At 37.5% G+C, this 144,179-nt stretch overlaps 1 protein-coding gene across 1 annotated transcript; it reads right to left on the bottom strand.

Moving 5' to 3' along the window:
* Positions 1-25,601: 25,601 nt before the first annotated feature.
* On the bottom strand, positions 25,602-95,973 carry NETO1 (neuropilin and tolloid like 1). Its single transcript, XM_064443103.1, has 11 exons — positions 95,112-95,973; positions 91,423-91,476; positions 89,743-89,880; positions 80,482-80,730; positions 56,783-56,824; positions 56,535-56,662; positions 45,011-45,239; positions 32,642-32,755; positions 29,773-30,331; positions 28,547-28,621; positions 25,602-27,318 (listed from the first exon to the last, which is right to left on the bottom strand). The coding sequence occupies exons 1-10, from the start codon at positions 95,137-95,139 to the stop codon at positions 28,561-28,563; spliced, it is 1,602 nt and encodes a 533-aa protein (XP_064299173.1). The 5' UTR covers positions 95,140-95,973; the 3' UTR covers positions 25,602-27,318; positions 28,547-28,560.
* Positions 95,974-144,179: the final 48,206 nt, after the last annotated feature.

A 144,179-nucleotide genomic window follows, 5' to 3' on the forward strand; every position in this document is an offset into this window, starting at 1 on the left:
TACCAAAAACTGTCTTAGGGATCTATAAATATGTGGTTGTTACAGTCACATTATTCAAAAAATATTTGATATCTCAAAATTCTTTGGTATGTATTGGTTCCTTTCATCACAATCTACACTATTATTCTGTAATATTTTTGCTGTATGAGAGATAAATCTATATAAAGATATCAGAAGTAGGCTTTTGTAGACCATATTGAAGAAGATACAACCCTTAGCTTTTATTTTGTCTGTCTAAAATAAAGGTTGTCATTAAAGCTGAGATAACAACCATTCTATTCCATTAATTTGTGATTCATAGAAACATAGAATGGTTTGAGTTGGAAGGGACCTTAAAGATCGTCTAGTTCCAACCCCCCTGCCATGGGCAGGGCCACCTTCCACTAGACCAGGTTGCTCAAAGCCCCATCCAACCTGGCCTTAAACGCTACCAGGGATGGGGCATCCACAACTTCTCTAGGCAACCTGTTCCCCTGCCTCACCACCCTCATGGTGAAGAATATTTAATATCTTATATCTAATCTAAATCTACCCTCTTTCAATTTAAAGCCATTACCTTTATCACAATATGCACTTTAAAGAGTCCCTGTCCAGCGTTCTTGTAGGCCCCCTTCAGGTACTGGAAAGCTGCTATAAGGTGTCCCCAGAGCCTTCTCTTCTCCAGGCTGAACAACCCCAACTCTCTCAGCCTGTCTTCATAGGAGAGGTGCTCCCTACCCCCTGATCATCTTTGTGGCCCTCCTATGGTCCAACAGGTCCATGTCCTTCTTATGTTGGGGGCCCTAGAGCTGGACACAGCACTCCAGGTGGGGTCTCACAAGAGCAGAGGGTGAGAATCACCTCCCTCGACCTGCTGGTCACGTTTCTGGGCTGCAAGCATACGTTGCTGGGAAATGTTGAGCTTCTCATCAACCAACACCCCCAAGTCCTTCTCTGCAGGGCTGCTCTCAATCCATTCTCTGCCCAGCCTGTATTTGTGCTTGTGATTGCCCCAGACCATGTGCAGGACCTTGCACTTGACCTTTTTGAATTTCATGAGGTTCAGATGGGCCCACCGCTCAAGCCTGTCAAGGTCCCTCTGGACGGCATCACTTCCCTCAAGCATGTTGACCATGCCACACATCTTGGTGTCATCAGAAAACTTGCTGAGGGTGCCCTCATTTGCACTGTCCATGTTGCCAGCAAAGATGTTAAACAGCACTGGTCCCAGTACCAACCCCTGAGGAAAGCCACTCATCAACAGTCTCCACTTGGGCATCGAGCTGTTGACCGTGACTCTTTGAGGGTGGCCATCCAGCCAATTCCTTATCCACTGAGTGGTCCATCTGTCAAATCCATGTGTCTCCAGTTTAGAGACAAGGCTGTTTTGTGGGACAGTGTCAAATGCTTTGCACAACTCCAGGTATACGACACCAGTTGCTCTTCCCTTATCCACTAACACTGTAACCGCGTCATAGAAGGCCACCAGATTTGTCAGGCATGATTTGCCCTTAGTGAAGCCATATTGCCTGTCACCAGTCACCTCCTTATTTTCCATGTGTCTTAGCATAGTTACCAGGAGGATCTGCTCCATGGTCTTGCCAGGTACAGAGGTGAGACTGGGTAGTTCCCAGGGTCTTCCTGTTTCCCCTTTTTAAAAATGGGGGTTATGTTTCCCCATTTCCAGTCAGTGGCAACTTCACTGGACTGCCATGACTTCCCAAATAGGATGGATAGTGGCCTAGCAACTTCATCTGCCAGTTCCCTCAGGACTCACCAATGCATCTCATTAGGTCCCTTGGACGGGTGCACCTTCTGCTTCTTTAGATGGTCTTGAACCTGATCTTCTCCTACAGTGGGCAGTTCTTCATTCTCCCAGTCCTTGCCTTTGCTTTCTGTGACTGCATGGTGTGGCTTGAGCACTTGCTGGTGAAGACTGAGGCAAAAAAGTCATTGAGTACCTCAGCCTTCTCCATATCCGAGGTAGCCAGGTCTCCCTCCTTCCAGAGAGGATCCACATTTTCCCTATTCTTCCTGCTATCACTGATGCACCTATAGAAGCTTTTCCTGTTGCTCTTGACGTCCCTGGCCAGGTTTAATTCTATCAGAGCTTTAGCTTTCCTACCATGATCCCTGGCTGCTTCAACAATTTCTGTGTATTCTTCCCAGGCTACCTGTCCATGCTTTCACCTTCTGTAGGTTTCCTTTTTGTGTCTGAGTTTGCCAGGAGCTCCTTGTTCATCCATGCAGGGCTCCCGGTGGTTTTGCCTGACTTCCTCTTTGTTGGGATGCATCGATCCTGAGCTTGGAGGAGGTTACCCTTCAATATTAACCAGATTTTTTGGGCCCCTCTTTCCTCCAGGACTTTGTCCCACGGTACTCTACCAAGCAGATCCCTTGAAGAGGCCCAAGTCTGCTTTCCTGAAGTCCAGAGTAGTAAGTTTGCTGATCTTGATCTCCACCGATTCATAGTCACTGCAGCCAAGGCTGCCCTTGAGCTTCACATTCCCTACCACCTCATCCTTGGTGAGAACAAGGTCCCGCATAACACCTCTCCTCGTTGGCTTCTCCATCACTTGGAGAAGGAAGTTGTCATCAATGCATTCCAGGAACCTCCTAGGTTGTGTCTGCCCTGCTGTGTTGTGGATTAACCCCAGCCAACAACTAAACACCCCACAGCTGCTTGATCACTCCCCCCCCAGTAGGATGGGGAGAGAATCAGAAGAGTAAAGGTGAGAAAACCCATGGGTTGAGATAAAGAGAGTTTAATAAGCAAAGCAATAGCCACACATGCACACAAAGCCAAACAAGGAATTCATTCACTGCTTCCCATGGGCAGGCAGGGGTTCAGCCATCCCCAGGAAAGCAGGGCTCCATCACACATAAAGGTTACTTGAGATGTCAAACACCATCAAACTAAACATCCCCCCGTTCCTTATTGTTCCCCCAGATTTATACTCTGGGCATGACATCATATGGTGTGGAATATCCCATTTGTCTGTTTGGGTCAGCTGTCCTGGCTGTGCCCCCTCCCAGCTTCTTGTGCACCCCCAGCCTGCTCGCTGGTGGGGTGGGGTTAGAAGCAGAAAAGGCCATGACTCTGTGTAAGCACTGCTCAGCAGTAACTAAAACATCCCTGAATTAGCAAGGATTTCCAGCACAAATCCAAAACATTGCCCCATACTAGCAACTGTGAAGAAAATTAACTCTAGCCCACCCAATACCAGCACATATGTTGTCCCCCAACAGATATTGGGGTGGCTGAAATCCTCCATGAGGACCAGGGCTTGTGAACATGAGGCTGCTCCTGTCTGTTTATACAGGGCCTCATCTGCTCAGTCTTCCTGGTCAGGTGGCCTGTAGCAGACCACCACTATAATGTTACCTCTCGTGCCCTCCCTTTATTCCTGACCCATAAACTCTCTGTGAGGTCCTCATGTGTCCCCAGGTGGAGCTCCATGCATTCCAGCTGCTCATTGACATAGAGGGCAAAAGCTCCTCCTCATCTCCCCGACTGTCCTTCCTAAAGAGTCTGTATCCTTCCATTCCAACACTCCAGTAACAGAAGCCATCCCACCACGTCTCCATTATGCCATTAAAATTAATCCCTGCAGGCATGCACACGTCTCTACTTCTCTCGTTTATTGCCCATGCTATTTGGGTTTAAGGTGGGCCTCTGATGAGGCTGATTTACTGGCTGGGGTGTCTGGAATTCCTCTCTGCTGCTCTTCAGGTGCTCTCCTGCTGTCCCATCAACCTTCTCCATGTTCTGGGCATCTACTGCTGGCACTGACATCAAACTGGTAGGAGTGGGATGGATTGAGGTTCCCCTCCCCCAGCAACTTTAGTTTAAATGCCTTTTCACCAGCTTGGCAAGCCTAAGACTGAAGATGTTCTTCCCCATCTCTGACAGATGGACACCATCAGCCCCTAGTAGACCAGGTTTTCTTTTAACTTTTAAAGACAAAATTACTTTTTAAACTCTTTGCTTAAGTTAATGATTACATGGGAATTCTGTTAACATTTAGTGTGTTGCTGTTCCTGACCAGTTAACTCTCAAAATTTACAAATATTAAACCAGTGGCTCAGGTAGAGTGGAATGAACTAATCTGGGGAAAAACAAACAAACAAACCCCTCAAAAACCCCAACCAAACCAAACAAACAACCCCCCCCAGATGGTAATTTTCTGTTCTTGCCTATGCAACTCAGGCTTAAGTCATTCAAGACTTGGTTTTGGTAAAGATTTTTCAGGAGAAATTTGGTTTTTTTTTCCCCAAGTATGCTTTACAGTTTTCAAAATTTGAAACATACCTGCCTAATTAGGGTGTCTTCTTAGGACTCTGTTGAATTCATATAACTTCTGTTTGGTTTGGTGTGGCCACTAATAATAATCTAGAACAAACTAATAGGTATTATATGGCTAAAAATATAGAGGCATATATTCCCCTACAAATTTTCTGATGTCTCCATTGCCCTCAGCAGGAAGCAAGTCTAATGAGTGGAAATGATTGTTTCATTCTGGTTCTTTCTCAGCAGAACAACCCCAGTGAATGCTCTTTGCTGCAAGTTCCCAAGAGATGAGCTGCTCTGCTCCTCTGAATGCCTCCTAATCATGCAGCCCTGCCAAGGGTGCATGCAGATGACAGGCATACACTAAGTTTGCATTGCTGGACAGAGATACTTTCCTAGTGTGGGACTTGGATCTGGGGTCTACAGTTCCCTTCCTTTTCTCTATTTGCTCACCATCACATATTCAGTACCTGCCAGAATATCTTCTTTTTTCCCTGGGCAGGTGATTTTGCAACAGCAGTAGCACCAGAAACTAAATGTAGCCTTTACAGATTCTGACATTATTTATTCAAGTCAGGGTGAATTTCAAATATTTTCTACCACAGCATTGCTACAGAAGTACATCTTCCTAAAGGGAGCCATACACTACTGATCTGAAAATTAGTTTTCTGTTAGAACCAAGCAAGTCATACCAACGTGTTGGGTAAACAATGTTTTCATGTATATACTTAGGTCTGTTTGTCTCCCAGACAGCAGGGAGGGATCATGCCTGCTTTTATAACCCTCCAGCAACATGGAGCATATGCCTGCCCAGTTTGTCTGGCAGACACCAATGGAGTTTTGCCCTTGACAGTTCCTGTTTATGCAGATGGCTTTAAAAATGCTACTGGAAGAGAAAGCAGCCCGCACTATAGGAAGCATCTTATATAGGAGACAAGTCTTAACAAGGAAAACTGTTTTCATCCTTCTCTCCTGCTGAGCTAGAAAACTTGAGCACAATTTGACTGTGGATCTTGAAACTAAATTTAAATTTATTTTTGTCTGTCATATTTAGACATGTCAAGATTTCAACATGATATTTTGAAGATCACATTTAGAGGATTCATTAGATATTTGGATATTATTTAGTCATATATTTCAATTCCCTCCAAGTGGATGAAAGGAAATAATTCACGTGAATCACCCTCCACATACTTCTTCACACTTGGCTTTGGAAGGAATGAATCACTCTCTTGAGACACCTATGCCTTCCCTCTGATTGCAAGGGGATCCGAGCAAAACAAGATGTAGATAAACTATAGATAGGGCCAGCATTTTATTCCGGAATCATACTGAAGTCAGACAAAAAATTTCTATCACTGTTATCAGCTGTCAGCTCTTATCAGGCCTCCTTATTTTGTTGTGTGAACTGCCAGGTGTAGGACTACAGCGACCAGTTGTACAATAACAACATCCCTCAGCAACGTATGTATTCTTTTAAAGATCTGGGTGGTGGAAACTCTAGCAGCTGGTTTTCCTGATCCAGAATATGATTCATGCTCATTCACTCATAAAAACAATTCTGTCCTATTTGGCTAATTTCCCACCCCCAACCCCAAAACAAACAAACAGAGCAATACATAAAAGCTGTCACTAACATTTACCTTGGTCTGCAGTGCATGTAAATACCAGAGGTGAAATGTGGCCTGTTGAGCTCAGTGAGTCTTTTAACATTGATTTCAGCAGGACAGAGGTTTTGTCCTAGAAAACTCCTCTTTTTGTGGGCTAAACACCTAAACCACAAAAAGTACATAAAGTAACAATGTATTATGTGCAAACAATTAACTGCCCATCTTACAATTCCTTTAACATCAGTACACGCTCTGACAGTTCACAAAAATGGTTCATAATACATGGCTTTCCATTAGGTTCAAGACGATGATAGTATGATGCTGCAGTTTGCTGACATTGCAATTGTTCAACAGCAATGATATGTAAACCTGCTATAGCAATATAGATAGGTACATTGGTCTATCACTGAGACAGAAATTAAAAAGAAAGAGCTTGCAGAAAGTAATAGTACATACCATTAGATGATATAACGGAACTATAAGGAGTTACTGTTTTTCCCATCTTTATGAATTCTAATGATAAAATTAAATACTTTAAAAAATCTTATGGTAAATATGTAAACAAATGAAACTGCTGTATATGGAAAAGTTCTAAAGATTGCCTTTGAATGACTATCATGGAGATAGAATCACATAATCACTTAATAGACACCCTATCACCTTCATTAGATTATAGAAATCAAAACCCAATTCCCTCTGATAATTTGATCCTAGAATAGTCAAATTCAGAAGCATAATCTTTGAAACAATATTCAAAGAAAAGTTTCTGTATGTCAGTGACCAGCAGTATACAAGTTTGGGGAAAACACAGTTGTTGCCTAAACTTTTAAATATCTATGTTTTTATGTGACACACATTCTCCAAACAAATTTTTGCCAACACAGGATTCAAAAGCAACACAGCAAAGTTGTTGCCTTTGAAGCAAAGGGCAGTATTGTATAATCTATTCTAAGAGGTTAATCTGCACTGAACAGGATTTATTTTTGAACCGAAGTTCAATCAACTTTAGATGAAACTCAGTAATGACTCTGCATTGGCAGTGTTATGATGAAAGCTTTACATAAAGAAATATAATTTTTTTTTTTCTTTGTTCAAAGTAGAACGGCGAATTTTAGGCACAGTACCGTAGTATTGGGAAGTAATTCACTTCATTAAGGAAGACCATATTAGCCCTGGGACAATTATAATGAAAGGGATGTAACAGGTTGTCATGTTAAAGACAGAGGTTTGTTTAATGGGAGGAGCCCTGTTCCAAAGAATGAAATAAAAGTCATCACACTAGAGCCACACATATCTACCCCAATCCAATATGTTCATTTTCTAGACAGGCAGCAGGCTAGTAGCTACTTCAGTGAAGCTACTGTATAGAATTGGAGTGTACAATTTTGTCCCTACCAACAGGTATTGTGAAGCTATTAGGCACAACTGAGAGCCATTTAAATGCAAATAGGATGTGAGTTTGTCAGTGACTAAAAACAGTCTTCCAGGCAATGGCCTTAGTAATTAGAAACCATCTGGTATCATGAAAGCATACAATAATTTCAATATTTCCACAGGCCAAAAGGGTGCATTTTATCTCCTACAATAGAAACACCTATGTTTATATGTTAGAGGTCTGACAACTAATATGCAAAATCAGATCCATCTTGCTATTTTTCCTCTGGGTCACCCCTGAAAAATAAATAAATGAGAAGTCTTGAAGAGAGAGTGCCATAAACTACAAAAAGGAAATTTAAGAACACCACACACAAACAGATGAATACCTGACAAAATGAAGGAACCTTGTTGAAACCTTTACTTCCTTTTACCTGGTAAGTTTACGAAAGACACGAAGCAGAAGGTAAGTTTGATGGCTCACCTCTCAGATCTCCTTACAAGACTATTTTCTATATTTTCAGTGTGTGTTATGTAGAATCTGATTCAAAATAATTTGTGTAAAACCTCTCTCTTCTCTGGCCCTTAGAAGCTCAGGGTTTAGGATTTTAACGTTGCAGAGACTGAAGTGTGAATATTCTAGTCTGTCAGTCTAAACCTAAACTACCCTTTCTCAACTTTGTTTCCGAGCTAATATAACCTAAATAATATATGGGCAGGTCTATAAAAAAAAAATCATCACACCTTCAGTGCTAGTCTGGGAGATTAAGTGATAGTTGAATACTGACAACAGATAATTTGAAATGTAAATTAATAGTTGCAGTAATTGTCTTCTTCAACATCACATTCATATGACATTTACAATTTTCAACTTCATTTGGCAGTTTGTAACAGTTGACCTACAATACAGAACTTCAGCTCCAGAATATATTAATGACAACCATTTATAAAGGATATGGAAGAAAGTAATACAAAGATATTTCATTTTGAGAATTTCATTAGTTAGAGGAGGAATAGGAGAGGCCCACTGTAGTCACGCAATTGATGCAGTTTTTATTCGCAGTGAAACTGTTGAACCATCCAGGTCTGTGTGTCTATTGAAATAAGGTGGTGGTGATTGATCCACAGTAGCTCTGATCAGCTTGTATGGGAATGATTTAACAAAGCCAACAATGCAGGCTACCAGGCTGAATAAACATCTTCTGCAGACCATTTTAGAGCCTGTACCACCACACAGTTTTGTTTCTTGGCCTACATACTATAGAAACTGAAGCTATTCCTACACCTTATTCTTACACGTGCCAAAATCATATCCCTATTTGCTTTTCATATAATTCATGGAAGATTTTCTTTCAGAAAGCTTCCCTCAAAAATAAAATACACCAGAAGTACTGAAACTGAGTCATCAAAATAGTGAACAGCAAATATATCAGCTGTGTGTGAAGAGGGTGTCTTTGTGTCTGTGTGTAGTATGTTTCCACAGCTCAGTTAAGGAACAGTAATTTTTCCTTGCATAGGTGATTATGGCAATTGAGACTTTCAAGCTTTCAAAACTCTCGATTCCCTACATACTAGTACATTGGGATATACTAGTACATTGGGATATACTGACTCGGAAAAATTAATCTAATTTCCAATGAGAAATTTATTTGAGACTATGAACTGTGAATCAAAATGTTTATTCTGCTTTCTGGGTGTAAACTCTCAGGTTAAGAGGCTTTGATATGCTTCCTCTTCTAACATGCATAACTTCAGTACAAAATCAATGTTATTACCCTCTAGTACTCATAAAAGGTGTCTCTCCACATTAATGGATTGTTTTATAGCCTTATTTCAATCATTACATGCAGTATAAAGCAACTAATACTGTTTGCCAACAACGCTTCTTTCAATATCTCTGTAATAGCTATTTTAGTAATTAATTTTCATATCAGCACACATTTGCTCTCTTTTTGTATATGAGAGGATGGACTATTTTTCTGTATGCTTTTGACTTATTGTCCTAAACAAACCTTAATCAATGAGAAAACAAACCTATATAGACATTCAATTCCCCATAATTTTTTGTTAATTTTCTTTACCAACTTGCCCATCAGAATGGATTTCTATTGTTCAGCCATTTCACCTCTATTCTCAGCTAATGCATACACATTAATTTGATATGAGAAAGTGGCAATAAGATATTACTGATCTATTTGAAACAGTGATAGTTTCATAGATAGGTACATAGCTAACACCACTTAAAAGATTCTTAAAAATAAGACTTGTAGCAACTCTCAGGAGGTCTGTAGATAACATCAAGTTCTGGAGATAACATGTAAAGTTTATGCAGAACACTCTGTCTGAGCCGGGACAATAGGATAAAAGAAAAAAAAGGTTATTTGTTTTAGGTAGACACCGGTAAAGGAAGTTTATTGACATCCTTGTAATTTGGTTACTTTTAATTATCACACTCTGTAAAACATATGCAGATTCTTTTTCAAGCTGAAGATATAAATCATCATCTGTAATACTAAACACAGCCCTTCTTTTATAACATCACTCACTCACTCAGCTGATCCTCCAAATCCCCATTCATACCTGCACACATATTTTCCTTACATGACTTTTCTTGCCAAAGCTGTTGAAAGTTTACAGTCTGTGCCCTTCATAGTTTATTAGCTCAGCTTTACTGAATTAAAATCTAATAACATAGATGACAGAAAGAATTTACACAGTATAAAAGAAAACAATTCCAAAATTTTTGGCAGTGTTATCTTAGTATTTTTTTCAGGAAAATAGAGAGTCATACTACCAACATTGTCTTGCAAGTTAGGAAAAGAGGTTCATTACAGCAGGCAATATATTAACAGTTTTAATTAGTGTTCTTGTATGAAGTCTAAGAACTAGCAATAAGAAAATGATAAACTGAAGAGACTATAAAAAATAACAGAACAAGTGAGAGTAACATTTATTAGGAAACTATACAATATAAGAGCAACCTTCAAAAACCAGTAGCCCAAAGTCAACCTCAAGTCTGTATTTACAATTTACATATACAGATTTACAGTTTGGTTGCATTATAAACTACGGCTCTGCTTCCATTTAAGTCCCGTTGCAGTCAGCCAGGAGACTCTACCTTTATGGAATTATTGTAGAGGATGGAACCACCTCAGAAGCACAAACAAACTGCCCCATACTATTTGTTCAGTAGAAATGACTAGTTTTGTCAAAGATTGTGATAATTAAACACTAGAGAGAACTCTCTTCAGAGGTGCCAGATAGGGCAAAAATTTCAGAGACATTTTATTTCTCTCTATGCATCTCATTATGCCTTGAAAGGAGGACAGAACTGTCTGTTAAAAAATGACTTTTGCCTGAATTTTCTACAAAGTACCAGAAAGTAATTGCTTCAGGCTGTTGGCCAGAAATGGATAACATGGGCACCCTCACATGGAAGGAGGAAAAGGAGAAGAAGGTATCAGAAGTGTCTGGACTTGAGCTGTCTCTGAACATCTGGCAGAAATCTTTAAGGCTGCCTTTTCTTCCCTTTGCAAAACACTTGTTTTAGAGCTGTGGAAAAAGCAACTGGCAGTGTCTAAGTCCTCTTGCCGCTACAATAAGGATTGCTGGAAATCCAAAGGTTTTCTCAGCCACTTCACTCTTGAACTTCTAGCCTCGATTACAGTTTTGTTGGTCCTGATCACAAGGTTTTAAGTTTCTCAGTTTTTATCAACTGAGGAGAAAAGCAGAAGCAAATCATGTGCTCAAATGTACACATCTATTTTTGAGTTGTTGTGTTTATTCTTTTTATAATCAGTGGAGAGATAGAGGTAGTTCTGGGGCACAGTTTGTCAGATGGACTTAAAACAACTGCATGAGCATGGTAAGATTTCTGTTACAAAAATACTATCTGTAAAGGAAACCTTGAACAACCAGCTCAGATATAGAGACAGTCCTGCAGATGTCTAAGTCAGACATCACGTAACTAATCAAAACTAGGAAGCCAAAAGCCTTGAAGCCATTGGTCAGCCTGCTCTCAGGCATTCTGTATTTCAAACATTTACATGACTTGAAACAGAACTTTTTCCTTGGAAGGTACGTGGGTTCAAGAGGTAGGGGAGGATTTAAATTTCTTCTACTTAGTCTTCAATTTAAGAAAATTCTTTAAACTTATTCAGGAAAACAACAACAACAACAACAACAACAACAAAACAGGATCTTTGTAACCCCATACTACTAGTTTTTTTTAAAGAAATCCTTTCATTTCCTTCAATTTTGTAACATATTTAGATCTTTTTAATAGAAATAGATATTTTTAAAATGGTCACTCCATAGAAAGATCGATGATTTTTGTCTTGGTACTATTAGTTTTCATTACAATTTTTGGGACAGAAAGTGAAGTCTCTAGTGATATAATTGCTTTTCATTTCTGAATGTCAAGGATTCACATACTAGAAGTCTGGGAGTTAAATTCTTAAACTTAAATTCTCCCCTTTCCCTTTGGAACTAAAGAATACCCAGAAATGTATTTGCATTGTTTCTCATAATTTCATGATTTATTATATGAACATAAATCCCTGCTTTCTAGATCAAGTATTCTGACTGCAACCAGTAACACTTAGACTTTAAGGGTTTTCTTTACTTTTCAGGTACACTGGGTGTTCCCCATGAGCAGTGAGCCATACATATAGCCATACTCATGAGCGAAGTATGAGTATACTACTGTCTTCAGCATCTTCTAAGATCTCAGGAAAGGATGCCACTTGCTTACAGCAGACTTTCTCTGGGAGTCTATTCATTTTAGGAAGTAAAGGCCTGATCCAAACCCCGCTGAAGTCAATGGAAAAAGACTCCCATTGACTACAATGGGCTCTGGATCATGCCCTAAATCCAATCTCTTCGTTAATGCAGGATTAATAATAAGATGTATTTCCAGTAGCCTGGAGTACCTAAGGTGCCAGCAATTTTGGCTGAACAATTTCACTTGGGATTGCCATCCTGTGGAATTCAAAAGGTGAAGCCGAGGTCTTTTTCAGTGACAAGAAAACCTTAACTGGGGGAATTTTCAGTTCCTAGTTATATTCAATCCCACCAATTCAGTCAAAATCCTTAGGCATCCTACTGAGAAAACAGCCAGGACAAGAGAAGCCAAAGAAATATATGTTGTTCAGTGCACGCTTCAGAAACACAGTGTAGGCTCTGATTTGATCAATGAACACATGCATATTGATGCTTTTCGAGAGATCAGTGTAGAGTCTCACTACACAGGACAAATTAAAAGATCATAGCACAGTTAACTATATAGGGGTTTAGTTGTATTTCTTTTTAAACAGGCAAGGTGAGATACAGGGTTTCTCAAAGTGTTTTCCCAGTTTGCACAACAAAGCACAATCAGTTCATAAATAATGAAAAGTGGCAGAAAAATATTAACATTACAAATAATAAAAACACCCTTAAGTTCTTGGAACTTGCAGATGTGAATTGTGAATATTATATTAGTACAAGCTTTGACAGACAGACAGTAAATGGGTAGAATTACTATAGTGTTATTAAATCAGATATAAAAATATATCGGTATTATGATCAGTTTTATACAAAATAAAAATCTGAAACAAACATAGTTTGTGCTTTTACTGTTTAAAATTCGTATTTCTGATAAACCACTGAACAGATCAACCATTCCAAAAAATCTCTAGGGCTAGCCATTGCTGACATGTCATTAAATTGCCATTAGCAGTACTTATTACTTTGGTTATTTATACTGACAAGTACGGCTCAAAAGTTGGAGTTTCTTCTTTTTGTAATCAACTACTAATTGTTCCACTAAAAAATACCATCCAGGCTGCCATGAACTTTATAATAAAGACGTTTCTAAATTTATATTCTAGCACTTTAAAAAAATTCAATGTAAATTAAACATAATTTCAATAGGATTTACTATTAACACATCAGCACATTTACTGACCTATAAATGCTTGCAGATGTGCCACCATCCTCACACTAAGCCAGTGAAATTGTTCAGTTTAAGCTAAGTTTTGAGCTGAGGAAGAACTTGCTTTGCCTTTACTTTTACTTCAGATATTTTACCAGAGCCATTTCTACAATAGTTTGATGACTCAGATTTAGTTTTAAGCAACTAAAAAACCTACTGATAATTATACTAATTAATTTTAGAGATAGAGGAAGCATATCTTAAATCAATACATCAAAATATGCTGGGTTTCCAGAGGAATAGATTTATTTTTCATATGAGTAACTACAAACTTGCTCATCCACGGACTCTCTCAAAATATGAAAAACCTCAGGTTTGGATCCATGGTATGAATCACCTCAGACTCATGTACTTCTCTCCAAAACACCTGACTATTATAATAAAATAGTGTGGTTTGGATCTCTTTCTTTTCCTTGTTGAATTAAAAAAAAGTATCACATTATTATTTTGCTGTAAAATAAACTTATGTATTTTACAAATATTGCCAGTTTCTGTAAAAGAAAGATATGCTGTACAGCATAACTTTAATCACATCTAAAACTCACATAGTCATGAGTCTCATCAAGGAACACCTGATTTGAGATAGCTGTCTGTGACATCTCTTTCTTATTCTTCTCCATCTAACAAGTTCTGGCCAGATACGATACTTCAGCTTAGAATCTAGTCTTTAATAACACAAAAGCTAACCCAGTTGCAAGTCTTTTGAACAAATTAAGTACAAGGCCTGGTTTTAGCTTGACTCAATATCTTTTTCTATCCCTTTATTCATGTTTAAATTGATATCTAGTCAGTACAGTTTCATTCAAACCATAGCCTCTTAAACTTGACGGAGAACATGAAGCCTCCCATCACCTGGATGAGGTGAAAAAAGAAGAAAATTCATGCAGTTTATATGAAGTTGGCTGGAGCCCAAATAGACAAAGTTTCACATCTATTTGTTTAAATAAAAGGCATTCATTTGCTTTGATATGGTTTTCAATTTATTCAAGGATGTCCATTTATGGACATGAAAGGTATGACTATAATCAGCAAGATCAATAGACACCAAAGCTCTTTAAGCAAGGTTTAGCAACTGCTTGCTCAAGTCATGTATAGCTTGGCTACTAAAATTAGCCTGGGTCATCAGATTATAAATATCATCTTGATCTATGTCTCCCATTTCATTTAACTAAGCAAATGTTAAATTCCTGCCTCTAGAGTTTCACAGTGACACTGGCCAAAATTCAAACCCTGGAAGTTGTCCAGGATGTACAGTGCATAGAAAACATTCCCCATTGATTTTCAGGCAGAAGGAAAAAGCATTAGTCAAGATAAAATGCTTTGCTGCAGGGGATTTCACAGCACAATACTGTATTGAGAAAATATCTTTCTTGCCCTTACTACAGCTACAGAAAGAAACTTAAAGTGTGCAGGAGGATGCTCAAACACCTTAAACAGAGCTAAAAGCTAATGCCATGATGACATCCAATACATTGTTTAAGCTAGTTTTAAGGTCAACAATTAGACAAAGGTATTTGTACATTAAATAGATTTTTTTCAGCAGTTCTAAGTATTTCAATATACATCTGAGGCAGAAATTGCAGATCAGCTGGTAATGTTCCCTAGAGACCTAGGGAAATCGATAAACAAGGTCATAATGAATTCACAAGACAATTTTGTTGTTAGAAAACCTTGTAAGCAGCCAACAGTTTAATTCTTACAAGAAGTGGGAACTGCTGTCATGCATCTAACACCCTAGACTGTGTAATTTAGGCTTTTAGAATAAAAAAAAGTTATTAGACTTAATCACATTGCACGCCATTAGAAATAACTTCTTACTGACTTGGCAAGTCAGTAGATTGGGTGGGATTTTACTTTCTTCCCTTCTATCCCCCTACAGTGATTACAACCAAGTAAAACATTAATTCTTCATTAGTTTCAGATGCCCTACAAAGTTCTTCAACTATCATCTTGCATGACCCAATATGCTGTGTGTACCTGCACAGAAGAGAGATAACTAGTAGTTTTTGGCCTTGCATATAAGGCCAGTCACTAACTGTAGTGCAAAATCTTTGCTTAGACCGAAGTTATGATTTTCAAATACTTACCTGAAAAGAGGGCATTATACATTCATGCAAGTATTAGCCAGGCAGTACTACTGGTACATACATTGCAACCCAACAAGTACATGGTCACTAGAACAAATCTGAATGAAAATCAGCCAGATCATTCCCTTTCTCTTCCCCTTCTTCTCTCCAACACTCAAGTAAATATCTTCCTTCTTTACAGAAGCGCACACCAGCATTCAAGTATGGTTTTAGAGGTGTTGCTTTGCCCACGTCTCTTATCTGACTCTGTAGTCTCTGGTATAACATTCTTTTCACCTGTATTGTCAGGCATAGCAACCGATGCCACTAACTGGATCAAAAAGCATTACTTGTAGTTGTCACTGATGTAAAATAATAAGCACTAATCTGACAGGTTTAAAATGAAGAATGAGTGGATATGAATGTAATAAAGCTTCAGAAATGAAACCAACTATCACTAATATTAATCTTGTTTTCACAATGGACGTTCTGTGAAATAGAAAGGAGGTTTATGTTATCTGGAATGCCTTGATGAGAACCAGGATTCTTATTAATCAAATTCATTCTTTTTTTTTTTTTAATTAAAAGAGAAAAGAGAGTTCATGCTTGTTCTCATATCCCTTATTCGTCATCTCATTTCCCAATTCATCCTCAGGCAAGCATATTTGGTAGATTAGGCCTCCACTAGAAAAAAAAATATGTTCAGATTTTTCTTTCTTCAGAAGCCATCAAAACTGAAGCATACCCTGAAAAGTTTTAAAATAAAACAGCACCCTTTACCTACACACAAAAGAATGCTTAATTAAAACTTGATGAAGGACGGAAGAAAAAGCAATAACACAATAATAAAGGGCAGGTAGATGAGAAGGAAACATTCACCCTGAGATATTTAATATTTTAATTGGTTATCTGGAAGAAATAAGAAACTGCATGTTATGAGCCTGATTCTAACTTTGTTAACGTCAGTGGCAAAAAGCCCGGTAAGTTCAATGGGGCCAAGATGAAGCTTTAATTGAATTAGGAACTGACTTGGTATAAAATATGTTACACACTTCCCTTTATCTCCCCATTTTAGCACAAAGGAATACAAAGATGTACTAAAATCTGTCACAGAGGCAGGTGATTGAGTTTGTTTTGACCTAGACCAAAAGAAATAAGTACTCATGAGGAAAGTAACTTTGACTATTAATTCATTGAAATAACAATGCTGAACGCTGAGCTTTCCAACAGAAACTGACTGCCCTGCTGAAGTGTCTACAACCTGTCCTGCACTATAACCTGAGGTGTCTAAACACCCTGGTGATAAAGTAGCTCTATTTAAACACAATAAATATTTAACCCTTCTCTGAAAAAAAAATGTGCAGAATTAGTTGAGGGAAAAAGGCACATCCCCTTGTGCTTATGGTCCCTTTTGCCAGTCAGCACTTGCTCTAAGTTCACATGAGGTATAAGTTCACGTGAGGAGGATCCACCCAAAGAAACCTTCATTCCTTTTTACTGGATGCAAGACAACTTATCAGTTTTTACTGGTGAAAGAGAAGTAAAATTAGACCAGGAAAAGACCTTCATTTCCCTTCTCCAATAGCAACACCTTAGGCTCTCATTCCTTCAATTGCTACTGGTTGCTGCCACCTCTTTGACTTTGGTCATCTGGGAGAGTGACTGAGCTGAGAGGATGGGAGACTCAGCTGTCTGAGGCATATGTTGGGGAGCAGCACTTCTTCTGCAGGGATTTTCTTCCAGCTGTCAGAAGCAGAAGCTTCCAAATTCTGCTGGAATAACAGAACAGAAACATGGAAAGACAGGCACAATATCAGAGCCTCCCTTCAACTGGAAGGTTTCAGAGAGTGTTACCTAAAGCTGTGAATTCAAGTCATTTAATGGAAATAATTCTAAAACTCATCTCCTGCAAGTGCAACACTGGCTATTCTTGTGTAGTTTTGTGTTAAATTACTCTTGTGAGAACTATTCCTTTTCTGTTTAAAGACAGAAAACCCTTCATTAGAACAAGAGAGAAACTGAAGGGAGAGGACTAAGGAAGAATCCAACTCCTTGGCCCAGTGGTTAGAAGCCATTTTCTTTCATGTGGGAGACTAAGCTTGAAACCTCACAGATTTTATTTCATGAAAACTAACACAGATGAACAATCAACTAGTAATAAATTACAAGAATGTCAGACAGCTTGAGTCTGCCTCTCATATCTTTTTGATGGCAGAAAAATAAATACTTTTACAGAGGAGGGACTTTATTTACAGTGCTTTGGTTTCTGATGTACAATAAGGTTAAGGAATCCAACAAACCTCTAGAAGTTTTTCAGACAAGGCTGTTTCTTTCCCTACTCTCCTTGCAATGGCACAGGCTTGGGGAAATGCCAAATACCCATCATTCCCTTTGGCTCCTGCAGTATTTATCCCAATAAGGGTCCAACCCACGCAAGACCTTCTTGAAGCAAGATCTGGCTTTGAGACGTTATGTACCTTTGACCAGCAGTTTTTAACATTCATTAAGAGTGGTTGAAAGACATAAAAACCAGTAACAAAAGAACAAATAAAGTAAATGTGGAGTTTCTTTAGTCATGATCTGGTAAAACAGATGTTTTCTAAGCATCATGACATTTTAGCTGCATCTTTTTTTCCCCCAGCATACAATGCTACCAGCATCTTCAGAAAGTGAATGGGTAAATCTTTTTAATTTATGTTCATCATCATAGCAATTGAAATACATTTTGTAACGCCAAGCATGAAATATTCTGGAAATAGATGAAAGCATTTGTTTGTATTTCTCTGTCCAGCTTCTTTGTGTGATATCAGTCCAAATACTTGCAACGTTAGCTTGGGCACATTTGCAGTTTTCAGCAATCTGATGACTGCTTATTGCTGTCTGGGGACATATAAGCTCTTGTGTTCCTAATGGAGTATCCACATACCTGGGAGATATGCATACTAAGTGATGCAAAGCATGCCATATTAAAAAATTGATTGCATATGTCAGTATATACACCATATTTTTACAAATTAGTCTGTGTTAAACTCCACTATATGACTGGGAGGAGGGGAGAGATTCATGACTTCTGTTCAAACTTCAGCATCCTGCAAATTTTTAATCTAGAATGTATTTCCTGTTGCAAACAGCAAAGGCAAAGTGCTGTAATATTCTCATATCATGTTTATTGGATTTATGAATTTTATGAAGCTTCAATAACAAGCTTGAGGGAGGCTTGCATAAGCATCAGCATTACATGTTATGATCAAAAGCCTGTATCAGCACAGAATTCTCCCCAAACAATACATCACCCAAGCAGTAGATGTAGAGATAAGCACTACTATTATCCTGAAAGAAAAGAGACTGGATTATGCTTTGTTCTCCCTTGCTCCTTCACAATGCTTGTTATCATTTTAGACATCAGCATACGAAAAAGGACAGATTTGAGCTCCTCAGAAATAACTCTGCAATGCCTTTTCACTAAAAGTTCCTTTTCCAGGGTTCTGTGAATTGGGTCCTCGAATATGACCTTATATTACATCATTGCATTTTTCCCCATTTTTCAAACAATGCACTATGATTACAGTACTGGCTAGATGCCATAGCTATGCAATGTTTTGCTAGGCTCAACAGGAGCTCCATAGCCTAGTTCCCATTTCTAAATGATCTATAAAATACATAGAGCAGAGGAAGGTGTTGGAACTGTCTGGCTAACAGCTTTCAAAAGTATTTAGGAATATAGAGAGTTCATAATTCTTAGACCTAGATGAAAAAACCATAACTAAAATGTTAGCCTAATCCACGTCTAAAAACAAACCCCATAAACTCATTAGAGGATTTGCAAATTGTCCAAAAGGAACAGAAGTGGCTCCACTCCATGGTATGCTGTACATTAATTTTCTGCACAAGTGTAATAGTACAATGATATATTTACTTACCACTGTTGGGGTTTTGGATGTTTTTTTTCTTAGCAGCCTCCTTTGCTTTCCACTTTCTCTTGTATGTACTTTGAAACTGAGGATAATGGTGAAAATACAACCATGGCATAAACCTAGCTAGTTGGAACTTTAGGTTTTGCTTCTCTCTTAACAGCAGGAGGATCCATGTGGCTATAGTACTCAGATTGTTCTTCACATTGAGAAAATATATTAGCAGTCTTCAGATGCAAAGATTTTCGTCTTTCTTCTGACCCAGCCGGTATTCATCACTGACCAATGTCAGCTCCAAACTGGATAACAGTTTCTGAGAGGCTTGGAGAGCTTTAAAATATTAATAAATGTTGGGGGGGGGGGGGGGCAGGGTACAAAAATTTAGATCTTCAGAGCTTCATGCTCAAGCTAAACATCATTTAAGCCATGGCATTCAACAAGAGACACTTCAGATAGGTGTTTATCTAGGAACATGTCTCAAGAATGCTAAAGAAAATCCAAGCAGAATGATAGATTGTATTTTAACGTAAATTAGCTATCCTGTTATTTCTACTTGACTGTTAAAATATCAAGACAGATAAAGATGATGTAGATCTATAGGTAGGGCTTAACTAGACCAAGTTCTCCATTACCCGCTAACTTCTGTTATTACCACTATAGCTGGAGGTGGGATTTGAAGTGCTAACAAAAATGACAACAGGTCTTTCACGAAGACCATCACCTCTGAATAATCAGCCCATTTAGTGTCATCAGCAGGAGAGGTTGGTGAGCCCACCCTCAGAGGCCGGATGACAAGATCCTAATTCAGAAACTGGACAAGAGCCTCAGTAAGAAAAGTTTCCTAGTGACTTCACTGGATATTAACCCCTTGATAAGTAGCAGCTTGAAACCATATGCCTTATAACAAGGTAATCAAAGGGAGATGCTAAGTTTGGAGTATTTTAGGGCAATATTTACTAGGTTCTGAATCACACACCATACTTCTAAACATTTTCACTACCATGATCTACTTCTGTTGGTTCTTAAAAATTGCATTTATACCTCCTATTTAAAAATTTTGTTCATCATGATGCACAGATTCTACAGAAAGGAGACCGTGCAAAGTCTGCCTGACTGAGATAGAACCACCCCTCATTTTCTCAAACCATTAAAATGTTCTTAAATGTTCCCTTTCTTTTCTCCATATACTCCAAACAGATGTGTGTTTAAAACTTAATGCTATATATAGTTTATGCCCTTGTTGAGGTTTTTGTCTTTTGATCAAAGCCAGTTGAATAATAAATTCTTAGAGAACTAAAATCATGCAGAGCTTCCACACTACTTTCCTATTTTTATTTTTATGCTCCTTGGATCTAATAATTTTCCAGCAGCACATTAAGTGATTCAGCTAAACTCTAATGATATCTGATAGACTTTTTTTTAAAAAAGCTGCCTATTTTATGTTGCCACAGCAGTTATTTTTCCCTTTTGAGATAAGCTGCAGAATTTCAAGAGAGATGTCCATCCAATAGACATATACAGCGTATAAAGTTTGCATTACAAAAGGGGGAGGAGGAGTAAAACTAAGAATTGTAGCTGAATTTTAGAAGAATCACAGATCTGAAAACCCTAGCGTATATAATAATAATGTCACATTATCTTTGCTCCCTTCTGTTATGAACTGAAAGTTTTCCATGTTAATATCACTCTCTTTTTCAATCACCAGTATGATGGTGATATGAAAAAATGGAAATGCCATATTCATATTATTTCTAATAATTTAAGATTTAAGTTATACTAGCTAATGCTCTATATTTACCTAGATTGATGTACATTTTCCACCACCACAGTAAAAGTTAACAAGATCCTTTATGTCACTGAAGTTACTCTCAAATGATGGCACAAGTCTCTGGGCCTGGATCTTTGCCATGCAACGTAGATTACAGTTGAAGAAATTCCTCCCGCAGGCAAAGCTGTAATGTACCATTTCATTACTAAAGAGGTGCCAGATACACTCAGAATATCAAACAAAACCACCCCATGGATGTTTTCTACACCAGAACAGTCAGTAGAACGAGAGTGAAAAAGTTGGAAAGGAATTAAAATTTTCTTACATTTGGGAAGGAAAACTCAAAATGCAGAGACTTGGCTCTGGAAAAAAGAAGAAAATAATTCTTTCTGACCAAAATAAAGGACATCTGCTCCTTGTTACAGATTTTTAAACGTTAGAAATATAAATTGAAACAGGTATACAAATATAAAATTGTTTCTTCTCCTCAGCTGAACTCCATTTTATGATAATATGAAATTTGTTACAAAAATGTGGGTTAGGATTGGGTTTGTATAGTAACCAGGTGTTCAGCTGTTAGTCTTATAACTCTTAAAAATATTATTGCTGCATTGATAATTGGGAAAATATTATTTTAGATTTCTGGCATTCTCTCTCATTTTTTTACTTCCTTTTCTAACTTTCATAGGTCAGTTAGGTATAGAACGTTAAGCTTCCTTTGAAGCACTGATTTGTGAAACAAAGGGAAAGAGCAGCTCACCTATAAATATAGGTGATGATCAAAACCCCTCTAGCACTAAGCAAGAAATAATGAATGAAGCTCTCCTAGACCTCACTAGAGATGGTGAAAGGCATTCACTTTCAACAAACTGATTTTTCCTACTTAAAATTTTCAATGAACTCAGAAGAAAGCAGGATCTAGAGGGATTATATGAATAGAGCATAAATCAAGCCCTGCACTTTTATTAGCAAAACCTCAGATGGAAGATGTCTTCATTTACTGATGTAGTTGATGCAGCTAAATGGTTCATTTAACCAGACACATGTATCTAGGATCTGTGCAAAAAACCCCAATTATTTCTTTCTTACAATAGCTTCAGCAAATGCCATGGATGCCTTTCACATCCCACTAAACTAAATGCCAAGTAATCAATTTCCAATGATACCACCATTTTAAAAATAGTTGAGTGTATTTACTATGGGTCTCTCTGGAGCTGAGAAGGACAGACAAACTTAAATTACAAACTTAAATGGCCTAAGTAACTAGATACTGCAGAGCTGTTCACTCCATTTGGCAGCACAAGACTGCCCCTATAGGCCCAGTAAGTCCTCGCCTGCCTACATTTATGCAAAAGGATGTTAAGTCCTTCCAGAGCCCTAAACAGAATCAGTACTCACAGTTTTGGTATCCTGCTCCCTGGGATAAAGAAGGATTGCACTTCAGTCTTCCCTTATCTGAGAATGAAGAGATGCAATGCTGCTGTGTGGTGTTGGTCAGGCCTGTTATTTTGGGAACGAAATCTGAGCAATCTTGTTCTTTCCATTTTTTATCATGGGGTGCTTAGATTGTCTCTCTACTCCTAGTTACAATTTGTTGCTTGAAGAAGATGGAAGCTTCTCTTTTTTCCCATAGTCACCTTGTTGGCAGACTGTGGATCAGCACGACTCTTTCCTGGGAAAGAAAATGGAGGGAAGCAGCAACGTCTGCTCCTCCTGGTAACTGATGTTCTTACCTTGCTGATGATAGCTCTGCCACACCACTGGCAGATGTTTGCGACGCTACACAGCCCAAATGTGTTTTAATAGGCATGTGAGAAGGAGGCTATGACAGGAATTTATGTTGTGTGGAGGGACATACTAATATAAATACAGCATAGGAGAAAACACAGAAGCACTTGAAACAAAACTTGGTTGGACAAAGGTGCAGGTGTCACTGGGAGAAGAAAAGGGGTGGAAGTGAGTTTCTCTTTGCTGCACATTGAGGTACGGCTATAGCAGGAGCAGGCATGCCAACCCAGAGTTAGATGGCCCAGAGACAACACTGATGCACAGCCATTAAACTACAAATCCAGTATCCCTAATAAGCCCATACTCCAGTCCATTCCAATGCGTCTTCATAGCTTTTGTTGTGCTGCATAAATTAAAGGTAATTAAGATACGCTGCAATCACATGTTTTCATTTTGCTGCTTATAAGCAAGGTAAAGCTAAGATGGCTTTGAAGTGACAGATGGGAAAGAGCCAGGTGGATGCGAGGGTAACACAAGGTCAATGAGCTGGTAGGATTTCAGCATTTTCAAGGAATTTAGAGGAAAGAAAGGACGAAATACACTGTGGACAAAAACGAAAGGCAGCAGTGATAAAGATGTAAAATGATCGTCAAAGAATAAAGAGAGATGATGCTAAGGTAATGATGAGGAAGAGCAGTGGAACCATGAGTCCAGGACTTCACATCAAATGTTGAGCCAGGAGTGAGGAAATAAGAGAATTCCAGATCGGGTACAGAATTCTGTGTTAACAGGAGTTTTGAATGGTGCAGTTTTCAGCCTTTGTAACACTTATCTCTTCAGCTGTGCTCCCTCAGCTGGAAAATCTTTGTGGTAGCAGGGAGACTGGACTTAGAGAAAAGACAAGAAGGCACAAAAGGCCAATTTCTTGTTTGCAGAACAGTTCTAGAAAGCACAGATATTACAGATATCTTTTGGAGCTGGACATGGACAGTACATTTTTATTTGGTGGCTAAGGAATTTATCTGTCCTAAATATGTCTGTAAATTTGTGAATGGGCATGAGCAACAATCCTTCATATTCTTCTTCTAATTAACATACCTTTCTCTGTTTCTTTCCTTTGTCTGCCTTTTTTTTTTTCTGGTGCTAGCAATTTCTTTTGAGTAGGAAACCTTTCTACTTTCTCTTATTCCCTCCCATTGGTTACATCATTGCTAGGTTCAAGAGAACATCTCCAGCATAAAAATGGAGAAAAACAGAAGGACAAGGTACTAACACTTCTCAGAGCCTTTTGTTTGTTTGTTTGTTTTTCTTTAAGCTGCTTCTATAATTGGGAAGATAGAAAAGGTTTACAATGAGATGGTTTACAAAATGGACTTCCTGAGATTTTTAAATGATGCGTCAGAGAAGACTTTACAAACTGAAAAGGCCATATTTCCTGGAGTGCAGAAAAACAGTTGGGAGTGGTTTTTCACACTATCATCTATAAAAATATAGATAACGCTACACCCATGGGAAAAAGAAAAAAAAAGAAAGCAAAACTATGAACAATATGGCAATGCACTGTGATAACAAAACATCACCTTTTAAAAATATAGAAGAAATAATTCTACTGTCAACATGGCTATACATCACACACATTACACCAGTCAAACCAAAATGGTCTAGTAACTACCATTCTTAGTTTTAGCTGAAGGCAAACATGAGGTAAAATGCATGAAGCTAACACTACCAGCTCAGCTAATCCACAGCAGTTTACTAAGATGTTCTACAGAATACATGTAGCTGTGTTAATTTAACAAGCCAAGCTTTCATTCCATAAAGTGGAAAAGGTGTATTAGAATAAGTTAAATTTCACTTATAGTATGTAGCCAAATACCAGTTTTCAGTATTCTCTTTACAGCTAATTGAATTTTTGTGAACTTGAAGTTGCTTGAACTAGATAGTCTGTTTGAACTAGCTTCCTTGAACTCCTTTCTCTTTTTAAAAAAAGTGGCTTCATGATAATAAAAAAATACTCATAAGAAAGGCAAACTGTTTACTTTCAGCAATAACCCCTTTTATTTTAATATTTTGAGTTTTATAGATCACATTAAGATATCCTACTATTTTGTGATACCAACCAAAAGTTTTCTTTACTGTTTTCAGTATAGTGGACCCAGCTATTATTTACACTGACTATATACAGAATATAATTACCTAAAATTAAATATTTCAGTTATAATATTTTAATTGGGTTTTAATTTCTTGTTGTTTATTTTTTTAAATATTATTTTAAAATTTGACCCTGTTCCCCCAGTATACACATATTTTGTCACATAATATGGTGTTTTTGTTTAAGGGTATATCTAGCTATTAGAAAACAGGTTTCTACAGGAGTTTCCAAGATCAAGTAAGCATTACCATTCTCATTTTGTTTGCCCTGCTCTGTTTACACAGGTTTTTATGTTTCTCACTCATTTTCCCTGACACAATTAGGGTTTTTTAAGAAAGCAAGGATGTGCATGTAACTTAATTATTAATACCCATGTCTTCTCTAGTTAAGTTCTTTCAGTCAATGCTTCACTGGGAAAATCATAAAATGGATTTCATTGTGTGCTTGTCTAGGAGGGACTAGACCAACTTGATGTTTCAGTGGGATTTAGGCACTTAAAGATATAGCAAACTTAAAATCCAAGGCTTCAACATTTTTCTAGGTGACCAATATAATTAATTCAAAGCTAAATTCACATATTTAGATTTCTCCTTATATATTTATTTATACACTATCTCCGTTAGCAAATATTTATAAATATACATAAATGTGTGTGCATGTATATGCATTTCTTTCAGCAAGACTTTCATTCTTCTTTGATTTTATAATGGATGCATGGATGCATCCAATTTAAGTATGGATGCAGCAAATAACATAATATAGTTAAGAACGGATCATGAGATAGGACTTGGAAATATCAAGGGAAAAAAACCAGTGATAAAGTATATGAACTTGAAAAGATATACTGAACTGGGAATGAACTACTAGTGCATGCTAAAAAACCATGCAACCAAGAGATGACTCAATGATTCTCAACTCCTGCAGTGGACAGAGGATGTTTTTTGCAGCTAATATGTGATAATAAACAAATTCATCAAGCTAAAATCCAGTTATGTAAAATACGTTGCAAATATAGTGTACAAAAAAGGAGGCAAATACCTGAAACCCTTCTTCTTCTCATGTCATTCCTAACTCACATTTGTAGGAATTGTTTTGTAGAAATCAGATTTCCTGTATTTTTAATCATGTAAATTAGGTACTATATGTTTAAACAGCTGATATAGATCACCTTATATTTTATGCCAGTCTTTCAGGTTTTCTCTTTTCTCATCTATTTATACTTTGGAAAGATCCATGGAATTCTTCCCACTTTTTCAATAAACCTATCAAAATTTTTGTATAGGAAAACCTAACAGCCATGAATGACACAATATGTTTAAGGAGGAACTGGGATTGGTTTTGAAACAGAATTTGGAAGATAATACTTTAAATAAATAATAAACCTATGATTTAATGCATGGTTATCAAGTTCTTAAATGAGGGGGTTTTCAAATTTACATAATTGTGGCTTTTCAACCTACGATGTTTCCTTAATAACCTCTCAGGTTTGATTTTGGTGTCAGTTACTGAAGTTTATCTCTTGAATTATGAATATCATTTTATCTTGCATAAAGAAGTGGTTTATATCTGTACCTCTAAAATTGGATCCCAGCCATAACATTTGTATAACTGATAAAAATCTGCTACTCTGCTACTGAAGCAAACTTCCTAATAATTGCCATGGAAGTAAATTATTTAAGAGTACAGAATTGAAGAAAAGGTTATCACAAACCTTTTAACTGAAATTAGGTGATACACTTTATGTATTATGAATTCATTTAAGTCTTAAAAAATTAATGTATTTTGCTTTTCAGTAAGTGAGAGATGAGATACAGCTGATTCTCTGATTTATCTGGGTTTCAAGTTCCTAGAAGCTACATTTTGAGCTTAATCTTCCAAATTATGCAAGATTTGTAAATTTGATAAAAGAAAACATTGCCATTAAACTCAAGGTAAGAAATTATTATACATTGTTTTATGTATCTTTATATAAAAAGTTACAAGTAGCAAGCATATGACACAGAAATGGAACAGTAACAGCAATAATTGTGAATGCATGCTTTTTACAGTGTATCTAATAAAGGGATCTTTGCCAACTCAAATATTCAGTAACATACATGCAGGTTATTTTCTCAATGTCAAATTCAGTCATATTGCTAGATGCTTATCCAACAAACATTTCCACTGAAGTGATTATGAATGGCTAAATACCTGATTTCAATAAATTGTTCCTGAAATTGGGAATTTAACTTGCAACAAAAAGAAGAGAGAAAAAGAAAAAGAGAAATGACCGATAAGCATAATAACCAAAGTCTTATTGCCTTCTAGTAATTTTACTCAACACTGTTTGCTGAATTTTGTCATGATATGAGAATAGCTGGTCAGAGAGTCCATAAAACCTCTAGCTGGTGTTTCCAAGGACGATAGTTTCACATTTCATTGTAGCATGTTCAAAATCACCCAGGAGCGCACTATTCTCAAGCAGTCTATATAATGAAAACAATGTACATATAACAAAAGTTCAATGTAAATCTTCTTCCACATATCACACAACATACAAGTAAATAACAGACACAAAACATATCAACTGAAATAAAACTAAGATTAAAAAAAAAAAAGACAGTCTCAGTTAGGAGCTAATTTCTCCTTCAAGTTTGCCGCAAATCTCCAAATATATTTTAAAACTAAGGAGCACTTGGTGGCCAGCAACCAAATTACAAAACAAACATATTATTCTGTAATGGGAATACCTTGCTAAGGAAGTGAGACATGTCTGTACTTCTTAGGTTTTGATAAAGGCAATGAAATGAAATGAGAAACATGTCCACTCTCTCTTTCAGACAGCTGAAATAATTCACTATAGATTTTTCCACTCAGAGTTTGCATGACTGCAAGAATAGTTGTCTGAAAGCAAAACAAAGTTAAAATATGTTCTTTTTATGAGGAAAAATACAGAAAAATATTTACCTAGGCTATCTGGAAGCAATAAAAGCATTAATGGATTCTTTCCCAGTAAAAATGCTGTATACATATATACACATGTAAACATGTATATACACATATCTATGTTTGTATATATACATATATAAATTGACAGGCTAGCAGCTATCTATAACTTCATTATAAACATCTGATATTATGTTTATTGAAATTAAGTGTTGATAACAAATGATACAAAATGAAAAGCCTAGGAAAATCTCAGAAAAGGAAGTTTAATTTGCAAACTTGAACATTAGTGCTACAGAATCTCTAAATTTACCAGTACTAACACATACCCTTCCCCTGACACTCCACAAGGTTAAATGAATAAAATGAACTGAAAACAGATAGTTCCACATGCTCCTGGGTTGGGTTAGATTGCCAAGTTTTACATATTATTTCACATGCTGGGACTCTAAATTTTATTTCTGTAAATGAAAAAGTAAATGAAACACCAGAGCCATGCAAAGCGTCTGTCTTTATAATATGTTTGAAATTAAGATTATTTTTATCTAGGGAATGATTATAGTGCTGTCAAGAATAAGGAATTAATAGGTTTTGCTTAGTTTACAATGCTAAAGTTGTCATCTGTCTTTCAGTTTTCTCGGTATTCAAACCTGGCTCTCTCCATACAAGAGGACCTATAACTTGAGAGCTAGCATGCATTTTAGCAATATAACAAATCAAATGGAAAGCAACAGATGGTTCAATTGTTGTATAGGTATGTTTACTTACCTCAAGTTTGTCTCTTAGACCCTAGTTGTGTTGTACTCAGACTCATGTTTGCTTAGAGACCCAATGAGGCAGAACCTGGAATGTTATGGCTATTTCATTCAAAATAATAATGTTTGCATAGAAAAAAAGAAATATATGCATATAGATACTTAATAAAGAGTACATCTCAATAAACTGATCAATATTCATGAACTGATTTACATTGGCATGCAATTAGATTAAAATAATCAAATAACTTTTTTTTATTTTTTAAGTCAGAGAAATGCCTTAATGTGCAAGGAAATTATGGAGGGCATGTAAACAGTCAGAAGTAGTGCATAAATAATGCATGCAAGAGAAAACACAAATATATATAAAAAGTTTCTGTGTTCTTTTTCAAATAAATGATTCATAAATGTTTCTGCTTTTCTTTTTCTTTTACTTGTAAACTTTTAATCGTTCATATTTACAGTCATTCAAAGTGCAATATACAGTAGGAATAGCTTTTATTAAAAATATCATGCTTGACTACTTTTTATTGATTAGAAAGATTTCTTTTAACTACATTCTTATATGTAAATATATGAGTATTCTCTACTCACTACACTGTCTCATGTTGTAATCGATATATATATGTTACTATGACAAGCCAAGATACTGTGATTAATAATGGAACAGATACAGTAAAGTTTTGCATATATTGTCATTCATTATATAAAGGATAGTGATTCATGAGAAAAAGGGCTTCCTTACCCCAGGATTGTGTTTCTTATTATTGTGCCATGCATCAGAATGGATACATGTATTTTTTATTTATTCATGTATCGATTTAGAGACGTCAGACCAACAGTGGATGATACTCAAGGCCACCTCAGTTACAAGGAAACCACATGTATGTGGCTTTTTCAAAAACTAGATTCACACAATATCTTCTTTGGTTTTTAAAAATTGTACCTGTTCTCTGTTGACCTGTGTGTGTATGCATGCAGGTATGTGTAAAATAGTAAAAGAAAAAGAAAGATATAAAGTAGAAAGATAAAACTAAGGTACAGGATCCTTCAGGAAACAGGAGCAGAGATGAGAGAGACAGGAAGAGAGAGATAATATTATGGTATGTGCTATCAGGAAACAGAAATTTAAACCAGAAAGAAAGAAAGAAAATACGTCTTTACTGAATAAAGAGTGAATATGTTTGGGCAATCAAGTCCTTACACAATAGTCTTCATCAAAAATCTATTGATACTGACCGCTGAACAGCTTTATCATGTCTGGACAGCCTGTGACTGGTGGTTGGTACCTCTTCAATTTCGTCTATCTCACACGCATCTGCAGCATCTTGTGAGTAGCTATGCTTCATGACAAGGATATTTCTCCTGTTCATGGGCTGAATAAGTGGTTTTACAGGCTGGGGTTGTATTTCTGTCAAGACAGAAGCATCTCTTGTGCTGAGGTTACTACGGCTGCCCTTAATGCTAGACACTTGTGATCCACAGTGATGGTCATGAATGCATTTTGAAGATGATCTCCTCAGTTTATGATAATTGTCAAAGTCATCTGCAACATCAGCAAGGTCAGCTGTAGGTCCTGTCCCTCTGAGGGTGCATAACTCGTAATGAGGAGGCTCAAACACCTCCTGGAACACTGTTTGATCAAAGTCTGTTTTCCTTTGGACGAATTTTTTACGAGGCTGCTTGATCTGTACTATAACAGAGATAACAATGAGGATGATCACAATGCAAGAAGTCACCCCAATTATAGTCCCACTGGTATTGGTAAGTTGGTCCAAAAGGTTAGCTTTTCTTTTTTCTGTGTGACAGGAGGAAAAAAAAGCACAGCGTTAATTGCAGTCCAAGAATAAAAACTATCATGATGGGTTCACAGTTTACTGCAAAGCCGAGCCTAGTCTATGTCTGAGTTCACTTCATCAATCTCATTGACAAAAAAGAAAGAAGAAAGAAATCAGATATTTGTGAAAGCCAAACAAACAACACAGAGGTCCTCTGTGTGCTTATTCACTTGGAAAGTGATTTATTCAGGGTATATTACAAGCTTAATTAGATGAAAGAATTATTTACATTTTTAATAAGAAGCAACTACCATAACAAGCAGATGGCTTTAGTGTCTGAACTCCATTTGCCTGCTAAAGCCCCCGTGACTGTTACAGATGTTCTCTTCATTATTTTCTGTTTCTTCCAGTAAATATGTGCAACTAGGACATTAGGACCAAAGAAAGAGCAAGACTTTACAAGATTTAAAAAGAAATTCTTTTTTGCACTGGGAACTTCGGTGAAGTCCTAGTATTTATGACCTGACTGGGACTGTACACGGTACTAAATGAAAAAGCTAAATCAGGAGAAAATAGAAAACTTATTCAAATTTAGGTTTCAGAAAGGAAAAAAAATGTGTGAAAGTTATTTCTTTTGTTCCTGGCCTACTAATTACCACAACTTTTCTAAACACCCATGAAAGTCCAAAAGCTGATCGCACCTACTATCCTTTACTCAGGATCCTCTAGGAAGTTAGGCACCCAATTCAGCATTTTGAATGAAGAAAAACAGAAAATATGCAGTAAAATAATAAAAAGAAAACCAGTTTCACCCTACTGTTGTGTATACTTTTCTGTGATTTTTTTTCAAATGGCTGCAGACACATGAGACACTGACTGAGCCTTGTAGAATTCCAAGCTGAAAGCGTTTGCATCAGTCTCTCACAGGCATACCAAGACTTGACAACTGTGATTAAGTTTCAAAACCCAGTTTAGTGTAATTTTGTGTAATTTTTCCTGGCAACATAAAACATAAGACATAAAACATAAGAAAGCACTCAATAAAAAAATTTTGAAAGGAAAGTTATTGGCACCAAAGCAATAACATCCACTTCTTCATAATCTCCTAGATACCAAAAATGAACTTTTCAGTATTCCCCATTGCCAACTCTTGCAAAGCCACCTGGGGTTTCTCTAACTGACCAACAAACTCTGGGGAAGTAGCAGACTTTCAAAAAGCAACACAGCAGCGAACAACCTTTTTGCTGGAGTCACCAAAGCTCCTTTTCTAGTCAGAAAAACAAGAGAGGCAAAATGGACAAGACCCAATAAAAAGATACTTGGCAAATGAAAGACGAAAATAATTCTGGAAATTAAAGAGTAGGGCAGGTTTTTTGTTTTCCTCTGTGCTGAAGAAGTAGAGAACAGATAATTATTTCCCAATCGTATGTTTAGTTTCTTTGGAGAATATTATTCCACGCCACAGTTTTGCTGTGTTCTTTTGAAGTATGTTTTCATTTGTGTTTTACACTATTGCACTGCTTGTCAGGATTTTACAGGCTTCAGCAGACTTATGGGCTGACAGCTAATCCACCTCATTCAGAATTTTTTCTTGATTGATTCCTAAATTTGGCATGTCCCATGTTTCCAGGAAAAACTCTACAGTAGCAGGGGGGAGCAGGAGGGAAGTGAACTGTCTCCCTAGCCTACAATATAAGTTAGTTAAACTCTTTTCCCTGAAGGCAACACAGATGCTGATTTTTTTTTTTCCCAGAAACAAAAAGCAATATTTAGAAACTATGGTCAGCATCTGGTTAGGAACACCAGTCCCTGCCTACAAAATACACATTATGCCTGATTTCCTGTGCTTGTTCCTTGCTCTTCAATTTAACTTGATCATAGGCAGCTTTGGTTGCTTTCTTACAGTCTTAATTCCACTTCACCTTGGCTTTTTAGCCCACATGGGCTATAATGGGCACGACATGCAGCTAAAAGATGCCTGCTATCCATATGCTACTCCATTACAAAGGTAACTATGACAAAGCAACCAAAATATGTCTTTAAAGCACATTTTAGACTGTATGGGAAACAGATACCAAGTGATCAGGAAGTCTTCCAGAAGGACATAACCAACACAAATCAACACCAAGTAATACAAATGCAAACACTGAAAGTAAAATTCATCAGTATTTTTACCTCTCTTCATTTTCTCTATTGCTTGATGTATGCTTTCCCTGAATTACTCGTCCTGAGCTTTGACCCATCTGATACGTACTTAACAAGAAACTAAGGATAAAATCTTGTATCCCACGCAGTTTAAATGACTTGACATTTCCAATTCTACACATTACCTTTGCAGTGGTTTTCATCCCAAGGATACACACAATTCTGGAGTCCGTTGCAGACCAATGTATTATTAATACACATATTACTGTGGCAAAAGAATGTGTTGGCTTCACAAGGGGCTAAAAACAAGAGAGAAAAAGCTGATATTAAGTAGTAACTGTTTCAGCTTTCCACAACAAACACATCTAGGAGTGATCATGTAATCTGTAATAGGACAATGTTATACAACACAAGTTCCTTGAGCATATTTCATATTCAACATGCAGCGTTGAGAACACTCAAGTCACACTGCTTATTATTCTGTGGCAGGAGATTTTCAGTTCTGTCTAAGATGGATGGACTTTCCCATAGTCTGACTCTTACAGCTGCAGAGGGTTGGCATCCCATACATTGGTGGGGGGCCACTGATGTGCTATCAACAGTTTCAACCACAGATCCAAAACACAGCATGTTACGGGCTGCTATGAAAAAGTTAACTCTGTCCCAGCCAGATCCAGTGTATGGGAAATAATTTGTTTTAAAGCGTGGTTCTGAAACTCCAGTTTTACAGGAAAACTTGTGTGACTCAGAGAAAATATCTACTTTAGTGCCCATATCAATGGTGCCTGTACATTTATACCTAGATAAAATAAAATTATTTTTAAAAGCTTTTGGTCATAAGAAAGGCTTCACAAGTGTAAAGATTAATAAAAGCAAGACTTCAGTGACTCTGAAGCCCATGGCCTAGAAGAATCATGCAAATTAAAGATGCAGGATGAAGGCTTTACTGAAAGACATGTACTGTTACTGTGAAGAAGCATCCTGGAAGCCATCAGAAGGAACTGTACACACAGATAAACTGTAGCACTTACTCAAGTGTTGGGAGACCCTTAGGTGTTGGGGTTATAAAGATACTACTTCAAAATTATATAACATAATAACGATAAATTACTGTTCATGTTTATTTTATTAAAACCAAACCAGAACCTGTTCCTACATTTAGAAAAGAGCTGCAAATTTTATCAATTATCAGTTAAATCAGTAAAAATGAACTGCTTATGTATTTTTTTAGTTCAAATAACCCAAAAGCTTTATTATTTTTAAGGGAAAGTTAAAAAATAACCTAAGACCCTTAACTAATCATAAAAGAGTTATGATGCTCATATTACTGATACTTAGAATTTGATGCTTCATGGCAAATTTTCTTCTCTGCATCTTTAAAAGCAATTCCTATGACAGCATATACGCATAGCACAGAAACTGGATCAAAGTGGATGACTGCTTCAGTGCTTTGCTTACTAAGGACAGTACAAGGGATTTATATTGTAGAACTTAATGACTCCATATATCATGTCAAGAAATCCACTTTTCAATGAGTGCTCAAGTTCTAATATCCATAACTGACTATAATGACTTCTTCAGAGCAGCTATGGTCTTTTAAACAAATAGTAAATGCTATCAAAACTTGTACACATACCCAGAAACTTAACTGTCCATTTAGGTATAACAGTATACGCATACTGTATGTCTAAGCCAATGCAGAAGACTGATCAGCCAGACTGGTTCTGCCCACTGTTCAATATTTGGAAGAAGTCTGGTATACCACCTTGTAACCTGCAGTGACCCTGGCCAGGTGTTAAGTTTGTTACAGGAAAGATTTTACTTTAAACTGAATAGAAAGAGCAGAACAGCACATATGCACCTTAGCAAGGAAGGGTGCTTTGGGACAGTCCTTATCTATCTGTTGCTGTCATTTGGAGACAGTGAGGATACTATGTCACATCATGGTGTGACACATCACGTAGGGAACCCACCAGAGGTACTGTCATCCTTTCACGCTCTAGCTGCAAGCCCTGCTTGTGGGCAAGGTGAGAATCTTCTGGGACCGTTTCTTTCCAACACATGGAAAGAGTTTCACTGCCTGCTCTAAGCAAGAAAGTGAAACAGAGATGGAGAGAATGTATGAAAGGGAAAACTAAGAAGACCTATGTAGCCACCCATTCAAAATACATGGTAATAAGAAGGAAGTGCACAACAAAAGGAGATCTAAATGACAAATGGAGAAAGCAGAAGGAGTGAAAGGGAAACAAGGGAAAAAAAAAGAAATGCAGGATTAGGATAGTTTATTAATAATGCCAGAAATAGTTAAAAAAAAAAAACACCAAAACACCAAAAATATGCAGAGTGGCATGAAAGGCTTTAGAAGTGAAATGGTGAGGATGGATTGTTGAGTCTGAGCAGGCAGAACCTCCTAGATGTCTATGACTTGCTCTTGCCACTTTAAAACCAGTCTGATTTGCAATGAATGCAATGCAATGAATTTGCCTGAATGCAACAGCAAAGAAAGGATTAATAGTGGAAAAACAACCCCCAAAAGAACAGAGAACAATTTAAGGGAAGGAAGGACAGTTGTGCAAGGCAGAAATTAAGGAATTCAGAAGTATAGTGGTGGTAAGGAGAAACAGAGAACTAGAGGAGGGTAGTAAAGGAACTGAAAGGAAGAGGAAGAAAGTGAGAACTGCACAGCAGAAACAGATGACACTTAAGGTATTCTGCACTGAAAGGAATGACAAGAGATTTGGTATCAAATGAAAAATATTAGGAAATGTTTCAAAAATAAGAGAGAAAAAATAAAAGCAGTACAAAAGACTTTTTTTGCAGATTTAAGAAGAACGGATAATTATGGAAAGTGATGGCAGGGAGATCTGGAAATGAAAGGCAAGAGAAAGGAAGTAAAAAGATAGGAAATTTCAGTTTCTCTAAATTGTGCTGTTGAACTATGGAGGAAACAGATGTTATGTGAATAAATGTCAAAACTGGATGAATAGCGAGGCAGAGCAATTTCAGAGTAAGTACAGCAGACTTAGCATGAAAGAAACCCAAATGTAAGATTCCTAAACCTAATGACAAACAGTTCCCTCTTGTTCATGTTTATAAAATTAGTATAGTCAAGTCCTCTCTGTGGTCCCTTGAACCTGGAGCGATTAAACTGGACAAGAAATCAATATATTTTCCCCGCTCTAATGAAGGCTTTTTGTTGGAACGATTTTCAGCAAGGGAAGCTGAAAACTTGTCAGTCCCATTGTACATTGGAGGAATTAGGTTTTTTGCCCTTGAAGAGGCACAGCAAAGGAGTTTTGGGATGCTGCGTCAAGGACTTTCTAGTAATAGCAACAATATAAATGAACTGGTAGTAAACAGGATTCTTTTACAACAAGATGGACCTCGTCCTGATGCTTTTCTGAAGCTGTTACAGAACCCGGGATAGGACTGGAATCAAGCAGGCAAGGTATGTGGCGGCAATACTTGATAGCTTAATCTAACTCTTGAACATCATCTATGGCAATGCCATAGATGTAAATAGGTAAACGTTTAAATGTTTCTGTAAATATGTAAATTACATAAACGTTTAAATATGTAAACCTTTACACATGAGGAAAAGTTGTGGATGATTCCACGAAAGGAAGCTATTGCTATCATTAGCTTCAACTAGATAAAGCAGCACAAATTTCTCCACTCAGCAGAAGCCCTACTCAATCAAGCAATGGTCTTCCCCATGACTATGTAAATGCTCTTTATAGGAGAGAGCAGTGGGAATGCACAGAGCTCTGCCTTGGGTTGAGGTTGGAGCCAAGTGTGAGTTTTTGGGTCAGGATTAGTGGGCAGCCCAGTTGTGGCCCACAGCTACCAATATTGTAGTGGGTGTCTGTCTGCTATGGACTACCTGATCAGGGACAAGAAGTAGATGAAACCTTCTTCAGACAGCTAGAAGAAGCCTCACATTCACAGATCCTGGTCCTTATGGGGAATTTTAACCACCTGATATCTGTGGAGGGCAACACAGCAGGGGACAAGCAGTCCAGGAGGTTTCTAGGGTACATTGATAATAACTTTCTGATAAAGGCAATCAAGGAGCTGATGCTGGGCTTTGCACTTTTGTAAACAATGAAGAACCGGTTGGGGGTGTGAATGTCAGGTGCAGCCCTGGCTGTGGTGGTCATGAGATGGTGGAGTTCAAGATGCTGCAAAGAGGCAAAGAGCAAAAAAGCACGATCACAACTCTGGGCCTCAGGAGAGCAAAATTTCCCTGTTGAGGGGTCTGCTTGGAAGAATGCCATAGGAAGTCGCCCTGGAAAGATAAGGGTTCCAGGAGAGTTGGTTGATCCTGTAAGATCACCTCCTCCAAGCTCAATAGTTGTCTATCTGAACAAGCAGAAAATCAAGTGAAGGTGGCAGTTAGCCTGCATGGATGAACAATGAGCTCCTGACTAAACCCAGACATAAAAAGGACATGTACAGGAGGTGGCAGCAGGGTCAGATGACCCCAGCAGAAATAGAAGGACACTGACCAAAGATGCAGTGATACAGTTAGGAAAGCTGAAGCCCACCTGGAGTTAAATCTGGTGAAGGCTGTAAAGGGAAACAAAAATTACTTTTGCAGATATGTCATTTAGCAAAGCAAGGTGGGGGAAAATGTAAGTGTAATGCTGAATGGGGCAGGGGACTTGGTGACAAAGGACATGGAAAAGGCTGAGGTACTGAATGCCTTCCCCTCTATCTTCTTTTGGTGGGATTTGCCTTTGATTTGCAAGCACTTGATATGAGGGAGAAAGCCTGGAGCAAGGAATACTTGCCCTCAGTGGAAGAGGACCAGGTTAGGGAATATTTAAACAAACTGGACAGACATGAGCCCGTGGGCCCTGATGCAATGCCCCCAGTAGTTGGCTAATGTCATTGCAAGGACACTCCTGATTATCTCTGAAAGGTTATGGTGATTGGGGGAAGTTTCCAAGGACTGAAGGAAAGCACATGCCCTCCCAGTCTTTGAGAAAGTTGAGAAGGAGAATCCTGAGAGTTACAGGTCAGTTAACCTCATCTCAGTCCCTGGGAAAGTGACAGAGCAAATAATCCTGTAAACCATTTCCAAACACACAAAGGACAAGAAGACTGTTGTCTGCATGGACTTATGACAGGGAAATCATGGCTGACCAACATGACAGCCTTCTGTGATTGAAAGAGTGGTTTGGTAAGTTAGGGAAGAGCAGTGGATGTTGTGTTTCTCTACATAAGAAGAGCTTTCAACCCTGTTTCCCCTAACATCCTCATAGACAAATTTACGAATATGGGCTAGACAAATAGACAGTGAGTTGGACTAAAACTGGCTGAACTGCTAAGCTCAAAAAGTTGTGATCAGTAGCATTAAGTCCGTCTGGAGCCCAGTCAGTAGTGATATACCCCAGGGGCCAGTACTGAGACCAATACCCTTCAAGTATTCTTCATTAGTATCCTAGATGATGGGTCAGAGTGTATCCTCAATAAGTTCACAGGCAGTGCAAAACTGGGAGGACTGGTTCATAGACCAAGTGGTTGGGTGGCTGTACAGATAGGCCTCAACAGGCTGGAGAAACAGGAACTTAAGCATATCAGCAGAAGGAAATGCAAAGTCATGTGTGTGGAGGAATAACTTCATGCACCAGTATGTGCTAGGGACTGACCAACTGGAAAACAAGTTTGCAGAAGAGGTACTGGTGCACAGTAAGCTGACCATGAGCCAGCAATGTGCCCTTGTGGCAAAGACCACCAGTATCCTGGACTGCATTAGAAAGAGCATTGTCGGCAGCTTGATAGACATGATCCTTCCCATCTACTCAGCACTGGTGAGGCCACATCTGCAGTGCTGTGTCCAGTTCTGGGCTCCTCAGCACAAGAGAGACATGGATGTACTGGAGTGAGTCCTGCCAAAGAGGCCACAAAGACCATTAAATACTTTGATCATTTGACATATGAGGAGCGGCAGAGAGACCTGGGACTGTTCAGCCTGGAGAAGAGAAGGCTTGGGGTGGCTGTCATCAATGTGTACAAATACCTGATGGGAGGGAGTATAGAAGACAGAGCCAGGCTCTTCTCAGCAGTGCCCAGTGACATGACAAGAAGCAATGAGCACTAAATGAGATACAGAGAGTTCCCCTTAAATGCAAGAACAAACTATTACTTTGAGGCTGGTCAAACACTGTGCAGGAGCTGGTTTCCCAGAAAGGTTGTGGAGTCTCCATCGTTGAAGATATTTAAAAGCAAAGTGGACGCAGCCCTGAGCAACTTGCTATAGCAGACCCTGCTTTGAGGAGGAGGATTGGATTGGACCATATCCCGGAGTCCCTTCCAACCTCAACTCTTCTGTGACTCTCTAAAAAGACGGCTTCATAATTAGATTAAAAGTATCAGCTGGGAACACACAGTTTTGTTATTTCTCCCATGTCCAAAGCTGCCTTGAGTCAAGCTCTGCCAAGTAACTGGCTTAGAAATAAGTGAGATAGCGTATTCAGGAAAATGAACATTTCATAATGGTTATAACACAAGTGAGCATATTAGTACTATGCATATAATTCAACCTGATGCACTTTAATAAGTTTAAGTCTTTGATAAATTGTTAGATTTTTACAGCACGAAGATACTGTAATTTAAATTAAATCCCCAGTTAAAGAAAAAAGTTATTAATAAAGGTTCTTTTTCCAGTTTGGATTTGAACAATTAATTATTTTAATTTAAAATTACAGTTTATAGAAAATAATATATACCCAATGAAAAAGTTCAAACACTTCAATTCTACATTATTTTTAATGATAATATTTTTTAAAAAAACTTGTGTGGTATATGTAGGGATACCTTTTATCTTACTATACAAACAGATTTTATAGTTATTGAATTAATTATAATGTAACATCATCTCCTTTGCAACAAGTATTTATACTGAACACAAGATGGTGCACTTACCCTGGAAGATATATAAGCAAGTGTGTTAACAGGAATAGACATGATACCCCAGAGCCTTTTTCAGGTTTAGGAAACCTATACTTTAAAAATCCTATAATACTAACCTTATTTCTATTATCTGGCATGTAAATGTATTTTGCTTCTAGTACAAGTTAGGAGATCATTATAGTGATTGTATTTCCAGAAGGCTACCATCACAGTATTCAAAAAAGCCTGAGTCTTGTATTTGAAGGCTACTGCTTTCAAAATTTATAAAGCTTGAGCCAATGGTGTTGTCTATATTTTCTTATTATTGAAAGGTTTTGGGATGCACATAGGGAAAATAATTTATACTTTTCCATTTATTAGTGCAAAATGATCATAAATTTTTTTAATCCTGAATAGCCCTAAGGCATAGAAATATGATGAGCATTAACAGTTCTTCCATATGCCATGTTTACAAAGTAACATGAAAAAAAAGGAGTAATATTTGGTATTAAAAAAAAAAATACTGCTTTCACTGAGACAATAAAATAAATAATCACAAGTAGTACATGCACATTTATACTATAACAATATTTATCAAGCACTATAGCAATTAAATATTCTCTGTATTAATAATTTTTATACTATTGTGATGGTATGACATTAATAATAAAATATATTACCTCTGTGTGTTATTCATCATTTTGTTGGGCATTACAGGACACTTTGTGTATAAAATGTAAATATGGCCGGGTCAAAACGTTTTTACAAGATGAAGTCAGAAGCTGACTTGTTACGGACCTGGTGGTGGGGCCTGGCTCTTCCACTTCAGTGCAGTGCTTTCCCCAGTGTATCCACACTGTTTCTCAGCACCATGCAGAGTTAGTGCAACTCCTTTGCTTCTAGGGTGTAAACTAGCTCTGAGCAAGCTACCCTGGGTGTCTATGTCATACTTCATGGAACTGTGTGGATCTACCCTTTGAGCCTGTTTCAAGACAGGGATTTCAGTCTGGGACTCCCTAATTTTAGTTGAATGCCCTACCCTATTTGCTATTTTTAGGTTTCTCTCTCACCCTCCCTTCACTTCTTGTCATAACATTTGTGAGAGGGCTTGCTTTCTCCTGAGGGTGAATGGGAAAATTCTGAAATCTTAACAACAGTTAGAGGTGAGAAATATTTTACACTGAACTGGTTAGACATTTCACACCTACTCCTCATGTACTCAAGATAGCTCATTACATCATGCCCTGCACATGAATTCCTTAAGTATAGATCATTTGATTCTCCCATTGTTCTTTACTAAAAAATAGAGCTTTTATTCCTTCACAAGAGAAAAAAACATGAAATTCTTCAGATGTTCCTTGAATCATCCTTGAAACAGAGGAGGAAGTTTTCTCTCAGCCTCTCCGAGCAACAGTTCATCAGTGATGCTGAGAGACTGTTTCACTTACTTTATTAAAATTATAAAATTATTAGGATGGTTTTAGTACTGTACACTACAAGTATATTACCTAAAGTAAAACTACTTATCTTTTCATTTTCCACTAATGAAAAAAACCTGCTTATTAAAATACAGCTATTAGAAACTTGAAAATGAAATGTGCTTGATACTGAATATTCTTTCTCAGCCACCTTCAGAAAGAGCTCTGTTCAAGATCAATGTAACTTTTACGGATAGTTAATATGAGATATACATTGATAATCTAGTCTTTAAAATACACGTATACATGGTTTCATGGGGGGGTTTGACATATGGACTCACCAGAGAATGGCAGCTCAGGAGCATGTGCTCAGAGTGCCAGTGTGTGCTCAGTTTATACTCTAGGCACCACAAACAGCTACCTTGTTCAAGGTCAAAGAGTCATTGGGGTGCTTAGCCAATGAGGGTTTTTCACTAGAGATAGCTGCAAACAGCACAGAGGGGAAGAAAATCACAGATGAGTGCTCACCAGTAAGGAGGCGATACCAATGTTTTCTTTTTCACATATTACTGGGGATGCAGGGAGAAAAACCAGCAAAGCTGCAATCTATTTACACTCCAAAGTCCTTGCAAAGGGAAACCACCTCTTCACATGTGTTGCAGTTATTGCTTTGTTGTTCCTTTTCTCAGTAGTTCCCTTTGCATTACCACAATAAACACAGTCATTAATACTGCATGCCCGCAGTGCCTTTTCCCCATTAGAGAACTGCCCATGCTGGGGTGATCACCTTCAGAGATTCTGACTGTAAACAAGGACTTGAGTGCTGTTACTCGATAAAGCTGTACACTACTCCTCTAAACATGGCCCCAGATTTCTATCCACATATGGGGTTTTTTAATAAAAAGAAAATAAGAATGATAAAACTTGTGCTCCTTTAGGAAAGCCACATGTGACAGGGCTTTAAAAACAGGCTTAGAACTCAAAGGGGCATCAAAATAAGAGAAGGAATGGAATTTTTCTAGTCTGGAGTTTCTGAGGCATGGTTATGGACAGAGAAGGAAGCAGTGCTACCAAATATTAGTCAGAGGTGAGGGAACAAACATCTTGCCTGCTGTGCATACAGAGGTATTTTTTCTTATCCCACATGCCCTGGTTCTACAAATCTGCTTTTAGGTTAAAGTGTAGGTGAGTCTGCCCAGGAGCAGCTCTTTGAAGAAGCTGTAGGTGTAGCATGTCTGTCATTAATCAGGCTGGAGACCACTCTCACAGTCATGGAAAATGAAATGAACAGTTAGTCAGTGGGTGAAAAACAAAGACTCATTTTTCAAGTCTTCTTAACAGATGAACAGACATTTTTGATGAAACCAAATTTCTTGTTTTCCCTTTTCTGATTCTTAAATTAATTTATTGGATATTTGAAATCTATTGTAGACAGTGACTACCATACACAAAAATATGATTAGGTATATATGTTTAGAAGACATATTAAAGATTAAAAAGGTAAGGACATAAGCAGACAAAACCCATAATGGTAGTTGGAATAGATAACAATGCTAATCACAAAATATCAGATCATCACTCTAAATTATCAGCTATTAAGAAGTAATTGGTTATTAAGTGTTACTTAGAGCCCTGCTACTATTTTGATGATGTGAGAAACATTACTGATTTTCTGGCATAGGAAAATTAACAACTCCGTGCATTGTATGCCTTACCTTCAGACATATTTATAGCACCGTTGCTTTGCAGTTCATCACCGCTGGAGGTTTGGAAACTTGTAAGACCACTTTTTAGACACCGACTAAGAGACATGTATATTTCAAATGTATTGGGGGCACACTGATCAAACCATACGAAACTAACCATATAAGAAATCTCTTTAAGATTTCTCTGTTCTACACAAATGTCAAGTCCCCAGGAAACAGCTCTATAACAAGAATTAACCCTGAACAGACTTACACAGAAAGAGAACATTCCTCAGGCTAAATAACCTGTTTCAAAAAAAAACCACTTCCAGTTCACAGAGCCTTGTGCAAGGGAAGACTCACAATCTCAACAACTTAACTCCACACTAAGGAGAGGAACTTGGGGAGCTACAGAAGACACCACCTCCTGGTCCTTCCCACAGGAACAGTAAATACAGGAATTTTACTTTGTCATTCTCTCCCATGCACATAACCACAACAAAAATGTCATTTTCTATTTTATTGCTTTCTCAGCTCTATGTGAACAAAATCGCTATTTTCCTTTCTCTTTGTCCCCAAGTAGAGACACAGGTGTCTGTTCCCTGATGCACATCTCCCTGAAAGAAGTCTGTCATTCCTTCTCTTCCATGCAGATGATCTAATTATTCCCACGCACTCACGAAAGATTTTGCAGTTTACGTGCTACGGGCTGTGTCTTGCAGTGGGCACACCGGACGCCTGCTCTAGCTGATTCCTGACAGCCAGCACCAGTCTGCGGCACAGGACAGCACTTACAGGCAACTGACATGGCACAGAAAGTACAATCTGCATCACCTTTAAATCTTTCAAGTAAATTTCCAGCATTAAAAACACAGATGCAGTTTCTTCTACTATTTATGAGCAAGCTCTGTATACATATTTCAAAGCACAATTTAGCCGTTAATAAATATTCAGCTTTTAGCACACAATGAATTTTCAGAATAAATTTACAGAAAACACATCATGTTAATGTTTTCAACTTCCCTGTCAGAATACCATGCAGTATAAACTATCGTCTGTTTACAAGAATGGAGTAGCTCATAAGATGTAACGTGTCAGGTAAACATATTAGGAATATTATATGAGAAAAACCCACATTTTTCCTTATTTTCCTATAAAATATGAAAGCCTTGCAAATACACACTTATTCAAACCTTCATTTCATGTTAGTCATCACAGTGCTTCACTCTCCGGTTCTTTATATGCTGTGAACCTCCAGTGTCTATGCAGTTGTTTCTAAGGTAACAGATCAGGATGCCTTGTGAAAAAAATGAATCAGATCTTGAATATTCAAGACATCTCCAGTTGCAGAAACAGAAAAGGGCAGTATCATTTCAGTTGAGGGTTCTCAACATCTTTTAGACTCTGTCCTGATTTACAGACAAGAAAAATGTAATCCACCTTAAGGCTGCAGTGTGAGACTACAGTGGTGTATGCAGTTTCAGGCATCTAGACTGTCAGAAATTTTTAATCAGAGCCATAATTAAGGAATTACGGAGGCTGTTCTCAACAGAGTCTCATTGCCTCATTGCAGAGTACACACACACAGAATACAGATGAAGAATGTGTTTGGTAGGATTGTGCCTTCATTCCAACCACTGACAACCGCACAGAAATCTTCCTGTCAGACATGTGATGCATAAACCCAAAAATACATTAAAAATGAACATGAATCAGCATGTGAAAAAAAATGCATATAGTCCTTCCTCAAGGAACTAAATATGCATTATTTCCATCAAAGAAAACAAATCAATATCTTTCACAGGTGATTACCTGAGTCAATCATTTTCAGTGAATGAGATTATTGGGTTTGTTGAGGATTTTTTTTTGGTTTCTTTCTTTGTTTAAACTGGCCAGAACTAACTTTTGCTTCTTTCAAGGACTGTTTTGCTTAATAAGACCAGAAATCTTATAAACATATGAATGCAGGCAAAGTGTACAGAGAGAATATTAACCAAAATGTCAAGTAAGGCTTTTAGAAAACTTCTGTGCTACCAAAAATTAAATAAATTCTTTGCCTAACAACATCTGACATACATGTTTATTGATAAATGCATTTTGGAATACGCACAAACACACCCACCATCTGTGATAAAATAATCATAAGGCATTTTTCAATGCCCATCATAATGAGATCTAACAAAATCCAATTCATAGAAAAGGATCATGCTTGATAAAAACCTTCAGAGCTGTATTATTTTTCAAGTTGTATAAGGGAAAACTGAGACACAGTGGCCCGGTAACTTCGGGATCTGATAAAAGTCATGGTCATACAACTGCACAGGTCATGACCGCTTGTACCTGCCTTCCTGTCTCTGAATCCTGTGCTCCATCTTCTGTGTTACAAATTATTGCACACTATAAATGCTTGGAATGAAAACTGTTTCTGAACATTTTACATAGCTTGTTTGGGAACGTTCTTCAGTGACTACTCTGCATGAAGAAAATATTAACAGCTTTTGGGACTGGTATCATTTAAGAAACTGAAAGGTGGACACATTGATTAAGGTCTTACGTTCTTGGAAAGATGTGAAGAGCATCTGGAATCGACTGCTTCGACTGCCTTCATCTGCCCACATGCGGATTACACCGAGGCCTGTCCGCAGCATTACATCATTCGCAACAGTGCTGCAAAACTTTGCTTTTAAATCCTCCACAGAGCTGCTTCCGTCATAGACAGCTACAAAATTCCTTTTGCATTCATTGGAATTCTGCATCTCATAGTCCAAGAATCGCAAATAGATCTATGAAACAAACAACAAATGCCACGTGTACAGATATTTGAGAATGACTAAACAAATATTAAACACCTTTGCTCTACCTCGTTGGAGAAAGACTACACAACACCGCCATCAAAATAATTTTTCTGGTGATGCATAGGCCACTTCCCTTGAAGAGCATTAATACATAAACTGTGCATTATTTATACTTGCTGGTATTTTGTCTTGCTTCAAAGTAGAATCTAGTGGAAGATCTAGATATTTTTTTTCTTCTTTGCGGTAAGGTCCTAATTTCCAAATATATACCTGTCTTTGAAAGTATGTACAACAGTCCTTCAAGCTGAAGGATAGACAAGCTAGAAATTTCTTTTTTCGCTGGCTGGCACAATATTGCTGTATTACTTGCCTGACATGGAAAATAATAAGGCAAATAATTGCTGCTCCCTCCCCAGAGTCAATATGTGTCATCTTTTTGATAGTCTCAGCTACAGTGATTCAGGAACTGAGAATCTGGGAGCCAGGCAGAACTCAATCATTAATCGTTTTCTGTTTCCTCGAGCAATTTGGCCACCATCTCAGCTTTTCTAAACAAAGCCTTATGGTATATATCTTCATAATATAACAGGGCTGAAATCCAGCATATTTCATGGAAACTGCTAGAAACCTAGAAAGTTTCTTAGGAAAAGTCTCTTGCATACAAGCTAAGCTCTCTCATAAATGTAATAGATGTATTGCCCTTTGCAAAGAACTCTTTAAATCTACCCAAAAAGAAGTAGGGGTGAGGAGAAAATGTCATTATTTAATATTCAACTCTATATGAACTTTAGTAGGGAAAACAACTCATTTTAAAAGCAATTGATAATACAAGCAACATAAAATATTCCAGTAACAGAGAAGGCAAATAATATTTTCAATAGACACATAATCAAACTACCAAGCGTACCCAGGAGAGTTCAGGAGAATAACACAGAAGGGTGAAGCAGGGCAGAAATAGCATAAAAAGTCTGTAAGCATACTCAGCATCCAGGTACATGTATCTTCACTTGAAAAAATAACAAAAAAAAACCCTCCACTGTATTAGACATCAGCTATACTTATTTACAAATAATCTTATTAACTTCAGGTAGTTCTTTACATGCACAGAACAATTGCTTAAAAAGCTTCTCTGGATTTGCATAAAGTACACAAACATAGCATATCCCAGTAGCAACAGGACTCACCACTTCACCTCATTAATATATTAAAGCTCTTATGGTTTGAGAATTATGTGCTACTAAGCAGCCTGCCACTGTTTAATAATAGCTCAGATTTTTAAATGAGCCTTTTCAGGTAGTGTATTATGGTACATTTACATTCTTTGTTATGCTTTGCAACTGGCCTCTCTGAAAAGAATATCTGTAAAACAATTTTTACTAGCATATGAAATTTGGTATACTGAGTTTCATTTTGTTTGCCTCACCTTTTTCTAGCATGTTATTTTTTACAGTAATCCTTACTTAAGTTCCAATGTTCCCATCCTCCAGAAGAACTCAGAGGAATATATTTCAGTTAAGTCGCAGTTAAGTGAATTCTACTTTCACCAGGTATCCTGGTTTTTAAATACTGTAAATTAAGGAAGCTGCTTGTACTGATCTCTACAAAAAATGGAACAGTTAACAGCAATATACAAAGTAATATCCAGAGGGCAATATCTTATATAAAAAAATACTTTTATAGTGTTTTAATTTTCATTTACTGGTTGCTCCACCTCTGCATTGGAATGAAAAATTACTGGAGTTTGGTCACCTGGCATTGCTGAAATTTTCTCAGTGTCCACCACTTTTTATAGATCTGTTCTTTTGAAATGTCTTGCCGTTTCCTCTCCTACTGGAGGACGTGCAGTTTCCGTTCCTGTTCATTCCTGTTCACAGGTCACCTACTTCCTCGGTGAAGTCATACTTAAAGGCTTGCTTTGAATTCTGAAGACTTGTTGAGTGCAGAAAATGCATTTCTGAAGTTCCTTTTCACTGGCTACATCCCTTTACAAATCTCTTATTCTCTACCCTCTTCCTCCCTTCCCCAGGTACTCAGGCACTCGTGCTCCAAATCCTTGTTCTTGGTGTTCTTCAGCTATTTAGAGTATCTCTGTCTTGCTGATAGCCGACTACTTTGGCCCCTTCGGTAAACCTCATCTTCAGTGTGGCTCCTGCTTTTTTCTGTTTATATAGCATCAGCCACTTCCATGGCCACCAGGCAGATGGCTGACCTTCACTGCCTGCTAATTCCCAGAAACTGTTACACCTCTGATAGGAAGTGTATGAAAACATGAAGAAATTAACAAGAACCAAGCAAAAATGAGAAGCAAAAGGCCAGTGAGGGAACTGCAGACAAGAATTCTGGGAACACAGCCGTGCAGAACTGGAGTGAGCTTTTACTCCTCACTCTCATGGTTTGATAGGACCCACTTGTATTAGTGGCTCCTGGGGCCCAGCTGACACAGGCATGTTTTTGTCCTGCTGGAGCAAGATTATGCATGAGGGAGGAGTTATGGGAAGAGACAGAACCATGATACACACACCCAGCAACCGGCAACAGCTAGGACACACCAGAGAGCTGGTTCTGTGTCCTAGAGACCAGTCGTTCCTGCCCAAACAAGAGCATAACAGGCATTGTGAAACCCTGGCACCCAGTCTGTCCTGTGAAGCTGCTGAGATAGTCCATAGTCCACCTCTACATAACATTTCACTTAGAACAGAGGGTTAAATGCATGCCTTGATTTTCTTTCCTCTGTTCTCAGAAGCAGCCTGCTTCTGATGGGTGCTTCGGTGCTTACCAGCTTTGTCACAGGTAATGCAATAAAAACCTTCTGCAGCTGATTATATGCAGTATTGTATACACCTGACTGTTTTCCAGAAAACAAAGCATGTCAGATAAATGTCTCATAGTAAAGTGCAGAAGGCCTCCAACAAATTATTGTCATGAGTCATTATTTTTATGCCATCTATGCCTATCATATGTACACCATCTATATTTTACAATATACCATACATAGATATGATAGACCATACAGATAGAATGCAATATATATGTAACACATTTTTATCTTATTCCACTTTCAGGAAAGCTCTTACTTGCTCTAGAAAAAAAACCAAAAAAGCAACTTACTCCGACTGCAGAACAATAGTAAAACCATACTTTACCTAATTAGGGAACACTTGCTCTTATATTTGCTCACTTTTTCTCTATTTCTACCTTGCTGTCTTATATATATACATTTATATGTACATTTGTATGTGTGTATGCATATATATAAGCACACATATATCTTGCACTGGGTATCTCATATCAGTATTGAGATGTAATTTATATCAGTTTTCATTCTTAGAAGAAATGTTCTTATCCTCACTGTGGTTATAAAATACCAGCTCTCACAGCAATTTCCAACATTCATTAATTATTCCTGATGCGTTCAAACAGATTGTTCATACAACAGTACAGCCACAGTCTTACCTCTAAGAGCTTATCTCTTGACATTCTCTAGTGTCTGGTGGCATGCTAACCTTATAAAATAATAAAATATTTCTTAGAGTAACAGTTATAAATACTGAGAAGGAATAAAAAGAACATTAACTTAGCATTTCATTTTGAGTTTCCAGTGAAGAGGCCAACCCTTTCACTTCTTCCCAAACCTGAATTCTGCTGCCAGGCATACCAGTTCATTCCTGTGTGTGATAAATTCAGCTAAGATCATAACATATATAGACTTGATAGGTGGTGGAATGACTGAAAATAAATATTTGAATTAAAAAATCTATGCCCATCCTTCAGAAGAAAGATGACACCTTCTCCAATGGCATGGAGTTTCATAAATTAAAGAAAAGAAATTCCTGATACTCTGAGGTGGGTTGGAGTTTCATTCTCATAGTCTTCTTTGTAGATGACTATTCCCACAACTTTATATAAAGTGATGAGGACTTGATACAAAGCTCACTGAAATCGGTGAGTATCTTTCCATTTACTTATTTGGATCAGACCTATGGATTAAGACTGCAGTGCATTTTTAAAAACTGGAAACTGATTACACAAACTGACAACTTGATATTGGATCAGATTTTATTTTAAATATCTGGAATAATATAATTACATATGCACACCTTTGCCAATTTTTATTATTTTATTACTATATATTTGTGGTTGTTCCTGTCACTGTCTCTAAGACCTGCACTGGTAGAAGAAAATGACTAATAAATTGAGTTCCTCGGGGAAAGAATAAAACTGATTATATGACAAACTGTTATCTAATGGAAAATGTTCCTGATACATAGTTTTCTGAAATCAGTGGCAATATTCTCATTACTTTCACTGGTATGTGGACCTCATTAAAAGAAATTAAGCAGAAAGTAAGAGAAAAATTATCAATATTTCTGGTTATTTCATTTACTGATATCTTAGTCATTACTTCTACCAGTAGTGGATAAGAAACTCTGCTCCCCAAAAAGAAAACAAATGAACAAAAAAGAGGTCACAAACTCAAATGCCACCATCTGCCTTCATTCAGCATTTTTGCATTGATGCCAGTGAAAGCTTTTGGAATGTTAACATTTCTGTAGATACTGACACATTATATTAACATAATCGGGACATTCTTTTTGAAGAGAACATCTTATTTGAAAGAAGCAGCATAACTGCCATATCTTCTTTCACATTTTTGTTGTAAAGTTTTAATAAGACACTTTCCTCAAATCATCAATTCCACATTACTTAGAAGAACAGGCTGCTAGTGCACAAGTATTAGCTTTTACGGAGTATTGAGATGTCACTGCAAATGTCAATGCCATTAGCAACAAAACTGATAAAGCCTCACTGCATCTGTGGCATATATAATTTACACTCAGACACATTATATTTTAAATAATTGTCTTGTCACCTTTAAGGTTTGTATTGTCATCATAATAATGAAAAAGGAAATGCTGGAAAAGTTTTACTATTTTTTATTTAAATTTGAAAACAACACAAATCTCTGACTGCATATATTAGAAAAAAAAAGAATGATTGTAAGGTATGAATAATATATCACCTCAGTAAAATGGTCAGATTATAATCTCTTCATAATGAATCACTTTTGATGAGTTCTGCTTTTTAATCAATCACTGAAGGTTAGGGCTGACAACATGATTGATCAGGCCAGTCAGGAAAAGCTTCAAACCATATCCCAGCATATCAGACTTAATATATGTGCACAGACATTCAGTCCCTTAAAACTAAACCAAATAAACAAAAAACCATTGTTCAACAGCCAGAAGTAATTTAGATGTAAGACAAAAACCACCTTTTCGTCAGGGCCTAACATCCAGATTTTCGTATTCAGCTCCTAGGTTCAGTCAGTTCTCTTGTAAGCACAGGACTGGGTTAAACAGTCCTATGTCTTTCCCCATTGCTCAGTGATCAGTTACAGTGCCTGCTTTATTCTGCATCTTGTTCAGCTCTATGTGATTAACAAAGGACTTTCAAGATGATACCTCCAGTATTTAGGCCTGAGAAGCCCAGTTTTTTAAAGTAGATTGTGCAACACTAATTAATCTCCTTGAAGAGAAGAAAAGTATACCAGCCCAAAAAGCATATTACTAAAACCACTTGAATTTGTCTTCTAAAGTAGCCTGGCCTGTTGTTTGGATCCTAAACTTTTTTTTTTTTTAAAAAAATGAGCATTACTTCAGCCCAAAAGGGTTAACCATACATGTTCTGTTTGGGGTTTGGGTTTTTTTGTTTGTTTGGCATTTTTTGACATTTTTGGGCTTGCTGTTACTAGTCTGGGACCATGCTGTGCAAACAGAGAACTACATACCTCATATTTTCCTCTCTGCTGGGGCTTGGAGAATATTGTCTGTCGAAGGTGACAACCTTATATGGTACCACTTCTAACACCCTGTGATTCACAGCCAGGCTCAGACAGTGAGTCCCCAATAACTGACATTTATTATAACTGTCAAATCACCCTCATTTTTCTCTCATACAGCAGCAAAATGCTTGCAAGTGACGACATTTACAGCTCTTTGGTGCTGTTCTGCTTTTTAACACTGAAAACTGTAGATCACATCCTGATCCTACTGTTTTCTTTGGCAGATGTTTTATTACTTTCATCAGTAGCTTTTTTAAATCACATTTACTAACAATTATTTGGGTTGAGGATGCTGAGGTTGGTTATATTCCTATACCTGAACGAAACAGATTCGTGCTAACCTAAAAGTATTTTTTTGCCAGTGCTATTCTGGCATGTGTATTACCATGCCTGCTAGAAGAGATTCTACATGCATGATTCTACAGACACGTTTGCCTTGCATCTTCATCTAACAAAACTCTTTCAAAGAAGTGATTTTAATAGCTTGACATAGGTAAACAATATTTTCTACTTGTTTAAACATAATTTGTTCACCTTTTTCCAGGGATGCCATATAAATGTGTTGTGGTTTTTTCATTCATAACATTATTCGCATTATCTGTATGTTAGCAAGCTTCAGAGCTTCTTCAGAGAAGGAGCTCATATGAAGCCTGTGAAAGTGTCTCTGGCTATTAGGTTTTTCCAGTGTCTAAATTTCATTTTTCTGTAACATTCCAGGAATCACCACTCAAATGGCTCCTATTAAATATGAGTGTACTTCTTAAAGCTTATCTTCTACACCTGTTTAAGAAGCCTCCAAAAATTAGGGATATGCTAGTCTGCCAGTGCTGACAGCTTAAACTGGTTTTATTGCATGTCTCATCCAAGAGCAAAAGTTTTCACTTCACATGTGAGATCAGAAAATGTTTGGTTTAGTCAGATTGTTTTATACAGTTTTGTAGCTCTGCAGTTTGCTTCACCATGTATTTCCTCCTAACTCTCTAGGAAATGCGTGCACAACAACCCAGTCTCTCTCCAGACTACAGTCAATCTGAAGTCAGGCACCTGAAACCGAAAGCATCATCTCTCTATTAGGCCAGATAAGTGGATGCAAGGCCCCCCATGAAAACAGTGACAAGTGATTTAGAGCCTCTACCCAGCAGCAATACCTATCCTTTGTAAATATACAAGTGTCTTGGTCCCATTTGGGCTTTTGGCCTATGCCTGGCCTTGTGCCTCACTGCCCCAGCCTCATGCATCACTAAGCTGCTGCCCAGCTTGAGCTGGGACTGGCCCCATTTTGACGGGCAAGCCCAGCTACAACCACACCCTGGCCACCGTGGCTGGGCCTGCCCAGCTCTCCTCATCGACCATGTCCTGGCCTTGTGGCCATCCTCACCCTGGCCCCCTCCCGTGTGCTGCACATCCCCCTTCCTCTCCTCCCCAACAGCTTTGCTTGAAACAAACATCACTGCTCATAGGCAGCTCAGGTTTAAGGATAATGCAATAATATGTCAAAACTAGATACTCATTAATTAATGCTTACAGTTTCTTAAGCTTTTTGTTAAGTCTTGCATCCTATAACCTGTAAAGATTTATTTGCCCAGTAGCATGCTCAGGTGGGGCAGGAGAATTAGGCATCACTTTGCCTAACTGGTTTACAAGTTCATTTTATTTCTTGTGGTGTACATACAGAGGGTAGCCTCACTATTCGCTCAGTTTAAATGTTCCTCTTGCTTATTCCTCCTGAATGGATGATTTCCACTGGACCAGATTCAGATTAATGCTTGTCCATCTGTAGTTTGGATGCTCTTTTCCAAGCTGCCCAGAGATTCTGATTATAAGCACTGCTTACCGGTTTTTCCCAGCATCAGAACATCACCTTTGTAAATGTTTTATTACTTTTACTGTCAAATCTGCTGTCCTTTCTTTTTTCTACAAAACCTCTCAAGGAACAAGCACAACACAACAGTACCATGCTAGGAAAGGTCCCCACCAAAGGGAGCACTGCCTGAGCACAAACATGCATTCTGTCCTCCTGGGGGGGCCTTGTCAAACTCTGCTGACACATCCAATATAGAAAAATATTTGTTGTTGATCTTATCCTCCAACATTTCACCCTTAACAGAAAGGGAGAAAATACTATCATTCTTTTCATTTTCTTGTTTTCTATTAATAAATAGAAATTCTTTGCTTATCCACTGCTGTAGCCAATGATATCTCAGAAGTTTTTCTAATCCCAGTGCAATAGGCTTTTCCACCTCCTCCTTTGGTCTTTGTTCTACAGTGAAGAATTTTGGGATGGGGAGGTTCCTCCTGCTCTTTACTGTTCTGCGTGGGTTGGCACATTTGGTCAGCAGCTCTTTTCTTCATTTTCCATTCTTGCCCTGATTACTGATTGAAGTCAGCTTCTACATGAAGTGCAGAACCCCCAGTATTTCTGAACTCCGGATTCACAGCTATCTTACCCAGCAGGAACTGACTTCAAATGATTACAAGATTCACACACTTTGCAACCAGTCACTGTCAAATACAAGGCTCCAGGTCTGCACATAGACTGAAGTCACATTTAAACTACCTTCTGCTGTCTTCTGCACTTGCAAAAGTCAGTTCTGCATGCATTTTCAGCATTTTTTTTTTTGCTGTATTTTAAGTGTGTGCAAGAAATTTGCTGTTCTCTGCCCATTCCACATTGCTGAGTACAGAAGCAATGTTACACCCAGACTGTCAGTTTGAAGCTCAGGCTTAGAGATCTCAAGTTCATACTCCCTGACTGATCTCATTGCTTATACGTTGAGCTCAGACTTGGCTTGAATCTGGAATTGCAAACCAAGGAAGGGACTTGCGTCTTGCTTCTGCAGACAGTTTAGAGTGGATGAGCTTAAGCCAAATGAAATTGCAAGCAGACCTCATTCTGGCACAGTTTAATTAAGAAACTAAAGATGTAAAGATCCAACTGAAACTCTGTCTGAGAAACTCTGGCCTTTTAGGCATAGATCCCAGTAACAAACTGTGCAGCCTGGAGTACAGGAACATGTGGATTTTAAGACATCTGCTGAGTTCTTACTGTTCTTAGCAGGAGAGCCTGTTTTCATAGGTGCAAGCTGCCATAAATTAGAATGATGTCACTGAATTATTGTACTGAATATGTCATTAGTTCAAGGTTAGATAAGCACAAAGGAAGCTGACAGTAGAATATGAACAATAGAATCCAGTTCAATTGAATCAGGCCCATAAACAATCTTACCATAAATCTTACTTCATACATTTTTTTTTTAAAAATTATCTACTAATTCCTTAATATCTAAAATTTTTTTCAACCTGTGCCAGTATGGTGATACCAGAACCATATGTGTGTATACATACATGTATATATTTTTGTGTGTGTATATATATATATGAAAACCACATTAAGAAAGTTCAAGTGCTAAATTAGATTTACCCCTCTAAGATGAATCTAGGCTTGAAAACTGGGGTTTTTTTCCTAGCTTGCTGAAAAATCTTTCAACTCCATGTTAGGAAACACTGATGTATATCCTTTCATATCACCCTATCTCTCTACCCAGATAATTCTGTAACATGGAAGCAGCAAGATTCATCAAAAGATGACCCAGCCCACCCCTCTGCATAAAGGTAAGATTAGTAATGTTTCTTTCATTTTTCATACATTGTTACTTAACCTGCACTTTAAGACCATTAGCAATGCTGGCTGAACAAACTTCCTTAACCAATCATTCCTAATCTCTTCCCTGCTGTTTGAAATTTTCTTCCCTAGTATCTAACCTGAATCTTTATTTTGGATTGCAGGACCATGACTTATTCTATATACATGGACATCAGAGCATTCCTTCCTTGTTGTAAAACCCTATTATTATCTGGTATCATGCTCCTTCACAAGACCTTCTAGATGACATTAAATAACTTTCAGTGTTTTCTAGAACTCTTTCATCACTCTCCCTTCTAAATTCTCTTCAGCAACACAACTAAATGCAAGTATAGAAGTTCATGAAGAGCTAAACAATCTTTAATCTTCTATTAACAGTGGTAGTGTGGCGTTCTTCTGTTACACACTGTGTTTATTGTTATGTAGCTACACATTTTGTATTTTTACATCAGGACTGAAGTGTGCATAAGTCCTACAGGTAAGTAAATATGGAATTTCTAGGAAGACAACCAAGCATAAATTGAAGTTATTACTATGGGACAACTTTATTGGTTCAGTTGTGCTGATTCTAATAAGCACAATTCTAATTTTGTGTTTACCTGTTTCCTTTCTACTAATACCTAAGTATATAACATATGCAATAATCATTCATCAGTCTAGTTATTTGCTACTTAGTGTAGCAAAGTGGGAAGCTCATCTACTTAATTGGAAACCTCTATGAATATTGTATTTATCCAAAAGTAAAAAAAACCAATATGAGATTAAAGTATATTCTGGAAATAATTTATCTGTAGTCCTTATGAGCCAACTGTTCAACTCATCTCCTAAACATTCACAGTAGAAAAATGCTGATACTAATGACTTTTCCTCTTCTGGAAACCCTTCCTCCTGCTTATTCAATACCAAATGCTGGAACAGTTAGACATATTCAGTACAGTCTGCTCTGAGATTATAAAAAAAACACCCCTTATCTGTTTAAAGATGGCAGAGATTAGTGGAAATATAAATTCTACCTTGTAAAACCTTTCCTGTCCATTAAAAGACAGCTAGAAAAAATACAATGTGCAGCTATCTTTAACACAGTGAATGAAAGTAGGTGGGAGGCACAAAGTTGTTATTGCAAAGAGAGGAGAAACGGTATTGTAGCCAGCAACAATTAATCCATAAAATAACTGATAAACCATGGATAAGAGAGGAACTCAAACAGAATCCAGGAAAAGATTTGTTAAATTCCTTGCAGGCCTCTCCTGCTTGTTACAGAGGTATGGCTTGCTGACTGTGGTGGGAGAGAAATGAGAACAGTATCTCTTTTTGTCTGTGGCTCTAAACCAAAGGAACTAAAGGTCTCATACAGAGGAACATGAATTTACCTTAGCTCCATTTTCACAGTTCCCAGATGAGAAACAATGATGACCTGAGGGAGCCAGCAGTGTTCCCTTAGTAGTCTCTCTATTAGGTATTTGAAATATATTGAAAATTAAAGTGATAAGATTACCTTCCACTTAAGAAAACACATTGATTCTTTAAAAATATGAGCAAAATTAAAGATGAATTTAAGAAAATTACTTATGGCACAAAAAACACATTAACGTTGCCCACATCATTATTAATAGACAAAGAAGGTTATTTTGGCTGAGGTGACAAATTACCTTTCCACAGCAGAAGGAAAAAAACAGTTTACAAATTCAAGCTGTAAAGTTATTAAACAAGATCTGACCGTACTAAGAAATGTACGGCATATTAGAAAAGTCAATTTCTTAAATTAAATGGCAAATCAGCAAGTGGATGAAGTACTGACCTTGGATCGGGGTGGTGCTCGGATGTACCATTTACAGTCTACTGCTTCAGTTTCAGAAGCTTTTCCTTCTTTGACAATTTGTACAGATTCCACAATTCCTTCAGGTCCTCCCATCTCAAACTCACAAACTGAATAACAAAATACCAGAAAAAATGAAACCTGAACAGCAAACAAAAATATTTTCTGCAGCAGAGTGCAAAGGCCTCCAAGATAAAAAAAAACCAAACAAACCAAACCAACATACCAACCTGGCAATGGTTTCAAAACGCCAAGGTCCTTAAAATCTGGATCTTAAAAATTAAGAAAGAGAAAATTAGTTTTGTTCAATATCTTGGCTATATCAATGTGCTAAAATTTGACAATGCACTTCAGTGTGATAATGATACAAATATTTATTGGAAATAAGAAATGTTTCAAAACTATGGCAACACAATAATTATTAATGCAGAAATTATTGATACTACCATAACAAGTTCTTTTCTTTTCTGTTATGAAGTCCTGCTTTTCTCTGTCTTTCTCTTTCACAAGAATGAGATCAAAAATATTTCTGCATAGAATGGCAAGCAATATCATCACACAGCTAACCACAAGATATTTTAATGCATCAGTCTAATGAAGTAGGATATATTTACAGATCCATTCAGATTTTTTTTGCCTATTTTGCATTTTGCAGTATAACACCCCACTTAACTAGAGAAATCTAAAGTTTGTTCTGCGCTTATGAATACTCTGCCATCCCTACTGACAGAGAGGAGACACTTTCTTTGTAAGAAGCATCCATCTGGTCTTCCTGGAATAAATACCATAAGGATTTACCATGGAATACATTGTGCTAACAAGGTAATAAGTCTAAGATATGTGCTATTTTCAATCAGATAAACATGATTATATTTACTGTCTGAGATATTTTGTATCATGCTTTTATAGCCAGGTATAACATATAGATGAAATGAAATGAGCATCTTAAACTTATGCTTCAACAGACAACTACCTATAGGCAAATCATCATTTCATAAAATTTGGTCCAGTTTGAAGATACTGTCCAAAACCAGAAATATGAAAAAAGCTAATGTATTTCAAGAGAAGATGACTTCTTCATAATAGTCTAGTCATGTCTGGGAGATTTTTATCTCTTGCACTGCTTTTCTACCTAAAATTAATGTTCTGCATTGTTTTCCTCATTTTCAGGAGGAAAAAAAAAAAACAAAACCAGAAAGAAATCCACTGGCCTTTACTTTTTTTCTGGAAAGTTGATAGGATCTGGTCTTCTAACACTTCAACTTACATAACTACATACAACCACTTACATAACTACACTTAAACACTTACATACAAGCACTCTGCATTAAGATTCTCCTGAGCCATATACATAGGGCCCAGGCCTCAAAAGTATTGCACAAAAGGAAAACCGAGGTAGAGTTTGAGCCATGTAGTCTACTAATGGAATTGATCTTATTATTTCAGGATTGGGTCAATGTAGAAAAAGTTATAAATAAAAAAATTAAGAGAAATTTTTGAAGTAGGAAATGTATCAAATGAAAAAAATCCCAACCCACCACCAAAACTGGTTTTCCCCACTAACCTTAGTCAAGCCAGGACAGTAAAAATCATAATCAAATAATATCCTGAAAAAGTCTATTGTTCTATAAACAAGATCAGCCATTTTGACCTGAAGAGTCAAAATGCGATGACTTCAAAAACTGGAGTTGTAAAATCACTTTTTAAAACTGTCCCTCTATAATCAGGCTGCTCCTGTTCTTCCCAGTTATCTTTTACAGTTACACGATATAAAATGTGAGTAAATACTCATGAACTTATAGGATTTCAAATAAAACTGAGTAGGCACTTAATATTAATTGTTACGCAGTTCTATAGTTCAGCAGATAGATATGAAAACCAGCAACACTAAATGAATTACATTTAATTGAAACATTTCAGTCAATATACTCAGATGTTGATAACTAGTGCTGAAAGCAAGATACTTATAGGAAACCTACTTTGTCTACTGGTTCAAAGTAACATCAGAACTGTGTCTAGTGTAACCACTACATTTTTTCCTTTTGCTGAGTTTGCAGGGATAACTCTGGTTTACTGAAAACACTCCACCACATTAGCAAAGTACAGAGGAGGAAAGGAAAAAAGGACCTTGACAAGATTTCTCCCATATGAAGGAGTTTTTATATAACGGAGTGCTAGTAGCAAGAATCCCGGCTGAAGTGTAATCTAGACCATGCAATTTGCCCCACAAAACAATTCTGAAGGTATGTTCTTATTTTTTAACAATACAGTAACATTAGTAACAATGCAAATAGATGTGCATAATCTGTTAAAATTCTAGAAATATGGTAGATCCTTCTCAGTTTTGAAAAATAATATTTTACCCACCTTTCTACATCTCAAGAGTGATACAGAAATAAAATCTATGACACTTGAAGTGATACACTTCATTAAACGTTAATAGTATACCAATATTATTATAGTAAAAACAACCATCTGTAAATAAGGTACTACCAGAGATGCTGAAAATTCAACCATGTTTAAACATATTTACCCAGCAAAAGTTTGTTTTTTAAATAGTCTACCATTAAACAGATTATACTTTAGCAGCTCTTCTGTATTTAATTCAATCAAATCGTTATTATCAGTCTGGCTGAGTCAGAACCCTTTTAATGATATCTAAACACTGACTGGCTAGATCTTCCAATAGACAGATAGTCCTGATGAAAATCACATTCCCATTAGGAAAACCTCCCAAGACAGGAAAATTTTGCCGTGAAAAATAAGATTGATCACCTATTATGTGAGAGAAAAACAGGAGGCAATAGGTCTTGAGGGGAATGCAGTACATATAAACTTTTTTTATGGGGATCTCCTTAATGGGGAAATGAAGTGTGTAAAGAGAAAAACAGGAATTTTAATAAGAAATGTGAAAATGTGTAAAAGATATAAATGCAAGACCTTACATCCAAAAGAAGGTCTGTGGCTCTTTCCTGAATCATTGAATGTCCCTTTTAAACCGATTAAAACCAACAAAATAAAGGTTATCCAGAAATTCCCTTTGGTGATATATTACAACCTATTCCTCAAATAATAGATTCCTGCAATGTTTAGTTACTATAACCTTTTCTGTAAAGTCTCCGTGAAGCACATAATTACATTTGAAACTCCTTATAAGATGCAAAAATCTGTGCCAGGTTATTTAGAGGTACTGGCAAACAAGCAGAATGAGAAACTTTGGAGTGGCCCAAGGAGAAAAGGAGAAAATGGTGATAATCTTTAATATCCTCAACCAGTAAAAAAATCCAGTGGATGAGCAGGCAGTGAGGTGGAGGGGAAACCAGGCCCATGATGGTGACTAGGCTGAATAACCAGGCCCATGATGGTGGTGATCAGCAGCACAAAGTCTAACTGGAGGCCAGTGGTGTACCCAAGGGGTCAATACCGGGTCGATCCTGTTTAACATCTTTATTAATTATCTGGATGATAATGCAGAGTGTAACCTCAGCAAGTTTGCTGATGACACAAAACTGGGAGGAGTGGCTCATACACCAAAGAGTCGTGCTGCCTTCCAGAGGGACCTCAACAGGCTGAAGAAATGGCCTCACAGGAACCTCAAGAAGTTCAACAAGGGGAAGTGCAAAGTCCTGCACCTGGGGAGGAATAACCCCCTGCACCGGTATATGCTGGATCCACCCATCTGGAAGATAGCTTTGAAGATAAGGACCTGGAGGTCCTGGTGGACTCCAAGTCGAACATGGACCAATAACGTACCGTTGCAGCAAATAATGTCACCAGTATCCTGGGGGTGGGGTGCATTAGTAGGAGTGCTGCCAACAGGTTGAGGGAGATGATCCTTCCCCTCTACCCAGCACCACTAAGGCTACACCTGGAGTGCTGGGTCCAGTTCTGAGCTTGCCAGTGCAAAACTGACATGGAGCTACTGGAGACAACCTAGCAAAGGGTCATGAAATTGATGATGGTACTGAAGCATCTCTCATAGGAAGAAAGGCTGAGAGAGCTGGGACTGTTCAGCCTGGAGAAGAGAAGGATCAGAGGTGATCCTACCAATGTGTATAAATACTTGAATGAAAGGTGCAAAGAGGATGGAGCCAGGCTTTTTGTCAGTGGTATCCAGTGACAGAACAAGATGCAATGGGCACACACTGAAACACAAAATGTTCTGTCTGAACATCAGGAAACTGTCTTCCACTGTAAGGGTGACTGAGCACTGGCACATGTTGCCCAGAGAGGTTGTGGAGTCTCCATCTTTGGACCTATTCAAAAGCTGTCTAGACACGGTTCTGGACAAGCAGCTTTAGGTGACCCTGCTTGAAAAGGGAGTTGGACAAGATGACCTCCAGAGGTCCCCTCTAACTCCAGCAATTTTGTGATCCTGTGATTCTGTCACAACTAAACACTGGAATGGGCTAATATTGAAATAACTATTTGAAAGACAAATCTAAAGTAATAACAGGGATTAGACAAATCTCTGCCTCAATGCGTACTTGTTTTGGTGGAACTTGCTTTAAGTCAGGGCAACATATATATCCAACCTAGAGAAATCTGTGATATTTAGGACTGGTTTCAGATGAATCCACTAGGTCTTAATGGGAGCCTCTAAAGGCTGTGGATGCTGGCTCTGGGATCTATTCTATCCTGACCCATGGAAACCATGCTATGTTTCTTTCTTTTTAGTTTCACTGTTAATATGCACAAAGTCTGGCTTTTCTAGGCAGCTGGGAGGCATGGAATTTAACTGCAAAAACAAGAGGACAGTTGTAATGAGTTACGGCACCTGATTGCTCAAAAATTTTATGAAATAAAGAGAATGGTAGATTAAAAAAGGATTGTAGGTTAACTGGATTAACTCTTCAAAAAGTAGGTAAATGATTTTGTTTAAAAGTAAACTGCAGCATCTTATGTGGTTGCTCAGCTGTGGCATATCCACATAGAAACATATTTGCCCACCTGTGCACACATGTATGCATGCACATACTCCAAGTCATTTGTACAGAAAGTGAAGTTGTTTAAAATTCTATTACTTGAGTGATTTCTGTGACAGTTAGATAGTATCTAACAGAAACGGGAAATGCATAAAGTTCAAACTAATTTCTAGCAACAAGATACTGTGCTGTTAAGTATTATTACAAATCTGTTTTAAAAGTTCAAATTTTGAATAAAAAATCCACAGTAATCAAAACTGTTCAAATTGTCTTCAAAGACAGATGCCACAAGGCTTTTAAAAGTAATTTTAATTCATACAGAAAAATTGTAGTATTTTCCTTCTTACAAATACACAAATTTGTGAGTAAACATCTCACATTTTATTCATCAGTTTCCTTAGCTTTTCATATAAAGTTCATTTTGGCATCTTCTTATACTGTCAACATCACACTTGTTACTTGTAGGAACAATAGATATCTCACTCTTGGAAGTCAAATGATTTAAGTTCACAGATGCTTCAATCTCTCTTTTAACAATAATGGAAGATTGAATTAGTATGTTCCTTAGCATATGTGGACTAGAATATACTTAATAACACAGACTTTTTTATATCTGAAGTACAGTGTATACAGTGAAGAATGTGAGCAATTACTGTATGGTCAGAAGTCAAGATGAAGGAAATGTCTACCACAAAATCCTCGTGCAGATATGACACCTAATTGTGATTAATTTTTGAGGTTTTTTTTTTCTGTTCTTCTATAAATGAGAAATGAAGGAATTATTTGATCAAATACAAAGGGTTGATGTTTGAAACATAAACAAGTTTTTGCTGTCTGTGAATACAAAACCCTCCTTTTTAGTGGGTGTACACACAAAGTAGTCACAATATGTAGAAACCATATTTCCTAATGATAAATAGGAAAACTGTCCATTTTCACTCATTAAACAGACTGCTGTAAATACATCTTTTCATTTTCCTATCTTTGAATGACTAAATAGGCATTCAGCATTGACCTATCAATATTTAATAAATTTTACCACATGCATGTAGTCCTCTGTCATAGAACTAATTAGATACCTGATTTCACATGTAACTGCTCATAGAAAAGTAAAGATAATTGCGCTATTCAGCAAGCCACCAGTTATTTATTTTCAAGTCTATGAAGCTGGGTTCTTTTGCAATGATTTCCTAATTGCCTAATTAGGCTAAATGCCTAAACCAGTCCTGCCCTCTTGAGGGGTGAAATATAATTCTCTGTAAAAGCAGAGCTTGCAGGCCTCAGTACAGAACTGCAGGATTATTCTAAGGTATTTTATGTGGTTGCCTCCTAGTATTCAATGAGACAGTAAAAATACTAGAAGGTGATGACCAGAAGATTTTAAAATCATATAAATCTTCTCAAATAATCACTAAAGCAGTTCTAAAGTAGAAAAACATTTTTATAAGTAAACATTTTTTTTGTGAGGTGTACAAACAAAGGCGACTTAGCTATTCTGCTGGGGAAAGTAAAGGAAAAGTATCAAGTAGAAAAAAATACTAAGTAAAATAGATGTGCAAAAATACACAAATTATTTTCCTGTTTGCCAAAAATGAAATTTGTTTTGATGAATCTTTTCAACTCCGTAGTCTTGTTGAATCTTCCATATAGATGTCTACATCTGTATTAAAGATACCAAAGAATCTTGAAAGAAAGTCTATAATTTGCTAGACACCCTGAAAAATAATTTTATAATAATTATAGCTGGCAATAGGATGTGCTGTATTTGGTCTTTGTTTTTTATGTTCTTTCTTTTAAGGACAATATTGTGAGCAAGGGCAGCTATTTAGGAGGCTGCATATTTGTAAGCTAAAACAATGCTTCTCAAATTTTTCACTCCTTAGCACAGTCATGAAAGAACTTAAAGGTGGTAAGTGCAAATATAGAAGTGAATGCGACTCTTGCAGTTTCACCTTGAAGATCTACCTGCTATTAGATCAGCAAGAAGTCATATGAAGCCAAATAAGCCAAAAAAGTTTTGCATTCTGGAGAAGTTTGAGAAACACTGTTTTTGAGGTTGTAGGTCCACAAGGAGACACTACTTTGTCTTGCTTTTGGTGATCTGACTCACAGTAAGGCGCACTAAAGCTACCATTTGTCTTAGGAAGAAATTTTATAAATGAATGCTGCAAGCAGTAGGTGAAGTAAAATCACATATAGAAAAATACAGTCAACCTGCTCTAGTTACTTTAACCAGATGCCATATATTGCTGTAATAACACAAAGTGCTGCCCAGAAGCCTGATTTCTAAAATTTTTTTTTAGTCTTTTGTCACATTTACTAATCTCAGCTCATACTCACAATAAAAGTAACTTTATAGAGCAATTAATATGTTATACTGATTTAAAAACTGCACAGATATGGTGAGCTCATTAAGACGACACATACTGCAAGTGTTAGCAATAGCCAGACATTTGTATACAAAAAATTAATATTTGTTTCTTTAACATGTCTTTGCATAACTTCTTGCTAAGACTGGTCAAACTGAGCAGACAAGTGCCTGAATGAACTCTACTGGAACAGACCACCTGGTTACAGAGGTTGCACCTAGATTTCCCTTTTCATGCACACAATGGCAGGTTTTGAGATCTTAGCCTGCTTGCCTCCTTCGTCTACTCTGTAAGCTGTTTAGAGTAGGTTCTTTCTCCAGTGTAAATTTTGTATGAATGGGAACCGTGTTAGAAGGTAAGAGGACTCATGAGAACCTCAAATGGTGCTTGGACTATTTGGTATGTGCACCTAAATCCCAGAATTGAGAAGTACTTCTTGGAACTGACCTAGTGAAGAAGGAGAGCAAGAATGGGCAACAATGTCATACTCAGGCTGGTGAGTGGAAAGGGGAAATCTGGGAGCCTTGATGATATGTGTGGGATTATTTGGCGATCATTTTTATTATGTTAAATATTTACACTAGCAGCTCAGTGCTGCAGTTAGGTATCATACTCCCCTTAGGCAGCACACTTTGTGTGGAAACATGGGGAAAAATGATCTATGACAAATATTGCAGGGGCTGCATATACCTTAATCTGCCAGTTGTCCAGAAATGTGTGAAACAAGTCTGAATGAGCTCAGGAGCCCACTTTATCTGAGCAATGCAGCCTTGCTGCAACAGTGCAGCTGACGTGACTGGCAGGACTGGCTATCAGTTAAGGGCAGCACCTTGTATGCGTCTCCCCAAGATAATACCCCAGTAGCTTCCTGTGATTGACTAATGGTCTCTGAACTTGATTAGGAAGAAAGATATGCAATGTAAAAGTGCTATGAAGCTTTTTTTTAATTATGTTGAATATTAAGTATGGCCTAGTCATGCAATTTCAGCACAATACTACCGAGGCCTGGGATTTGTCTCACTGGTTATGGGTGACCCCTAGCCCAGCCCAAGGAAATAACACTTTAAATTCATGACAGAAGCATAGGGAAAAATGATCCAGAGGGTTTAGCCAGAACTGGTTGGTAGGCATTATTTTTTCAGATTGAATAAATGTATGCATGGTTATTGCTTTCTACCATTGAGTGCAAAATCTGCATATCCTTTTCAGAGAGACCAATCATGCTGTATCAGTCCATAGAGTGGATTTCCCAGGACAGAGGGAACTTTTGGGAATAGCTTGCTTATTTCAAGTAACCTTTGTTATTTTATCATAGGAGAAGTTCTTTCTTCTAGTTTTACCTCAGAACATTCAACAGAATTAATACATTCACTGCAACGTTCCCAATTCTTTTGAAGAGCTAACAGCTTTTTCAGCTATTATAGTCAACAGAATGTATTACTTGTGCTACTTCAAATAGTACTGAATAACCTGTAGTTGACTGCACATTAAGACACATTTCCAATGCAAACAGAAACATCAGCATAGTGTTTATACCTACTAACAGTCCCCTGCTGTAGCTGGTCGTGCCAGCTATAGCACGTATGCTATTGGCATCTTTCTGAAGACAACTGCATCTCACATGAGAAACTCAAATATCTCCTCTACTTTCCACATGTGAATAGTTCATCATCCACTTTTACAAGAGATTTCTTGCACTGTCCCCAAATATTTTTCCCTTACAGCCTAGAAAAGCACCAGGTGGACTTTAGCTAAAGTGAATAACCATGTCAGAGAGCACTGGAAGGGAACTGAGCTGTGTATGTAAAAACAACTGATTAGTAATCTGGCCATTATAAGATACCAGAAAGAGATGGACTAGACACAATACTGCAGAAAATATGATCCTTAGGGTGGAAAAAAGTGAAATAGCCATAAACATAAAGCCATTCATTGGTTTACTGTGCAACTGCTAGAGTTTTGAAAGTTATTGGATGAATTGTGTTGTAGTGCTCTCCTATAACAAAGTCTTTGTATGATTCCAAAAGTCAATATCACAGGATGTTTTTAAAATGTATTCTATATCCAGAGGAGAAATCTGTTGGTGTTTAGGATCAGAGGGAGAATTCTAGGTTTTCATCCCATTGGAGCCTGAATGCTCTTTTCAAAAGGAAAAATAAAAAAACCTAGAACATATCAAAAGAAGAGTGAAATTCATTTGTTAAACCAAATTGTCAACTCTAATTGTAATTATATGTGCCCACCACAGACACTTTCAGAGAACAAGGGGAAGTCTAAAAGCCACATAGCTCAATGAATTGCTGAGAAAGGCATATCAACACGAAGTCCCAGAAGCAACTGTGGGAAAAACATGCCTTTTGTCCTGTCTTTTTAGCATCCATAGCAGTATAGCTTTTAGTGATACCAGAGCTTTCCTTCTTCTCCCACTACTTTTAGGAGGTTTCCTGCCTAGAAATTGCCCTTTCGGGGAGCACTGAGCTGTTGACCCCAGCAGTTTTCCCAAATGTACAAAGCCCTCTTTACAGAACAAGAAGATGGGTTTTCATCAGCTTTAGCTAAAGATTATACTGTAGAGATTCCCTGGAGATATTCTTGCACTTTCTTTTTTTTTCTTCATCTTTTTAACAGCATAGGGTAACAGGTTTCTCTGAGGAAGAGTTTCAGTATAGTCCAGTTGTTAGAAAGAAAATAACTCTGTATGATAAACTGTGAATTCCTACTTAAATTACCTACAAATTTATGAATTTTACATTTCATTATACAAGATAAGCTTAAGATATTTAAAGTATATAAATGATATATGGGAAGGGAGTAATAACCCTTCCACTCTTTCCAGTATTATGAAATTCAACTTCTCCTGAGATAACAGGAGGAAAACATTTTGATAAATTTTTGGTTAAGTAAGGTTTTGCAGCTAGGTTTTTGGCCTTACAGTTCATCTGCTTCCTGTTGGTTACAACTTCATGAGTGACATCCCCTTTTGTTCAAATAGATAATTTTTCTCCAATTTCATGCAATTAAAAGTGTGAGAGAACAGTCCAAACCACAATTAATTGCTAATGCTGACCTAGCATAAACATAATCTGTTAGAAACAAGACACTAGGTCAGCTGGGACTTTTATTATTTTGATGAGGAAAGCCCTGTTGTAAGCTTTACTATGTATTTGACTGAAACAAACATAATTCATACCAACCCTAGCCCCAAATGGTTTCCACTTAAATTAATGAATAAAGATTGTTTCTCATCAGTAACAGTAAAACATGTTTTGTTATAAGCTCACATAATAAAATCAACAGGATGGTATATTCTAAATAAAAGGGTATTGTCTTCAACCTTTTTACCTTGTTCTTTAAACAACAAGTTCCTTCTAATGGAGCCTCAGTCCTCTTTGAGTATCATTTATGCCACACACTGTGTTCACTAACCAATTGTCAAACTGGTTTGTCATGAACATCAGCAAGCAAATAGGTTTGTGGATAACTGGAGATCTGTAATCTAAATTTTGAATAGAGTTAGATTTGTGCCTAAAAGAACTCAGTTACCACTGACTTTTCCATACCCCAGAAACTCCAGATCCAGGTATCCCTAAAAAGTGATTATGTTCAGTATAGATTAGTAAATTTTTCATTCTATTCTTATAACTTGGGAATTTAGATTAAAAAATCATAGTTTCCATGGAATTTAACAGATTTGCAATTTTTCTCCTCTATTCAAAAGGTACCAGTCTGAAGCAACAATATGATTTCCACTTAATTTACTCACAGTTTTAATATTGCTTCTAACTGAAGCAGGTTTAGAACCACAATCTGAGCTGAATTTAGCAGTTGATTTACTGAGTGCTACACTGATTGGCTCAGCCTCATGTCTACTTTATAAAATATCCAATATTGCAATTAACTGGCTGAAGAGACTGGGAAAAGATCAGCAAAGTGGGTAGTGATTAGAGATTGTATAGTTCTTCTGTTGATGTGTTAATATTTAGAAGAAATGAGGTATCAGGACAGTTTTCACCTTCAGCAGCAGCAGGTCAAACATGATGGTCAGTCACAGCACTCAGGATTTTTAAGTATGGGTCAGCCGCTTATCCAACAAGCAGGCAATAATTAAATTTCATTTGACCAGATCAAGTTTTTGACTGCCAAACGGCAGGATTTTTCCTAGCTTGATTTGAAAGAGTCATTTAAAGCTCTAGTGATAAAATATTCAAATATAAATAAAGCATTTCATTAAAAAGTACTTGGTAAATCATTGATCTATGTGTATATTGGAATATCACTGGTATGTAATGTTCTGGAATACAAACAACTATATTAATGCTACAAATTATTCTTGTGGGGAGAACTCATACAATTACAGAGATTCAAATTACCCAAATGTGATTTTTAAACTACTAAGTCGTCATGCATTTTATTAAAAAACCCAACCTATAAGCTTATTTTATATAATTTCAGTATGGACTTTGTAATCGGCAGCAGTTAACAACTGTCTAATCCACATAATTAAATCAGCATTAAAAAAACAAAACATTTTTTACAATAATTTTCTGCATTCTCTTTTAGTATTAATTTTCACATACAGTTGAGAAATGAGCTACAGGAAAGAAAAGAAAGGAAAAAAAAATCAAGAGAAAACAAGTGGTATCATACAATCTTTTATTAACCCACATATTGCAACCAGCAGATTTGATAACATTGTCTCTTGAGCTTCAACTATCAGATAACATCTGGCAAATGATGTTTGTAAGTCCTGTTACACAACATCTTCTGGCTTCTCAGTGTCATCTAGGGGACTGATATGTGACTAGAATAACACACTTCACACTGCCTGTTCTGTCGTTCTAGTACAAATTTTGATAACGGATGTGCCACAGACATCAGTTTATTTGAATCTGAATTCTCAGAAAATATTTGACAATTCTGTTCTCATCATCTTATTCATGACTCAAGCAATTTTTCTTAACACAAATTCCTGGATATTAGAGGTAGTCTTGACATCAAAGTATTCAAATAAACTTCCTGTATCTCCAATGCGTAATAATCTCTGAAGCAATATTTTAAGATGTTGATCAAAAGCATTTGCTTACTTACTTTCCCAGTTTTGCAATTAATTTATTCCTTTCGATAGCATTCTCAACTGTTTGGTAGATTTCATCACACTAAACATTAAAAAAATTTTAATTGAAAGTCCAGTTTAGACTGTGTAGCACAAACCAAAAATTTTGTTTCACTGAAGTTAAATTCTCCTCTACAAATCTATTTGAGGAAACACTAATGTCAGACACTCATTTACCTGGTGAATTGTAGACTATGCTGTGATCACGTAAAAAAATGTGCATTTGACATAACTGAGAGGAGTCTTCAGAGCAAGAGTAATTTGAGGGCACTGGATTTCTCAATTTCAAAAATATTTGGGTACTTGAATATATGTGGTGTTCATTATATCATGCATTTTTAACAAGAAACAGAAAAGGTCTGTCTTAAGAATTGCTCTCTAAGGGCAAAAGTAGCTTTGCTAACGGTAATGTTACCTGACTTAATTATAAATGACTAGCATATTTTTAATGAAAGGTTCTTAATTAGACTGTATGTTCATACAATTGCAAAGTACTCTTAGATTGGGTGTATCATGGAAGATGAGAATACAAGACTAAACCCAACCTGCCTGACCATGCATCCAACTTCGCTGGTATGAATAGAAGTCTCATTCTTAAACCAGAAAAGGATTTTGTCTGTTTAACTGAAATCTCTTCTGTATTATACAAAGTTGTACATAATGCTTTTATGCATCAGATTATACTAGTTAAATAAACACTGGACTGCAGCAAAACCACTTTGAGAAAAAAAATTTAAAACCTGAGGAAGACAAGAAGGGTTACGGAATCTTGTAGCTTCATTCAATAATTATAAATGCAAGTTTTGAAATTAGTTTTAAATATGTCCTTACAGTAATAAAATAAAAATATCACACTTTTAGTAATAGAATTAAATTTATAGCAAACAATGAGGTTTTGCATTGTCTTTTTGTTAGCTAAAGGGGAAAGAGAAGGCAGACAATACAAATTCAAAAAAAGTAACTGCAAAATATGAAAGTGCAGGTCCATAAAGAAAACAAACTCCTTAAATTTGAATCTTCCTATATCCAGTTCTTTTGCTTAAACAATTGTTTATTGCAGCAAATGTCTCAACACCTAAATGTCTTTATGCTTGCTCCTAAATTAATTGAGAAAATAAATGAACAGAGAATGTAGGCACTTTTAAATGTCTGCAGATTGCTGAACAAATGTGTGAGCAGAGTAAATAAACCAGTGATAAACAGTCATAGCTGGCAACAACATACAGGATGGAAGACAACCACCGTTTTTGGAAGATTTGCAGCTGAGCTAACTCAGGCTCAAGAAATCTGAGTTTCTTCATTATTGGAAAGGCACGTGATAAAGGCAACTACTCTATCCTGACTTCTACCAAGTTCTAAAATCAGCTAGAGTGAGGAGATGGGATTTTGCAGAAACATGATAACACAAAATAACATGATAACATAACACAAAACACATGATAACACAAAAAAATCACAGGCCTCTCTTCCTAACAATAAATAATTTTCTCTTTCAAAAAAATTATCCTTATGTACTGCTCAATTTTTATTTTAAAAAGTTCATTTGGCAACAGATGCACTACCACAAGTTTATGTAGTGAGAATGTAGTAAAAAGTCTACTGGAAACTTTATTTTATGTTTAAAGTTCAAAATCCAAGGAGTGGAACAGGTACTCGTTGCAAATGTTTGCGGAACTAATATCACTTCATTTTACAAACTGTAAACCTGATTGACAAACTGAGTTGGACCTAAAAACTTATCTGAATGAATTAAATTCTAAGCATGGCTGAAGAAAATGATGCGTGTTTACATACAGAAAATAATTTCTTTTCAGATGATTCCAAGGAGATTTTTTAGGGACAAGGTTATCTACTGGAAGAGTAGCACAGGAAGACATCACTAATCATGATGTTCTAACTCCAACAAAAACTCAACCTACTGTAACAGAATATGAAAACAAGTGAAAACTGAGAGTTACTGAACAAGTTGAGCCTACCTAAAGCTATACTAGTGTGATATTGATCAAATAGACAAACACTGAACTGATATATATCTAACACATAATTTGTGTAAAGGTAGAAAACTAGTTTTTAATTCCTGAGAAGAGATGAAGAAATAATAGTTCAGTCCCCCAAAATAAACAAATATTTCATTTTGACTTGGTTCAATAGATGAAAAGGTAGAGGACAGTAATTAAATGTACTTACCTTTAAGTAAGTACCTAAGCCTAGAGATTGCCCAGATCTAGGCACATGCTTAAATGTAGACTTCCTGAAGTTCTCTGCTAAATTGGTACTAAATTTAGTGGCTAGTCAGTGCAACATTTGAGTAGAGTAAGCTTAAGCAACTCTTCTTTGGAATTTTCCTTGGGCATATCAGAAAGTAATTTCAGAGATTTTTGATGGATTACAGTGTTAAATTATAGTAGCTGTTATTCTTATTTGGCCTGAAAGCTTTTGTGAAATGAACAGGTTTTGCAGAGAAAAAAATAAGACACTTATCATTTGGACTTGCCACAATAAAAGATGTGTGCAAATTGAAAATATCTACACATTGAACATAAACTGAACAAAAGTGATTTATTGGCTTTCCCAAACAAAAGAAAAACATTAGCTGTGCTAGTGGCATTCTGCATGAAAAGATGATTTCAAAGATTCACGGGAATTAAAATTATGTGACAATTTTTTTATATTTCAAAGCTAACTAATAAAATGCCTAAAGATACAGTGTAAATTACATTATTTGACATTATAGAAGCAGACCACAGGAGGCTAGCAAATTCTGAATCTTTAAATAGGGATGTTAGACACTGTGGCATCCTGTATTTGGTGACTGAAAATTTTGTCAACTTTACCCCATTGACCAGAAGAATGTTCTGCTTATGAGATTTTAAAGGTATATCTCCACATACTGTGAATAAATATTATAAGGAAAAAAACCCCTTCAATCTACTCAGCGTTCACAAACATTATACAACACTCACAATAAGCAGGTGACACTTGCATGAACCCATTATTACCTTTATATACCTCTTCAGTATAGATTTTCATATTTTAAAGTTTGGATTCTTTTAAGATTGGACTTAAAACATTCAGCTTCTCACTTCCTCAATTTGTCATGATCATTTTTGGGATAACATACCTGCATTCATTCTTTACATAACATCTGTTAACCTTACTGATATGAGGTCCGTTCATAACTCCCCAGTGTACATATAAGGTAAAGGTATATATGTTAAAAAGAACTTGTCAGTAGCTTGAGGTAGGTTATAATTGTACAGAGACAGGGTGAAACAGAGAAAGGGAAAAAACAGGTAAGAGTAAATCTGGGTGTTCAGAGGCTTGATTCAAGCTCTTGATTTTCCACCAGGTTTGTGTCTAACAATACATATATTGGCTAGAATTAGGCATAGAGATGACATCTACCTCTCACAGAAATCTTTTTATTTCTGCTCCTCACATGGAAAGGACTATGCATGATAGTATTTCTCTACCCCATGAGAGCAGTATGATGTTAAAGATTTCAGGCTCTTTGATATTACATAAGAGAGAAAGAGAAGACAGATCAAAGGCATGGATACTGTAATGGGCCAGCTAAAAGTTTATTTACAAAATAGTTGGAACAAAATTTCTATCAAAGTTGAAGGAAACGTGATCTTACTATTGGACCTGAGCAGCAAAGAAGCTCAGATATGATACCTGAGATTAAAGAATTACACAGTCTGCATTTCTCAGCAGACAGTAATCAAGTCAACATTGGTCATAGCCATCAATATCAAAAGATATATTAAGATGACAACATACACCTACTAGAACTACAAATATACAAAAAAACCCAATATTCACTAACATTCACCTCAGTACTGGTAAGCAAAAGAGACTCTCTAGACTGACCTCTTCACAAAAAAATATGAATATTACGCTCAGAAAATGAACCAATGCTAAAGAGCTGATCAGTATACACAACAAAGGCTGAGAGAGGATATATTTTGAATTTGACACATTTACTAATTTACTAACCATTGCATACTGCAAAAATATTTAGTTCTAGAAACAGAAACATGACTGACTTTTCCAAAGATTACAGTGTGCAGGATCAGAGCTACTAGTTATTGGGCAAGAACTCTTTTTATTAGTTACAGAGGACTGTGAGCTTTCTAACAAGGGTTTGCGTGCATTACTTTAAGGAGAATTAGCTAGAAGCAGTATTCAAAGAGTAAAAACTCTTTTAAAGAAAGCTAAATATGACAATAAAGATCCTTACTTATTGCTGTTAGAATTGAGAAATACTTCATTAAATGAACAGACGATAACAAAAAATCAATAACCAGAGTTACCTGAACTTTTGCAAATACCAAATTAACAAATATGACTGAAAACAAGCGATATAAATATGATTTTGTATCTAACATAAAAGCATTATTTTCTATACAGACAGTTAAAGAATCAGACCACTTTGCAACTCTGGCTAGAATAAAAAATAGTCTCTCTGCCTAACAGAAGGGCCACAGTCATGCTGATTAGACAAAAGCACTGAGGTGATTGTCAAGATTTATTAGCTACACCCGTAACACCTCAGAAACCTGTAGATACAATACATAAAGATAAAAATTCAACGGCTTAAGGAATGGATAAGTAAAGAAAAAGAATAACTTCAATGTCAGCAGAATCCCTGCAGACATCCACAGCGGCCAAGGTCACTAAGAGAAACTATTACAGACAACAGTGTTGCCAGGATGAGGCCACAACACAATCAGCCAGAAGTGCATCCCAGTAAGAGCTATTAGAAAATCTGCCAGATAAGGAAGTCAGATGATCTGGAACAACTTTGAAGAGTATTCAAAAATTCCTTACTCATTACACATGAGGCATGAAGTTTCTAATTTTTTTTCTGAAGAAATAGGTGTTAAAATGTTTGAATGAGAACTACTAAGTAAGATACCTAACAACAGGGTTTGGAGGTGCTATTCTGAATATGCTTATTAGCAGTGAAAATTCTCATTGTAAACAAACTGTTCTAAACACTTGTGAAAGATGACTACCCAGGTTTTCTGGTCGGTACAAATTCCATATTATCTTCCCTGATCCAAGTGCTTCACAAACATTAGCGAAATCAAGAGTTAATGGGGAAAGGTAACACCCAGGGCTTACTGGTTATTTCCACATTTTTCAAGCATTTAAAGCAAAGGGTAATCACTCTATATCAGGCCTAAGGTTAAGCTAACTCAGTATAGTATTTCCATAAAGCCAAAACGGTATCCTTAGGGGAAGGAGCACAAGAAAAGGACCATATTTAAGGAGAATCCTCTCCTGCCTCTAAGATTTAGTTTTAATTGTTCTGTAACAAGTAATAATATAAACTATTCTAAGAATGATGACAATGGTTTTGTAAAAATACAGTTTAATCTAAAAATGTTGGTTTTCTAGAATTATTTTTGAATGCACATCTAAGCTTGCTAAAGGTTTCTCCCAGATGCTTCTGAAAAGACAGACTCTTTGTCAGACAAATGTGGTTCCTCTGTAAATAATGTTTCGCAGTGCAACACCATAATCACCTTTATGGGTGAGATCACCTATGTATCAAGAAAGGTATTTCCTGTGGAGGTAGAAAATAATTATTTGTACCTGCACTGCATTACTATATCCTAGTAAAGCTCCTCTAGAAATCTGTGTTCAGCTTGTTGTGGAATGGATACAGAGCAGAGTTTGTTAGAGGAGGGGTGATACTGATAGCAGAGGGAACAAAGAGCCTATGGCATAAAAAGACAGTACAAGGATTTGGCTTGTGTAGACAAGCAGACTAACATCTTAAAGAAGAGATGACTGCCATCTCTAAGCTCATGACGCAGTGGCATATAGTCCTAGTGAGAAAAGAAGTTTCAGAGCTAACAAGTAACATCAGTATAAGAAGACAGACATAAGCTGACTATGAATAATTTTCAGCAAGAAATCAAAAGAACATTCCTAATAATTTGGATCGTGGAACAGGTCTTCCATTAAAATGTCTGAAGCAGAAAATACCAAAATAAAATTAACACTACAAGTCTATAAAGATCTATCAATAGAGGGATATGAATTTAAACATTTATGACATGAGCTGGAAACTTACTGCTTGCAGTTCCCCTGTGGGACACAATACTACATGACTTGGAAAGCCCCTTCACTCCGGTATTCATACGCAGTCAATACAAATGCAACTCTAATATCCCTAGTTAATGCAGCTTTGGAGTTTTTTCATTCTTCCAATGTTAGAATAGTTAAAACTATAACTTATATTTCTATTACTCTTATTTTTACAGCAAAGCCTAACAGGGCAGTAGCTTAAGTGTTCAACTTCGTTCTATCTGTATTAAGATACACCAAGCATGCAGGGATTTCTAAATCAGGAAGTTCTGTAGTTGCCTTTTGGGTACTGTAGAAAGAAAACTGTAAGTATGTGATAACAAGAGGTAATATGTGACCTGAGAATCCCATGAGATCTTTTAGATACTCATTTGCTCCACATAAGGAATTATTTTTCACTTGAAATTTAAAATAAACATATTGTCTCATTACAATCTCACATTTATGGTACTGAAATACTCTGGGCCTATTCCTACAGTTCCTGTAAGTTAACAACACAACACAAATCAAATTCCCTTGAAAAGACAAAATTTATATAGCTGATCAGGATTTTCAATGCAACATGCAAATGCATCATCCTAGATGTTACAGTGAAATTCCTTACCGTTCACAAGACCAGATACCCTAACACCTTGTAAACAGCAATGAAGTCGTGCACTTGTATGAACACACTAAAGTTCGTAACTCAAGGAAGCTGCTTATAACAGGTAGGAGTGCTGAGGGCTGGAAAGCTCAATAAATGAAACAAATTCATTATTCCTTTTTTTTTTAAACATCATGAGGTTCTGGCTCAAAAGGTTAAATGAAGGGTTATAATAAGTAATTTCTCATAATTACAAACCAGCTCTGATCCCAAAGGAAAAAGATTGACTCATTCAAAGTCACTTGGTTCTGACATTGTTTATTGTTTCTTTAAAAATTGAACTGGATTACAAGTTGGTTAAAAGTTGTAGTCACTGCTGATGTTAACCTAGAAGCACCCAGCGGAAGTTCAGAATTGAAGAAGAAAATAAATAAATGAATAAATAAAAGCAAGTAAGCAAGCTCCCACAAGTGTTCAGCCATCCCAGATGCCTGGGAAATACCCCTTCCTTAAATACACACAAGGCAGGACATTAAATGACAAAATGATTTGACAATATCTTATCTAAGCTCTTTAGAACTGTGTTTTAATTTAATAAAATCACATTAAAGTTTTCATCAGTCCTAAAATATGGAAATTTCCCAATCAGAAAGAATTTGGGTTGTTTTTTTTTTCCTCAAGATAGATGATGTCATTATTCTATTACTCTGACATTCTACAGCTACTTGTATCACTGCAATGAGGATGTAAAATTACTGTTATTCTCATTAGACAGTGTTTTATACTCCACTTTTTGGGACATAAAAGTACCAAGCTTTTTTTCTTTTTTCCATTATCAGGCAGTTAAACAGAAAACGGTACTGACTGACCTTTATGTTAATGAGGCTAAATAAAAACACAGATGGCTTCTACTAAGTGAAGGAACTGAAAGTAATGATGTGCTATCTTAAGCCACTGTCCCGCAAAATCAGGGACTAGGATAAACAGAAATCTGATTATTCTAGACGAGTAAGAAAGCTCAAATAAACATATCCTGTCTCTGTATGAATCCTTGTCTACACTAAAAAAATGACCAATTTTAAAGAACTGTTGTCAAGAATAAGTCACCTTGAAGTAATACTTGAATTTTGCTACACAAAACACTGATTGAACACCATTTCAGAAAATGTTCTTGAGACAAAACTTTTTAGGAAAAATTAGGGTAACAGATTGAGTCCAAGGATGTAGAGATGTAAAATGAAATTTCAGGTGTAGGACTTTCAATGGCCCAAGAAATAACAAAACAAGAGATAGAAAGAATTGTCATGTGACTTGTCTTGTGTGTCTTTTCCTAATCAATCATATTTGCATTCAAAATGAACCAGAGCAACCTGAAAATATTCTAGTTTGACATGCTATTTCTTTTATACATGAGATTTGCAGAAAAAAAACCCAACAAAATTCTTGTATACATTTACGAAGGTTTCATAGGTTCAGATAGTTCCGTTTAGAAATTATTACCATTAATCAGCATTTAACAATAAAATTAAAATTATAATAGTACATAAAGGGTAAATATGTTTTGTTTTGCTTATAAACTCTCATGAATACAAAATGGTTGAAAATTTAATTTACATCCCAATTGCTTCTGGTTATTACTGGTATAGCTGTAATACTATAAAACAACAACTTCTTCCCTTAACCCAGAGTTTGGACATTTAATAGTTGATCCTTATACCATATATATGGCTTCATTCAACCACATCTTGCTTAACCCTGTAATTTATAAAATCAAAAAAGAACACCTAAATTATCCCCTTAATAAGGAACTTCTTTGCAAAATTTTCAGTAGTTTTACCTACTGGTATGTAGGTGTGTTTTTGTTGGGTTTGTGTGCAGTTCTGGATTTGCCATTAAAGTTGTTTCTTCTGCTAGATGTCACTTTTAAGAGTGCTGAAAAGTGCTCTGAAAAAAAATATCTATTTATATTATTTATATTTATATTTATATTTATATTTATATTTATATTTATATCTATTTATATGGAACAGAATTTATGGCAAAGAATTATGTTTGTTTCAAGATGTCTGAAACCCCAGCCTGTTGAGAGGCTATTGAAACTCCACTGGACTTTTGCATCAGTGGATGGAGTTCCAACCATTTCAATAACAAGGAGCCAAATAAATTATTAAAAAGAGAAGTTAGAGTAATTGCGAAGTATTAGTTTATTCCTTAGGATTGCTTTATATAATTTCCTTTTTTTTTTGGACTTACTCCAAACTAGTTTTAAAATGCCTCAGGTGACAGGGCTCTTTCCATTTGCATAGACTAATAGATCCTCATTGGAACATTTTTCCTGATACCTTAATTGATCTTTTTTTCAACTTCATCCAGTTAGCTGGTTTTGTACACCCTGGAGACATAGTAAATAATTTCTTTCCCTGCTTCTCCAGGTACCATTCTAGTAATAATAAATCGTTGCATCTTCAATTTAGTCAAATTTACTTAATTATTTTAAATCTTGCCACTCAGCCACACAGTCAACATCATGTTTCTTGTCTTTATCAGCAAACTAGAGCCTCCATCAAGATAACAAATGCAAAAGTGGCAGCCAAGGAACGTTTCAAGGGTGAGCGGGGACCACACCGATGGGAAACATCAAAGATTGCTTGTACTAAAGAAGTAGCTCTGTTGCACTTGTCACTGGGTTGGAGAAAGCCTCCTATGCAGGCTGTAGTTAGGCAGAGTGTGCTGCTTGCTCCCAGTGAGATGGGTGCAACAAACTCTATGTCCCCTGAGTGTTTAGTTGCTCTGGACACCAACAGTTTCCAAATGAGTATTTTATTTGGTTCAATTTCTTGATGTTCTTTAAAGAGAGGTTAGCTGAAAACTTTCTTCTGATCTCTCTTTTGTTTGTAGTTTAATTTCATAAGTTGTCACTACCCTAGATGGACCTAGATGGTTTAGGTGATAAATTCTGGAGGCAATTCCTCTCTATGCTACTCTTTTATACACTTTTGAAATCCATCGGTCTTTTTGATGAGTTGACAGTAACCCCTCCCACTGCAAACATTTGGACAACAGATCTCAAAACATCAAGCCTTATCCAAGCCTATATAATAAAGGACAGGTCAAGTAATCATGAGGAATGAGAACTGCTTCCTGTTACTGGTGATCAAGGAGGCAGTGTTATTTTGCACTTGTCAGATTAATCACGTTCTCATTTTGGCCAATATTCCTATCATTTGCAGAGCTCCCTACTGAAACCTATGGAGAAAAAAAAAAAAAAAAAGAAAAAAGGAAAGAAAAAGAAAAAAGCTGTTCCATCTGAAGTCTGGAATAATTTATGCTGCTATAGCAATTTACCAGCATTGATCTCTGTGTAGAAAGCCACCTTATATCAGTAGAAAGGGAACGAGGATAAAACATGGTTCATGAAATTGTTTTTCACTTGAGAGTTTTTTAGACAGGCTAAGCTGCAGATTGTTCTATGAACATCTTTTCATATGTAATGAAAAACCCTTTGAAACAAGAAGGACATGAAATCTAAAGCAAAGAACATTCGGTGGAGGTGGGGAGGAAAATGGCAAAAGCCCAGAGAGCCATAGCAAACGAGAGATCAAAATTTAACTCACTTTTCAGAGAGAAGTATGTCTGGATATAGTAAAATTTCATCCTTTGTCTTTGCATTTACAATAGATACATATATCTGGCTGTCATGTTATTGGCTACAGAAATTTTGTGTTCTGTTGCTGTTTGAATCTTCTAAATATGTTTGCCCTCTGGAAGACAGTGCCTTTGACTTAAAAGAAAATGGAACTTTGCTGGGTAATTTTATAACTATTTTTCTTGCATTAAGGAGAGAAAACTGCATAGAGGAACATTAAGTAGTCCTGCTATATTCTATGATGCTACTAGAATAATTAAGCAAGTAGAATGTGGGGCCTTTTAATTTTAGCAGATATTCTAAAGTCTATTGTTCCACGTAATACAACAATTTAGCTGAAACAATACTGACATAATTGACAAAATTACATAATAATTACAGTGCTTTAGAGTGAGCTATATTAAGATATGACTCATCACTCAATACATAAGAAGGTACAGAACTACGTCAAATCCAGCAGTGCAGTGCAGTATAGTGTAGTTGCAGCAAAAAAATGAAATTTAAAATCAGCAATCTTTTGTTAATACATGGGGGGATGCGGGGAATTAATGGAAAGTATGACTATGAATTTTGTTTTAATTTAATAAATTAAATTTAAAAAGTGACAAGAAATAATTGTACAATTACAATTAAGATTTATACCTTTTTTAGAAAAATATTTATTACATTTTACTATTTGAACCTCACATTTCCTCTGACAATACTTTTAATAGTTTGCTTTATTGAAAATGGAGATCTATTCCACTCCTCAGTTGGGCAAACGATTGGTGAAGTGGAAAAGCAATGATGGAATTTTCTGAGATAATTACATTTTTTTATTAGAATACTTTATCAATGATCATTTTGAAAGAAAAGCTGCACAGTGTAACAATAAAGCATAAAACACATAACATCCCATGAAATATTTTGAATGATTTTCTATAATAGAATTTGATTGAAAGCAATATTTTAAAAACTGCAGAGGCTGGATGTATGCCTCTTGGACAAAAATGTATTGAAAATTTCTTCCTTGAATAAGCCTTACTTCGTATGCAAAAGATATATATACCTTCTATGCTTTTTCTATCTGCTAATACTTTCCTTGACAATAAACAGTCCCAGTTAAAGAGATTATTCAACAGCACAATTATACATCACTAGCAAAGTTACTATGCTAAGCTTTTTCTATCAAAAAGTGTGGTTTGTACTCACCAGGTGTAAAATTATACCGAGCAGAAAACCCGATAGATTCCAGCTCACCATCAGCAAAAAATTTAATCCATAGAAATCTGCCACTGGATTTTATCATAGGTGGATTTTGTTGTCCACAGAAACGTCCAATGATTGGGGAAAAGCCAAAAGGTCCATCTCGTACTTCAATATGGTCAAATTTACACTCCCAAGAAGGCTCTATGGAATATTTTTCATCAAAGTGTAGTTCAATGCATTGTCTAGGGGCAGCTAGGGATGAAAAGAAAATTATTTTATTATTTTTCTAAACCAAGACCCTTCAAACGTAAACAAGATTAAAGAAAATCAAATATATCCATTTTGTATGCATCTTAACGTTTTGCCTAAAAACTTGTTTGAGAATTAATACATCTATATTTTTATAAATTTTACACTATCAGTTTACTATTTCTTTCTATTAAAAAAAGTGCTCATGACAGCAGCTCTTAGCAAAGCTAAGAGATATATCTATGATGTAAAGCAAAATACAGTTTAGGAACAATTGGTTCAAATGCAAGATTTTTCTAAGAAACTTATGCATCTGGAAAAACAGTGTTTCTTATCTTTGGGGTGGAGGGAATGTTAATCAGAACACTTTTTTCCTTAATGCTCACAAAGGTAAAGAAAAAACTGATCAGAACTGTGCTACAGTAAGAAGGACAAATTCTGTTCCTATATGTATTGCAGTCAATGACAAGCTTGAGTGTAATTGCTTATACTCAGAATTACTTATCATCTCATTTGAAATATAAGGACAAATTTTCACTTGTAAAACTAGACAAGGATGAGACAAAATTAACATCTAACTAAAGACAAAACAATATTCTACTGAAAACCTTGAAGAAACTTTATAATGGTCACTTAATAAGACATCTTTATTCATACATACTAAGGCCAGTAGCAGTCAGAATGATATGTAAAATAAATATTCCCTGCCATCTGCTCTATAAAGCAAATACTGGTGGAACCATAGTATTTTCTTAAAAGGAGAAAAAAAATCATGGTTTTGTCTACAAGTATTAACAGATCCAGCATCCCTGGGGTGCGCTGTTCCCACACTTAATCCTGTCCATAGTAAAAATTGTATGCCTTCAGTGTCTAGATCATGATGCGACATAGCCTTTTGCTGACAATGCCTTCTGCTAAGACAAGGCTTTGCTAGGTCACTGCCTGCTATGCCTCTCATGGGATCATGTCCTGTACTTTACACATATTAGAGGAGGTTGAAATTGTTATGAGCTTCGCCTGAGTTACCATTCTTTTCACATGAAAACATGCAAGATCAAACCCCAAGCCAAGTGCATAAGCTTAATATGGAAACTGCTGCCACTCCAGCAGTCAGTATCCTTCCATTTCTTTTCTCAGGAATAATAGGAAAACTATCAGTGTGACCAGAACCTAGATCTTGTATGTATTTTGAAATGTTTTAAATTGAAGATTTTGGGATGAGCTCGTTACTTGTATAAGAAGGGACACTATTTAAAATGAACTAAATAAGAAGACATTAGAAAAATCTTATGATCTTTACATAAGAGCACACAGTCAGACCCCATTTACAACTATGTCATGTAAATAAACACAGCCTCATTTTATAAGCATTGAAGAAGTAAGTTAATAAAACATTATTTGAGAAGAAAGATTATTTTAATAGCTTTACTTTCAACGTTAATATAATTGGGTGACTGTTATTTATTGAAATATTTAATTCAACATAAGAAAGAAACCTTATCTACTGTTCTCTATTTGAATAATTTCTCATTTAGGGAAGTACTTACTATTGGCTTGTTATTCATACCAATTTACAGGAAATTTGTGATTTTTGTGCCGATACAAGTTCAATAGCAAAATCAAAACCTATAACTTTACATATAGTTGCATCAAATTCATAGTCCATGGAAATGAACCTACTTTGAAAGTATGAAAAAAAAACTTAAAAATATAAAATCAGATAATAAAGCTTGTAAAGAAAATCTCATTAATGCTACCTTAGTGAGGTTTGAAGACAAAAGTAGAGCTTTCAGATTATAGTAAAAGACTGAATAACTGGAAGACATCATTGATTAATTTTAATCAGCTGTTTCTACCCTTGACTTCACACATTTATAACAACTATTGATTTAAATTTAACTAAGCAATACTGGGATAGAAGAGAGCAATCAGCACCTTTCACTCTGGAATTATATTTTGTATGCTCTTTTTCCATTTAAGAAGATTTGCTGAGAACTACTCATCATTCACCTAGGGCCTGTAGAGTCAGGTATCAGAAACTCCATCCTGACAACGCTTTAGATAATCTTAAGAATCCGCATTAAGGCTTGAAAACTTTATATACTGACTATTCAAATATTATGCTATTAACTTACCTAAAGCTTTATTATAACATTTTAATGTTGCAAACTAGATATGAAGATTAATTCTGCTCGTACTGTTAGTGTCGGACAGCATCATACCACAGTGTATGGCTGCTCTGCTTTCCACGGCAACAGATTCCTGCTTCAGAAATGGCTTACACTATTAACATAATTTGGCTTACACCATTTGTCCTTTAAAAACTTCCTGTGTTAGGCCTCCACTACTCTATTTCATACCAAGAGGAGGCTTACAAGGGCTGGTCCATAGTTAAGCCCTTAACAGGTCTTCTGTGAATCCAAGACACATAAAATAAAAATGGGCATAAGGCCCTTTCTGAGCTATAGGTCAGTCATTTTAGAAGATTTTTGGTGTTGAAAAGGAGCCCTAAAGCCAATTATAGCCTCAGTAAAATATAACAGGAGTCTCTGGGGGTAAAAGGGAATCAGGCCTACAGTGTTACGCATGAGATCTATTGGCTCGGTAAAAGCATGGCCTGAGAAAACACTGCACAATTTCCACAACCTCCATGTAGTTCTCTGAATCTCACATTGCAAACTAGCTCTAAATCAGAATATTGCTGTAGTTTACTTTTCCCTGCTTTTATTTGTTTTTCAACAAAGTCAAGACGAGGCTTTTCTTAGTGAAGCTCAGATCTTGCTAGAGGATCAGAGAGAATCACATCAGCTCAAGGAGCACTCAAGAGCCTCTACTTTCCCCGAAAGCTCCCATGTGTAGAGGCTGCTCTGCTTTAAGAATCGGGCATTGACTATTCATTAGCACCATTTCTCCACTGCTAAATAAAACAAGGCTGGGGAATTATTTTGGGGGCTGGACCACTGACCATTCATGCTCCTTAAATGTTAAAATCACCTCCTGGCATCATTTTGGCCATGCCAGTCAGAACTGCCAAAATCTGTTCTTAGGCATGATGTGGCAGGTCGCACTAGTCAAGGACCATTGTATCCGTACTCTTGACTGGGAAGGTGAGAGGAATATATCTGTTGTAGGTATTAGTGTAGGTATTAGTATAGGTATTGCCTGCCTCCCAGCCTGCCCTGCAAGCTAGTCCAAACAGGATAAGAGCCTTTCTCCTAACTCTCCCAGGTTGTGCAACACTTTGTGTTTCTGTAACTGTGAGGACTGTGGTGATCACTAAAAATTGGGCAAAGGCAGGAAGTGGTGCTATACACATATCCATGCACCTTTTCATCATGTGCTTTTAAATGCACCTCTGTGCTTCATCTTGTATGATATCTAAAGGTTAAATTGTGGGGTTTTTTTCAATAATCTACCTAAGAAACAAAATTATTCAAATCTTCCTGGAAATTACTATAAGGGATGAAAACACATAATTCAAACTCCCGACTTTAACTTCCTTTTAGTGAAAAATGTGTCATTTTGGACTTATACTCTGGCTTCAGCAAAGGATTTCCTTGCCAAACACAAGCTAAAACAAGCAGCTATTGTATAAATACACACCTTGTGTTATAGCTTTTGCAACAAAGTGTGTGCAAATATGGTCACGGTAGAACTTGCAGAAATACAGTGAGAACAAGTCCAGAATAATGACTAGTAATAATGTTTGTATAGCTACAGAAAGCCAAAACAAACCAACCAAACAAAAAACCCAGAATATGCAATTCTTCCAAACTGGATTGGAATCTAGCCATCTTATCAGAAAAGGAGGGATAGAGTGGTTATTTCTGGTATCCTTATTAACAGGTAAAGCCCATTCACATCTTCAGAACTTTCTCTGTGGCTACAGTGTCCCACCCTACTCTGCCCTCTCTACCCTGCGCTGGTGCAGCCTCACCTTGAGTACCGTGAGCAGTTTTGGGCACCACAGTACATTAAGGACATAAAGCTACTAGAGAGCGTCCAGAGGAGGGCCACAAAGTTGGTGAAGGGTTTAGAGGAGAAACCATACGAGGAGCGGCTAAAGTCACTTGGTTTGTTCAGCCTGGAGAAGATGAGACTGAGGGGAGACCTCATCGTGGTCTGCAGCTTCCTCACAAGGGGAGGAGGAGGGGCAGGCACTGATCTCTCCTCTCTGGTAACCAGCAATAGGACCCAATGGAATGTCAGGAAGATGTGCCAGGGGAGGTGTAGGTTGGATATTAGGAAAAAGTTCTTCACCCAGAGGGTGGTGGAGCACTGGAACAGGCTCCCCAGGGAGGCAGTCACGGCACCAAGCCTGATGCTATTCAGGAAGCACTTGGACAATGCCCTCACCCACATGGTGTGAATTTGGGGTTGTCCTGTGCAGGGACAGGAGATGGGCTTGATGAAACTTGTGGGTGCCTTCCAACTCAGGGCATTCTATGATTCTATGATTCTACGATTCTATGAAAAGATGTAGTCATGTCCAAATGAAATATATTGAAGCTGTCTCATAAAATTATTTTAGTTCAATTCTTAAAAATCTTCCATATTTAGCTTCCAATTATCTTTCTTCAAAAATTTTTAATACCATGGAAAGACTACTTAATGCTTGCATGTCTTGTCATATTTTTCATCTAATTATCTTACACAAGTGCTTTCACACTTGAGATTTTACATTCAATGAAAAAATAAAAGCATTGGGTTCCAACTTGTGTAGAAGAACAGTTGCAGCAAAAACACAAAATTAGGATTTTAATTCTGATCATCCTCTTAAGTCTGTGTAACTGACAGCTGAAGTTAAACAAAAAATATGTTTCAATTTACCAGACTGCATGGAAATGAGACATTGAACTCAACACCTACCCCCACCTATCTGAGCTGCTACAGTACTAATAGTTTTCAATAATCCTTGGTCTTTCTGGTTGTCCAGCTATTATTGATAAGAAAGCCACCTATATCCTCCTTTTAAATGAGGATTCTTTCCTTGTTTTGATGAAACTTTTTGAACACAAAAATCACTGTGAAATACAAAAGGACTTTGAGCAGAGATTATTTGTACAGTGATACGTGACCATTTTTTAACACCTGTGAAATACCTAGGATTAAAGAGTTTAATGGTCTTTAGTGAAAACATGGAAGACCATCAAGAAAGCTAACTCTAAATGTCCACAAACATATAAAGTGGAAGATTTATTTCATATCTCTGTAAAGCAATTGCAGTCAGTATATATTTATAAATAAGCATTTAATTATTAAAAACTGAATAATGGCTAAAATCTTACAAGTATTTCACTTACAGGGTTTCTAAACCAATTCGTAAGATATGTTGTGTAAGGTATGACTACCCCGCTCCCCAAATATTTTTAACACACACAAAAGCCTTTGCTCCTGCAAAATCTCCTATGCAAATTTTCCTTTAGAGCACACATGCCAAATTTTCTGCAGTCTGGCAAAGGCTAATGCTGCCACTGTTGCGGTTGTTCCCGGAAGCTGTGAATTTTGCCAGGTTAGAGTCTTCAATATGCGAAACAAGGGTGAAATTGGGCCTAAACAGGGAATTTAACATGTACACTCAGCTATTTCCTACTTTTTCTATATGCCCAATGACACTGAAAATAAAAGAAAGAACAAATTCTCAATGCATTTTGAAAGGCAGATGGGATTCACCAGAAGTTCCTCTATAGCAAAATAATTCTTTAATTTTTGTACTGAGTCCATGACTTCTGGATGACCTAAAGGATTTCTTTTAGAAAGGCAGCCAATATGGACTTTAAAATTCCTAGTTGTTCCAAGAGTTATTTATCACTACTACTAAAATAGAAAAAAAAAAAAAAAAAAAAGAAAAGAAAAAGAAACTTTTAGCTGTTTGATCTGCTTATGCCTTTGACTGCTAGGATAGAAATCCTCTTCTCTTTCAGAAACTCAGTCTATGATCATGGCAATTTTTGCCAGCTCCTGTACTTCACCAAAGTATTTTTGAAGTTACAAAAGGCTTACAATCATTTAAGATGAGCTACAATGTGGGGAAAATCATGAGATTAAATTCAATTTTATTATGACACACTACATGCTGGAGTCCTCACTCAAGTCCACTAGTCAGTAGGAATTGTGTCTGAGTGATGTCATCAGAATTTGCTCTCGATTATGTTTGATAGCAAATAATGAAGGAACGAAAGCAAGCAGGCAGGAAGGAACCTGGTGATTCATATATGTATTTAAACTGACATTGTACTGCTGTCAGTATGGTATATACAGTCCTGGTATGCTGAACTCTCTAAGACATACAAAGGGGAGGTTGCAACGTGGGAATGCTATTATGGATTGTATTGACAGTCCCCCTAGTTTGGTACTTGGTATTCAACAGCAGCCAGAAGCTATCTGAAGTGTATTGGAATCTCAATAATAAATATAGGAATAGGATGTATATGGAGATGTTTCTGTCTTACTCTAAAACTAAATGGACATTTATGTCTTGGATTAGCAAGGCTTATCTACTCCATAGATTGTTATCTGACCTCAAAGATATTGTTATTAGTGAAATAATTAATCCTTTTTTAGCAATCCTTTAATTTCAATACCTGATGCCAATGAGTTCCACAGAATATAAAAGATATGGGGAAAACTTTTCACTTGCTAGCCTTCTTTATAATTTTCTGCCATTTTTATGTGTTGTAAAAAGAATAAATATAGACAAATAATTGACTGTAATTACAAAATAATTTTTGTTGTCCTTCAGTTTTTCTCCTTTTGCCTTTTTTGAAAACTGCCACTTTTAAAAATATCATTGCTCAGACATCTTACTACATGTCTCTCTATTTTTGTGACATTTTTCAGACATGACTATTCTTGATCTTTTTGGAAGATAGAAATAGACATGGGAAAATGTTGTGCAATACGCATTGTTCTCATCAAATTATATACTTGATAGAGCTGCTATCATGGGTTTTAAAACACCCAGTTGCAATCCAAACTTTTGATTATGGCTGGACAGGAAGAAGAAAATATCAGTGTCATAAGAAATTATGTGTAACTGTTTTTTGCCAGATTGATTTTTCTCGTAAAATATAACAATATGTCTGTTGAGTTCAGATTACTCTTTTTACTACACATCGCTCCAAACTTGTCATTGCAGACTTTCATCTTCATCATAGAAGTTGGTTGATTAAATCTTTCCTTCCTAAATTGTTCTTGGACATTTACAATTTGGCTATTCTAAATCAAGTTACTGCAGCAGCATATGCTGCCATCTTTCAGATTATTAACTATATTTTTATAAGTACTCAATTACTACAACAAAGACAAAGGTCTTTACAACAAAGGGCTTTCAGGTACCTGCTTACTAAGAGGAGGAACACCTTATGGCCTGAAATACTGGACTAGGGTTTACAAAAATAGTCATGCTTTGGTTTTTTCCACACCCTTTCTCTTTAATGATAAAACATGTATTTCAAAGATAAAATAGGCTTACTTCTTCCCAGCCTCTCAGGAATGTTAGAAAGATAATTTCATCAATATACGCAAAAAGACCTGGATCTAGCAACATAAGTGTAATGAAAAAGATAACGCTAAGTAGTAAATATTGAACATATAAATTTATATTTTTAAAAATTTTATTATTTTAAATCAATTACTAAACTATGAAAGAACTTAAATGCTTACCATACATCTGCTTAATTTTCGGACTCAAGTGGGAAGCCTGGACAAACATAAATTTTCTTTAAAGGGCTTGTTTGACTCCATGATTTATAATCACCTCTTTACTTCTGACTTCACTCAGGTTACCTAGCACTAAAGTGGAATTCAGAGATCTTGGTCATTTTGCTGTGATTTTTTTTCCTAAACAATACATACAACGTTTACTATCCATCATTTCCCTGGAAGGTTTTTATGAAATGTATTTCTTTTAGTAACTCAGCACTAGATTTGGAAAGGCAGGCTGGTTTCTAAAAGGTCCTAGTGGGAGGTTCTAAAGCAGCTAATTCAATTTGAATCAGCTATACACATTTGGAAATCTCTCTTGGAGCTACTGGCATCTTTAGTAAAGTAAATATTTCTATATTTCCTAGCTCAATCATTTGTAGCTAATAAATATGTCCAACCGAGCATGGATAGAACAAGCATCAGTGTTGTATTCTGCATGTATTCACAACTCACGAGTGAATCTTCTTGGTTCCAAAGACTTACCATTCTGTACCCGATTCTTCTTTTCTGCTACTAAGCTCTGTCGGTATCTAAACTCTAATACTTTCCACAGACTCATTTCTACAACAATCCCTTCAACAACCGTTGTGCTAAGACTGATGAAAAGAAACCATGTAACTTGCTTGTAATACATCTCTAGCTTTTCTTACATCTCCTCCATGCCTGCAGCTGTCTACTTTTTAAAAACTGTCTTACAGCTGTTTGTTGTTAATGTTTGTTTTTTTCCTGGTTTTGGTTTGGTTTGGGGGTTTTTTCATTTATTTTCATTTCTCATGAACAATTGGATGGAAAATAATTTTTACACTCACTATGTGTGTAATTTCTGTATGACTTCCTTTACTGTACTTTGCCTAGCTATGGTTGTCACCCCTGATTCAGTTATGATAAGTTTAAAATACCTTCATGAAAGTCAAAAGCATTTTTGCTTCCTGTGTTCACTTCTTTACTATTTTTAAAATATTATTTCTTCTGTCAAGTTAGAGCATTTTAGGTTCTTTTCATTCTCTGAATATACTGAAATAAATTATACTGTGTTTATTACCAAGTGACTCATGCATACTTACCACCTGAACTAATTAATGAGAGATGGCAGGAAATAAATCAAGTATTTTCCAGTATTTCTTGGTATGATCTACAAATTCTTTAAATTAAAAAAAAAAAAGTACAGAGACAGAGCTTCTCTAAATCTTCTGTCTTGAAAAGATTTATCATGATCTTATAGGCTTTACCTACTCTTCACATACAATCAAGTAAAAGACTTTTTTTTTTAATACAGTTGATAGAATATAAGATTCTTCGGCTTGTCACCTTCTATAATGTAGATGCACTCTCTGTCAGGAGGATACTTGTTGGGGTAATTGGGAGAAGTGAAGATGCCTCCTTCTGCATATTTTGTCCAAGTTCCACACTGCACTGGTTTCTGTCCTTCGGAAGTAGTTTGCTTTTCTGTAAAACAATCACATTAAGTATTATATAAGCTCACAAATTATGACGGCCCTATGACACTCAGAACTCTCTTACAGAATGAAACATTCCCTTTTGTCAGTGACCTCAGCTTTCTTCTGTTGAGACTAAGAGTGTGATCGTTGACCTGGGGGAAAACGAGGCTGTTCTTCAGGGCTCAGGGTATCTAGGGGAAGACATATTTATATTGCTTTTTACATAACAACCTTGTAGGGAAAGCATGTGCTCAAGAAATGGGAGACACGTGTTTCCCAGTCATATATTTCAAAAGGCTCAAGCATGTGGTGTATCAGCAAGCCATGTACTGTAACACAGGAATACATCAGTAACAAAAAACAAGACATTAAAACCCCACAGAATTATGATAGAATATACAAGTTGTTTTAAATTCATAGCAGCTTGACTCTATGTTCACGAGACAGAGATAGACAGGGGAATTCCTGGATTCTGGTTCATAGATTTTTTTTATCTTGCTGTTTGCTGTAAAATTAATAAATAGCTCTGAGGCCAGGAATCACAGCCCAGAACTTTCCTCTGCTTATGTGAATCATCAGGGAGCAGAGTCAGACCTTGTTTGCTTTCTTCCTAGCCCTGAAACTCTTGCACTCCTTTCTGCACATTGGCAGAGAGCCTGGAAACAAAGGGTTTAGGCTGTTCAGGCTGAAGAAGATGAAGAATCACTTCCTGGGCATCAAGTTTAACAAGTAGGCTAAAATAAGACGGATTCTTCGGAGAGAAAAATACCTAGGCTGGTATTAAAAGGAAGGGTAGTAGGTTCTATCCTACAGTTCTGAAGAGGACTCCTGTGTTTTTCTCTGAATGAGGTATCTATATCTCATGAGTGTCACATCTAACTTAAGCCTCTGATGTGTATAGCCGAGTTGTTTGAGGCTCCCTCCTATTATCAATGGAGACAGGCATATTCCAAGGATTATTTTAGCCACCTGAGATCTGCAAGCATTTCTCTTTCTTCTTGACCTGTACCCAGGCCGAGTACGACACAGATCCTAATTTCCTGAAATTAATTCAGGCCTGCAGGGACTGAGCATTCAGATGCAAGTTCGGACACACACTGTGCTTAGCAACTCTCCTTGCTTCACTGTCACAACACTTAGCGTCCAGGGCTTCTAAGAACCTCTTTCTATCCCCACCCTGCACAAATGCACCCACGATACACAATTTCAGATTTTAAATTCTACTTCAACAAGCAAAAAGGTCTTAAGTGTAGATAGCTTAGTGCCCAAACTGGACTTCCCAGTTTGAAAGTAGGGGCACTTTGCAGTCTTTAGAGTCAGGCTGAGTCTTTAGTTAGATCTAGCTGTGGATCAGGTCACTAACTTGTTAAAAAAAGTACCACTGGATTTTTGTGTTTGTGTGGGCACAACAATACTCAAAACAAATTAACAAAGGACTGATACTAGAAGTAGATGAACTACTAAAAATTTCAAGAACTAAACTAACAACTCAAATCCATACTTTGGACTCTAATGTAATATCTGAAAAAAATGTCTGAAGTTAACGTACCTGTTCCTTTTTTGGTTGCCCCAGACAAATGTAGGATGATTAGACTTGCTACAACTGAAAGAGAAATATGCATTAGACATCACAGTGTGATAGTGCCTGCAATCAAATAAATTCTAAACATCTATATTAGAAGAATACAAATTAAATAGAATTACTGTAAAAAAGTCTCATGATTGCTTGCGTCTTTGAATTGCACATTTTGTATAAGCAAGTTTCTTTGTGATCTGCCCTTATAAGTATTTATCTTTGTAAATGTATCCAAATAAAGAGGAGAACTTTTGGGTTTAAAACAAAATCCCCAGGCACTGATGCTTCCCTCCTATTTTTTTCCTTTTATTTTTTTTAATATTAGAAGAAAACATTTTACCAATATTTATTTATATAATCATAGCTTAGGCCAGTAATAGAAAAGTGGTTGCTTTTAACAGAGGGAGGCAAAGGCCTGCTAAGTTGCAGTGCCAGTGGACTCACTACTGTCTCTCGCTATCACATAATAAAATTTGAAAATGAGTATTGGGAGTATGAAAGAAGTGAGGGGTTGGGTTCTTCACATGCATCAAAGCATTTGCAAACCCCCAGTGAAGTAAATTATTGTGTGTGCTTAACAGTCTCATTAATCTAGTTTGTTTGACTTGTAGAGAGGGTGTTGCTTTGTGCTGCAGTGAATCTGCAGCCCATATTACAAATAGAAGTCTCGTATCTCCAACCACGACAGGACAGCTATGTCTCTTGGGAACAAATGTGACCTTTCTGAGATGGACTTCAACCTGGAGATAATTCCTGAGTTTCTGGGTGTTTCTGAATGTAACATTTTATCTAGAAAAGGCTAAGACGCAAACACTTAGGCCAGTCATAATGAGACTGCTTTGGAATATCAAAGCGACTAGCTAGCTACCTGATGAAGAAATAATGCACCGATGATAGCATTTTCTTGTCACCGCCCGTATCCTCTTTGGCTGTTGAAGAGAGTGGGATAGCAAGAGCATAAAACAACAGATCCATAAGTTCTTGGAGTACTCGGGGTTTTGACCCTAGCTAGTTTGGCGTTAAGCCTGGACACAATGCCCAGACTGTGCTGAAGTTGAAGTGGAGATGAAGTTGGATGTTTACTCTGAGTATTTTGGATCGATCAGCTTCCGTTTGTACTGTTGACTATGATGAGTAATTGATGGACCTGTGGTCTTTAGCAAATGTAATTGAATGGCATACTTTCCTTTTCTTATCCCCAAGAGACACCAGAAGTCATCATGGGCTAGTAATTAGCTTCTTAAATGATCCTTTCAAAGATAGTGTTTTCATAATTTTCAGCTTTATACTGCAAATTGTGTGCAATTTTTACCCCAAAGGAAGCCAGTCCCCATATTTCCAGTATTCTGATGGCACTGGGATCACTATTTCTATGTCTTTGACCCTCCCTGTGGGACAGAAGGTTTGAGGCATGGATGATGCCTACCTTATCAAGCAGGGAAAGGCTGAAGTTCTGGGAAAATAAAGGCTTGGCAACATATTCACTGTTTCTTGATCAGGCGCAGAGCCCCTGTGTTTTTTTGAATCCCTCAGCTAACAGAGACGAATGTTGGCAGAGCTGGTAGTTAAAAACTCTTCCATGTCGTGGGCATTCAGTGAGAACATTACATCTTCTGCTCAGATCTGAACGCTACCCAACCATTCATGCCTTTACACTCCTCAGGGATAGATTCTGGAAATACGTGCTAGCTGAGACTCTGCCTGTCGGCTGTGTCAGTATCTGAAGGCAATGCAGGATTCGCCCATTTACTGAGTTGCTCATTTACTTTAGCTGTGTTTCATGCAGTGAACATACTGCATTTATGGCTGTAATCCTCACCAGTCAAAACCTAATTTCTCAGTAGTGTAAGGTGGATTGGTGGTAGAATATGGAGCCAGCTGCTGGCATTCCTTCTGCCCACCAATTTATGGAAGCTAGAATAGGACTCAACAGCCAAACAAACACCATGTGAGAAATGTTTCTTCTTAGGTGATTAATAACAATTCATATCTGATTCTTACAGGTTCATTTCAAGCACCTTTATCTAATAGCTCTCCCCTCCTTTTCTATATGGAAAAAATTGAAGTTCAGAAAAGTAAAGAGAGTTGGTCCAAGTCACAGCGATATTATTAACAAGATGGCAGAAAAAACACAGGTCTTTTCAATTCCAGCTGTAATCACTAAAAAGGATGTTTCCAAGTCACAGAGCTGTTATTCTAAAACAGGGAGCTATACCTACATATCATTATGTCAGTATTGATTATTAATAAGGAGTCAAAATAATCGTGGTAATAATATGTAATAGACAGAAGCAGTCTAAGACACTCAGTTTTTTCTGGACATATCACATCTAACATTCAGATTGATGAAATACTCTGCCCATATTTAAAAAAAAAAAAAAAAGAAAGAAAGCCTCTTGATTTAGTGGCATTAACACCACCATCACCAAAATTTGTATATTGCCAGAAAGTAATTAAAATTACAGACTTTACTGGAAAAAATAACACAATATTTTTTACTTAAGCTGTCAAGGCAGTCCATTTTATTCTATGACCACTTGCCTTTTTCTTTCCCAAGCCACAGGAAAAGAACACTGCTTCTTACAGAGAAAAAAAAAAAAAAAGGAAGAGACCCAAAGAGACGAATCATGCGATCTTCCCTCATTGAAAACTGTCGCTTGGGAAGCTTTGACAGTACAGCAACAATATTGTGATTATCTAGGTTTGGGAATTATTTTAAAGAAGTTTCCACAAAATTTCTTGTTACATGTCTTCCTCCTCCCTCCTCTTTCCCTCCTAATCACAGGTGTAATTATAATCATGCTTTCTAGTGCCACTCTGATTACACATCTTTGCATCCTTTTGGATCTGTGCATTTTTCCATTACGAGCTGTGCATTAACAGATTTCTCTCTTGGCCAGGCAGCATTTTGGAGGCTGTGATTTGGCTTAGACATGGTTTAGCCTAGCGAAGAGTTGTTGGACAAGCAATACCTGGCCATAGCATGCTATTTTACAGGTGTGGGCATAGAGAGAGGTGCTGAAAGGAACTGTGGCCACTCAAGCCCCCTCCGTAGTTCGGCCGCCTGCTTTGCCAAACTGAGGCGGGAGAGGGGGTCCCATCCACGCAGCCTGAGACCCCCGAGGGTCTTCCACAAATAACTGTTATATTTCGGTGCCTCGCTGCCGCTCCTGGAGGATTTCGCCCGAGGGGGCCGCCCCCGCCCCGCGGCCCTCCGCCATCCGCGCCCGCTGTGGCCGCCCCCGCCGCGGCGCTGGGCGCTGCCCCGCGCCCCCGCGCCCCTGGGACGCCGGTTCGAGCCCCGGCTGGGGCCGCCGCACGGCCGCCGGCGGTGGGGGTCGTCCCCCGCTTTCTCCCCCGTCACCCCGAAAGCCATCGTCAGACGCGTCTCGCCCAGGTGAAAACCTCCAGCCTGCAGGAGCGTGCCCCGCCGCCCCCCATCGCCCCATAGCGCTGGCAGACACCCGCTCCCCTCCGCTGCACCGCAGAGCGGTGGGGAAGGGGGTGCTGTGCCTGCGTGGGGGGAGTTTATCCCCACGCCACCGAGGTCTGGGTGTCCCGTTACGCTAGTTGTGGAGGCGGCGGAGGGCAGGAGCCCGTGCGCGGTGGCGGAGCTCAGCCGCGGGGTGGGGGGGGAGAAGGCGGGAAGGGGGGATACTCACTGTGAAAGAAGCTGCGCCCATGGGTCATGTCTGATCCTTACACAAGGGGCTCCGGTCTCCACTAATTCCATTTAGATACGGGAGGACTTCCAGTGGCGGGGAGAGGATGGAAGTAGGAAAAGAAGAAGGAAAAAAAAAAAAATCCCGAAGCCCACACACAGCAGAGCGGAGCAGCCCTTCCTCTCACTCGCTCTCCCTCACCGCCTTCAAATAATCACCGCCGGCTCAATCCCATCACACCCGAGCTATCATCAGCACCACCATCGGCGTTGCATCGCGGCGGCGGCGGGCAAGGCGGCGGCGGCGGCGGCGGCCCGCGCATCCAGGTGCCGGCGGGCGGCGGCGGCGGGGCGAGCCGAGCCCCTAGTCACCAGTTTCATACAAAACCAAAAGGAGATCGAAGCATTTCCTGCAGGACTCCGAGCCCAGCGACTTCCAGCCCTTCGGCTTCTTTTGATGCATTGAAGAAGGGATTAATGGGTCCGTCATCAGCTCCCTGTGCTTGCTGCTCTGAAGGGGTGGGGGCGGGCGGGAGGGAACCCAAAGAGGAGGGGTGGGGGGAAGAAAGATTTACCAAATAGGGGATTTAGTCATATTTCTGTGCAATGCAATCCTTATTAGAGAAGAAATCCTTTAAAATCGAACAAATCCATTTTTGCAAAGCCCTCTCCCTGCGCGTAGCATAGTATCAAGTGGTAGCAGCGGCAAGAGGCTGAAAACACATTGCACCGTCTGAAATCCTCTCGGGAATGGATGGAGCGAAATAGGGATGGATGAACATAGAGAGGTGTCCCTTCACTTCTCCAGTCCAGGGCGAGAAGCAGAAGAAAACCCTGGAGGCTCTTCCATTCATTCAGTGCAGGGGAAGGGGAAGGGGAGGGGAAGGGCGGGAGGGTGGCGGTGGTGGGGAAAGAACGATTTCAAAACTGGGAAAGGAAGAGTAAGAGGAAAGTGATCGTTTCCCCTCCCCTAATCAGTTCATGGATCAGACAAAATGCTCATGAGTTCCTCCTTGACCTGCACCTGCCAAAGGGAAATTGAAAATGTTTTCGCTCTTGAGAGGCGACGTCTCCATTTACACCCCCACGCACACGCACACGGACACGCACACGCACTCACAAAAGGGAGCAATAAAAGTTTAGCTGCTAATCCTCCGGCCGCAGATACAATGATTGCCTCTTCCAATCAGCCCAGAGAAGACAGCAAAATCTCTCCCATTCGCTCCCCCCCCCCCCCCCCCCCCCTTTCTTAGGCTTATCTTCCTCCCGAACTACATCCCACCCCAAACATCCATCCCTTTGACGAGGTTGCGGAAGGCTCGTGGCCAGAGCGGGAAGGGAGGGAGAGAGTAGGGTAGGGAAAACATTATTAATAATACGCGTACTGAGAGAAGCTGAAATGATCTCAGCGAAAAACAAGAGAGGAGGAGGAGGAGGAGGAGTTGATGGACCGAAACGGCAGTGTCCCCTCCTGGCCCCGGGAGTCGGCCCTGCAAAGCCGCGGCTGTCGGCAGCTGCCCCCCGCAGCCCCGCGGCCGTGGCATCCCCGGCACCCCCGGCCCGGACAAGGGGAGGACGACGGGGGTGGGCACGGGGCGAGGCAGACGGCTGAGGCGGCGGGGAAAGCCGAGGAGAGGGGAAGATTTGTGCCGCAGAAGTGCGAGGGGAGCAGGATGGGATCCCCCGGCCGCTCCGCACCCTGCTGCGGCGGCGAGGCTGGGCTGAGGCAGAGCCGCGGCGGGAGAGCAGAGGGGGTGGGGGGCAGAGCCGGGGGCCCCGGGGCACACCCAGCCCCTTCCCCGGGGTCGCCACGCCGCAGCCAGCACCTGGGAGGCAGGGGCGCCTCCGCTCCTCCTTGCCCGCACCTGATGCTCACACCGTTTGCAAGGAGAAAAGTGTGCCTGGGAGCGCGCGGCCGGGGCGGGGGGCGGGGGGATGCTGGGGAGGAGGCTGTAAATCAACTGAAAATGAAATGCAGCCCGGGATCCGCCTTTGCGCGGATGAGGAAAGGCAAAGGGGAGGCGAGCGCAGGTCAGGCGGCGGCGGTTTTCCGCGGCCGGGCGCGGAGGGGCGGTGCGCGCCCGCGGAGCCTGCCGGGGCCGGGGCCGGGGCCCCCAGCCCGAGGTCTGCCCGGTGGTCTACCTGGTGGGTGGACATAAGGCGGTCGGGCGACCTGTGTTCTTTCAGGCAGCTTTTTAACGAGAGAGGTACATTTACTCCCTTCGGGACAGCAGCGAAGAGCACAACTGCTCTTCCAGCAGGTGAATGATAAGGAAGCCTCGATTCCGCCCCCCCCCCCCCCCCCCCCCCGGTAAATAGCTGTGTTTTAAGAACCTCAGGACTTTTTTCAGCCTGTGGAATATCTGCTCTCTACTCTGAAATCAAGAATATATCGGCCATCGATGCTTACAAATGCAGGCAGTCAGCAATAGCGGCATGCACATTAGGATAAGTCTGACGTGATCTTGGCTAGCAGAATTCATCCATTCAACCACCCAGCCAGCCATCACCCCAGCCAGCCTGACACCATGCATTTAAGAATCCTGCTGGGTGAGAATGGCACAGGATTCAGCTACAGGGCTCTGCAGTAAGCTCCTTATAAGGAATATAGAACATATAAGACTTTATGAAAGGATTCACTTATGTTTTGTGTAATCTGTCTTGCCATTAGCAACATCCAGCCTGCAGCTGTTAATCTTAATAAAATGTCCTACTCTGCTTTCTAACCCTCTCAGCACTTTCTCTGACCTTCCCTATTCTCTCCCGCCTCAAGTTAAAGAACTTTATTTGTGCAGTAATTGAAAGTCACCCGATTTATCCATAGGATAAACTTGTACAATACAGATGTGCAGTCTGCCTTAGTCAAGCAACAGTAGAGTAACTGAAAAAGGATAGTGTTGAAAACAGTCATAGGAGTGTTTATAGACAGTCAGATGTTTCTTCTGCAGGATGATGCAGACATCCATATGGCTAAGTTTCAAGTTATAGTTACTTAAAAAAAAAAATAAAAAAAAGGTTATAGAACAAGTAGGCACAAAACAGCTGATTTTGCTGTTCTGGGGAAAATGTGCTGTGTCACATCATATAACAGCAAGCTTCAACATTTTTCCTTTTCTGAAATTGGGTGTTTTCATCTTCAGAGATCTTCGATCTCTTTTGATTGGCACTCGTAAGGACACCATTGCAGTAGTATTGACAAATAACATATGGTATATCCCAGTTATGTTTAAAATATGCCAAAATGTAATCAGTCACCATCGTTATGGAGTGAGACCATCCACTAAATAGCTGAGGAATCTCCACAGTGGCCATTGCATGTTTTGATGATGAGATCTTTAGGGGATAACTCAGGACCTACATAGCTGGATGCTGAGAGCTTGTTCAAATGCGTTTATAAGCAAGCACACAGGGTTTCTAGGTTAGACTGGTCAAAATCACTTTCTGCCTCAATAGACCTCCCTTGTGTAGAGAGCTTGAAATTTTGAATTTCATACAACTACTGAGGTCTTCACCACCACCTTTTTTGTTTCATGCCTCATTTTGTTGCAAAATCTGCTTATGGGAGTTTTGGTAAATACTCTTTCTAAAGAGGTAGCAGCTCACCAGCCAGCATGCACCTTTCACTACCCTGGTTTTGTATGGGTAAATATTTATATACTTAGTATGTACTTTTTGCATTCTTCATTACCCCAAAACCACTGGCTACACTTTTACTAGGCAGTAAACTAAAAAAGGGAGAAAGGGATTCACATTTAATAAAACATGAAATGTTAAAAAAAAAATGGGAAAAAATAGTAACCATAAACAATTGTCTCTAATGACATCTTAGTATTGTTTGGAATTCTTTGGATCTTACTTGGCAAGAGTCTTATTGATTTTTAAATGGGTTTAAGTTTTTTCAAAGTTTGAAGGTTTGCATTTTCCTTACAGTAAGAACATTGCCTTATTTTATTACATGGAATGACAGCTACACTTTTAAATTAGAAATGTACTTTTATTAGTTCTTTATTGGATGTCAGCTGAAGTCTTATTTTTTAAAAAAAGCAAGACTACCAAACACAATTATGCCTCTTGATTCAGTACATACAATGTTATTCTTTTTAGTTTTAAACCATCCATTACATGGTAATCTCTTCATATAGCACCTTCTGTCAGTCTCTCACTTTCACAGCTGAGTTTTGCTATTGATTTTTATGGGAGTTTGTTTGAACCTACAATATTTTATTCAGCAAGATATGAAGCACTTCCTTCCTGTGGTCTAATATCTTTAGGCTAATCTAAGGCACCAATCAGCCTGAGGATGGGTAGCATGGCAGAAAGGAGATCAACCATTTGGAGACCAGTTTAAGCACTATGGAATATTTTTAGATTGAGGTTACAAAATGAAAAAAAGACAAGTATAAAAATATTTCTAACAGTTTTGTCAATAACAGTAGTGTACAGTCTCCTGTTGAGAGCTCAGTGAAGGACTGGACAATTTTCTTTCAGGGACAGAAGAAAAGCTTTTGCCTCTGAACTGTGTTATGCTGGCATTTCAATCCTGAGAAAAGAAAAAAAAATCTGCCTTGCTTTCCCCCTTCTGTGGTTAATCTATGTGTTTATATGACAAATAGCAGAAATGAGTCCTGGACAACTGGCTGTAGCTGGCCCTGCCTCAGCAGGGCTGTTGGACCAGACGACCTCCAGAGGTCCCTTCCCACCTCAACCATTATGTGATTCTGTGATCCCTTAAGCAATGGGGGACAACAGAGCATAAAGGAGGTGAACAGTTTCATTTTTATGGTTAGTGAGAAAAACAAACCCTTAATAGTCAGGACTGAATTAGCTTGCATTCATTTGTAACATATAATAGAATTAGTCAATATATCTGGATTATTTTCTCCTTGAACTAGAGACTTTTCAGTCTCAGTTAAAATGGAAAATTATTCAGCCTCAGTTAAAAATTCCCCAACATGGAGGCATCCTAGGCAGATCGCCCCTGTACCTTTCTCCATTAAAATCTTCCTTGTGAAACCAGAATCTGTCCATCATTCGTACTTTTTCCTGGCCGTTTCAGATAGTCTTGTCCTATCCCTGCTCTGCCATTAACTGCTGTTTCAATTACGCCCCTTAATAACTGAATGAATTAATTGCTTTTGGTGTAGAGAAAAGACTTAAAGGATTTAAAGTAACCACAAGTTACTCCCACATTTGTACCAAAAGACTCCTTGAACTGCAAGAAACTATGAAGTTATGAAATGGAGGAGACATTGGTTTCCTGATTTATGGAGAGGAATCTACCCACCTGAGGGTGGGAAAGGACAAATGAGAGAGTGATATTTCACTTCTCTACACTTTCGTTAAAAACAGTGTGGATTCTGTGCTGACGTATGTAATCGCAGATGCACTTTTTGTCACGATCTCTTTGTGTATGTTTTTTGTTGCTAGAATGTAGCAAATCCAAACTACAGGCTCAGAATAATACAGCTATACACAGTGTGACATTTGGAAAAGCTAAAATGAATCACCAAGCCGATCAGCACATCTACATTTGTGTTTTAGTTCAGATTAGGAGTGTGGTTTTGAAGTGAATTTCCCAATTGCCCCCACTTACTGCATTTTGGATTGCAAATTGGAGCAGTCTGTGAGTGTGTGAGCTGTTTTACTTACGGATTAAACTAAGCTGAGAGATGTGTTCCAGGAGCAGTCTGTTTTCCAACTTCTAAAGGGCATGCAGTCCACAAGAGTAGAGTAAAACTAATGCTAAAGAAATACCTCTTAAAACAGGTACAGAGAAGGTGTGGAGATCTCATTACCAGCCATTTCACCTCTCAGATAAGCTCCTTTTTCATGGAGTCACTTATTAATGTAGACTTGTCCAACATTGCTTTGGGATAGAAGCTGAAACAAGAAAAACTGAAATCCATTCCATCATTTTTTGTGATGAAACACCTACCTAGAGGTATAATAAATATATTCCTGTTTGATATCAGGATAATGGCAGCGTTTGGTCCCTTAAGATAAAGCTTATTCTCTTATTTTAATTTTCTGGTCATTCACAGACCTCTCTCCTGTAAGTGCAGGAGGACTCTGGGTATGCACCCTTGCAGCAAAGGCTTTCCTGAACACAATAGGTGTAGAATACCTCTTCTCACAAACTTTTCTTGGAAATTGAAGTGTTTCCCTTCTACAATCCAGTGTGGGTGACAGTACTTAAATATGAGAAGAAAGCAGTTTAAACCAGGAAAGAAGAAAAGTCTGATACTTTTATCTGCAGAGGTACCCATAATTTGCCTAGGATTTACAAAGTGTAATTTGGATTTACATGATACCCCATGATTTCAATGAGATAATAGAATTCTCTTCTACAGGATGCTTACTTTTCCTTCTCTTTTGATTAGTCTCACACTGAAATGGAATTAATTAAAAACTATTTGTTGTGCGATACGGCAATTGGCAAGGTTGCCTGCTGTACTCAGTTTTCTTTGCTTTATTTAGAGCAGTGGTCTCCAAAATGGGGGGAGATTGTGCACTCACAAGGTGCACAATACAAGCTATTGGGGTGTGGATTAAAATATTTTTTACACCATTAATAAACAAAATAAAAATATTTTTAAATAGCATTTATTTCATCTTTATCTCATCCTTTTTCATTTCTATTTTTGCATGGTTTATAATGTACAAAATACATTAGTACAGTAGTACATTAATATAATTAATAAATAAAGACATGTACATGTGTTGTGGGTGCATGCTCATAAATCTTTTACTGATGGGGGTTTGCGATCAAAAAAAGTTTGGAGACCACTGACCTAGAAAGCCACTGCCAACTGTCTTCTCTGCATCAAGTGATACTTGCAAAAGTGTTAGCCAGGTTTCCAATTTTCAGGCTGAGATATATTTGGTGCTTAAATTAAGTGTTTCAAGAACCTTTGATTTTACCATTTCAAGAATAACGGTCATTCCTAATGGAATTTCTTACTACGGAATATGGGATTTATTTTTTTTTTTTGTAATTCACATGTTGGTGAGTTACTTTATGAACTAAACATAGACATATTGCTATGTGATAGAGCTCAAGAAATTCCATGCTTATTATTGGCAAAGTCTGGAAGAAAGCTGTTAAACAGGAATATATGAAAATATTTTCTCCTTTCCAACTTATCCGGTAGGAATTTTGTGATTACTCTTCTCTGGCCATAATAACTAAACCAAACCAAAACAACACAGTTTTCAAAGAAACAACTGTAAAAGTACATGAGTCTCATGGTAAGCTTTTCCCAAGATTATATTCTGAATCATCAATCACAGCCTAAGGATTTGAAGATAACTGTGGAAGATAAACCATGGGAATATGCTTAATGGAAAATTGAAAACTGAAATGGAAGAAGCTAAAATTAATTTTAAAAAAGATAACTTACTCCTTGCAAACCTTCTATAACTTACCACTCAATTAAAACTCTTTAAAAAATTGCTGTTTGCATTTTTTCTAAAGAATAACTTCCAGCTAGTTTCGGCACAATAGGCATGTTGTGTGAAAGTCAAAATCTCTTTTACATAGACCAGTCTAATCCAAATCACTGATATTACAGCAAGAAAGTGTTACTTAATTTGGATACCACACAACATTGACTAAGCTGATGTTTGAGATGGAAGACTTGGATCTTTATATCACAGTTAAAGGCAATCTTTAAACCTTATAACCACCATATAAACAATAATTAGTATAACAAATTAAGATCTATTGCAAAATCAAATGCAACACTATTTTCAGTAGAATGTTATATTGGGCAAATGCATTAAAGAATTTAAACTATCTGATATTTATTATGAAGTAATAAATTACAAATATATCAATATATATTAACGGTAAATATTTTAAGAGTCCCTCTGTAATTACTTTATTTTCCAGCCTGCTATTGGATACTAAGAAAGACTATGTTAGATTCAAGAACAACATGATATTAAAGGATTTAAAAAATTATTAAGGATAGTTCAAAATGCTGATACACCTATCTTTTTTTAAGTCCTGAAAGTAATCCCTTGAATGGGAAAATATGCTCCTCGTGATTCATATTTACACAAACAAAAATTTGTCAGTTTTTCAAATGCACAAAACATCTAGGCTATGTTTCATTTTTATATCCTACACTACATTTCACATTTTTAAATCTTCCTAAAATCAAATGTTATATATGCATAAAGATGCCTATGCATAATTTTGGAATTAGGCATTCATAATAGCACTGCTTTATCTTGTGCAATAAAGACTAGAAACAAGCCAACTTTGAGGTTCCTAACTTCACCTTTTTTGAACTATGCCAATTCAAGTATGAATATTCATACAAGTCAGAGCATTCATTTCCATATTTACTGGAATTAAAAGGAGTCCTAGTAGAGATTTTGCTCAATCCTAAAAAAGGTGTAAAAAAGAATCCTCCCCATAAGATGCCAGCTGTAGAAAATGTTAACCCAAAATGAAAGCATCTCATAAAACTGCAAGGCTCCAAAGTGGAGTGAAAGGTAAATTGGATTTTTCAGTAAAACTGAGTGACTGCATTCTCCACAGGAGGACCCCAGTACCTGTAGATAGCCAACAGAAGCTGCTGATGAACTGCAGAAACTTTCTACTCACACATGTAAGACAGTTCTGGGCCTTGCTCCTGTTGCTCTTCTGAAGGGGAACTTTCCCTTTTGAGTAGGGGGGGGAATAGAAAATTCTTCCTGTATCATCGTTAACTAGTTATATGCAAATACAATAACAGAGTATTCATTTGCCTATTGGCCTGCCACGCGTGAATAGAAAATTTCTGGAAATAAGGCAGATAACTATTGTAATAAATTAAAGCCTAATGACTGATGCCATTGGGACCTCAGCACAACGTGCAGATAAAGTTGACTATAGCTATGTTCTGGTGACATTAACTATCAGCTGTTCCATCTGTGCTTACCTCTGAGCCATCCCGTTGCAACTTTCCTTGCACTCTTTTTCCTATTACCATGTTTAAGGTAAATATATCCAAATACCAAATGGGGGTCCCACTCAAAAACTGTATTTAAAAATAATGTGACACGTAGGGACTGCATGTACCTGTTCTTCGTTGCATTTTAAGGCACAGTTTAATTTAGTTGTAAAGATACTTGCATGTTTTCCTGAAGCTCATTAAATATTTTCTTTGGCTTTGACAAAAGAAATGATCTCCTTATTAAGACAAAACAACACCGTTTCTCCTACCCAATAGTATGGAACCTTAAAAGGATTAGTTAGAAAGTTTAGCTTATTTTTATTTCATTAGTGTTCCAGTGAACACTGGAACAGTGATTAAATGCATTTTTCCAGGGGATTGTTAATAGGACTCAATTTACGTTTTAAAATAAATACTCTTTATTACACTAAAAAGGAAGGGTAGGTCATCTTTATTATTTAAATTGAATGTTTGTAATATCATGCCGTAGAAAGAAGAGCATGAATCGTACTGTCTTACCAAACTTTTCATCCTTGTGAGGGAGTAATAGAGCCAGTGGCAGGTCACACATTTTGGACGCAAATTAGTTATTGTTAGATACCATGAAAATATTAATTACTATAGACCTTGTTCAAAAAGGGCACTTATTTATAACCTCTTAGAGAAAAGGAATTTGAACGCTGCATGCAATTTTCCAACTGCCAAGTCAGCATATTTGCTATATGTAGCACATGAGTTATATACGTAGTATATACAGCAAAGTTACAAGTAAATAAATGATGTACTGAAAATGAGATTGAGATGACAGTAAAAGAGGAAGAGTTATACGGGAACACTGAATTAAAAGCAGAAGCCTAGCTTGGTCAGCAGGTGTAAATCAACTAAATTTCACTGAAGGTGTTGGATACACATTTATCAGTCCAAATGAAGTTCTATTTTAATTACTACCTTCGAGATTAACACATAGTTTAGACTTTCACTGTATTGTTCTGTTCTTAATCTTGGGGTGGGGAGGAAAAGGAAGGAGGCTGGCAGGGCTTGGAAAGAGTACATACATGAAGGGAAGTGTGATATACCCCTAATGGAGATACTAGGATATTAATGGATAACATTGCGACTTGACTGTTTTCGGTTAAAACCGCTTCACTATAAATACTTAAAAATCCAGGAAACTCCACTGTTAAATATCAGATCAACACCTGGCAGTAGAAATCTAAGTAACTCTGAGGACCTGAATTCATGTGACAGAAGTACTTGGAGACAACCTCCACCAGGGTAGGTTTCATTCGGGGTCATACCACCCAGTTTACACCCTCCAGGACGTGTTTGAATTTTAAACACATGGACCATGAATGAAGAGACTCACACTGAGGTTCCCAGCAACACAAGTAAATTCAGGTGGTAGCATCACTAAAATAGGGACAGTTGACCTCGGCAGAACATGAAAAGCACTCCAAAGAGTCACCGCCCCAGCAGCACCTACACAAGTGGGACTGGTGACTGCTGCTGCAGGGAGTGTTTGTTAGCACCCCAGATGTCTGGAAGAGATTGTTGTCTGGGTATCTGTACTGGGTTTGGGAGGAATAGAGTTAATTTTCTTCAAATAGCTTGTATAAGGTTATGTTTTGGATTTGTGCTGAAAACTGTTAATAACACAGGAATGTTTTCATTATTGCTGAGCAGGGCTTACACAGCATCAAAGCCTTTTCCACTTCTCACCCCACCCCACCAGCAAACAGGCTGGGTGCAAAAGAAGCTGGAAGGAGACACAGCTGGGACAGCTGATCCCAACTGACCAGAGGGATATTTCATACCATATGGCATCATGTTCAGCCATAAAACCTGTGGGGAAGAAGAAGGAAGGAAAAGGGGGACGTTCAGAGTGATGGCATTTGTCTTCCCAGGTAACCATTAAAAGTGATGGAGCCCTGCTTTCCTGGGGATGGCTGAACCCCTGCCTGCCCATGGGAAGTAGTGAACTAATTCCTTGTTTTACTTTGCTTGCATGTCTGGCTTTTGCTTTACCTATTAAACTGTCTTTATCTCAGCCCCTGAGTTTTCTCACTTTTACCTTTCCAGTTCTCTCCCCCATCTCACTGCCGGGAGAGTGAGTGAGCTGCTGTGTGGGGCTGAGTTGCCTGCTGGGGTTAAACCAGTACAGTATCACCTGTGGTTCACACAGCCAGTCCCTGTCTGTAATGGCACAGGACACACTAATGACTTGTCTGTCCTTACTGAGGTCTTTTTACTGCTTCCAGAAGTCAGTTGCCTTATGTAGGAGCCTACTTTACTAATGCCTGAAGTTATCTGGAGGGCTTTTCTTGTACTGCATACATGGCGGGGTTTTACTTTTACGAGACTGGCATCAAAATACTCTAAATGAAGCAAAATTATTGTATCAGGCTTTAGGACAAAGTGTGAGTAGGTATAACGTTGTAATTTCCCCAAGGAGATAACTACAATTACAGAGTCCTTCCCTGACTATTATTTACATCAGGAAGTTGTTACCAGGTGAAAACTTTTCTCAATTTCTAGTTTAAAATGCGTGTCCTCTCATTTAAGTCCTATAGCACTTCTTCATAGTTAAGAAAAAGTATGTTAAAACACAGCATTTTTAGTACACATTTGCTGTAAAATGCAAAATATTTCGTTCCAAGGGCTGGCCTCATCGAAAAATAATGAGCTGTCTTTAAAGTCATAGCTAGTGCAAAATTTAGTATCATTAGGGAAATAATGTTAAAATTAGCTCTGATTTCCATCTTTTGAATGGCCTTTCTTTCACAGCACACATATGCAAATTTTCTCAGAGGTCTTAACAGTTAAACGAATAGTATGCACTTGCACATGACAGTTTTTTCAAATTACAGGTCAACTTAGTGTATTCTGCATCAGCGTTCTAAAATGAATAGCCTCAAGTTTAGCTATTCTATCTTAAAACTGCCAAATGCTATTAGTAAAGTGAAGAAGCAGTTCAAAAAGTAATTAATCCCAGGGCTTAGAGTAAACTGCTATTTTAATTAAAAGAGCATTAAATACTAATGTCCTGCTTCTTTGTACTTAGAACATGAAATAAAAAAATCTAAATCAGTTACATTTCATACATTTTCAATGTAAGTTGAAATATATTAAAAGCATAAGTTCAGTTCCTGCTATTTATAAACTGTCTCAAAAGAAAAAAAAATCAAAAGTTAGAGAGATCATATACCATATTTCTTGGTTATGCTGTGCCATTTTTCTTATTGATTCTCTTTCAAGTTATGCTGAGTAGGAAAATCAACTGGTCTTTTCACCATATTTATATTGCATAAGATGCCAGACCTCAGGTGTGCAGTTATTACAGTTGCCACCTATAGGTCCACAGAAGACGTAAGGTCCAAAACACTTCTCATGTGAAGTTGTGGAGTAGTGCTTTCTATGCTTCGTAAATTTACTACTTCTCTGTGTTGTCCAAAATTTAAGTTATACACAAGGAGGGCACTCTACATTTGAAGAAATACAAGTTTTAGGCAGTTTGGTTTCTACTACAATTTTACAGTCTCCCATTTGGTGATTCTGTCTCCCCATAGAGCCGTGAAAGTCTCAACAGGTATGTCTGCAGTATGCCATGGAGTGTAGCATGGCTGCTCCCAAACTAACACTGATCCCACTCACTGCCAAACAGGAATCTCCAACAGGGTAATCACCATGACCTGAAGAAACTTGAGCTACAACGCACCCATGGGAAACATGGTTTATTTTCTTGAACAGGACACTCTGTGAGCCACCTGACTGTAGCAGCACTGCTTGGGGCTAGCTCAGGTATCTATATATAAAGCTCCTTTGCAGAACATATGCCTTACTAACTTATGCCTGACATGCTTATCTCACCTTGTATTTGAACTGCAGTAATGTAATAAGTGTCACCACAAAACTTACCATGTGGAGAAAATTCCAGCTTGTGCAAGATTTAAAAGGCATATATTTTTGACAAGAACATCAGACTACGCTTGTCCTTCCCTCTCCATGATACTTGACTTTCCCTATAATTTTTAATTCAATTGCTACTTTATGGTCGGGGCTCAGGGAAACTAAAAGATCAATTCAGATTTTGGGGAGGAAGACACAGACAACAATAAAAATAAACCAAAACAAAACAAAAATCAAAAGTTTGTTGTAGATTATAGGTCTAGCCTGTAAGAGCATCAGATAAATTTTAAGAAACCGATGCAAGGTTCTGTCATCACTATGAAGCAAAGGACAGAAAAATACTCCCCTTTCTTCCCAGCTACAAGGTTTATCTCTTCGACCTTGCACTCTCTAACACACTTTTAAAGAGCTGAACAGGAAACCTGCACCTGGAATCTGAGAAATCTTTGTTCAAGTATTTTTTTTCCTGATTCAGACTACAGATTTAATCTAGGGGTGTTGCATCCTAAGTAATTATCAAGATGTTGACCATGGCCTTTTGGTTTACTTATTTATTTGGAAAATCCAATGCTGGACAGAAGAAGCTTTTCCCAAAATATGTGTTCTTGAAATTAGCTCATTGCCACAATAGGTTTCACTTCAACAAGTCATTGTGTTTTAATATATAAAAAAAAACCCACAAATAACCCTCTTCTGTCAGACTGCTGCATTGAAAAAATCCTAGCCTGTCCAGAATAGAAGATATTTCCAAGCTAGAAGAACCAAATCAAAGCATTCTACTGCATACTCAAGACAATGAAATACTAAATAGTAAAATGGTGTTAGTCATACTAATTGGCACAACACAAAAACTGTGTCCATGAGGCTTCTTCAGCTCAGGTGTCAGGTAGGATCAACTGCAGAATTAGAGACTGAAACTCCAAATGTAAGGCATAAATATCCATACCAAGAGCATTAATGAATTTGGCTCCTGAATTTACACTGCCAACAGGGATACCCAGACAGGGATGTTCAATCATCCATTCTCTGCTCAGAGAATGGGATTACCATTCAGTAAGTCGGCCATTCACTGATCCAGGATCAGCGAAACTTGCTTTTGATGCACTTCACACTTGATTAACTATTCTTTGCCTACACATAAAATTTTATGTCATAATCTTTTTTATGGGAGAAAATTTTATCAGGATTATTGTTGTACTATATGAGACAAACATTTTTGCAAGCTACGCTATTGACACATGGCATGTTAATATTGACCCAATGTTACTGATACAAGCACATATCCTGGATGGTGTAACAAGGCTCGTGTCAAGATTTTCAGAATTTTCAATTTTAAGGTCCATTCTTAGTTTCTTATACTTTTATAAGGTTTATCCATTTGTGTAGGCTTTTTCTGCCAAGTAAATGATTCTGTCTTCATACTTCGGAAAAATGCCAAGAATGGTTCAGCCATTTCACAGTCTGATGTAAAGTAAAAAAATTTCTGTTAATTAATTCTTTGTCTTTATAACAATTATTTCACTGAAAAAATTTATAGAGACCTTATTTTAAATAGAGGGATATGAATTCAAGTTAAATTTCTAATGCCTCATACAAATCATAAAAGTAATAAAAGTCTATCCAAATTGACCCGATTAGGAGACTGAGAAGCACATTAGGGCTATCTTCCACCCTGTAGGAGGGAAAGAGAAAAAAGATAGATGTGAAAAGACTAACACATAACTGAAAGTATACTTCTTCTAGATGGTGCTATTGCTTCGTTATTGTGGAAAAAAAATTCTTTTTAGAAAAAAATAGATTGTGATAAATTAATTAAGGTCTATACTATTGTTATAAAACAAGGGTTATTATTAGGTTATTAAATAATCTCTCATATAGCATACCTAACTTCTGAATATACATGATATTTATGTTTTCAGGTACTTTTAAAGGTAATTTTCAATTTTATACATAGTGCCATAACTAAATTACATTGTAGTAATGAATACATCTTTAAAATTTATACCAAAATGAGCCTTTGACCACAGAAAACTTGCCTTTTCCCATTTACGATATTAAATGGTTTGAAAGCCAGAAAAAAACTCATACAGCCCTCTGAGATCTGCATGTACATGTTACCTGCACAGCAACCAGAATTGAAAGAGTTCTCCAAAGGTCAAAAAGGAAATGGGCTGAATCAGAGAAAGGTTCTTTATAGAAGTATTTACATTCATTAGCTTTTATAGCATACTAATCAATTCCTAACAATCAGAATGTGTTCCCTCCTGTTCTGCCTAATTTATTTATATGGATTTAAAAATAAATCCATATAATTACAGTGGGAATAAATTGAGGGATTCAGTAGTATAAGTGTTCACAGAAGCTGTAGTTCAAAATCACTTACCTGGCAAAAGTCCCAGGAAGACAGCAATGGTGTCATCTATTGAAAACATTATATGGCTCCATTACTACAGTTTGTGAGCATCTCAAAGCTTTTATTATATTTATTTTCAAATCTTCATAGAATCATAGGAAAATAAAGCTGAAAGGGACTTTAAGAGGTCACTGAATTCTCTGGCACAAGGCAAGATGAACTATATCTTTGTCGTTCCTGACACGTTTGTGTAGACAGTCCTTAAAAATCTTGAGTGAGGGAGATCACAAAGTCTCAATGGGCAATTTCTTTCCATGCTTCAGCAACCCTATTATTACAAACAGTTATGCTAATATCCAACCTGAATCTTTCTGGATGCAAATCCACCATATACTGACAAAAAGCCATGGGCCAGCTGAGCATGTTCAAGCACCACAACACCCTGGGCTTCCACTGCTCTGGGTGCAGTGGTGCTGCTCAGTTGAAGCTTACTGCCCCATTAAGGGAAATAGATATTGCACTTAAATATTATGATCAGTCTAATCTTTGGCTTAAACAGAGAACACAAAAGAAGAGTCCAAAAAAGACATATCCTGAAACATAAACTGTGACCTTAACACTCACAGTGCCTCCCTCCTAACGACCTGCAGAGGAACTCTTTGCCAAACTACTGCCCCTGCAAGCTTATATATGTGATACTTTAAGTGATTACTCAGTGGTTTATGGAAAGCATTGCAGTTTTAGTTCAGTTACATCATTTATGCTTTTTGTGGCATAGGATATAATATAATACCACATACCTGAGACATTTGCAGTGCCAAGTATTCCTTTGTCGTTTCCCTCCTGGCTGCCTAGTAGAGCACATGAGACAATGCCCCTCACTATTCATCACCTTTCCTGTTTTGATTGTTGCTTCTAATCAGAGTTTGGTTCTCATAGCCCACTTCTGCATAAAGCTTTAATAAGCAAGAAAAAAGAAAAATTATGAAGTAAACACAAAAGTCTTTATGCTTTATCCACAGCATATAATATTACAGCACAGTCTAGCACAAGGGCCTGTGATCAGAACATGCTTGCTGGAATCGAAATAATTCCCAGATAATCCCTGAATTTTCTCATAAATCTCAGGAACAGTCAAATGATGGCATTTGTGAAAATAATAAAACAATAATCCTCATAAATCATACCAGTTCACTTTCAAAACATTTAGAAAATCACCTGCCATACAGGGCAGATATATAAGGCATTTACATAGCAGATACAGACAATATGTAGAGAATATGCAAGAGAACTAAAGCTTTATCAGAAAAAGAAGTAGATAAATTCTATGTATTGGTTTTCATCACAGAGGAGATGAGGATGTTCCCTCCCTGGAACCCTTCTATATGGGTGAATTTAAAGTACTGCTAAAAATGGAACTGGTGTTAGAGGAATACAAGGTGACAGTAGCAATGCCAGCTTATGAAAGAAGCTGGATTATGGTCTGGATAACTAGAGATCAGCCTGAGCTCCACAGTGGGCTAAATGGCAGAAACAAGAGGAAAAGGTGAACTGATGATACTGCATGCTACAAAGAATCAGCACAGCTTATGTAGAAGAAAGACGTCTGATACATCTACCAGAGTTCTCCAAGACAGCAACAAACTTGTGAGAAAATAAAAGGCAAATTGGTTAATTGACCATTCTTGGCTTTTCAATATATTTTACACAAAGATTCCTAAATAAACTAAGATGTCAGAGATACCAGGTAAGATTTTCCCATGGTAAGAAACAAAACATGGGAATAAGTGGTTAGTTTTCACAATTACAGGGACTTCTCAGAGGAACCTTTTTGGGATTTTGTTGTTAAATATGTTAACAAATAAATAGGAAAATTATAAGGGCAACAATGTGATATAGACAAGAATACAAAATCATGCAGAAGAGTCAAAGCTGAATTTGAAGTATCACAAAAGGACCTTATAATATTTGGATGAAGCCTCAAGAAACTGGATGATAAAGTGGCAGATTAACTCAAATGAGACAATACAAGGTAATTAATTTTAAAAAAAGTCACCCAGTGACATACTCGCAATAACAGACTCTGCGTTATTATGATGAATGAAAGAGCTCTTGAAGTTTTTGTGGGTAGCTCTTTGAAAATATCAGAATTTTCAGCAGGCAAAAAGGCAAAATGAGTGTTAGCCATGATCAGGAATAGAAAAAAAGAACAAAATAAACTTCGTTAGAACGCACATTCTTACATGCTACCTACAGTCCTGTTCATCCCATCACAAAAAACTTCCATTATTATGAAAAAGATATGGATTAAAAGATAGGAATTGTGTTGAGAGAAATGGAGTAGCTTCTATAGATTTGGAAAGAGTCTACTGACAACAGATATGGTGGGACCCCACAGAATTATTAGTGACATGAAGTGTGTGAATTGGGAAATCTGGAGGATAAATACTTTATTTCTTTTTTTCCTTTAAGAATCTGTTTTTGTTGATTATGAGGGACAGGACATTGAACAACAGTTTGGTTTGTTGCAATGCATAATTTTTTAAACTATTCTTATTAGCATGCTTTTCAGGCTCTGTTTAAAAAAAAAAAGCTTGTCAAAGTATTATTTACATGCAATCTGTATAATAAATCTAAAAAGAAGGAAATTTTTCCCTAGACTTGGTCATATCACATGAATTGCTGACCAAGTACTAGTACGTGCTGGTACAGACTTCCATTGGGTGATACTGGTTCTTTCAAAGCTAGCTGGCTCCCCAGCAGGCATCTAGTTAAACTGACTGCTACAAAAGCCCTGAAAGATTCTTTCTTTTTGCCCTGTGTATTGTCAAGCAGGTCACAAGGACTTGAAGATATTCAGATTATCAAGCTCCAAGGGAGTCCTGACAAGTAATCTTCCTCTGTCTTGGTGACCACAGAGCTCTTGCAATATTCAAGGCTCCCTGAGGTACTTGGAAGTCCCAAGGGCTCTTAGTCTTCCTAAGTGTCCTTGAATGAGATTGAGAGTCTGGAGTTTTCAGGTTCTTTCCACTCCAGAGAAAGGTTCTCTTTTGGCCAAACATCCTTCCTGGGCTTTCTGGGGTCCCTGATTTACCACTGAGAAGCTACAGAGTCCAGAGATCCTGGCTTGCAGGCTCACTGTCAGTGCACCAGTAATGTCTCACAGCCTGTGCTTATTCTGCAATTTGGGCCAAAACCTGTAGCTGATTACACAGCTTTAGTGCTTGGAATATATACTCGATTATTTGACCTGATTCACTAACATTCTCAGAGTCAAAACTTCATCTTATATTTAATCAATGTAAGAATCCAACTGTTAATTCTACAACTCAGGTCTGCTACAGGTTCCTATGAAGCGTGCAGAGAAACCTTACCCAACAGAACAAGAAACCCCAAACTCAAAAGATAAACTATTATTTTACAGAAATTGACATAAAATTTAGAAGTTTGGCTAAATAAAAGCTGTGTTTTGAGTAAAACCTTTTCTCTGTTTCACAATCCTGAGTAAAATAGAGCTGGTTTAATTTTTGTCTTTTTTTCATAATGCCAAATTAAAAGGCCATATTTACAAGAGAAAGAATGAAATTCACTTTCATTGTATAACTCAAAGTGCAAAAGGAAAGAAACGCAATTCATTCGGAAGTTTTGTTGTTACTTAGTCCACAATGTTCTCTGCATTTATGTGTGTTTTGAATGCATTGAATGAATGATATTCCCATAATCTTGCTGTAACCACAATATACAATGCAATACTCTTAAATATATATTAGGAAAACAGTTATTTAAATTCTTGGTTTCAAAGCCAGTCTCTCATCCTTAATCACAGCTTGATTTTCCTTCCTTTTCTTGATTTAGCATGTACCAAAAACTGATATTCATATTTTCCTTTGTGCTTAATTACAGAATTAATGGATTCTTCTTTTAAACTAATTTAGGTTCGGACGCTGCAGTTTGGATGTGAGCAAATGTTCTATTTGTATGACTAACAAAATTAAGAGAGAACAGAATCAAAACAAAAATAAAAGCATGATGAAGATGCCAGCTAGTATATTTATTTTGTTATGTGCCTTACAGATGTCATAGATGAAAGGGAATGTTTGCTTCATGGCAAACATGACATTTTTGAGAACTGCCTTAATAAGGTTTGGCCATATTCCATAATAAGCAGAATTTTTCCTAAAGTGTCTGCCACAACTCTGCATGTTTTCTCCTACAGCACAAGAGGAAGCCCATTCTCTCTTGAAAATCTGACATACCCATCCCATCCACCCTCTTAAAAGTACAATATCATTGTGGACCATGAGATTGGAATCACATGGCCAAGCTTGAAGAGTTGTCGCACCTTCACAGTTAAAAAGAATTTAAAAAAGAATATGTGCCTCTGCATTGTAGTTGTGCGTTATCAATTACAGGAGTATGGTGAGATTTTTTTTTAATTATTAAATCGTGAAAGATTTATTTGAACAATAGTTGTGGCTAGACAAATACTGAATAGTGCAAAATGTTACGGTTACAGGATGCTTTAAAGAAAATAATTTTGGCTGGGAAAAGACTAACACTGGGTGAAATTTTAAACAGCTGTGAATGAAGAGATAGCACAGAGTGCTTTAGAAACTATGAACTTATTTTCAGCGTTAATGTAGCATTAAGCTATTTCAAAGACATCATAAGAGTAAACCTTGAATGAGAATGGACAATCATTTACCACACATGCACATTAAACACATAGAAGTACAAGATGGCTTTAGCCTTCAAAGTTGCAGAATTCTGACGTACATCAAAAAGATCCAAAACACATGACAATGCACGTGAAGATAAACAGACTTCAATAGCAGACTACCCACTTACCAAAATACAGCCAAGATGACTGCGTGATCAATTGACTCCGTGAAGAAAAGAAATTATTATACAAAGACTTGATGATGACCAAAGCACTTTGCAAAAATATGACTTCAGCATCACAGTCTTTTCCTCATGGCTGCCCATACTCATGGTACAGGGAGGGGAAAAATGGCGAGGGACATTCTAACCATAGGAGAGCATAGATGATCACTTTGTGTGAGCTACAAAAAACCTGTTCCTCTGACCTTGAGGTAGTGAAAGGTGACTAATTAGTCTTCTCTGCTTTGACACCTACAGTTCACTGTCCTCGGGGCAAGCAATGTGTGGCAGTTTATCTCTGCATTCTTTAGTAGCTTGAAAAATGAGATGATAAGATGTATCTAGGTTTGCGACTAATGTTCATGTCGTCGCAAGAGTGTCTTACCTTGTCAGATACATTATCATAATGTTAGAGTTTCAAAATCATCAGGGTATTCTATCATGTAAAAACACTCTGTGCAGAAAATGCCTTTCTGCCTGAAAAATACCCTTGAGCAGTATATTCTGAAATTTCTCCAGGATAGCCACTGCAAAAAGAGAATGTAGCTCTTCCAGGAGGTAATGAAACGTCAGACAAGATTCCATTTAGCAATTACACCTGCAGACTCTCATTTTGAAATCTTTCACATGGTGTCAAATGCTGGTGATGTCAAGAATAATGTGACAGTTCTGAATATATTGACAAAGGTCATGCAGCAAAGCAGACGTTGCTAATGGTATATTCACATGTCTGGGGATATGGAAGTTTTGTTAGTGATTTATTTTTGAGGAAGGCACATATTATACCAGCTGTTCAAGTACCAGTTCATAGGTAAGTACCACTTGGAATGTTGTTAAAGGCAGCCTAATAATGGTGACATGAATGATAAAGTGATATTAATAGCAGGTGCTTGGGCCTTTTTTTTGTTACAAGTTGAAAATCAGTGACCACTTGAATTTCCGGTGTCTTACGAACTACCGAGTGACTGCTGTAATCCTCTGTAACGCTGATACAGATCATTGACTTAAGCTGCAAGACCTGTGAATAGAACACAGCAGAAGATAATAATTACATTCTTCTTATGATTTATATTCATTTTTTGATTCAAAATGAAATAGAAACCTTTGAATGTTTTAAGTGTGTGCCTTTTAAATATAAAGGTTAGGGTATTCACTTGGATGATAAGATTCAAAACACTTTTTGGTCTACACTGATACATCCCACTCAAATATCTTAAATCTACAGGTCAGGACCTTGAGCAATCGGCCTGAAATAATACCTTCACCAACATAAGTAAACAATGGAATACAACAAAAAATTTCCTGACATAACCTGAGGTCACAATTACTTCTTTCTGAGTACACTTTTGTCTCAGTCTCCACTCTGATCTCTTTTTATCAAAACACTTTCAGAAGACCTCTAAAAGTTACAACCAGTACATGTTTCCTGGCAAGAACTTTTTTCTTTCGAATGCAGTAAAGCAAGCCTTCTCTATCATATGGTTTAACAGTCCAGAGAGAAAAAAGTCTGATCATGTCTACTGTCAGTAGGGAATTATACTTCCATTCATTTCAATTTTAGTTAACACTGAATTGTAAAAGTACATAAATGAGATTTGTTAGTAACTAGGAAAGAGCTACATAATCTGCTTCTACTAATGGTCTCAAATACTTTTGGAAACATTTATGATCATATGCGCTTATGACCAGGAAAGTATCCTGCATGTGCAGATGATGGCACAAGAACTTTGATCTCAAAAGTTCTCCTCAGGAGCTCAAGCTACCAAGCAATATCAACACACAGAGCTTGCATTACTACATGCACCATAACTTGCATTTCACTCATATGTGAATTAGTACTCATGCATGCAGTTCTACTTTGAAACAGATTGAGAAAAGACAGGTGGAAGTGTTATCTTCTCCCTGATCTTCCAAAGCAGCTTCATGTTTTCAGTTGCTAGACTCAGTTTGGATGAATCTCTATAAAATTTAAACTGAAGAATAACTAAAGAGACCATTTTGTGTTTACCAGCTGGGTAATTGCAGTCTTAAGTGAAAATCAACATTAAATCAAGGCAGATGAAGATGTTTATCCTATTAAAGAAACGCATCAATGGAAATTGTTTAAAATCTTACGGCAGTTTTGCCAGTTTCAGAAGGGTACAAGGTTCTGCAGGTACTTGTTTTAAGGCACTAATAGAAATTTCTGTGCCATGTTACTTTCTCTGTCTAATGACAGTCAGAAAGAATGAATGGGCCAGGACAATGCCCAGCAATTTTTCAGTGACAAATAAAGCAGATTTCTGACCTTATCAACAGGTCTTAACAGCACAAGTAAGAAGATATGAATCAATGAAGTGCTTACGTGAGCAAAAAAAATACATGAGAAAAATACAAAAATGCACTAACAAAAAAGTATTTTCTTCACCTTGTTATCCTGATTTTTACAGCTTATATAGTGTAAGCGTCCTAACATTTTCTTCAAAATTACAAATATTTAGTGACCTTACTGTATCCCAGTTAGGGATAACCAACACATCCCTGAACGGTTTTAGAATAGCAGAAGTAGTATCTTCCCATTAACAAATCCTGTAGATTGGCCACCTGAAAAATAAGTCACAAACTATCAAACATTACAGAAAGAATAAACCATATGTTAAGATTTGCCAAAGAGCTTGATTAAACAGACAAACCAGGCAAATCAATTCCTTAAATTGTAGGCAGACAGAAACTTATTGACTGGAAAGAGAAATGAGAAAACTTGTCTTGGTGCTATGTGTCACAGGTTTCTAATGTCTATAGAAATCATCTGCCATGCACATTCAAAGTTCAATTACCCAAATATACATTGAATTTATTGCTTTATTTCATTGCATTTTCAATGCATTTTATTTCAGCAGATTTTCAGTCAGTAAAAATTCAGTACCACATTTCTAGCCGCATTGCAGTAACTGCAAAAATAATTTCATTATATTGTACAGGGTGAGGTGAAATACACCAGAACTCCTTTAACTTCTGTTGTTCGTGAACTACTGTATAGTAGTTTTGCCATCTAAATGTCCTCCTCTTTCATGACTAAAGTAGTGGCACTGTTCATACTGATAGTAAGTGAGGAGTTTGCCTCAAGGATTCTATGACTTTTGGGTTTTAGATCATTAAGCTATTTTGGTGTGAAGTGGTGGCCTTTTGCCACAAAGATCTCACCACATCTTGCCATAATCTGATTTCAGGAAAGGTATTTACCAAACCAATCAAATCTAAATCTAACAAAGAGACATACTGGCAGAGACTGTTTCAGCTGTTGTTGATCTTGTTTCTTTTCAGCTCTTTGGCAACAAGTGTAAACTTACAATGACATTTTCTGTGCCTTGATTATTACAGGAAAATCAAACTAAAATTTAAATATCTCTGGTTTTTATTTACAAAAAGATTTGCTTTTTTTTTCAGATAACATTTTGATAATTATCTTTTCAGATTGTTGCACATGTAAAGAAAGATTTTTTGGTAGTATAATCACATGATATGCAGTATAAGTTCTCCACAATATCAGGCAGCAAAGTGCTCTTTTTTAAATACAGGCTTTCCTTTTCAATATTTTCCTGCTCTTAGATGAGCTGCAACAGCACTTTGCTAGAGCTACAGCAGATATATGGGGTATGAGAGATTTGCCCTTTTTAAATCAGACAAAAAAGAAACCTAGAAGCTTTAGAAAAAGGAAACATGAATATAAAAAGTGAGTAGAAAAGTTAAATACAATAATTTTCTTTTTTAAGATTGCTGTTATTAGCAATGGGTTCTTCTTGATTTATTCCCTCAGGTTGCTGTTACTACTTACTACCCTCTGGAATCCTAATTTTCTTCAGCCTTTGCAATATTTCCTATCATCTTGATCAAATGATCAAGAGAGGTCTTAACCTCAGACAATTGCTGTTATGTTACACAGCAGATCCCTGGAAGCTCCTCTGTCTACAGTGAGGATGGCTGTATACATATACTGTGACAAATGAAATGATAAAAGTGCATGGCTTGATTAAAAACTTAATTATACTGGAATAGTAGGAAAAACATGATTATGCTGTCTACCTTTCTTTCCAATCAATTGTCGTACAATATGTTTTAAAGGTAAATTGTTTAACTTGCCATAAAGATCATATTCTTTTATAGTTGATAAATTCATAATTTTTCCTTCAATCTAAGATTTATATTTACTGTTAATTTATATTAGTATGTGTGTGTGTTCAAAAATACAGAGAATTTGTCATTGGCATCAGAAATTCTGGGGGTTTTTTGCACAATGAAACTGCTTTTAGACACAGGTGGACAGACTGTTGCCAAGAGGAAAAATTATTTAACTGCAAGTGATTGTCTAGCATTGTCTCCCCGTATGCAAACTCTATGGCCAGCTTCTGAACAGCTGTACTTGCAACTGTACAATAGTAAGGAAAAAAAGCATGCAGAATAGAAAAAGATGCTCTGAATTGACATGGGAACTCTTGGTTCAGTGAGAGTTGAAAACAGTTTAAGATTGGTTTAAGGATACTCTTTGCTTCTGTTAACAAGACATGTTTCAAATGAGACTGAAATTATAGAGAAGATGAAGAGATGTTAGTTACATTTCAAAAAATTTCACGATGGCTAAATTTTTTCTTCTGACTGCTAGTGTCACACATATGGATTGTGCATGATTTAATGTGCCTTTTGCAAGATCCATATAAAAGCCAGTCCTTGCTTTCTTCTCAGGGTCACTCTGGTAGGACCTAGGGATTAGGCAGTGAAGAGAGGGAAGAAGAACGGACACTTTATTTGTTAGGCAAAACAAATGGCCTACGGTGGCCTTGAGGCTTTAAAGAATGTAAGAGCTGGTATTCACACCATAAACAGCATCACTTTTAATTCAAACATCTTAGTATACTAGTACAAAAAAAAAAAAAAGGTATAATTCAGCAAAAGCAAGTAACAAGATAGCTATATGCAATAAATATCCCTGCTTTACTATTCAAGAATAACAAGAGATCTCAGCAAAAATACTAAGATTCATATTTTTCACTATGTAAAGGGTTAGTTAATAATGATCAGTCATCCCATTCCTTAAAATAGTTAATGGTCATTCAGATTGAATGGAAATAGGAAGACGCTTTAAAAAAATTATTTACTTTGTCATTCATTCTGCAAGAATTAATATCCTAAATGCAACCTCTCATTACATGTATATTAGATTTCCTCAAAGCTATAAGCTTTTCACCTCTTTCTATGTTCATCATTTTGAACCTTCAAAGCCCTTAATGCGATAAAACAGATCATAGGATCATAGAATCATAGAATGGTTTGGGCTGGAAGGGACCTTTAGAGGTCATCTAGCCCAACTCCCCCTGCAATATGTAGAGACATCTTCAACTAGATCAGGTTGCTCAGAGCCATGTCCAACCTGACCTTGAATGTTTCTAGGGATGGGGCATCTACCACCTCTCTGGGCAACCTGTGCCAGTGTCTCACCACCCTCACTGTAAAAAAGTCTCTTCCTTATATCTAGTCTGAATCTACCCTCTTTTCGTTTAAAATCATTACCCCTTGCCCTACTGCAACAGGCCCTTCTAAAAAGTTTGTCCCCATCTTTCTTATAAGCCCCCTTTAAGCATTGAAAGGCTGCTATAAGGTCTCCCCAGGGCCTTCTCTCTTCCAGGCTGGACAACGCCAACTCTCTCAGCCTGTCCCCATAGGAGAGGTGTCCCATCCCTTGGATCATTTGTGTGGCCCTCCTCTGGACTTGCTCCAACAGGTCCATGTCCTTCTTGTGCTGAGGGCTCCAGAGCTGGACGCAGCATCCAGGTGGGGTCTCACCAGAGTAGAGTAGAGGGCCAGAATCACCTTCCTTGACCTGCTGTCATGCTTCTTTTCATGCAGCTCGGGATATGGCTGGCCTTCTGGGCTGCAAGTGCACATTGTTGGCTCATGTCCGGCTTTTCATTCACCATTACCCCCAAGTCCTTCTCTGCAGAGCTGCTCTCAATCCCTTCATCCCCCAGCCTGTATTGATACCAGAGGTTGTCCTGACCCATGTGCAGGACCTTGTACTTGGCCTTGTTGAACCTCATGAGATTCTCACAGGCCCACCTCTCCAGCCTTTCTAGGTCTCTCTTGATGACATCTTGTCCTCCTGGTGAGTCAACTGCACCGCTCAGCTTGGTGTCATCTGCGAACTTGTTGAGGGTGCACCCGATCCCACTGCCTATGCCACTGATGAAGATATGTAGTAGTACCAGTCCCAGTATGGACCCATGAGGGACACCACTCGTCACTGGATGTGGTTTCACAGTAGTGTAGTAGGGTAAGTCAAGTCTGAAACAAGGCTTATGTTTGTGTCATCTACCAACACAGCACAGAGAGGTAGTTCAATGCTTGAAGGAATTGCCTACTGCCTCAAATCAAATTCCAACCTGGCTGTCCTTAGCAATAATAAATGTGATTTTCAGTGTATCTTATAACAAGCTGATTCTATGGTAGTTGCATACAGCTACCGTAAGTGTTCTTAACAGGGCCAAGATCTTGCTTTGCTCCAGAATGATGGAGTGTGACACTTAAAGTCTGTCATCATAGGAAAAATGCAGTTTTATTATTTCAGTCAGCCATAAATGGCCTGCAGTTGATTTTGAAATCAGAATTTAGGAAACAGAAGGGCATAGAAGGTGGAGTCAGGGAGGAAAGCTAGGGAAAAGAAAGGAAGTGCAGGAGAGGACAAGAAAATTCTAGGGCCTCATATATTCCAGGTGAGCTCTCCAGATGGATTGTAGATGGATTGGAGTTTGTAAGAAAAGCAAGCATTGTCTTAAATTTTGGCTAGAGAGGTAGCGCTGGTCACACCTATTGAACCAGGAAACACATCTTAATTGTCAAGTTGTGAATGTCACTGGACCCTCAGTATAAACTAAACGTCAAATTGTGGTCAAATTTAGTCAAACAGAAATATGCCCCATTACAGAAATTTTGGCTTTTGGTATTAAACTTTGGCACTTTGGAAATTCTGGAACCTCTGCAGCTATGAAGAGATTTTAAGGATCTAAACCCTGGATTTAGACATCTAAAATGGCAATTATCAGCAAAAAAATCTTTGTCTCAGTAGTCTTCTATCTTATTTTAAGACATCAAAATTTGTTCAAGATAAATAAATTCTAGCACTCTCCTTTAGGGTGCTGTGATCTTTGAAAATATGTTTATATTTTCATGTGAATTGATTTCACCATCTGTTCAGATATGAGTGGATGCTAAATGATGATCTGCATAATGATTCTTAAAGTTTCTTTTACACCTTGGAAGCTTTCATTACAAAACCATCTTTGGCTGCTGCCCTACAAACTAGTAGAGTCACTCGCTGAGAAGGGCAGGAAAACTTTTTAAAACTGGTTTTATAAAGGTCTTTAAAAGCTGTGAAAAACCTGAAGACACAGTGCAATTAGTCTAGCTCTTATTATATTGCAGTGAAGTAAAAAACATACTTAAATTAAGAATATATGTTCCTTAATTTGAAAGAAAATGTTCATGATTACACAGCTATGTGTACTATTATAGAAAACATCAAGAAGGTGCTTATATATAGATTATGTAAGTGTAGAAAGGATATTTGGAGATCCTGGAATTGTTTCACTTTAAAAAAATAGTGACCTAGGATGTCCTGCATGGTTTTTATCAACAAAGAGCCACAGCAAGTTACTGACCTGTCATATTTTAGAAGGTTCATCAAGTAGTGACATGCAAAGATTGAGGTATGTTGCCCTGGCATTTCACTCAGATAATCTGTGACTGGTGGGTCAAAATTTAATTTTATAATCATCCACCTCTTAATATGAAAATGCTAATTTCAGGTCATTTAACTTAAGGGTGAGATGCAAAAGCTAATTCTGGATCCAAGCACCACTGACACATGTAAGTGGTTCAGCTCTGGCTGCACAGTCCTAATCTTACCTCCAGTCACAGACAACTGATTTCTACTTCCAATGTTTTGAACTATGCTGAAACCCTCTGAATTTCATTCTTCCCAATGCATCTTTCCTCTCCTTTTGCTTTACCTATGACTTGCTCTAGATTCATGATCAGATTTTGTTAGCAGAGCTATTGTTTCCAACTTCTTAACCCATGAGAAAATATTATGGTCTTTGGTGATCGGTAGACAGGGCAGACTTACACTTACTACTGAAAATGTTGACTTAAACGGTGCCCTGCTGTAGTAAGTGACTGCTTTAAAGAGCCTTACAGAGTTGGAAGTGATTGTTGGGAATGCAAGAAAAAAAAATGTGCTGGGGAGAAGCAACAGAAAGATTTTTCCCAAAATTTCATTAAAACATTAGACAGCATGAGGTATCACTGTCTCTGTAAGAAGTTGCCTTACCTGTTCTTCAGCCTAGCAACTCATTTCTGCCTTTGTGTGACACTGAACCAGATGTAGGATATGATCTGGCTTTAGTTTTTATTTTTCTTCTTGATTTAATTCACCAGTTTATTCTCAACTCATGGTGAAAGTCTGATGTGGGGAATGGCCATCTTCTCAGGAACTGGTTTTTGTTTTGTTTATGGAAGGGCTGCCAAGGTCTAAGTGAAAATCAAAACTGAAAAAAAAAAACCCAAACAAAACACCTGAATAGATTTCTGTCTTGAAATTGATTAATGTCTCACTTTCAACAGACTGGGTTTTCCCAGCAGATACTGTTTTTGCAAGCAAATATCTCATACATGGTGAGGCCTTTATTATTTTATTTATGTGGAGACATTTCTGTGTCACTTGGAAACATCACCATGCTAGCAGCCAAAAAAGTTTTGTCTTGATGAAGACTATAAAAAATGGTCAAATGGTTATTAAACTGGTCACTGACAGAAGCAGAATAGCTTCAGGCATACAAGGGTGCAGAATAATATCAGGAAATCTGTTATTTACAGTGTACACCTTTTGGCTCTCTAAAGGTCTTTCACAGGAAAAATCTTGGAAAGTTTATTGTCAGAGTCTAACCAAACAAGAAATTCAGGAGCCCATTACTGTGTAGGACACAACTGTTAAGGTTCTGTTAGGGGGAACCTGTGTAGGAAGAGGCCAGCTGCCGCTCTGTGCCAGACACAGCTGCTTCCAGCCCTGTCCGCAACGGAAAGCATAGATGCACTGTGTGCCAAAAATGAAGCAAATGTGATGAATTTATGGTGCCTCTGTGAAGACGTTTAAGAAATGATGGTAAATGCCAAGAAAACAATGCCAAAGGAAGGACACTGGACAATGGAGGAGATGCAAGAGACAACGTCAGGACAGGGGTGAGAGAGAAGCAAGAAACATGCCAGGGCAGAAGGATGGTAGAGCAGGAAAAATAACAAAGAAAAGTTAACTTCCCCAAGCATGGCAGGAGCAAAAGAGACACTCAAGCAGGGGCAGGGAGGAGGGAGACCCAGGTAGAGGCATGACCACAAAGGCACTGCAGCTCACGGAAGAACCCACACTGGAGCAGCTGATTAGGAGCACAATGCACTGGCCCCCATCTCCTGTGCCACCTGTCACCTCCCCAAAGGGACTGAGTGTAACCTGCAACAAGGGGACTGGAGACTGGGACTGGGGGATGAAATGTGTCCAGGTGGAAGCTGAGATGTTTTCCCTGTTTGCTTTTCTTTTTTCAACACAGGAATCAGTAATGAAAAGTTTGCTAATTGGCAATAAATTAAAAGGTTTTAATTTCCCTGACTCAAAACTGGTTTTGAGACCTAAGAGAGAATTTCTGAGAGGGAAGACTCTACACTTCATTTTCCTGCAAACTTTTAAGAAGAGTTTTTTTTTCCCTTGAGTATCTACTTTGGTGAATGCTACTTACTGAAGTAATAAGTATATTTCTTTAGTTATTGTAAGATCAAGCACCTAAGACATCATTACTGTAATTCTTAATTTGTGAAATATCTTCAATAACTCTTTGATATAATCTAACCAAGGAGTCAAAGGGAGAAAATATTTTCAGAATAAAAGTAATTCTATACTCTTTCTAGTTATTCTAAAATATTATTGTGAAAAGAGGTAAAAGAACGGAGGCTAAATTTCCTTGTGCCTGTATAAATGCTGAAATTGACTGAGACTACATAGACATGGTAAAAAAGTTATCTAAAGGTCTGAGTTTAAAGTAGGTTACTTAACTCTATTACTCATATGAATGCGTTCATTCAAAAATTAAATCGAATAAGTGATCTGGTGCAATTCACTTCAAAAGATGTTAAACTAAACTGAACAGAACTGAAATACTATAATTCTGATTAAGCACCACCATACAGAAGTTTACTGTAATTTAATTAGCCCATTTAAAATGTTAATCTGCAGTAACTTTGTAACATCTTTGGATACCCTTTGTGAAGAGGCCGGATGACTCACAAAGTAACAAGTGTTTGTTGTCTTTTTCAAGAACCTGGTACAAAGTTTATCTAGACTTATCATAAATAGAAGTTGTTCAGTGAAAATCTGTTCAGCATTGTGTTTCCCTGATTTACCTAGAGCGTAAATCAAGGCTGAAAAACTTAGGACCGTGGCTGATATTAAGTATCTTGTGAGCTCACTTAGAAAAGGTCAACAACATAGCTAACAGGAGAATAAATTGTTCTTTCATCTGCTTCCAAGACAGAATTAAGGGAAGCTGACAAGGTAAGACTCAGAAGTCGTGTATTGCTGATTCATTAAACTGAATACATTTGAAAGGGAGATGTGACTCTTGACTATTTCATAGGACTAATTATTTACACATATTCAAGCAGGATAACCCCAAAACATAGAATTTAGAGCATTTGATGGAATTTGGGAGAACAGCTTAGAAGTTCTGTGTGTGGCTCAACTAGAATGGAAATTTGAGCCTGGGAACACCACAGTGAATCTCTATGTCCTTCTTTGTGGGATAAATAACTAAGTAAGTAAGTAAATAAATAAATATTTTTAAAATAACTTCCTGAAATCTCAGACAAGGCCATTTCCCTCTTAGTCATCCCTGTGTGTATCTGTTTGTTTGTTGCAACTATTGAGATTTCTTTCTTCATTATATTTGATAAGGTCCCTTGACAACTAGTGGCTCAAAAAATTTGACAAGCAGATAAGCCACCTTCTTGTGTGTGTTGCACTTCCAGAAGTCTTACTGAATCAGTGAAAATGAAACAGTGGGAGTGATTATTCAGATCAATCACTGTAACTTGACAGAGAGCTGTGATCTGATTATTCTTTGTCTTGTTCTTCTTTAATTGAAGTTTAGTTTGCTGAAAAATACTCAAACTGAAAATCAAGGCCATTTATCTGCAGATGCATTTGTCATACAGAACAAAACAGTCAGCACCAAGCTTCCCATATGAACAGACAACAACTGACTAATTTCTGTTTGTGTTCAAAGCACAAGTTAAATACTTTGTACCTCTCTGATCTTATCTCAGAGGTAATTTCTTTTAATGAACAAATTTAATTCTGTCAGTTGTGACAATACAGCAAGACACATCAGACTCTTTCTTGCTCCCTTAACAACAAGCACTGAGTATTGTTGCTTTATTAGGGTATTGCTCTGTTAATGCTGTGTCTTGTTTGGAAATAAAATACTTTTTCTCTTACGGAACTCACTGGAGATTGGTAGTGAGTATCGCAGACTGCATGCTCATAAAATTCTAAATAATTTTACCATATTTCTTCCTATTTGTAATGTAATATTTCACTGCAGTTCCCATTTCACATAGATTTCTGTTTTGGATCTTGATCAGTCCTCATCTGAAAGTTTAAACTGTGCAAAAGGCCATCAAACACAGATACTGAAATATGCATTGTCTTATTTTTCTATACTTCCTTCCATTTCCACCGGGAGAGGTAGATGAAAAAGACAGGAAGTAGGAAGAAAATGCAAGAGAAAAAGAAGCTAAATAGTTCTACTAGTTTACAAATTCCAATGCCACAGAAATCAGCCCAAGCCATTACATTCACACCCAGAGCTGTAAGTATGCAAAAGACTGAAATTCAGAAAGGTCTGGATATAGACTTTTAGTTCAGCAAACCATAAGTACAAAGCTGCCTATATCTGTACTCAGAATTTAGGCCATAAAAACCAACCAAACAACCAAACAAGCAAGCAAACTAAAAAAACCACCCCAAAGCAAATAAACAAAAAAACCCCAACAAAAAAAAAAAAATCACAAAAGCTACCCAAAGTCAAACCAAACCAAAAACCACACACACAAAAAAACCCCAAATGTAAAACAAACCCCAAAACCCCAAAAAACCCAGACCCACACAGAACCCCAACTAACAACAATTGTTGACAGGGTATTGTAGCACTGATTTCATTCAGGTTCATTTCTAAAATTAATACTAAAAATCAGGGAGTAAAGTAGTAAAGGTTTACACAGTGCTGTCAGTGGCCATGAATTTTTTAATTAATTTGTGTGTCCTCAAGAACCAGAATCCTATTTTAAATTTGCATTAACATAGGTTTTTGTTTTCAGTTCCATATAACTTCTTCAGTGATTTCTGTTGCTAACGGAAACCTGAAGGCAGATGTGTGATTTCAGATGCTGGCAGTATACACTCTATGGATTTCCTACATAATATTTTACAGAAATCGATTGCATGAACCAAGAAGAAAAGAGGTAAGATGTTACTAGATTAACATTTTGGAATGCTAGCATTCAAAGAACATAAAAGAAAATTACAAGAATGAGGGTTTATTTCTTGGGACTGGAAGAGTAAATCTCTTGGTAACCAGGTTGATGAAATAATGAACGAACTAAGAATTAGAGCATGAGGACATTTGGTATTTTTGAAAAATCTAAAATAAATGTTTTGTCCAATTCTCCCTGTTCAGGTTGCTTGCCTGAAGTTATCAGACCAGAAGCAAAATGGGGATGACACTTTAAATCAAAATTTGCACTTCCATACCTAATGAAGTTTGACCTTGATTCAAGAAAGCCCTTCAAACATGGTCTTAAACAATATGAAGAGCACTCCCTCCTGCTCCGTAACAGTCCTAATTTATTTTCAGGAATCCCTCCATTTTTGGTGACCTGTACCTGCTCTGCTTGCACTCTCGAGCAGTCTTTTTAGCACTGGGAGTTCTTTTCATACTTACAAAGAATGTGGGAATATTATCCCTGCCTGGTAGTGTGGACAGATGGGTAAGAATAAAGTACATCAACTTAAGCCCAACAGGTCCTTCAGGTAATGACACTGGCAAACCAGTAAGGAAACCACTTTGTAAAATCTCTCCAAATGTAACAGCTCTAGAAAACAGAACATATCCTTTCAATAATCCCTTTAAAGCCTGTATAAAAATTCAGAAACATTGATCTACAGTTAAGGACTCAGCAGAGACCATTTGAGAGAAAGAGCATTCTGGTTACCTGTTCAGGCTCAAAGTGATTCTGATTTTAGCAGCAAACGAATCTCATGATAGACAGCTGTGTTTAAAAGGTTTAAGGAAGGACAGACTCTTTTTTATTTTATTTTTTTTTTTAATACAAGAATTTGGACTTTGTACTGAACAAAGTTTTCAGAGAAAATGGCTTGGCACCTTTTCACAGCAAGACATTAAGTCTCCAATTTTTATGGCCCTTTAGGATACAGTCCTGTCTAAAAGAGTCACTTTAAGTTACTACTTTCCCTTCCTACAGGAAACTGAGCCTTTTGGTAACTGAAAAATGAAAAAGAACATTATTCAATTTTATACCATACGGGCTAGAAAGGGGTATGAACAATTGGTGTCCAAAAATCTGAGTTCTGTTTGGTAATCTTAAATTACAAAAGAAGCAAAAGAAGAGAGAAACCTTGGTTAGTTCTGCCCATCCCATATGCACAATGGTATATATAAATATATATATTGCAGTGCTTTGAACGAGGTTATATTCCATATAAGTTGACCTGCACAATACAGATATGAACACTTTGTTCATTTTTGAAGATTTTTTCCTTGATTGAGAAGACTGGCAAGTAAAGGAGTCAGAAAAATATTTAATGGGAAGACACAGGCTTCTATGAAGCAGAAGACTAGATCTACTGCCACAAATATGCAAGGAACAAGAGGTTTTTTACCATCATTTATCATGCTTTGTACTTTGAAAGGACTTAGGCACACGACCAGATTTCTCCAGGAATAGCAAACAATGTACATCAGCTGATCTCTGCTGAAATTAACATCCTTCTCCCCATCATGCTCCCCATCAGCAAAGCTGAACAAAATATATTGAGATGTTTCCACAATTCATGTGGTTTTGATAAAGATGATATATAGGAAATAAACAAGTTATATAAATGCATTGCACAAAATTTAGACTCAGAAAGGAACAGCCCTGCTAACTGACAGAGGATTTTTTTCAGAATGCCACAAATGGAAGCTATTTCCATTTTGACAGCTGCTGTCTGTTGTCTTGTAAAAATCATATTTCCCCATAGAGATTATTGCAATGTTATCACAGTTAAAAGTAGGACAGATATGAGAAGGTAAATACTAAGGAAAAAACGAACCAGAGACTGACAAAAGAAATTAAGTAGGTCAAGAAATACATGTGCTACCCATTGCAAATACAGAGTGATGAACTCTCACACTTGTGCTCATTCCTTTAACTCTGGCACACACTAGTTACTTGCTCCAGGGATGACAGGTGGGAAGGAAAATATTTAATTCTTTGTACAACTTATTTAAAGCACACACTTCTACAAACTTGTATCTTTGGTTTACAGTTTAAGTAGGCAAGTTCAGGGCCAGCCTGTAAATGAATGGAGTTCTAGCCTAGAAGGGCTTCGCTCCAAGGTGAAAAAGATATATCTGTGTTCTTTGCCCACTTTCTGTGTTTCCCCTAATAAGGGCATTTTCAAAGGAGGGCCAAACTATGGTAAGGGATCACATAGTCCAGATGGCAGCTTCTTGTCTTTATCTCTAGTTAACATTTGAAGAGAAATGTGCTAAATATAGCCTGTGTGGAAACAGAGGAAAGATCTGAGCTTTGTTTTGTCTCTGACCTGAAACCTTCCTGTAACCAAGACACTGAGCTGTGAGTTAAATGTGTAAAATACCTTTGAGGAGATGACAGTGAGACGTCATAGACTCACAAGCCCCAATAACAGAAATTGCTGAAGTATTGTGGCTCCGGACTTGCGCTTTCAAGTCTTTTCCCAAGTGAGCTGGCAAGCAGGGACTGGCAAAGGACTGCTTAATGTGCCTGACAGCAGCTGCGGTGTCTGGTCTAGGAGTCTGAGCTCCTAAGGTCAGCCATCTCTCAGGCCCTTAGAAAAGAGCTTCTCACTTTATAGGAAATGCAATCCAGCCATATAATGAAGGTTTGATGAGAGAAGCAGAGATTTATATGTCATCATTGCTATACATTAAATAAAAAAAGGCATTTTGTCCACTGTTTATAAAAATACACAAAATTGAAAGACAAGTACACACTATATAGAGAAGACTAATTTGATTGAAAATATGTAGATCCCTGCAATCAATAGCTAGTAGTGCAGCCTCCTTACCTTCTGCTGTGGTCCTGGTGGTGTGGCTGTGTTATTCCCTCAGCAATGATTGCAATAACACAATAGTTCAGTTTGTTAAAAAGCCTGCAAAAGAAAATATTTAAAGAAAGCAAGACAAAAGCTAAAACTTAACAGGAGTTGGCAAGTCTGACAGGAAATTATACAGGTCCAGTCGCACACTGGAAATACTCAAAGAGTCTTTTTCTGAAAGAGCAGTTTAATTGAATATTTCTGCTGCGTTTCTCTAATCAAAGCCAGCCTGACAAGCCAAGAAAAACAATTGCTTTTCCTATGCAGTATTAATACTCATTAGCAGCTGCTGCATCCCAGATTGCATCATATCTGTCATTACTTGAAGGTTGTGGCTTAGCACTAAAGCACCTGCAGCATACTAAAACCATCCCAAATAGTAGCTGTACAGTATAGTTGAATACTGTACAAGTAAATTGCATCAAACAGTTGGAATTATCTAGTCTTCTGTCTGTATCTTGTCTTACATAACCTGCGTGAGGCTTGTGAGTTCAGAAAGTCACATTGGCAGCTTGCCAGGCCTCAAGAATTCATTGGGATTTTAAAGCTCCTAATGATCTTAGCCGATATCACTGCCAAATATTTGTACAAGTGACTTTGGTTTGTTGCTCTTCGGATGAAAAGATAATCAGATGAGAGGTTCTCCTAGGCTTTTTAAAGTGCTTTTTCCTAAAATTAACTAGCAAGTACAACTATCTTACTCTTTTAAACCATTGTTTCTCAAGGAGAGCATATTGAAGTAATAAAAAAATTTCTGATTCAATGCTTTTAAATTTGTGGAATGGAGGAAATTCTTATCCTTGTTCAACCTTCATATCCTCAGCACTGCATTGGACAATAGTTCTCCAGACATCTGCATGCAGCACTAGAGACAGCAACTCTAAGCCGCTGTTTCATATTAGCATAAAAGTTACTTCCTACTAAATAGCCTGGTTTACCCCCAGTACCACTGTGATATGGAAAGACTAGAACTCAAGTGGTAAAGGAAAGATTTTGGTCTGCCATTGTCTAATATGAAGATTATATTTCAAGATATTTACACATTATTTTACACTTTTAAAATAGAAATTAGATAAAAACCTAACTGATACTCTAATCAAATTACAGTTCATTCAGTTTGGTAATTTTTGCTTATTGCATAATATATAAAGAACCTGGTAAATGTAAAACAAGACTGGAATTGTATTGCTCAAATACTTCAGACCTCTGCATATTTGTAGTCACTGGTTTATTTCACTTTAAGGAGATGACTCATCCTTAGGGAGGTTAAGCTACTCGATAAAGCTCCAAGACCTTGCAAAGATTTTCTCTGACTCCTCTACCTTTGTGTAAGTGTGTTTTACATATTTAAATGGTCACATTTAAATATTTCTATGCCTTTTCAGCTTAATTTGAGCAACTGCTTCTCAATGAGATATTTAAACCTTTGTGTACTCTGCTCAAAGAAATAATTTTTCCTCATCTGTTTGACATCCACTGCGAAGGATGGGGCTAGCCGCAATTACAAAGGATGTTTGTCAGAGCTAGGATTGCAGCATCAGGGTCTCAAAGAAGTGGAGTGAGATGAGGTGCTAAGGACAGTATGATCTTACTTATATTGTAGTTGTGTATTAGCTACTTTATACTCACAATAAATAAAAACTTGTGAAGCTTGTCAGTCTAGCTCAACTGTAGGGTACAAACACAGTTTTCTGATAGTAATCTCACAGCTTTGTATCTTAATATTCATTATGGAGGTTATAGTTGACTTTTCCTGCTCTCATTAAAGTCAGATTGTGATTTCCTGGAACAAATTTTATTGAATATTCACATCCTGGAACTACTTTTTCTAGCATCCTTTCCCATAAGTAACTGAAGGGAAATAGTTTGGTTCCTAAGTGGCTCTTATCACACTCACGGTACTCATATGTACTTTACCAAGTATGGGTTAAATACTGAAGGGGCACCAACTATATGGAAAAATAAAACAGTCACTACGCTTTCAGCAAAGGCTGGACAGCATCCAAAGGCATAGTCTTATTTTAGAGAAAGGGGATGTTGGCGAGAATCCTGCAGCTACTTGTTGGCCTGATAAGGAAAAAGAACAAATCCAGAAATCAAATCAGATTCTCTCAGGCAGACAGTGAAGGGTATTACTCATAGCACTTCATTGGCATTGAATTTCCATAGTTTTACTATTTATGATACTTCAGGTCCTCAGTTCACTGGAAGGATTTTTTTTTATCAGTCCTTCAGCACTTCCACTGATACAAGTGAATGAATTCTTATTTACCAATACAAGAAGGTTCCCTACTCATTCTTTTACTTCATAACATAGAATCATAGCATTCTTTGAGTTGGAAGGGACCTGTAAAGGTAGTTGTCCTGGTTTTGACTGGGTTAGAGTTAATTTTCTTCATAGTAGCTAGTATGGGGCTGTGTTTTGGATTTGTGCTGAAAACCGTGTTGCTAATGTGGAGATGTTTTAGTTGTTGCTACATAGTGCTTACACTAGTCAAGGACTTTTTCAGCTTCTCATGCCCTGCTGGGTGCAAAGGATGCTGAGAGGGGACACAGCCAGGGCAGCTGACCCAAACTGGCCAAAGGAATATTCCATGACATATGATGTCATGCTCAGCATATAAAGCTGGGGGAAGAAGGAAGAAGCTGGAGATGCTCAGAGTTAAGGTGTTTGTCTTCCCAAATAACCATTACTCATGATGGAGCCCTCCTTTCCTGGAGACAGCTGGACACCTGCCTGCCGACGGGAAGTAGTGAATGATTCCTTCTTTTGTTTTGCTTTTCTTGTGCCAATGGCCAGTGCTTTCCCTATTACACTGTCCTTACCTGAACCCAAGAGGTTTTTTCACTTTTACTCTTCTGACTTTCTCCCCATTCCGTTGTGAGGGAAGTAAGCAAGCAGCTGTGTGGTGCTTAGTTGCTGGCTGGGGTTACACCACAACAGTCATCTAGCCCAACTCCCCCTGCAATATGTAGAGACATCTTCAACTAGATCAGGTTGCTCAGAGCCATGTCCAACCTGACCTTGAATGTTTCTAGGGGTGGGGCATCTACCACCTCTCTGGGCAACCTGTGCCAGTGTCTCACCACCCTCACTGTAAAAAAGTCTCTTCCTTATATCTAGTCTGAATCTACCCTCTTTTCATTTAAAATCATTACCCCTTGCCCTACTGCAACAGGCCCTTCTAAAAAGTTTGTCCCCATCTTTCTTATAAGCCCCCTTTAAGCATTGAAAGGCTGCTATAAGGTCTCCCCAGGGCCTTCTCTCTTCCAGGCTGGACAACGCCAACTCTCTCAGCCTGTCCCCATAGGAGAGGTGTCCCATCCCTTGGATCATTTGTGTGGCCCTCCTCTGGACTTGCTCCAACAGGTCCATGTCCTTCTTGTGCTGAGGGCTCCAGAGCTGGACGCAGCATCCAGGTGGGGTCTCACCAGAGTGGAGTAGAGGGCCAGAATCACCTTCCTTGACCTGCTGTCATGCTTCTTTTCATGCAGCTCGGGATAAGGTTGGACTTCTGGACTGCAAGTGCACATTGTTGGCTCATGTCCAGCTTTTCATTCACCATTACCCCCAAGTCCTTCTCTGCAGAGCTGCTCTCAATCCCTTCATCCCCCAGCCTGTATTGATACCAGAGGTTGCCCTGACCCATGTGCAGGACCTTGTACTTGGCCTTGTTGAACCTCATGAGGTTCACATGGGCTCACTTCTTGAGGTTGTCCATGTGAGACGGTATTCTTTCCCTCAGGCGTGTCAAGTGCACCACTCAGCTTGGTGTCGCCTGAAAACTTGTTGAGGGTGCATTTGATCCCACTTACTGTGTCATTGATGAAGATATTAAACAACACAGACCCCTGACGGACGCCACTTGTATCTGATCTCCATCTTGCCATCAAGCCATTGACTACCCTCTGGATACAACCACCCAACCAATTCCTCATCCATATGGTTGCTCCTTCTACAAAAAAAATCCTTTTCATTTTCCAAATTCAATGCCTGTCACTCTGAATGGACAGTCCTTCATTTACGTATTCATATTTTCAGATTTCTTTAACTGTTTGCTGTCCTATATATTTTTCAAGGACTGCATTAATTTGGGGCAAAGGGTGGTTTACGGTTCATGAGTAGAATTAGATAAATGTGTTTAACATTCCATATGCTTTTCCATTAATATAAAAATATTTCTTTTAGTTCAATACACTAGAAAGTTATACTGAAAGAGCAGAGAGTTCTATAATTAAGGAACAATGCTAGGATTACAAAGTAAGATTTATTTTGAATATTTATTCATTTTGAGTTTTTAATTTTAGTGACAATAAAGTTCATATTTCATTGCAGTCACTCAAACATAATAAAGCAATGTCAAGGAATACAGAATGGTACGAAAGGTTTCTGGCATGACCAAGACACACTGTGTGAGTGCTATTTTCTATTGCAGTTTAATGAGCCTCAATAAATGTAGCTAATAGGTCATATTGTGCAAAGAAAAAAGTATAATTAAATGCTATTTCTATGTAATTACACCATCCATTATTCATTGCTAAAATTAAGACAATTTTTAAAAGCCTATCACAATAAGTTATTATGGGAAGAATAAAGTTCCTTTGAGATTAAACTTTGTTTTTATGCTTTTTTTTCTTTATGTATATAAGTGAGTGTCTGAAGTCTGTCCTGGAGAAGGAACTCATTAACTTCCTCAGAGGGAAAAATCACAAAGGCACACCAAACCATCATTATCCAATACTTTCATGGAAAAGGATGCAAAAAAGACATAAATGACCCCCATACCAGAAAAACACAAGATGTCATGCACACATTTTGTAGTATACAATAGTCATACAAGAAGAGGGTTGTACATATAAGAAGAGGTGTTGAAAGCTAGATGCATACTTGATATGCTATGACATAAAACTAAATACCTTGATTTTTGCCAATGCTGAGTAGAAAACTCAGCCAATGGAAGAATATTACAGGTGGTCTGAAAAAATCCTTGAAGAGTCACCTCAGTGCTTCTCTATCATTCTTCCTTTCCCTTCCCATGGGAGTGTGAGAATCGGAATCATAGAAACTGAAGTTAATAAAAATTGCAGTATCAGTCAAAATATGGAACGTATGTCATCAGTAACAAAGTTTCCTGTGAAACTCAGCAGCATACAAGACCAATCACCTAACTGTATTAAAAGCATTTTTCAAGAACAAAAGTAAACAAATGCCCTTTCCTTTTTCCCTGCCTATGCCCCATACTGAAAAAAACCCAGGACATTGTTGAAGTGCCACACAAATCCCAGAAAAATACTCTGAAACTTCAAGTGTAGAGACTTCCTACTTTTCTGTTATTGCATTGTTCAAATGCTGTAGCTCAAAATGCAGTAGAGATAGGATTGCAAAACTAAATTCTAAAATTTAATATTACATAAGGTCCACAGTACCCACAAGATAAACAGGCTGAAAAAAACCTCCAGGAACCAGATTGTCAGCAAATCATCTATGTTTCTAAGAACACATTTTGAACACTGAGATCTAGCGAGACAAACTTAAAACATTCACACTGGAAGTTTTCAAAGAGGCTTGGTTCCACCTCAGCAATTACCTTCAAGGACAAGTGAAGACTAGAAAATTGGTGGTAATGAGATTCCAGTTCCTTTAATATTTTATGTTTCAACCACCTAATTATTCAGATTGTGAAGACAGGAGGAATGATGCAAGAGGAATGATGCTCTCTACCATCCTGGACACTGGCTGGCAGTGAAGCAATAACTGAATCAAGCTGTTCAAGATATTATTGGGGAAAAAATTGTACTGTCCTGTGTATTTATCTACTGTTGTATTGCAGCTGTCTACAAAAATCTCAGCACTTGAAAGACAGACTCCGGAAAAGTAACCAAAAGGAGACTTTCAAGACAGGGCAGACAGCACAGGGTCAGTGCACAGATGGTAGCACATTTGTTTCCACAGTACTACTGACAAGACAATTCTGATTCTTAGAATAACTTGAATATAAAAGATAAGGGAATTAGAATACCAAAGCATTTTTCAGCAAGCACCAGCAAATAAACAATGAGCCCACTGATACCAGAAGAAAAAATGGGCATTTATAACAACAAATAATGTGGAACAGATAAAATTAGAGAACCATGTCAAGTCAGTAACAAATGGGAAGATGAATTACATCTAGAGAGAAATTAAATGAGCCAAAGTCATAAACTGAGGAGGATATAATGGCATGTACAAATTTTGTGGTCAGACTTGTTTCAGATGTGGATATTAGATTTGGTAGAAAATAGGTAAACTCCTGCCAAAATAAGATGGAGAACTATTCAATGAAAGTCATGTTTTCCAGGCTGATAAACAAAAAATTCCCCAAAACTTAAAGTGATTTTAAGAGAGTAATAATTTCTGCAAAGGAAAAAATAGTAGTAAAACATGTAACATTTTCGAAGACATTAAAAATAAAAGATATTCTAAAGACAGGAGAGGCAATAAAGAGAGAGAAAGATTGTTCTTTATGTCATAAATAAATGGACTTAGATCTTTGTTTTAATATTGGTCTGAGGTTAATGAGCCAGAAGCTTGAGTAAGACAGAAACTGCCCCACTGTAACTTTACATGGAATTTTGATTTGCATCCAGCGTGACTGACTCATAATAGTTATTCAGATTTCAGATAAAATATTTTTAATTTTCCAGGTACATAAGAATAGTTTGAAAGCTCAGTATTCTAGAGAGTTAAATTTCTGCCCAGACAAAATTGCTGCACCTTGTAAAACACTGCTAGCAACTGAGAATTTAAATAACAGCGAATGTGTGAAATATATTTCAAACTGTTGTTGCGGTATCTTCTACTGAATTGTCTTTTTTTTTATTGATCACTTTTACTGCACAAAGATTGCCAACAAGATACAAATTCTGAACTAAAAAAATATTCTACAGTCAGTGTAGCTGTATTAAAATATCCCATTTTACTGGCTAATATAAAGAAATGTTACCATAGGAAAAAGAAATGGCACAGAAAGTTATGCAGAGCAGCACCTTTGGAATATACTGACTCAATGAATATTGCATTAAATAATGCAGAAAATACAGCAAAACTAAAAGAAAACTTCAGTTAACTTCTACAATGTAGTTCACAAGTGAAAATAAAATCAAAGGAGAGTATTAGCTGCAGTCATGGTCAGGTGTGCTCTGTGCCTTCTGACTGGAATCAAAACAAGGCATGGGACGTTACAATAAGGGAATAAGATCTTGTCCTCTCAGCTTACATACTGTTAGTTTTCATTACCTAGAAACATAAACATACCACCATTTGGCCTAAATTGAGTTTTTTACTACAAAAGTAGCTTAATTGCCGGTGGAAGTCAAGATATAATATCTATCCTGTGTGGCAAATGCCCCTTATGCACTGGACAAAATACCAAACAAGCTTTCTCATTATCTACTTTAGAGTTCTGCAAACTAGGCCTCTTACTGTGGTATTTCCTAAATAATTCCAAAATGTGATGCTCACAAGTGCTCTGAGAACAGTCTTGTAAAGCTGCAAAACACTGCAGGGCTGACAGAGAGCAAAAAGCACCCAAATAATAACTACAGAGTTTTTAAAGCTTCATTGGTCTAGATAAAAAGCTGCTGCTGCTGCTACATGACTGCAAACCTGAAGAATTTGATAATCAAAAAGATAGGACATTTCCTGGTCAATCTCAATTAAATGGGCTTCTAGCATTCGGCAGATTCTTCTTAAATGTATTTTGCATCACAGAAGTGGACAGAGAGCAAAGTAACATTGTTTTAACCTTGTAGGAAAATGTCAGGCTCCATTAGTGTTTTTATGAAGATTTACATCTTCACTTAATGACACCATCTGCTTAAGTATATTTTTCAGAAATTATCATTAAAAAAGCATTGGTTAAAAAGTTACGTAGTTAAGGGTGGCTTAAACCGTTTTCATTCTCATCAACCCATGTCTGTTTTTTATTACTTTCACTTTTCATATAAATGTTTCCTAGGTTTCTCCATTTGACTCAAATGTCAACATTCCAGAGGAGTAGCAGAAAACTTGTCAGATGTATTTACAGAGTAAAAGCAAACTGTCTTCTCAATATTTTTTCCTGTGTGCTAGAAAGATTGCAGTCCATTTTAAAACTTCCATTTTAAAGCAATATTTTCAATTCTTGATTTGGCCTTGGAAATTTACCTAGACTATAGAAAATTACTACGTTAGATGAGACTGAAAACAAATTATCTAAGTCCAAACAAAATCATATGTAAGTTGCAGCTAACTTAAAGCATTACTGAAGTTTGAAGGATTTAGAGTTTAATGTCTTGTTTAAATTCATTCTCTGATTGGCTGATTCTCAGACAATAAAACCATGACTGATGCATAGAAGGGGAAAGGAAAAAATTTTCAATGCTTTTTTTAGTCCAAGAGCAAGAAGACGTCAAATAAACTAGCAGATACAAAAGAAACTAAAGAAAACATGCCCATACACCATGCAGAGAGGACTTGTGGAACTCCTTACCACAAAACTTCTCCAGTGCTAAAGGATTCAAAAAGGGGTTGGACTGTTTCACAGAAGAGGATCCATGGCCTTTTATGTACACCATGGAATATCCTGCTTCTGTCACCAGGATTCCCTGGGTTTCAGCTCACTGGTTATTGGGAATGCATTCAGAGAGCATCACAGAATCACAGAATCACAGAATGGTAGCAGTTGGAAGGGACCTCTGAGGATCATCTTGTCCAGCCCCCCTGCTTGAACAGGGACACCCAGAGCAGGGGCACAGGGCCTGTCCAGGCGGGGTTTGAATGTCTCCAGGGAAGGAGACTCCACAACCTCCTGGGCAGCCTCTTCCACTGCTCTGTCACCCTCACAGGAAAGAGGTTTTTCCTCATATTCAGGTGGAACTTCCTGTGTTCCAACTTGTGCCCATTGCCCCTTGTCCTGTCGTTGGGCACCACTGAAAAGAGTCTGGCCCCATCCTCTTGACACCCACCCTTCAGATATTTATAAGCATTGATAAGATCCTTCCTCAGTCTTCTCTTCTCCAGGCTATGCAAACCCAGGTGTCTCAGCCTTTCCTCATAAGAGAGATGCTCCAGTCCCCTGATCATTTTTGTAGCTCTCCACTGGACTCTCTCCAGTAGTCCCCTGTCTTTCTTGAACTGGGGAGCCCAGAACTGGATGCAGTACTCCAGATTTGGCCTCTCTAGGGCAGAGTAGAGGGGAAGGACAACCTCCCTTGATCTGCTGGCCACAAGCCTTTTAATGCACCCCAGGATACCATTGGCCTTCTTGGCCACAAGGGCACAGTGCTGGCTCATGATCAGCTTGCTGTCCACCAGCACTCCCAGGTCCTTCTCAACAGAGCCCCTTTCCAGTAATTCAGCCCTCAGCCTGTACTGGTGCATGGGGTTGTTCCTCCCCAGGTGCAGGACCTTGCACTTGATCTTGCTGAATTTCACTACTACATACTTGAACATATTTGTATTTTTTGTCATGGAGCATTTGCATTGACAGAGGTGGTGTTTAGCTGGAGCTTTGTTATAACCTGTAGTGGGCTTATTACATTCTTAGAAAATATATCCATGTGCTTCTGCAAGTAACAGGTAATAGAGTTCTTTATATATTGAAGGGCAGAAGCCTGGTCTAAATTTGTACAGGTTAACTAGAGCCAAGGTTTTGAGCTCATCATCTAGCTCATTATATTGCAGCCTCATCTGTTAACTATTTACTGACTTAGAGAAAGCATTCCTGTAACAGCCTGTTAAAAAACATTATAATTTGTAAGAAGTATTTTGTATTTATCCAGAAAAGGTGCAGTTTCCTGAAACTTACCTAGGTTACATGGCCAGGGACTAGAAGTTAAATTTCAGAAGGGAAATAATCTTCACCAAAATGTGTCTCTGGGTGATCTTCCATAAACTGGTGGTTTTGGAACAGGTTTATACTGGGTACTGGCCATTCAATGTATTCTGCAGCTTTTATATTACTGCAGTTATCAACTATGAACTTAGGTGTTGCTGCAGTTCGGCATGTTGTAATCTAGACAGAGGACAGAGGACATTAGAACAAGAGGACAAGCTCCAAGTTGCATCAGGGGAGGTTTAGTTTGGATATTAGGAAATATTTCTGTACTGAAGGAGTGGTCAGACATTGGAACAGGCTGCCCAAAGAGGTAGTGGAGTCACCATCCCTGGAGGTATTTAAAAGACAAATAGACATGGCACTTCAGGGCATGGTTTAGGAGGCATGGGGGTGTTGGGTTGATGGTTGGACTTGATGATCCTAGAGGTCTTTTCCAACCTTAATGATTCTATGACTCTATGATTCTAACTCAAGTTAAATGTAACCTAACTTCCATTGTCCACTGCAACACTCAGGACTCATTTTCAGACCTGACTTGACAACATGGGATCTAGATAACAGGACTTCTCTAGGTTGAGATGCAGTAGGGCCAGTGACCTTTAAGGCAAAATACCAGTTCTACTCTCGCATCCTTTTTTAAATAGCTATTACATCACAGAGAAGTTATTTGGAGTCCCTGTGCTCCCCCTTTCCTAAGGATTAATATTTATGGCACTGTCGGTTACAATGTCAATTAGGCATGCTTGGTTAATTATCGAGAAGACACAACCCCAAAGTGAGTTATTATCCCGACTTGTTCTCTAGAGTTTAAAGTAGCAGCACAGAATCATATTCTAGAGGACAGAATTTCCTCCCCATATACAAGCCTTCTCAGGGGGAAGGTCATCTCTGAGCACATAAACAATTGCAGACTGACACTTTTTTTGCTGCCAGAAGAAAAATCACAGGCAAGGCACAAAAAAGTAAAATTAAGTTTTTAGGAGCTGTTGAAAAAATAACTGTTGTTTGAATATTTATTATAGCGGAATTGTTCAGGCTTGTACTAGGCAAAAGCTGGCTTGCACCACTCCACTCCAGGGAGGAACAGATAGTTCCAACTGCTTTGTAGAAACTCTGCCTTTCCAAGGAAAGCTAGCTTCCATTAAAAAAATCAAGCAAGGAAGATCCTTTTTGATATTTTCTTGAAATTACATATATATCATATTTACATAGAAAATAGTTTAAGTTTTGAATATTTTTTAAATATGTAGTGAAAGCACAAGGCATCTAGTTCAGGTTGTCTTTTATTAAGATTCAGAAACTCAACCCAATACTTTATTTTAGAGACGTAGCTACCTGTTTCATATCACTGAACAGGGAGAGATATCAACAGAAACAAATGTTTTAGTACATCTAATTCTATTGTTTCTAATAAACATTAAACAAACTGCAGGTTTTGTGATGTGAAGCTGTATTGAACTAAATACTTTCCAAAGTTTCCAGACTTTTGATAGAGTCTCCAGTCTTAACTGAGGCCTCTCTAAATATTGACATCTTCTTGACAGGTAGCTACTGCACAACCTGAGGTTATGTTAATGATGTCCACATTCAAGGCCCTCACTACCACTAAGTATTGTAATACTCAACTCTGTTTAGAGGTGGAGAAGTCATTGGAAGATCAAAATTCAATTTATGTGATTGAATACACATAGGGAAATACTTTGTACAATTTTATGCCATTTTCCTCCAAGCAGCTTTTGGAGTATATATATGGAGACAGATTGTGAAAAGCATGCACATTAAAAAGATACTAGAAATGGAAAACAGACTATGAGAAAATGGTTTTATAAGATATTTTCATTGTTCTCAACAGATAATCAGATACTTGGAACATAGGATCTTAAGTGCTGAAGAAAGTTAATCAGACTCTAGTACAATCAGTATACATTTTTTTAAAAACTTATGTATACATCAGGTCAGTGACCCATGCATATTACCTATCAATCAGCGAGACCAAAGTGATAGCATAGTCACCTCAAAAAAAGGCCAGCAGCACACAGGAATTTTTTTGAAGTGTGCTGTCACAGACTTTCAGAAGGCAAAAGCAATGCAATTTGAACACTGTTACAAGCAACAAACATTCCTTAAGATAAATGGTCTTTATTTCTGAAGTCAACAGCTATTGTATTTTTTAAAAAATAATGTCTGTAGAACATTTCCAAGAGAATGCAACCACTTTGCTTCCTATTCAGTGATCAGGCAAATTTATCATCCACAATTTTTCATGAATTCCAATAAATTCTGAGCATCTACAGTCTGCTTCAGGTAGGCCTTGGGGACCCAGACCCAAAAAATAATTCTGAGATTTTATTATAGTTCTTAGTACTAGAATCTCAGATTTTGGATATGAAATAAAAAAAAAAAAGGAAAACTATCAAACAAAAACTTCTAAGAAATATATCTAAATTCTACAACATAACAACATTAAACCAGGAAGTATTTGTTCATAATACAAAAGTTAATTTTATTGTTGTTCTACATAATGCTGTAGGAAATTACAGCAAATAAACCGCACCAACTCCCATAGCACAGGTACTTGCAGGAGCTAGAGAGTTTTACTACTCATGATTGCTCACTATAGTAAGAGCTATTGACTACCTGATAGGTTTCATCATGTGTCAGAGAGAAAGAGGATGAGAAGAGCTAAAGAGAAGGGAATCGGACAAATTTTGAAAAGTTTAGATAGTCCAGAGTAGGTACATTTCTCAACCAGTACTTTTATTTATATGAAAATTAATTTATTAGTGTCAACCTGATGCTGTAAACAATGCTAACAATAAGCAGCATTTCCTTATGCTATGTGCTCATCAGTTGTGTGTGTCATCATGGTGACTGTTATTCCATAGGCAAATGGGATTGCTGAAAAATAGGCAGAAGGAACTGGATAGTACTTGTGGAAAAAGCAGAAGTGGAGAGAGTGAGCCAAAGCAAGAGTCAGAAGTGCAAGGAAATAAACACGACAACAAAGGAGAAAAGAACATGCAAATTACAATTAGGATTGAAGGTGGAGAGCTAGTGCGAGTCCATAGATGAAAGTTAGTCTACAAATGAACACGTCAGTAATGGATTTGCTGTATTCTTTCCACAATTAATAATACCTGAAGTATGCTATTTATACCAGTAATGACCAATATAAATCTTATATTCTTAAAAGCAGCATTATCTCCTCTTCTTAAAAACCTCATGTGCAAGATGATGGTGAACATGCACAAGATATTATTCATCCAAGAACTGTAAACTACTGTGGGAGTCATTCCTTTATAGTGCCAAGAACTCTCTACAACCACTGTATAGGAATCTTTATTTTCACTTGACAAAAATGTTAAAAATCTGTTTACAGTACAGTGGAAAATCAGAAACCAAACCATAAAAATTAAGAAATACAAAGCGGAATAGAATAAGGAAAGAAAAATGCAAATTCCACAGAAAATAAATTCAATTTCTTCCTAGCTTTAGAAAAGATGCTGACTTTCCAAAAGCAAATGGACAAGTTTCATTAAAAATGTTAACTGTATATGACATGCTAACTATACATGGAAGGAAATGTACTTCATGTGTTCATTTATTCTGTTAAAACACAGGAACGCTTCTCTCC

This window comes from Phalacrocorax carbo, chromosome 2 (assembly GCF_963921805.1).
Source record: "Phalacrocorax carbo chromosome 2, bPhaCar2.1, whole genome shotgun sequence".
Classification (NCBI taxonomy): Eukaryota; Metazoa; Chordata; class Aves; order Suliformes; family Phalacrocoracidae; genus Phalacrocorax; species Phalacrocorax carbo.

Excerpts from the sequence above, each read along its gene's own strand:
- NETO1 (XM_064443103.1), bottom strand. The coding sequence starts at position 95,139 with ATGACCCATGGGCGCAGCTTCTTTCACA. Across the intron at positions 45,240-56,534 it reads GAGCACCACCCCGATCCAAG|ATCTATTTGCGATTCTTGGA; the intron begins GTCAGTACTTCA and ends TTTGTTTCATAG. Across the intron at positions 30,332-32,641 it reads GGATGAAAACCACTGCAAAG|AAAAAAGAAAAGCTAACCTT; the intron begins GTAATGTGTAGA and ends CCTGTCACACAG.